Raw genomic sequence first — 126,521 nt, 5'->3', positions numbered from 1 at the left:
AATGTTTTACTCGCTATCTGGGCATCCCTCAGCCCAGACAAATTTACACATAAAATTAACCATCACACTGATGTGTACATTTTCTATAGCCATTACTGCTGGGCTTATCTTTGTTTTCTGTTGAAATTATTTAAATGTACATAAACAGAAACTTCTGACAGAAACAGAATATTAAGCAACGGACCTGCAGCTGAGGTCATCCGGGTGGCCAAAATGTACACATCTACTCAGGCATTTTGAGAAGCCTTGCCCTCCTCTCCATACCCTATGTGTGGTCTGGCTACTCCCATACTCTGAGGCTGGCATTTTGTGAATCAAATGTGGTTCAAAGAAAATGACAGGAAGACATGAAGGGCAATTGCGGGAGTGAATAGGTGTTTGTGAGATCATATATTTCTGTGGGTGGACACATTTGTGATTTTAAACATCGTATTCTCATGCACACTGCTCCACTGTCAGCATACTTGCTAACCACACAAAGAGAAACACAATCCTACCCACTTTTAGAGATGCTCTGACAGAGTTGGGCTGTTATAACCAGTAGCTTGGGAACTTTCAGACTCTGGGTGTTTTCTCAGCTTTCACCCATCATTTTGAACTGGGACAAGAGTGGGTTTAAGGGGAAAAACGCTGAACAGCAGCACAGCAACCCCACACATTGGATTTTGTGGTCTGAGAAGGGCAGCAGCAATTCACACGGTGACCAGCGGCTCCTTCCTACCTCAGAAGAGCAGAGAGCTGCTTCTGCCGTTTGTGAAATCTAAGCCTGGAGCTGACCCACCACTGGAATGAAAATTCAAACCCACACAGCCTTTTGGTCTTCAGGATGATTTTGTGGCTGTCCTTACTGCTTGCAGCAGCAGTAAGAAATCTGTTCCCAGTTAGTAAGCAGAACCTTGACTGATAAGAGGAACAGGAAGAGAATTTCAAAAACCTTACAGGAAAACTTCCTCCTAGAAAGTTAAAATTGGGGGGCTTGCTAAGTGAGAACACTGGGGGTTGGTCTGGGGGGGGAGTGACACCAGATCACCAGGCTGATGAGTGTGGGGATGTCACAGTCACCTACTGTCCCATCTTTCTCTGTGAAGAGTGGCATTTCAAAGTATTTGGCCACTGAGTCATGAGAAAAATGCTATTTCTCATTTTGGAAAAATACTGTATCTCAGTGGGATATTTCACTGCTATCTGTTCTCCCTAGAAATATGGTGGTGGTGGTGGTGGTGGTGGGGAAACCCAGCCCCTTAGAAATTAAAGCCATATGCATACCATATTTAAAAAAGAAAAAACCCAGACCATTACATTATTGCTGACCATAGGAATTCAGTATTTATAATTTACATTCTTTCCCATACTTTGCTGTTTTTCAGAAGTGAAGAGCAGAGGTTTATGGCCTTGCCAGATCGTAAATCAGATTCCAGAGGGCAGAGGGAGCTGCTCCGGGCAGGAGGAATTGCCTTCTAATAGTTTGCAGAATGCGTCAAAACATAAGGAAAAGAACCCAAATGGAGAGATTCTGCTTCAAGGGAGCCTGAGAGACACCAAAGGCCAACACCAGTTATTCCTTCCACCAAGCACACAACCAGCCGAAATCACACTGGGGCCACCATCTGGAGAGTGGCTTGGAGGTTTGGCCATCCCTAACAAAGTAAGCACCTGAGACCTGAGTCACATGAGTCTCCTTCAATGGGGAGGGGAGACATAGGGGTGGGGACCCCTAAGGATTCTTCACTATCCATTTGCGTGGCCGGCTGGGAGCGAGGTGTGGGGGGATACATGGAGGATCTGGTCTGGTAATGGGGCATAAGATGTGTGCACAAGAATCAAGTCAAGGAGCCTGGAGCAGAAGAGCACTGGGCTCTGGGTTGATCTGACGCCCCCTAATGGATGTGTGCTCCTGAGTCAAGGACTTACCTTCCTGAAGCTTCAAGACCTGGGAAAATAGATTTAACACCACCAAACTCTAAGCCTTCAAAAAGAACACTCATACATATGGTGCTGGACACACGGGTGGGGGGGGGGGGAGTGGGGTCTCAGGGACACCCTTTCCCCTAGAGCTGGAAATGTGGCTCCAGCACTTGACTTCCTAGCGAAGCCAGCGGAGCTCTACTGTGCCTGCTGGGAAGACTCAGGGAGGGAGGGAGTTCAAAGAGCCCCCGGCAGAGGTCTTTCCAAGGTTCCCAGTCCCCCGAATGCCTTTGTGTGGAAGATTTGTTAGCAGTGGCCCTAGCAAACTAACTCATGCCCCTGCTCCTGGTCTGGATTTCATCTACACTAAGAGAAGGTAGAGGATTCTAAACATTTTGAAAGCTGGAGATCTTCTTAAGCCTTTCCCAGGTTGCACCCATAAAATACCTAATCAGTTCGTGATGCATGCAGTTAGATTGACGAGAATGAGCCAGAACAGCACTTTGTCAGGCGACTGGGAATAGTAAGGTTTATAGTCCAGATTTTCCAGTATGGATTGCTACATAAACCCTGCCTGCAACTTGACACCATAATTAAGGCTATTGGGTGTATACTTCAGACATGAAAATACAATATTTTGGTTCTTTAGTCTCAAATTTTTCTATTTTTCTTTTAAAGGCAAACAAACCTTATTTCCTGAGTTTGTAAAGCCACGAGTCCCCTTTACTCAGCATGCAGACAGGGGACACACCCTACATAAGAATACCAGTATCTGAGGCCCCAGGGAGACTGCGTGGAGGGGCAGGAGGCCAGGCAGCTCTGAGAAAAACCTTCCTGCCACTGTGGGGCATTATCGGTGCACAGTTTGCAGACCCTTGGAGCATGACGTTTTCAGAGCATTCCAATAAGAAACAAAAAATAATTAACACCCAGGGCACTAGAGGTTCAAGCATGAGCCCAGAATGACTAAGGAGGTGGGATGGTTGGTCGCATCAGCTGTAACAGCAAACCTCTGTGGCAGACTCTATTTTCTGAATGATGTCGCTGTCCTCACTGGGTTGATGGGAAAGGGATGGATTTGCTTACACCCTTCTTGAAGAGGCCAATAATGCTGGGGGCTTAGGAGTCCCTTTTGCTAGGACTGTAGGCAGGCAGCTTGCCTGTGACCAACCCCTCCAGCCAGCCAGGTGTGCTGTACATAGAGATCAGTTTTCAACCAGAGTATCAGGGTGGATAAACCGAGCTTAGCTATACGAGGCCTTGGAGCTACTTGGACCTGTTGCAAAACCCTGACAGTGTTAGATCATGACAACAAATATCTTCTCATAGGACAGGCACTTCAAACCCACCCAAGAAACTGCAAGAAAGGGAACGTGAAAGCAGACAAAGTCACAGGTGAATTTCTGAAATGGATTAAGGGCAGTTTTTAGTAAGCGTCGGAGACAGGGAAGATTCTTACAATTCAGCATTCCCACAAAATAAAATCATGTCTAACTATTTTTTTCTCTTTCTTTGGTAGCCATCAATAAATAATTCCTTTAAATTCACAGAAGATAGAAAAATTAAAAAGCCACAAGTATTTATTGCATCAAAGATAATACCAAAGTTTAATTTAAGAATTTTGCAACCTTTAGCTGTGATAGTTGTTGCATCAGGTTTGGAATAAAATGTGATAAAAGGGAAAGGTTGTAAAAATCTAATTATTATGGGCTAGCAACAAGACCGTGCTGCCCCTTGGTCTTAGCCATTACTAATGCTGACCCTTGCAAAGAACCAAATCCCAAATACAACCCTTGCAACGCACACACACATATGAAGGAGGGAGATGCATCTGTAATGAAACACTGCTCAACAGAAGTCTTGGCTCTTACATCTTGATTTCAGTCATATAAATGGGAAATATAGTGAGGATAGCAGCAGGCTACCTGTGGGATTCCTAGTTATGACAATAAGAATGCCGTAAGTGAAGCCCACATGGTCAACTCTGTGGTGGGCCCACGAATGCCACAGCAGTCAGCGAGCATAATCCAAAGGGCACGCAAGTTAAGTCGCCGGTGTTTGAAGTGCTCATTTAGTCTGGTTTCCAATGGTCAATCTTTTTCTTTTCCACCCTGTGTTTAGCCTCCCCTTCTGTGTCCATCCTCTCCCCTGAAAGGGCCTGACTGAGGGCACTATTACGAACAAATAAAACAACCCAAGGGTCCAGCTCCAAAGTGTGATCCTTGACTAGAAGAGCTACCATGCGGAGACGCTGCACAGCAGCTTCGGAGGGAAGACCAATCGGGCCAAACCTGATGTGTTTGGTAAAGAATTTCATTTTATTTCTCCTGGGTGAGTACTTTGCTCACGCACCCACTATAGACGCAGTCCTAGAGAAAATAAGACTGGCATTTATAGGATGTCTTTCATCATTGAAACGCTGAATGGGTCAATGAAACGTCCTAGCATTGCTGTGGGAGCAGTTTGGGCAAGGCTTTTACAAATGGTGAAAACAGACACAAAGAACAGCAGGGAAAGGCCAAGAATGACAAAAAGGGAAAAATATCTAACACTCACTGCAACGCTACTTAGGAGAAAGATACATAAAACATTCTTTGCGCATTACATCCAAAATAATGGTGTCTTTTAAGAGGGCAGTTTGTAAATGGTGAATGTGACATAATTTGCATTTGAATCATTTCCGATATGAAATGATGACTCTAAAACATGTATTCTATTTCCATCAATGTGAGGTCCATTTCCATAGAAACGGGTGGAAAAAGTAGGCCAAACCCAGCAATATGGTTTCTAGGAGGAACAGCAGCTGTGGTTCTGGCCAGTCATGCAAAGCACTGGGTTTGAAACCACTGCAGTCAAGAGCTCTTACTGAAAGGGAACAAAAAATTTACACTCAAAGAAAGGCCAAGGAAAGCGTCTGAGGACTTTCCTGGCCGTTTCAGACAAAGCCACGAGGAAAAATTACCTCATGTGCACTTTGCTTTCGCATATCCCACAGGAAAGTCAAAGTCACCACATCCTAAAAACAGGTGCCTCCCTCTCCGCCGGCCTTGGAGAGAGGAAATACGCTCCATCAGTCCACTGCGCTATCAACCAGAGGAGTGTTAAAGTGGCAGGCCAACTCTCCTGGAAAATGAACTCGAAAATACTCAGTGACACGGCCCAGGCATGAGGACGGAGAGTAGGGGTATACGATATATATGACATACAGGAGCACTCAGTGCTCAGGAAAGCAAGATGCAGGGACAAACAAAATAAACTCACCTACTTTCAAACTAAAATAATGTTTACATTGTACCTATGTTTCAAAAGGCCTCTGATGGGTTATACAAGTGCAAGGGGGTTTATGAAACAAGCCTGCTTGCCTCTCTCCCCTGGGAAGGATGGGGCTGCTGTCGGGACTGGGACCCTCACAGCTGACTCCCTCAGCCATGGTGCCGGCCGAGTGCCTGCTGACGCCTCTCCGCTAGCAACGTGTCCGGCTGCTGGAGCAGGTCTGCATGAGGCTCTCAACCAAGTGGTCACTAGAGGCCCAGAGCACAGGACGTGACCCCGGCTTGCATGATTCATTCAACACCTTCACCCCGGAATTCTTTTGCAGAAAAAGAAAAACATGACACTTCTATGGTTAAAGATTTCCTTAAAGGGGGAAAAGACATGGACATTTCTGTGCTCTGTGAAATGAGGGAACAAAAGGATTGCTTTTAGCAAGTTTACATCTATAAGCCAATTAGCTGGGTACCTGCCACTTGTTAGAGAAAAAAATCCAACTTGGTAGATGTAACCATTAACATAGTAAAGAAAACAATGACTATCTTGTTCATTTCTTATTGATCACTTGGGAGGTCAGGAAACAGGACTATGTGTGGGTAAGCCCTCCAAAATACATTTTTTCTTCTCACTATAAAACATATACACATTCAGATTATCCTAAAGTCACCTGAAAAATACAGTGCTTGCCTAAGAGCAGTGGAAAATACCATAAAGATGCGGAGAAATGACCATTTGATGGAGACAGATCTTTGATGGGCTTTAATGTGAATTGTTTTATTTAAAACAGGGATTCATCAGAGGTGGTGAACTATCAGGTAAATGTTCTAGAGCATGGCACGATGAAAGGTAATACTCACCAGCACCTCACATGGGACTAAAAGACACGTCAGCAACACACCATGGAGGAACCCAAACCAACTATAAAAGGCACCTGGCTGGAGGGAGAGGCCACGGTGGGCACTGCCACTCGAACAGGCTGACTTGTGTGCACTGTGGATAAGTCTGGACAAATCACATTTGTAATGGAACAAAAATGGTTCTGATCTGAAGCCTAGGATCCTATGCAGGTAGCTAGCCTTTCCTTGGACAGGTTTACCCCCGCCGTATGGTGTAAGGTCCTAAAACGGGATGAGGTTGCTAAATGGTAACACAAAAACTCTCCCCTTTTTTTCTCTAGAAGAGCGGAGAGGCCTCCTCCAGTTCAATTTCAGCAGTGGCATCTGAAGGCTTTTATGCGTCCTAACTTAAAAACAAATAACAACGAAATAAAAGACAGAAAAGTGGCCTAAACTTAAACCAATCACATGGAAAGGCAGAGTCATAAAAATGAGAACTGGTGATCAGTCCACTACTGTATAGTCAATGCCCCTTCTGAATGAAGATGTTTAATCTGCGTCCATACTACACACAAGCACAAAGCTGCTCTTGGCAACTCTGAGTACATAGCTACCTTTTCCTTAGAACACACTGAACTGCTACCAGTGACCGCATGCCAAGTGCTGAAGTTAGAAGAGACCCCAAACTGGCAAAGGACCCCAGGCAATGATCGGCCCGATGAGGCTGGGTCTGTGGGAAACAAGACTTACACTCTCAAATAATGACCCCAGAGTCCCCACTCCTCTTCCTATTTGCATGTGTTTTGACCTCCTAACAGGGAGGTCCAAACGATTCCGTTTCCCTCTCAGTTCTAGGCACTCTCTGGAACATCTTTAACCAGGGTCTTTCATTTCTTTCCAACTCCATTGGTGACTTTTGACTTGGAATGTCGATTCCTTCTTCTGGAAGAATGGCTTTCGTTGTTGCCTGGATGCTTGGGTGGGCTGTCTTCAGAACCTGGCCAAAGGAATCAGAACACATGGTCACTTTGGGCTACGGGGTCCTGGGCTCACTCCTGTGATTTGTGGCTCTCCCTGGCCAGGCTGTCTTAGGCCTGCCTGCAAAGTGCAGGCTCTTCCACTGATCCTTGCACTCCATCTAGTGGCCTTATTCATAAATTAAGGCAAGGCGCAGAAACAGCACTGAGCGAGTACAGCTGGTGCCTGGGTATGCAAGGGGACAGCCCCACAGAGTCTAGGGGGTTCCTGCACAATTTTTACACTCATGCTGTGTAGGGTGGGTCACGGTCCTGGTAACAGGGACTGAAAGTGAGAGTACAAATGAAATCAAAGCATCAAGGAGAAATAATGAAAACTTATACTACACGGGTGCCCATCCTGCCCTTGCAGCCAAAGGATGCCTCACCTAGTTTTTCACAAACAGGACCTGTTACGTGTCAGAGTTTCTAATCACTAAATTGGAAAGAATTCTTCACTTTATAAAATTAAAGATATTATATGCCCTCTCTTGTTTGATCTGGGGGCCACCTTTAGAAATCAGGCCCCTGCTGCTCATGATAGACAGCCCCAGAGCCACACACTTCAGTGTGCCACACGCCCCAAATCTCACATTCTACAGGGACAGCATCATTTATCACACTCTATTATTTGTTTGGGAGCTCAGAGAAAGACTTCCACATTGGTTGCATGCTCAGCATTCAGCAGGCATCAGCCTGGTGGGGGGTGGAGCCAGGGGAGGTGGGGGCGGGGGCATTCCAGGCAGAGGTGTATAGGCCTGGGAGGTCAGCTAAGCTTCCTGGCACTGGGTTGGCTCTCTCCTCAGAGGTCAGCCCCTGGCCTAGCAGTCAAGCTAAAAGGTTCTCTGCCCTAGGGCTCAGATCCAGCCCCAAAGGAAATCTTTGAAGACAGCCATTAAAAAAAGTTCTCAGTTTTTGTCTCCATGAAGTGGCATTTGGCTTAGTCCAAGAGACTTTTACCACTCTGAAGATGTTTTTTCTTTTTTCTACTATTCTGTCTACTTTTCATTAAAATATACCTCTACTGCTGCTTGCTTCTTTTAGTCTTTTCAATGGAGAAGTGCGGGGAAGTGCCAAGGACGATCTATAAGGGGATGGATCTGCATAAGGGAGCTCTGGGGAACCGCTCTGCCCTCGTCTATCAGCATTCCAAAACGGGTTGCTGATCAACTTGATTCAGGAGAAGCCATCTCAAAAAGGGTGACTGGCACCAGTGGAGTGTATGCTATGTTTTCCCCAGGGAGGGCTCTAAAAAGCTTGACCCCAAAAGAACTTGGGAGCAACTGTGTCAGTATTGCGTTCCTCTCTAGCCCTCTTTCTCCGAGCAATTCTGTGAGCCTGCATTCACAGCCTCCGGCGTTCATAATTCCCTCCCTTCAGTTAAGCCTTCCAGTCAGCTCATAACAATTAACAAGGAATTACATCCAGTGGAGCCTCCTCAGGGTCATTATTCTAGAAGCCCAATTCTTTAAAATAACGAGGTGGCCCCAAATCTTTCCAAAATTCTCCTTGGAGAGAGATCACTGGGAGATTCCTTACTACTACGGAAATCCCACTTATACTGGTCTGCCTCTTAAAGAAACATGATTAAATCGATCCACCTCTTTTGAAAGGCTTCTCCTCCTGGCACACAATTCTTCCCAACCCTCTCCACTCAAGATGAAAGCGAAGAGGAAGAACATTCCCATCAAGGTGCTTGAGACGGTGCAGGCCTCGTTATGTATTCCTGCCTCAGAAATGGCAGCGCTACACAGAGCCTCTTCTTAGGAGGCAAGTTTCTTGGGCAGATCCTGCAAGTACTTTGCATGTTTCATTAATAATTAACAGACAACATGCAACAAGCAGGTTTGAGACCAACCCTTCAGAGCATACATTTATCAACATTCAGAGGATAAATACTGATTCTAAATCTCCTTACTGGGCCTCAGGAGGGAGAAGACCCAGTAAAGTTTTCAACATTGAGCAAGAAAGAGATACCTTTGGTGCCTTTCCCGTGAGGCCAGGAGATGTCTGGACTGTAGGTGCCGTCTTCACACTCTGAGTAGGTCTAGGGAGAGAGGCAGGCTTAGCGACGGGATTTCAAGTGCTGCCTGGGAGGAAGGGGGGCAGGCAAAAATGGGAGGATGCTCCATCCCTGCCTCTCTGGGGCTAGGGGTCACCATTAGCAAGTGACAGAACCTCCTCATGCTTATGTTTCTCAGCTGTAAAACCAAAGCTATCTCCCAGGTGATGCAAAATAAATCTTCTAGAAAGTGCCTTTAGTTCCTTAGACTACAGGTATGAATAAAGGACAAAAGGTGTTATTTTTACTTAAAAAAATACTACAGTTGACAAGACTTCTATCACATTTTAAGCCCCCTCACATCTGTTCTCAACACCAATCCTTGTATCTACTATGAGGTGGGCAGGGCAGGCGCTGTACCGTGAAGCGATAGAGGCCCAGGCTGGGTCACACAGAGGCCTGCCGGAGGTGGAAGGGCTGGGAATAAAACCCAGCCTTCCAAAAACCGGTCCAGGGCTCGCCTCACAATTTTGTTTTTTTTAAACAAAGAATTAAGTTTTAAACCCCTTACAAAAGGAAGGTAAAATATGAACCTGTTGAACAGGGCCGTCACAAGCATGGACAGCAACTGACGGAATGAATTCTGAACTGGTTCAGTGTCTAAGGTGGTGAGACCGAAGCCCGGCTCTCACAGGGCCAAATGCTCACGTGACTATGCTCTGGGCTAAAGCTCCAAGCAGGATGTGATTATTTTGAATAAAGACCATCCCTGCCTTTCCTTCAATACCTTTTCTCGGTGACCATAGTGCTCTGCGTACCAAACCATGCCATACAGACACAGGAAGGTGGTGAAAGCCTGGAAGAGAAAAACAAGCATGAAACCATTTTATAAATGAGGTTGCACAAAAAAATTCCATTTCCCAGAACTTCAAGGTTTCAATGGGAATTTATACAAGATGGCTTGATGTGTTTCTGTCATCTCTCCTAGGACGCCAGCTACAAAATGGGTGGACGTGGCAGTGATGGGCCCCAGGAGATGAGTTGGGGGAACAATCCCCAAAGCTTCTGACAAGAAGAGCTATGATGAGACCACAGTTCCTACTTGTGACTCCACCAGCAGAGTGCAAGGCCATTTTGGGATGTGGGATAAGGGGGTGCATTTTCTGGACAGCTCTGCAGGTGCTGCTTCAGAGGACACGTAGGACTCTAGCCTGTAGTTCTGATTTTCATGGCCTGTCCTCTCCACCCTGCCCCATCACTGGAGAGAGTTATAAGGTCTCAGTTGGTCAGCTTCTGTGGGGAAGAGGATTTCTGAATGGGAAAGAAGTTTCACTCAGCCTGGGGTCCCAGTAGTGCTGGAGGCATCTGGGACAGACCACCGCTGAGCAGAGGCAGAGCCCAGCAGGACACTGTGCCCCGGTTTGGCACTGCCGTACAGTCCTGGTGGTCCCAAGCTCACCCCATCTTGGTTCTTCTGTCTTCCTTGTTTAAGTACACAGGAAAATAAAGAGAAAATAAAAACACCTTGTAAGCCACTGAGTGAAATAAGAAGGGCATGGCCCAAGGGGACTCAGCATTCCCCCCAATCCCTAAATTATACTGGAATTTAAGGGAAGAATAGCATCTACAAGAATCCAAAGCCTAAAAATGTGTCAAAAAACTGAAAGTCAGGGTAAAGTTCCTGGCTGCCTAGATGAATACCAAAGGAGAGTGAGAGCGTGTGAGTCAGGAGAGCGAGGACAGATGACTCTTGGCCAGGCCCTTCAGCCAGGCCTCCCCTTCCTGACTGTAAGTGAATCAACCAAACCCAACAAACTGACCGCCTGTTCCACCATTAGTTCTGCAGAATGCCTTGCTCTAGGAACCGACTGACACTCAACCATCCTTGCTGTCTAGACTCCATCTCTTCCACTGAACTTCCTGTTGGGGACCCAGGTTGGGGATGGCCCAACCGTGGGTACAGTTGTGAAATCATGGTGGAATCTTCTCTTTTTGAGGATCAGAGAGGTGAAGGGCCTTCTCAAAGACAAAAAGCTAATGTGTGGCGAAACTGAAGCGAGAACACAGGTCTCCTAATATCCCTTGACGGGTATCAAGCAAATATTGATTTTATGTCTGTATGTCTTTCTATCTCTGTCCACTTATCCATCCCTGGAGAAAGAAAAGCATCATGGGAAGAGCCAATATCAGCAGCATCCGCTCTGCACGGCCCGCAGTCTGGAGGGTAGAGCAAACACTGCAGGGAAGGCAGGGGCCGTGGTCTCCTCCCCACAGCTTGTAGACTAGCTCTGGCCCAGTTCCTTTAAGTTAACAATATGTACTAAGTGTCTGCTGCATCATCTTAAGTGTCAAAAAAGACAGGAGTCCGAGCGTTCCAGCTGGCCTTCTCCTTCCACACCAGTGAAGTGAACACAGCAGCAGGGTGGAGAGGTAACATGACACACAAGAAGACCCACTAGCTCATTTTATACTAAACCCGTACACAAACTGGCACACAGATTAGAGATTTAAAGAAAAAGCAGCTCATACCCGCCCATCAAAAAATTAGTCAATAAATGAATATATTAAAATTACTAGAGTACTTGCTCAGATTTCCAACACATACCACCATTAAAAGTACCATTTTCACAGCATGAAAAGAGTGGAAACGACTAGAGGATTTGCAGTGTGTAAGCCTATGTATGCATTAGGTCCTTTACAGAGAGCAAATCAGGCCATCCTCGGTTTCACACGGAGGACAAGGAGGATGGTTCCACCTCCCCAGACCAATGAGCAGCTGTGCAGGGGGGTGGGGAGGCTGGCCTGAGAAGGGTCACTCCACTAGACCAAGGGAGCCGCGAGGGCGGGGCTGGCCGTCATCGCGAATTCTGAATTCTGTCCACCAGAGGGAAGGTGTGAGGGGCGCCTCTTCTTCCTTTCCCAGCACCCGACTGGGAGAGCAGGTGGGGCAGCTTGGGGCTGCTCACCCACAGACAGCTGGGCCCACAGCTCTGCAGCCCGTGCGCAAACATGGGCAGGTGGTGAGTGACAGGCGCTTATCATCACAATCGCCACACAAAGGGCCGGCATGGTTGCCAAATTTACCACTTCACCTGGGTACAAGAGGCCCATTTTAGACTTGTCCTAGGAGACAAAAGCTTGTAATTTATGGGTTTGCAATTACACCTGTGGAAATCTAGGCACCTACCCACTTAAAATGTCAAGGCCCAGATTTAAAATAGCAATTGTACAGATTTTGTTTAAAGAAAAGAAAGAAAAAAAAGAGAGAGAAGAAAAATGCGTGGGATGCGAGCCAAGGCTGGACACAAGCAGGGGTGTGGCAGCAATGTGCACGGCTGAGCTCCTTGTTATGGCAATGGGCATTCAAATTTCCCAGGACTGATCACACAACTGCTGCTGGAGGAGCTTAGCAACCGGCATACGAGATATACGCTTCACATTAATCTCAAGTTCTGTGTATGTGCTCTTAGCAGGCAAGGGGAATAATTAGGGGTTTTGTTTCTCTGAGTAGTGTGGGAGGCACGGCATAACTTAACAATCTCTTAGTGAAAAATGTTTGCCTCACTCCTGAGTTTGAGATCAATTTTGATCTTTAATAAAGGGCATGAATATGAACAAGCTCCAGGACCTTGTTTCCATTCTTCTTCTTTAACTGGTAAATGTGCAAGGCAGTGGGGACCCTAATCATCCCAACCAAGGGCCTCTTTTGTGGCCAGGTCCCCCTACAATGGTGTTCATCACTACTAACACTAATTGGGGGATCTGCTTGTCTTCAAAGTCCTGTTGTCCTGTGGCTGTTTCTCGGCCTGGCCTCTAAATGTGGTCACTCCACAGAATTCCACTCTCAGCCAGCTTCTCTTTCCACGCTATGTCCCCAGACAACTCTTACCTAATCCAATGGCTTCAACCGTGCCCTACACACAGATGGCTCCCAATTCTTTCCTCTCCACTGCCGACTGAGTCTTTGCAATGTTACTGCACAGACTAGAATTTTCCATGATACAGAACACCTTCACCTACAAGTTCTAGCAGTTGGTCAAACCCCAATGCCCCAAACCAAATGCATCTCCTTTCAATGGGGTTCTCTGATGTCCCTCAATATCTTATTAGCACCGACAGCCACCCCAGTGGCACAGATAAGCCCTGGAGTCTCCCTCAAGTCCCTTCCCAGCTATCACAATGGGATGGCATCCTGCTGAGTTGAGCTCTTGAACAGCTCTCGATCCAGCCCTTTCTTTGCCACTGCCTTGGGCCTCAGTCATTTCTCACGGAGAACCCTGTGACACCCTCAGTCTGCACCCCACCTCCAATCCCTCTTCCCCTCTAGACACTTCCACCCTCCACAGTTTCTCGGTGCGATGTTGTCTACCCACTGAAAAATCTTCTTTGGGTCTCCAACTACAAACACACGCAGTCCTTCCTAGGCAGACATGCTCTATCCTGTCCACCTCTGACTGGCTTTCCTCAAGCTTGCTCCCAAAACAGGTCGCCATCTTCCGAGACACTGGGCCACTGGCACAGCTTCACATCACTGTACGTGCTTGTCTCTCAACCTCCCTGTACTCTGCCTGGTCTCTGTCTCTCGAACTCATTCCTTTATTCTCCATGCATTTGCCCAGGGTTTCCTATGCCTCAGGCACTGTGCTAGAGTCAGTGGGGATAAAAACACAATGAAAACTTATTCTTGTCAGCAAGAAGTGCAATGTTGAGGAGACAGATTTAACACTACAAATTACATTACAGTGGGGTTAGAACTCATAGAAATGTGCACAAAGTGCGACTGGTCCCCTGAGGAGCGAGTTACCTAGTCTGCCCCGCAGGTCAGGCATATTTCATGGAGGGCATGAATTTAAGTTTGGTCTTGGCATAAGATTCACTAGGAGAGAGAGGGCAGGGAAGGGCATTCAGACCAGGCAAAGGAAGCCCCATGGGCGCAGGCAACAGAAGTCTGGAAGGGTGATTAGTCGAGGTAACTAAGAGTAGTTTGCACAACCCTAGTATAGAGCACACATGGGTGGGTTTGATGACTGGTCCAGATGATAACAGTCCTAAACACACGAGCAAGATTTCATATTTCAGCCAGTAGGTTTTGTAGAGGGATCCTTCTTCCTTCTTGATGTTTCTTTCTACACAGAGGGAGCTTTCCTGGTATAACTCTCCTGCTTCTCTTCACCCCTCACTCACTCTGCCTTGACTGACGAATCCGAGATAAGGAGGCTGGCACTTCCTGTCTTTTCCCTCGGTGCTAGGCCAACAGCACAATGTGGGGAGGCCTGCTTCTGGGGGCTGGAGAGCAAGCATGTCTAATTCTGGGGTTCACTATTCAGAAGCCCCTTTTTGCCACGCATCTAAAGCTGCTATTAAAAAATGTGGATTCTCAGTAATAAAGATGCTATTCTGATCTCCACATGCTTCCTCTCCCTGCCTCTCTCTTAATTATTCTGAACTTGGGTGGGGAAAAATGTTGTGCTACTGGGCACTCTCAAGCCCCCAACAATAGGGAATGATTCTCAGCAGGAGAAAGAGATTCAGATCTGACTTCTGGAAGATCACTTTGGCAGCAGTATAGAGAATGGATCTTAAGGGCAGACTGGAGAGAAAATGGGCGTCTAGACAGCTGCAGAGGCAGTGGGAATGGAAAGGGGGGATGGAGTTGGGCTATGTGGTTGAATGAATCGAATCCAATGACCTGCTGATTTGAAGAGTGACAGAGGGGAGGAAGCACCCTCCTAGGTTTTAGCTGGGGCACCTGAGGGATGGGAGAGCTGTTCACTGTGATCCTTTAAAATCCTGCTCACATGTCACCTCTAGGGAGCCTTCACCCCAGCTCGCCTGGTCTCTCTCAAGTGCTCCTTTAGCTCTATGCACACACATCTTTTGTACGATTGCTCACATATTAACATAAGTAGTCTGCATTTGAAATTCCCATGTGGACTTAGAGATCCTCAGAGGGGGACACCCTTGGAGGGGGAGCAGGAACTCTTTAGCCAGACTATTTGGGTTTGAACCCTGGCTCTGCAACTTACTGTGTGTATGAACTTGGGCAAGTTAGTGAACCTCTCTGTGCCTTTATTTTTTTATCCATAAAAAAGGTATAATAAAGTACCTCCCTTCAAAGTGTAAAGATGAAATATGTGATTCATGAGACGTGTTTAGAACAGTGTCTGGCACATGGTAAGCATTAATAAATTTTATCACTGTCTATCCGTGTGGGTCCAGCATCAGGCACAGCTCTGATGAGCACTCGGCAAATGTTTTGTGAATGAATGAACGACTTAAAGAGACCATGCTAAGTGAAGGAGAGCTTGATGGGAGCCCAAGAAATGGTTCATAACCTTAATAAAGTTAACCACACAGACACTGAGGCAAATGAAAAATCCCCAACGTTAGGCGGCATGTGCTAAGTACCAAATCAATAAAACAGAGAGAAAGTCTCTAAAACTTAAAGAGAGACTGGAGGGGAGAAAGTCTCTAAAACTTAAAGAGAGACTGGAGGGGTCCTTGCAAGTTTGGGTGACCAGAGAGGGCTTCTTGGACGCAGCCTTAGGAAGACCTTTCTGGCCGCGGATGCCCGGGGGAAGCTGTACACAGTGTGCTGGGAGGCCTGCGGGGGGCTGTCGTGAGAAGGGCATCTGCCCTGGTCCCCGGAGTCCCACCTGCCTCCAGCTCTCTGTGGTCCATGGCTCCTGGTACCAGGTGAGGGCAGCACCCACCTCTGCCCAGCACAGTAGTCACGCTACAATTCACAGACCTACGGCACACAAGCCAGAGAGAAATCTGAGAAGCACAGGTGAAAATCTCCAGGCGCATCTGATACACCCCCTTAACCAATCCTTACATCTTATCTCACTGGGACTGAAAAAATACATTCCAGCATTAAGTCTGGAGTTTAAGTACAAAGGAGATCATTAGTTCCTTCTATTGTTCAAGATGAAACAGGACAGAAGAGGCTCAAGGTGCCCTGGCATGGTTAGGAATTCTAACAAGTAACCCTAAAAATAGACACTGTGAAAGGCAATAAGAAACACTTAAAAAATACAAAGTTTAGTCTTGCCAAAAGAAAAAAAATATTAGACCTGAATCTGATTAAGCCTTTAGATCCAGCTACCAATTTACAGAAAATACAGAAGACAGAGAGAGCTGCTAAATCCCAACACAGGGTGAGATCAGCAAAACACAGACTGTGGGGACATCTATGTGACAGAAGAGCTGGTTTCTCCAACAGATAAATCACAAAGGAGAGAGCACGGGGGATGAGGGAAAACCAGAGAATAAAAGAGACTTAAAAGGCAAGCCAACAAGAGCAATAGTGCACGTTGAGTCAAAGAAACGGCTAAAAAGTCTAAAACTTAAGAAAGTATTAGTAAGTTCAACATTGATTAGATACTTGATGGTCTTAAGGAATTATTGTTCAATCTTTTTCAGATGTGATAATGGTACAGTGGTTGCATTAAATAAAAAAGCATTCTTATCTTCTTTTACAGATACATCCTGAAATATTAAAGGTGGCTGCTTCAAAATAATTCAAGGTGGAGACAGTGAGTAGGGAATATAGAGAAAGAAGACTGGTTGTGAGTTGACACTGGATAATGAGTACATGAGGGGTCATCTATTCCATTTACCTCCAAATATGTCCAAAATTTTCTGTAATTATAAAGAAAGCTCAAGTTAATTTTGTGGACTCAAGCTTAAATGTAAAAGAAAACTTTTCTCCAAAGGAATAATACAATTAAATCAAGAAGGGCCTTCACAGAATGTTCAAGCTGGGTAAGATCTTACTTCATTTCAAAGATGAGGGAAAAGTCCCAGGACCATGGAGCTGGAGGCTCCGGGCTCTTCCCTTCAGAGAGGACACTCGTCCTACACACGCTTGCTCTGTAGAGTCAGGGCAGAAACTGCATGTTCTGATTACTTTCAAAAACATCTTATTTGGCCTATAAACTATGGTCCGTCATTTTGTACATAATTCCATGTACAATAATTTGTATGTTACAGGGCACTGTAATTGTCCTTGTCCCTTCACGGCAGGCTTGAAATTTTTGGCACATGTGGACCAATTCCCATAAGTGAAATAAATGCACGCATGGTGCACCTGCTGAGGTCATTTGACCAGAATGTGCCAAGGTGACCCACTTTGTAAGCCGTGTGGTCCTATGTGTTTATTCTTGAACTTCGGACAGGTGGCCAAGCTCTGGCTATTACAAATAGAACATCCTGTCTATGAATTCTAACGAATCTTTGGGCACAAGAGAGTTTTTTTTTTTTTTCTTAAGAGACACCATGGGAGTTTAGCTAAAATTTTCGGGTAATAAAGTAATGACTTACCACACAAAGAAGCCAAAGCACGACATAGAGTATTTGGGTCTTAGAGAAGAGATCTTGTCCAAATTTTATGCAAACAATAGCTTCCAGGAAACCAATGACCCTAGTTAGACAGAACAAGAGGTTAAATACTAATTCATCTTTTCAGAGCATAAATTACCAGAAATACGCATTATTCCACCAAAAAGTTCAACTGGTCATAAGATTTCTGCCCCAAACACTGGCAGCAGGTCCCACACCAAATGACATTGTTCTAGCCTACTGCATTTCTTCAGAAATAATATATATACTTTTTAGATTTAACAGAAAGTTAATTTTATTATTACTCCTCTTTTCTTTTTTTTGAGACTCTATTCTTTTAGGTAGTTTTAGGTTCACAGTAAAATTGAGGGGAAGGTACAGGGTTCCCATATACCCCTCTGTCACCCATGCACAGCCTCCCCGGTTATCAACACCCCCACCAGAGTGATACATTTGTTACAACTGATGAACCTACATTGACACATCATTGTCCAAGTCCATAGTTTACATTAGGCTTCCCTCTTGGTGATGTACATTCTGTGGGTTTGGACAAATGCATAATGACACGTAGCCACCATTACAGAATCATACAGAGTAGTTTCACTGCCCTAAAAATCCTCTGTGCTCTGCCCATTCATCCTTCTACCCATCCCCAGAAATAATAAAATATTTCTTACTTCTTCCTTCCTCCCAGACCAAAAATCTCAACTCATACATTTTAATTGCTGGAGGCACCTGGTATCACCTAACTGAGAGCCTGTTACCACCGGGGTGGACAGTCACCACCTCTGTTGGAACCCTCTCAGGGACAGGGAACCTATGACCTTTGGAGGCAGCTTATTCTGGAGTTCAATCTCTTTAGCTATTGGGAAGTTTGTCCCTTTCTCAGGCTGGTGGCTGCCTCCTTCTACCCACGGGTCCTAACTGCGCCCTCTGCAGTCCTACAGGGTGACTTGAAGCCCTCCAAGTGAGTCCCGAAGGCAGCAATCAATTCCCTCCCGGCCATCTAAGAATTTCCAGATTTAATATTCCCCGTCTTTGCTGACTATATAAACCCTTTATTCTTTCTTGATCTGTAAGCAATTTTACTAAATACAAAATGTTAAAAAAAAACCTGTTTTTTACTCTTTAATTAAAACATCAAAGAAAAAAAAGCGACTCCTGTATTCTAAATCTTCATTTATGAATATAATAATCAGACCTTTACTAAGGTTCAGAGCTTGAAAGTAAGAGTGGATGAGGTGAAGGTGACATGGCTGGTCATGTGACCCCAAAGACTGCCTAAGAAAACCAATTTCAGACAACTCCACTTCAGGTGTTCCTTGCTTGAGATGGAATCTGGACAATCAGGGATTGGTGTAGTTGCACAGGTATTCTCTAAAAAGGGGAGAAGGGGTTCAGAAGGCCCTGGGTCCTCCTACCCACTGGCAGACACAAAGGTCACTGCCATCATCAAATGTATGGATGGCTCTAAACAACTGAAGGCATGGAATCAGAACCACTTCAGCAAAGTAGAAAATCTCCTTAATGGATCTTAGAGAGTTTGGAGCTGTCTTTCCCCCTAGCCCCAACCAAACAAGGTGTAGGGGTGGTTGGCTTGAATCTTTAAAGACCACCCCCACCCCAAGACACAGTATGGTAGGTGCGAGAAAGCATCATTTTAGTTGAGATACGCAGGACGCTTTTAAGTGTAGGGCTGAGTGTCACTGTCATCCTGAAGTCTAGACTGTGGGCCGATGCTAGACGGCAGCTAACTTTGGTCATTTCCAGGCTGCACAGTGAGGGGAAGGGTGCCTGGATGTGCACAGAAAAAAGATATTTAACCTTTGTCTGGGACTTCTTGAGGAACTACAACGGAAAGTGTTAAGCCCAGGAAACAAGTATGCCGACTTTCCCTTATGCCAGACAGAACACTTGGTGTTTATTACAAGACATTTCTGTATATTCAACTCAGTTGAGTCACCTTTCAAAAGCATGGTGACCAGCAGACGAGAACTGTCTTTTTCAAACTTTTGTGATCTGAGACCCTTGGCAAGAAACACACACACACATACACACACACACACACACAACTCAAACAAAAGTTTCACAAAACAATTTGTGCCTTTACTTTGACATTTTTCTATCCTGTTTCATTTTAAGAAAATGCTGGTCAGATCCACTCAATTGACTTCATAATTGCCTGAAGTTTGTTCTAAAGACAAGAGCTTTCCAGTCAGCAACTTTAGGGTATGATTCTTTCCCACGTGCTGATGAACTTAGCTAAGCCGTTGTCCATGCATGTGGCCTTCTCAAAAAAAGGGGATCTTTGAGTAAAGATTAGGGGAAGGGGGAAGTTCGGGAAAGGGGGAGAGTTGAGTCACAGAGTAACATGAGTCTGGAGGGCCACCCTAGGGCTTGGCTTTTAGTCTGAGGGAGATGGAAGCCCCTGGAGGGTTTGGAGCAAAGGGTTTCACATTTAACATGATCATCTGGTGGCTGAAGGCTGAACCAAGAATGATGTATGGAGGCAAGAGCAGAAGCAGGGAGGTTTCTAATGCAGGGAGAGGACCAGGGGAGTAGCTGTGGAGATGTGAGAAGTGGTGGGAACTGGGAGACAGTAAATCCAACAATCATGTGGACCCTTTACCACCAGCCATTGCCTCCACCATGATCCCCGGCCCCCTAAGCTGAGGGAGTCCTAATAATAACATCCTTCTGCAAGGTTAACATTACTTTTCAACAAGACTCAAATGGCTGCCAGTTTAGTACTGAGGACAAGGCTTGGGCACAGTGGGAGCCCATTTTATTAAGCCTGTCAGCTGAGACGGCACAACCTCCTCACCACCGGGCGGGCCTCCCTCTGCAACAGCTCCCTGAACTCAGAGCAAATTTAAATCTCTCTGATCTTCACCAGGCTGGGTTAGGTGGCCAAAGTGTGGTTTGACGAAATTCAGCTGGGGCTCCTACTCCCTTTGATGCCTGTGGCCATCCTCATCTTGAAGTAGCAAAGTTAGAAGGCAAATAAACATTTCAGCTCCCTGAAGTGATTCTGCCTGGGACGAGGCCTGCTCTTTCCAGACGGGGGTAGAAATAAAGATGATGTTAATGTAGAGGCCAGGGTAAGGAGTTCCTCAGTGAATGGAACAAGAATGTAAGCAGGGTTGTTATAGAAACGTGGGGATGTAAGCTTTGGGCTCAGTGTGTGTAAGCTGGGGGTACAAGCCCACCCTGAGAAGCAGAGGAAGTTTTCAGTTTGCCAACAACACCTGCTCGTGGATTCCAAGGATGCCACAGGCTGCCTGCATCCCACAGATACTGCCCCATAGCTGCAAAAGAATGTACTACTGCATAAGAATGCACTACTACAAAAGAACGCGCCACTGAACACTACTGCACTACTGCACATGAGCACACTACTGCACAAGAATGCACTACTACATAAGAATGCACTACTACACAAGAATGTGCCACTGAACACAAATACACTACTGCACAAGAATGCACCACTGAGCACCACTGAACACGAATGCACTACTGCACAAGAATGCACTACTGAACACAAACGTGCTACTGCACAAGAATGCTCAGGGGTGGTGAGCCACTCTTCAGCCAGTCAAGAGCTGATCCTCCAACAGTGGAAACCAGACCTGTATAATGTGACACAACTATTAGACAGTCACATGGGTATAGCCAGGAAGTGTTCTGGAGGTTCAGGAGTGAGGTTTCAGTTCTGATTAGCGTGAGCAAAGGCACCTTTTTGGAGGAAGTGATAGCTGAGCTGGGCCTTACCAGATAGAAAAAAACATCAACTATACTCCATGGAACTCTCTGACTTCCCAAGAACCCCAGGGACAGGGTGGGGAGGTGAGAAGAGGGACAAAGGGGTCCTGGGTGGCACACTCAGAACAGTTCTGCTCACTTGTTTTGCTGTATATTAGGGTTTGGGGTAAGATGTCACTTGAGGAAAGGGATTCAGCTGCTAAAAAAAGTTTCCTAACTCCTGCCAGAGGTTTTGAGCAAGGGAGCAAGGAGTGGCAGAGAGTAAAGGATGAACAATGCTGAGGAGGACAGGATGAAGGGTAGGATTCTGGAAAAGGGAAACAGGCTTGTGAAGCTACCCTAGTAATGTGAGCACTGAGGGCCTGAAACAGAAACGTGTGAGGACCAGGAGGGAAGGTGAGGATGGACGAGAGAGGCTGTGGTCAGAGGTCAATAGGAAGATGGTGGTGACCTGGTAGTGCTGGGAATGGTCAAAGAGTCAGATGAGACCTTCCAAAGCTGTCAGTTACCCTCAGCACACTCCCTCCTTCTGGAAGGACCTTTGCTTCACAGCTGTGTCCATCCTTAAAAAAAAAAGCCTGGAAGAACAATGCTACAATGATAAGAAGTTGTGGAGGGGAGAGGGGAATAGAACAGGAAGCCAGCACAAGAAATTGAGGAGAAACAGAAAAGTAGGAGGAAGACCAGGACAGCTGTTGTAGAAGGAAGAGAACAGTTTGAACACAGCAGATACCATGGAAAAGATAGGAGAGATACGGATGGAGTAAAGACCTACTGATTTGGAACTGACCGTGGAGAGAACAATTTAGCAGAGCAGTAGAGGTGGGAGCTTATTGTAATGGGAGCACTAGCAGGGTTGGGATAACCTGCATCAAGGAAACTAGTGGAACGAGGGGTGGTGCTGACAAGCCAGGCGGGATCCAGTCCTGGGCACAGTCGACTCTTACCCAACCCCTGAAGGATCAATCCAAGAACTTTCGGGAAGAGGGAAAGTAACTGCTCATTCCCTTTACAGTCAAAGCTTAAATGCCCTCCTTCCACAGCCAGGTGATCAAATATCTTTTCTTTATAAACCAGGCTAATTCTCTCTTGTTGAGGCACAGAGCTCAATTATCATGAGGGTGGAGTGGGGAGAAAGACGAAGATAAAGACGATACAAAACACACTCCTGGGGAATTCTTCCCCTTGATCTGTCCCTAATGCTCCCACAGAGCTGAAGTAACGTAATGTGACTTTCTAAATAGAGAAGCGAACTTTTTTTACACTACTGCTTTCTCCCCGGTGGGGTTCCCATTCCCTAGCTAGATGGAGTCCTCTCTCTCTCTGCTGGGCGCAGTACGTTTAAGTTTAAAAGGCCTAAAAGCTCAGATCTGTGGTACAACTGTGGCCGAGACCATTGTCAGTCCGTGTTCAGTTACATCAGCGAGTAATTAATACAAACGTTTTGAGGGTACAACATTTACAGAAGAGAACAGTGCCCTCTTCAGGAGAAAGAGATGTGGAATAGTGGGAAAGAAGGCTCAGGTGGTCCTGTTTGACCTTTCCCCTCCATCGTCCCACTTTGCCAAAGGCTAAAGTCAAATGTCACTATATGGGGCACCTACTCTGTTCCCTCACATCTCTACACTTGGCTAAAGCCAGAAATCATTCCGAAATTAGTGAAAAAAAAGCTATAAAGCAGCTACCAGTTGGTAGTGGAAAATTAGACATTTAAGCGTTTGCTGTTTTGATAGGAGATGGAAAACAAGCCAAAATGAGGGCAAGAAGGAGGCAGTGGGAGAGATGAGGCAGAAGAAGGGAGGTGGCGGCCTTGGAGGGGCCAACACTGAGAGGGAAGAGACGAGAGGCTCCGGCCTCCTGCTTCCCCTCCACCGCCGACAGGAGGTGGCTCTGGCCAGCACTCATGCACCCAGGCAGTCCGCATGTGTGACTTCTGAAGAGGGGTCTATTACTTTTCAGCATGGCCCACTAGTTCTTAAGAGTCATTAATCTTGACAGGACCATCCCAGGAGTTCTCAATTTTCAATAAAGTCTCTCCTCTGCATTTTTACTTTACCACTTTTCAATAAGGTGTCACTTTCTGTAGCAGTGTTTTCTACCACTCTCTGGCCTCGTTTATCTTGGCCATTTCTCCCACCATGGAGATTACAGTTTTTGGCTGCCTGATTAGAAAGAAACTTTGCTGTACCACTTCCTCTTTCCAGTCCGCATCTCCTTTTCCTCAGAGGTAAATAGATACAGTTCTGTGGAAAACACATCCACCCACAGTAGAATGGGACCTTGCCAAGGACTTTTGAATGTGAAGAGAAAAATGCACGTGGAGAGAAAATGTAAGCGGCAGAGGAGAGCTCAGGTGCAGCAAGATCGATTGCCTCCTGCCTGGACAGCCTTATCCCCTCCTTCCTATGACTCAGCAATTCAGCCTTCACCCAGCCGTTGCTCAGTGTATTAGAAATCTGCTAGATGTGCACATTCTCTTTGCTGCCAGATCATTAAATAATGGAAATCTAACCCATCTTATCACCCCTTAAACTGAAATCACTTTGGGTAGGAAAATCAACTTATGTCACAGAAGGTATGAGAAATACTGATAACAGCCCTTTGTATTCTAAGGGGGGAAGCTGCCTAAATCTAACCTGAGTAACTCCTCAGAATGTGGAATGAGAGCTGGACACACACACCACACAAAGAAAAATGTTTGGAAGCAATGACATTGTAATGTTAATAGCAATTATCTCTGAATGGTTGACTTCTTTGGATGATCTTTAGTTTCTTCTTTTCTGAATTGTTTATTGATATGCATGTATTCCTTTTTTTTTTTGAGGAAGATTAGCCCTGAGCTAACATTTGTGCCAATCTTCCTCCACTTTATATGTGGGTTGCTGCCACAGCATGGCTGACAAGTGGTGTAGGTCTGTGCCTGGGATCCAAACCCACAAACGCGGGCTACTGAAGCAGAGGGTGCCAAACTTAACCACTATGTCACAGGGCTGGTCCCTGTATTCCTTTTTAATTGGAAAAAAGTTATTCTGTTAAAAAATCCGTTGGAAGCAGTAATTTCTTCCCTACAATGGGTTTTTGTCAAATTTTCTTTATGCTGACCCACTCAGTTTAGAACCTAATTTTAGAACCTAACTTGAATCTAAGCTATCTCAGAGACTGAACTTTATGGACAGATTGGCTGGACATCTCTGGAACTTCAGTTGCTAAATAGGATGGTAAATTGTTGATGTTTAAGCAGAAGAACCACTTACCTGAGATACTGAAGATGATCTCACATTTAACACTGGGGATTAAACTAGATAACCTATGGTCTCTTTCAAATCATTTACATAACAGTAAATTCAGATACAGCATGTTATCTGTAACAAGGTAATAAATCGTGACCATGTGTTTATTATTCCAAAGAGAACAATAAAATTATACCTTGGTATACAACAAGCAGCTGTTTTGATGTGAAAGTCACATGAAGCATGGGCAAGCCTTTCACAAGATGTCCCAAATTTGTCATTGAATTCAGAGGGAATTCGAACAATCCATTTTCTATCTAATTTATTCCATAACAGAAGGTGTCTGAGTTCTATGCAGGAAATATCTTTTGATTTATAATTTTTTTAAAAAGTAGTTTGTATACCCTCTTTCCACAGTTTGCCACTTACTATTCTAAACTTAAATCAGAAAAGAAAATGTTAAAAATGAAAGACATATAAAAAAACAGCAGGCCTTCAAAGAAAAATTACTGAAAGGCATTTAGAAGAGAATCAAGAAATAATCAAAGAAATTTAGAGGCTTCCACAATGATTGATTACTCACCCAAACACCCAGCATTGTGTTCCCACACGTTTGCACTGTGTGTCAGTGAGGTAAGCATAGTATTGTCTGAAAGAACAAAAGTGGAATTCATTGAGAGCTTCTGGAAGACCAACAAGTCAATACAGAATTAAATCACTGTTACCGAGTGAATATAAAAAGTGTCCCGCCTTGTTCCACATATTCGAGCTGACCTGTCTAGCTCTCCTCAAGGGAACAGGAAGCCAGTGCCTGTTGAAACATTCGTAACAGAGGTTAAGAGTTCGGGCTGCACTGGAGGGAGGGGAGCACGGTTTAAAGAAGGAGATTATTGGCAAAAGTGGTTTTGATTCAGGGCCAGACTCCCAAAGCCTTGAGCCAAAGCAACCCCAGGTGGATGCTTCAGTTGCTCTGCATGGAAGTGATTTCTGAGGGTCACCTATACTGTCATTAACTGTCTCCTCTGGCACTCTCCAGGACAAAGGTTGCTGATTGTAACCAGGCAAGAAATAGACACATTTTTGGCTCTGAGAAATTGGAATGGGTCCCCGGCTGCCCCTCACTGTCACTGAATGCCAGTGGCTTTGAATGCTACTGACAAGATCAGAAAAAAGAGGCAATGACATGGAGTTGAAAGGCTGAGAGCAGTATCATCCAATAGAAATACGAGCCACAAATGCAATTTTAAACTTTCCAGTAGCACGTTAAAAAAGTAAAAAGGAACAGATGATATTCATTTTAATAATATGTTATTCAACCCAGTATATCGAAAACATTATAAAGAAGTATTTTATGTTGTCTTTGTACTAAGTCTTTTAAATCTGCTATGTATTTTACATGTATAGCACATGTCAATGTAGGCTAGCCACATTTTCAGGGCTCAATGGCCACATGTGGTGAGTGGCTGCCAGAAGGCAGTGTACGCTCAGACTCTCATAACTACCACTGAAACTCAACACATTCATTCAGAAGTAGCACGTGAACCAGGAGCTCATCATCTTTTTGGGGGGTTCACAGACTCTGAGGATATGATGAAAGCTATGATAAAGGCATGTAAAAAGGCACACCTGGGGCCGGCCTCATGGCCAAGTGGTTAAGTTTGTGCGCTCTGCTTTGGCAGCCCAGGGTCTCACTGGTTTGAATCCTGGGTGTGGACATGGCACTGCTTGTCAAGCCATGCTGAGGCGGCATCCCACATGCCACAGCTAGAAGGACCCACAACTAAAAATACACAACTGTGTACCGGGGGGCTTTGGGAGAAAAAGGAAAAAAATAAAATCTTAAAAAAAAAAAAGAATCATGTAGAAATCCATAGGGTTTGGCAAGAATTTTAAGGAGCTCTCAAAAAGTCAAAACACTGGATTGTGAGTCTCCAGTTTCTGTTTTGAAATGTTTAACAATATTGAAGTTTCATGATAAATCAGATGTGACTTACTATTGTTTTATAAGAAATTTCTTTCCTCACTTACTCACTTTGTTGATTACTCCTAATTTTATGGAGAAACTGCTGCTAATCTTTCTTGAAAATAATTGTGAGCCTCAAATTAAATCAAATTATATATAGGAGAGGGAGGCTCCAATCCACCAAGGAGAAACAGCATTTATGAGATAACCACTTCAATAGATACTGGTCTATAAAGTGGCAAAGGGCTATCCACTTACCAACTGATACTTTCGTTTGGTTTCTAATAAAAACAAGAGACGGAATTTTGGGCCTTAACTCCACAGGATTCAGCTATATCTTATTTGGTTTGTTCAGTTCAGGATCTGGGGAGATATATTTTTTCTTTTCTTTTTTTAATAATGAATGAGGACAAAGAAAAAAAAGGTGCTGGCTGGAATGGGAGGTCTGTTTGACCAAGGAGAACACCCATTCTTAGCAAGTGAGGCCCGCTGCTTGTGTGGTTCACAAGCACATTAAAAATGATGAATTAAGTTATCCTATAGCTTCTGAAAAACTAACCCTTTTACTTGCTTAGTTTACATTTGTATCAACTGTGCAGAGACTTTTGGTGTTGCACTGATCAAGGCCAGTTCTCAGCATTAGCTACTAACCCAAACGCCATTTCTAAACAGGAACAAGGAAACAAATGAAAATGCTTTGCTGTGAGGTTCACTAGACTGTGAGAGACAGTCTCTGAGTAATGCCCCACCTCTAGGGCCCTCCGTGAGTCCAGGGGAATAATGGCATGAATGTCCAAGCTTACCTCAGCTGTCTTGGAAGACTACAGGAAGGACTTTTTAAAAGGAAATTAACTTACTTGGCTTTAAAAGAGCTAATAAAATCTCATTCTAAGAATAACATCATTTATGACTTCAGATCTACCACAAAAACTTTTGTATTTTTTGATAATCTCATTTTAAAAAAACTCAGTATCACTGCTACTCATTTTTTTTTAATGGGATATTATAGGGAAAAAAAAAGAACAGCCCTGAAGACTGTAAAGGTGTTTGAAAATAATGGTATGGTGCTATTTACATGTCACTGAGGTCTGAGAGCAAAACATTTTCTTCATATTCTGGATATATAATTCTTTAGAATGATATTTTCATAGAAAACCTACTACTTTATGTCACTTCCCTTATGCTAAACAGGAAACTACAAAGCAGGTTAACATGCTCAAATAACAGTCAGACTTGTACAGAATTACCTCACTGTGGGAGCCGTGATGCCGCCAATAAAGAGAATTCGACACCAGCTTAATGGATGACTGGCTTGGAACACAAAGATATGCTTCAAGAAGAAGGTATTCAACTCAGTCAGCTGAAAAGGAAGGAGGCATTAATCAACCTGATGCTTCATGCTTAGTCACAATCAGACACTCCTTAAATGGACATGCTACAGCTAAAATAATTGGTGTGTTCAAAGCATTTGCAGAAAATATATGGGGTCTTCCAAGGGCTGTTATTTAAACTAGGCAACAGCTGGTACAATATGGGCACCAACCAATTGGGAGTTTAGGGGGAGGTGCTGGGGTGGTGGGAGGGGTACACGGGGGCATCAGCTATTTGTCATGTTTGCATGATTGACACTTGGGTCATGCATGTGATCTGCTCAGACAGTGGGGAGAAATAAGTTTTGAGAAGAGCAGAAATCATGAAAACAAATATGTGCCATGGAATAACTATGCACCCTTACAGAAATTAGGCCAAGTCTAAAAGAAGTATGACTGTAGGAAAGTAAGCTCTACAGTAACCAAAAGAAGCTTGAGATATGTCACTGAGAGATGACTGTGGACTCATCTAGCACATGCCCAGGACCAAGCAGATCCCTAACCAAAGGCAGCTCTTAAAAGTGTGAGCGAAGTGTTAGTTAAGTTCCACCTATGGGCAGAGGTACTTTTCCCCGAGGTTAGCATCATCATATGACAAGTCCTTCGAGGCACTGAAGAGACCATGGCTGGGATGTGCTTGATGCCCAGAGCCTGGCTCTGGCATTTCCTCTCCAGGCTGAGCAAGGGGCAGAGACTAGAAGAGGTCCCTGTGCTTTGAGAACACATCAATATGGACTGGCGGGTTCATTTCAATGACATAAAATGTGTTATTTCCCCAAACTGCTGACTTTAAGGATACAAAATAAAAAATGGCCCACTAATTAGCACCACATTTGGAAAGCTGATCACAGCACAATGCTCACACCCATGGGAAAGGTGCGCTCTGTGGAATGCTGCCATTCTAGGAGCACACTGCTCTCTCTCCTAGACACATCCAAATTCCTCCTCAGTTCCTATAATGGAAGAAAATCTGTACCTTCCCTGACATTGCCCTGATAAAGTAAAAATCCCAATCCATTTACACCCACATTTTTATACTTACTGACTTCCCCAAACCATGGTAACTAACTATTCACATACATTCCTATATCCATGAACTCTATTTACTGAGACGGGCATTATCATTCTCCATATGAGGACAAGGAGTATCTGTCTTAAAAGTGACACACGCTGATATTTTCCTTCAGTTGGGTGTATTTTGTGCCTATGTGTTTAAAATATAATTTCCGATGATTTTGAAAGACCTTTCAGGCAAAATCCAGTCTCCCAAAATTGTGAAACAATTAACCTGGGGACAGGAGGGTTAATAAAAAAGGCTGTCTCTAGAAAACAGACGTTTGGTAATCCTTTTCCAAAACCCCTGGCTGTCTGAATTTCCTCAATCATGTCATGGTCTGCTCAGAGTGAGGGCGTCTCTCCAGTGCCAACATCACTTGGAGACCCAGGTCCCCCAAGGGCACCGGGGCCCACAGGCAGCAGAGGGCCTCTTTACTTAGCTCTCTATAAATTACCCGAATTGGTCACAGCTAAGACGCAATTTTAAAACTCAAATATTGAATTTGCACTGTAAGAAGAAGCCTTGTACTTGTTCGTTTGGTCCTGAAAATGACCATTCCAAAGAGCAATCCAATGCTTAACTCACTGGGTGATGGATGCTACCACGAGCTTCTTTCAGGGAATTTTAATCTGATTCTAATTTGTAATTCAAAGATCCATATTTTAAAATGTCTTCATGATGAAGCAAGACCTTAGGCATAATAACATCCCTTTGTTTAATTATTCTATATGTCAGCTGCAGAATATATGTTCTAAAGCATCTAGCTGGTAAGCAATGTCAACTAGCATTAACTCTACATTCCTGGATGGTTTTTGTTTTTCCTAGTTCTGGGCGTCTGAAAAAATACCTGCCAGATGATCATGAAAAGGTATATTCCAGCCACTCTCTGAAATGAAGATTTGGGGTCAAACCATCGCACGTAGGTCCAGCTAGCAGGGGTGAACTGGAGCACGGCTCTTTTGATTTTCCCGGTGGTGGTGTGGATGTCCCTGGAAGAAGAGAACAGCTCCAGGGAAAATCCAAAGAGACAAGGAAGTGGAAGGAAAAAACCCAAAAAACAAGAAAAAACCTGTGCATTGACTATTTTACAACCAATGCTCAAAACAAAAAGATCCGTTTCTATTTGAACTGTCCCTCCAACAACGGTCTCTCTGTTCACAGGTAAAGTGTGGAGAGCAGCACACTGGACAGGGAATTTCAGCAATGACAGGCACAGTGCAGAGGTCAGGTCACTGCAGAACTGGTGACAAAAGAAGCTGGGAGGATTCAACATTCAAGACAACCACCTGGACGCAGGCCAGGATGCAGGAGAACGCAAGCAGGATATGATTCCCACCCCCCACTCATCTCCCACAGCGGGGCACGTTAGTAAAACAGAGAACATGCTCCATATTCTTGAGGTCACCCGCATCATTTCTTCACCCTATTTCTTCCTCAGATAAGTGAACAGCATGGGATGACCAACAGTGATTTTTAACCTTTCTTGGTTTGAATCCTAGAAATCACTCAATTAAAGATTTCATACTCCCATGGTAGAAACAAACAGTCCCGCGTACTACAAATGAGAATATTCAGGCTCAGCGAGAGCAAGCGGCTGACGCAGGCTCACCTCGTAAGCCTCTGAGCTGGGTGTATATTCTAGTCCTGTCATGCTGGTACAGAAGAGCCGAAATCCAAGGTGAATGTGATTTATTAACTGGTAAAGATTCCTTAATTCAGCAAAGATTTACATCAAGGACCTTTATACTAAGTGCTGAAGGCACAAGAAGGAACAAGTCAGGCCTTTTATTCTTGTTGGGGAGGGGCGGGGAGAGTGGAAGGAAATCAGGTTTTTTCCTTCGTTCACTCACCTATCCGTCAACAAGTGTGTACTGAGAAAATCTCACAGCAAGAAGATTCAAGGAACGAGGGCAAAAAAAATAGAGACTATCCAAAAATAAACAAGAATGATGAAAGACCTGTATTAAAAAAAGTCACAAACTTCCCAAAAGGAGGTAGAGGAAGATGGGAATAAAAAGAGTGATACAGCATGATCAAGAAATGGAATAGTTAATATGGTAAAGAAGTTAATTCAACTTAATCTATATTCATTTATACATTTAATGTAACTTAAGAAAACATCAATGGGATTTTTGTTTATTAGTAGGACTTGTGTTTTGGTAACTTGACAAACTGATTCTCAAGTTGAATTCAAAGCATAAATGTATAAAAATAGGGAAACATTATGACAGTGTTTAAGGAGTCAGCCTGATGTAAATTCAGACTCAACTGCTTGTTAGCTGTTGTCTTTAGGCAAGTTACGAAACCTAAGTCTTGGTGTCGTCATCCCTAAAATGAAGAGAATAACCCCTAGGACTGATGTCAGGCTCAAATGAGATGCTGCATATAAAGCCTGCTTAGAACAATCCTAGCACAGCTACAGTCTTTGTTACATGGTACACTACCTGAAATATATTTAAAAGTATCTTTTCAAGTCAGTGGCCAAAAGATCACAAAAACAGGAATGGGAAGATTGGTTAATCAATTGCAAAAACATTGTGAAATCTCCTCCTTGCACCATAGACTAAATAAATTTGAGATAGATTAAATAAGTTACTTATAATAAAAAGACTGAAACATTAAAGAACTAGAAGAAAATACAGGTTAACATTTACCTAAACAAAAAGATTAAAAGCTTTAGAAGTTTAAATGAAAAAACTACCACAAACAAAAGTCAAAGAGGGATGACAAAATGGAAAATAAAGTCACATTTACGACAAAGCTTTAATATTCTTAATCTATAAAAAGCACTAATAAGGAAATAAGGAAAATAAGGAAATAAGGAAAAATCCAATAGAAATAGTCTAGAAACTCAATATCACACAATTTCCTGTGTGATAAAATTGAAAAGGTTTAAAAGTAAAATTCAAAGAAACAGTGAAATGGACACATATATACATTAGAGTATATAGGTGAGTATATAAATTGGTGTACTCTATTTTTAAGAATTTATTTACAGAAAAAAATCAGAGATACACACAAAGATATATGCTCAAGAATGTTCATTCTAGCTTTCTCTATAAAATCAAAAACTTTGAAACAGCTTAACGACCATAAAAGGGAACTGGTTAAATATTTTATGATTTATCCATATGTTGGGATATGAAAAAGCTCTCTAAAATCATGTTTTAGAAGAATATTTAATGATGTGGGAAATGCTCATATTTTGTTAAATAAATAAATGAAGTTTTAAAAACAACTACCACTTTTATTATCGCTACTGCTGTTCCTTGCCCCCTTATCAACAGCATGCTTGCTGTGACAACCAAATTGAGGAGCAAGTTCAGTGAAGTAGGATAAAGAATGATGGAGGTGTGCACGGTCCTCCATGGAGGCACAGTGCAACTTAAACTAGAGAGTCAGAGACAACTACCTGAAGAGGTGACAAGTGAGCCGAGTCAGGAAAGAAAAGGAGCCATCAGCCTGGTCCATGGGGACACAGGTGAAATTCAGGGAGACGATTCTGTGAGCAGGCTCAGAACCTTGGGTACCCTGGAGGGCATGGAAAAAGGTACCTCACCTGAGAAGCCTGTGGATGTTTACTTTGTCCTAAGGACCATGAGAAGCCATCACAGGGGAATGACAAGATGAATCTGATGGTCTCAAAAGGATCAGTCATGCACTGGTGTGAGAAGGCTTAGAGGGGTTAACCTGGGGACAGAGGACTAACTAATCCAGAGAAAGGAGTCTGGATGCAGGCTGAGGCACAAGGATACCAAGGAGAAGGGGAAAGACTTGAGAAAACAGTAAATGATTTAGCACTTTTTGGATGAATGCCTGATATTATGAATTTCAATTACTAACATCTAATTTATTCCTTATCATCAAAGACTGTACTAAAGTCATATGCTACTAAAGCAGTTAAATATACATTGTGAAAAACTGTGCCTGACGACCAGAAAGACGACTCACTTGAAGCTTGCCCAGTGGTAAGTCCGCATCTCTAAAAATCGGCAAACGACCATGCCCAACCAGATGCCGCCACCATTGCACAAGAGGATGTCCAGAATGACTTGATCCCACCAGCACTCGGCAAAATTGGGCAGAAGATGCATGAAGAAAAGCTGAGAAACACAAGAGACGATGGTTGTAAAAAAAATTGGGGTACATGCAGAAAGATAAATTTCCTTTTAATAATACATTCTTTCAGGGAAAGTTGTTAACATTTCAGGTTGTCCTAACGTATTAAAAATACAAAACAAAACAAGGTCTGCAATCTGGTTCTCATTTTTTATATTGTGGATAGTTTCCAGATACTACTATTCCAAACAGCTCTTCATTTTTGGATGTAGGGCTTTAAAGAAATGATGGCCCCTTTTGAAAAATACTACCAATGAATTACCTTGGCTACTGATAACATGACCAGGATCCAGGAGGGGAAAAGGAGAAAAGTTTTCATACCTGCCAACACAGCACTGGCATAATCCTCAAAATTAGCTGCTTGAGAATTCAAGCTGTGCATTTTAGAAATATTTCATAGATATTTAGGTAAAATAGTAAGTAAAGTGCAAAATAGCTTAACAGGAAATCTCACACTAACTGAGTCACAATAATGATAATCTTATTAACTGCCTTCGATGTGCAAGGCAGTGAATGAAGTCAAGGTTCTGGATCTCAAGAGCAGGAGTCAGATGTTTATCCAGAACCACAAAATAAGGTAAGCTGTGGCAAGTGAAACAATGGACATAAATGGAGTACGGTGGTGACAAAAGAGATTCATTCTGACAGATGGCAATTAGAGCAGGCTTCTGGAAGGAAGACATATTGGAGTGGGGTCATAAAGGACAGGAATGACTGGTTTCAAGAGATGGAGAGGAAGATGAGGACATTCCAGAGAGGACAACAGGCCAAGGGTGGAACAGAATTCTCTTATGGAAATTGTTTTGTCCAAAACAAAGGGCGTATCAGCTGTGTCCAGAGCAGCATGCCCTGCTGTGTGAAGGCTACTTTGAAAAGGTCTGAAGTTAATAGGGACAATGTCTGGAAGTTCTCTGGAAAGAGGCAACCCCATAATTAAAAACCTCTGAAGTAATATAATAAATACTACAAAATAAAACCATTCATGAAAGCATTTTGTAGACCATAAAACAATACAAACATGAGGAATTTGTCTTCTTAATGTGCCTGCTGCCAAGAAGATACAGACCAGTGACTTCACGTGACTGGCCTGTGGTACGCTCACACCCCAGGTGGGCCAGGCACTACCCCTGAAGTGTACTCCCAGGTTCCTAGCCATGAGATGGAGCTTTAACTCTTGTCCCTAGACAGGGAAGAGAGAAACTCCAGCAGGCACTCATTTGCTGAAAAAAAACTTTGTGGGGGAGTGGGATGTGGAGGACATACTTCAGCCTGAGGAGCTTTCCTGGAAAGTACCAGATTCTGGGGCTGAGAAGGGCCCGAGAGACCTGAGTTGGGGGAGGTAGAGGGAACCACATTCATTCATTCACTAGGGATTTGGGGAGCATCTGCCATGTGTGAAGCAGAGTACTACAGTCTGGGACTATGTAGACATGGGCCCTGCCCTCTCGAGGGGTAATGTTGAGCAGAAAAGAAACACTTGTCAAGTGTCTAAAAAGCGACGAGCATTTCAATGGAGAAGGGTGAGGAGCTCTATTTCCAGGTGTGCAAACATGGAGTACAGCCAGTGGAGGGAGCGGGGAAGAGATGGAAGAGCTTGGAGGCGGAGTCTGTAGGAAAGGAAGTAGAATCTTTGAAATGAAGAAAGCAAAGATGTTGGGAGCACAGAGAGCAAGGTGGAAAGGTCCCGAGGGGGCTAGGGAGGTGGGCTGGGGCCAGTAAACATCGGGTCTCATAGGCTGGTTCAGAAGTTTGGATTTTGTTTTAAGAGCAATGGGCAAACACTAAAAAGTTTAAGGAGGAGAAGGATGTGATTGGGTTGAGGTCTGACAAGGATCACTTTGGCAAAAGATAGCGTGAAGGGTGGAGACAAGTAATTCAGACAAGAGATGACCATGGATTAGATACAAGTGGGAGCATGGTATGAAAAGACCTGGACTGTAGAAATGTTTAGAAAAGAGAGTCCACAGGACCTGGGGATGAGGGGAGGCTGAGGAGCAGGGAGAGGAAGGTGCAGAAGGCCCAGTCTGCAGTGTGAGGGAAGAGGAAGAAGGGAGGCAGAGAAAGCTAAGTGGCTTGCACAGAGTCATAGAGGGGCTGGTTATGAAGATGCCTGGAAGTCACAGAGGTAGAACATGGTACAAGAGCAGGAAGATGGAATGCACATTTGGAGCCCAGCACATCTGGAATCCACTCCTGGCTCACCTAATGGTGCAAGGCTCTGAACTCTGGTTCCCTCATCAATACACTGAGAAAAGACACTGTCTTTTCCAGTTCATGGTGATGATTTAAGATGGTAAAAGTACAGTGTTGGGTACTGTTAGGGGTTGAATTATGTCTGCTCAAAATCCATATGCTGAAGTCCTAACCTCCTATACCTCATAACGTGACCTCATTTGGAAATAGAATCATTGCAGATGTCTTTAGTTCAGATGAGGTTTTACTGGAGTAGGGTCAGCCCCTAATCCAGTAGGACTGGTGTCCTTACGAAAAGAATGCCACGTGAACAGACACAGGGAGAAGACCATGCGAAGATGAAAGCAGAAATTGGGATGATGCGTCTACAAGCCAAGGAATGCCAAAGATGAGCAGCAAACCATGAGAAGCTAAGGGAGGCCAGCAGCAGAAGGCTCTCAGCAGGAACCAACTCCGTCAACGCCCTGAACGTAGACGCCAGCCTCCAGGGCTGTGAGAGGAACATTAAGAGAAGCTCCATCTAAGGGTCAGGATAATAATTGGAATGAAGAAATACACTGTACACATGGCCAAATTTTGTTCCCTGAGAATGATTAGCTAAGAATAAAATAATAATTGAATAATAAATGAATTAGTTCTCCCAATTTCATTTTGCTAGTAGTTTTGCAAGAGTATTTCTCTTTCATTCGTTAAATGAAACACTAGAGCTGAGATGTCAGAGCTATATTAGAAACCCATTTTCCAGCTACAAAATATCCTCGATGCCCTTGTAATTCATAAACACCACAATCCTATTAGTCTCAAACTGGAAACTAGTTAGTAGGTAAACCGACCTATTTACTTCTAAGCAGATCTCTTCATTACCAGTTATTTGTCTCACTTGGGATTTTAACTTCATTCTTTAGCCTTATTTCATTTGTTTCTCTTTAAGATTTGTGACATAGAGGCACACTTTAAGTTAATAAGCAATTTTTTTTTCAATATTCACACCTTTGTAAATATTCCTAGGGGATGGTTTAAATAACAGTTCTGTACCGCAAGAGGCTGGAGAATGGAGTACTTGATTATTAATGGACAATCTTCTTCCCACATATAAACTATCCACACTGTAGATCTAGATCACTGCTTACACCCCCTTCTTACCTCAGTTAGCTCCCAAGTAATGCTGATTGTCCAGCAGAGGCCATAACTACGGATCAACAAAGCCTTCATGGCCCAGCCCCAGAAATGTCCAAATGCAAATATATCAAAATGACTGATAATCCTCTCCCAAGTGATAACATGGCAGTTCACAGCATACTCCTGTTTAAAATAAAAAGAGAAATAATTAGTGATACTCTAGAAATCAACTTGCTTCCAGGATTCTGACAATAAGTGAAAAGAACTCATACGACCTTGACAACTAATACATATCCTGCCCAATAAAAAAAAGTTTTAATAACTGAAAATTCCTGGGGAAAAATGAACAAGTATTAGAGTTTGTAAATCAGAATTGCTGTGCTCTGAATTGCAAAAGCCGGGTTAAAATGGGAAGCAAAATAATTTTACAAAGGCTTAAGACAACTGAAAGTGGTATCCCGTAGCCTATGTCATCTGACCATATGGCAAGTGTGTTAAAGCCAATAACAAAAGCATAAACAGAATCCTAATAAATAAAGAATAAATAGAATCCCAATAGGTTTGGAAATTTAAAAACACACCTCTCTAAATAGAATGAAGTAAAGAAGAAATTTTAATAGAACTTTAAAATATATTCAGTACTAAATGATAATGAAAATATTATATATCACAACTGATGGGATGCAGTTAAGCAGAACTTAGAGGGAAATGTAAAGCCTTAAATGCTTACATTAGAAAAGAAGAAAAGCTGAAGTATCCAATTTCAGAAATTAGAAGAAGAAAACTGAAATATCTCCCATCCAAAAATGTATCAAATACTACATAATTTAAATATTAAAAAATTCCAAAGCTTTTAAGGATTTGGGTTCCACCTAATCTTTTGTTTTTAATGTGACATATTTTTACATAATTTAAAATAGACATCCTTATATTTCTGTATTTATTCTGAAAGTAGTTATCATATGACAATATAACATTTCTCAGGAATATCTACATTTCATTCTTTCTTCCCAAAATTAATCTGATAGGAAGAAGGAAGATTTGGAAAATAGCCACCTATTATGAGCCAGCTGAAAGAATTAAATATAGTATTTTCAAATTCTAGACATGATACTTTCTGAGGGAGCATAAGAGCACCTGGTGCTCCTCCTTCTCCGTTGAAACCCACCACGTCAGACTGCCTCAGCCTTTCTCAGATCCAACCCATTTCAATTTGCAAAGCTGAAAGGACATTTTTAAAAACTGTATTTTTTCAGAAACATTGTGATGCGAGATTATGATATATAAATGGGAAATAGAGAAAAGAGGAAAAAATTCAATAGAGATAAGACAAGATAGGGCATAAAAAAAAAATTCAATAAGATGAAGGTTCTCTTTCCAGGCTCTGAAACAGCATGTGCCTGTCTCAGGGAATCACAGGGCGAGAGAGAGAAGTAGCCTTGGGCTGAGGCAGTTATGTATGACGTTAAGGGGAGCTGCAAGGTCCCGGCAACCCCATATTTCTCAATCATTCCATTCTCTTGTTTACTCTGGAACACACTGCTTAGGGTTAGCTAAGAAGGGGGTGAATTCTGTCTTTAGAAGGCTTCTCTTAACCTTCTTTCAACCTATGATTAAAATAATCATAGGTTGAAAACAACCCGGGAGGCCATTCCACTCTCTGTGAGAATATTTCTGTGCTTTAACATATGGAAAGGCACTTTGAAAGTCATAAAGAGCCAAATGTCCCCCTGGGGGGCACAGAGGACACTGCAGTTTAATGCAGCTGGGGAGCCGCACACACAAGCACAACCCTGGGAAGCAGAAGAGGCATTAAATGAGGACATTCTGGAGTCAGAAAATGGAAAGGGGCCAAGTGAGGAGAGTTTGTGTGCGTGAGTAAAGCGGTAGGTCAGGACAAATTCTGCCTACCTCCTAACCTGTCAGAGGGCTCATCTTGGTGGCTCCACCCTCTCCCTTGCTTGCCCAACACTTAACAAAATACCAAGTTCTATTCATTTTACCTCTCCAAGTGTTTCTTTTCTCCATCTCACTGCCATTATTATTTCTTGCTTAGACATCTGCAATATAGCTTTTTAAAATTATGAAATGTTTCAGGTAAACAAAAAAGTACAGATGATGCTCTAATAAGCACCTGACTACCCACCTCTAGCTTAAGACTGCAAAGATTTTTAACTGGTCTCTCTGTAGTCACTTTTGTTTCCTGTAATTGATCCTCTACAAACAAAATGATTTTGCAGATCATTTTAGGGCTGCATGTGTTGAGGGGGCAGGTGCTTGGGTAAGGCATCCTCCCCAGTGTGGAAGGATATTTACCGCCACAGGCTTTAGGCCTCCCACCCACCCTCTCCCTCACTCCTACCTGGGGGAGCTGGTGATCTTGCAAGAAGAAAGATCATACATACTCCAACCTCTATGGGGTCCTCTCTTTGGAAATTATTTACCTATGAACAGCATAGGTTCTTGTCTGTTCCCTCAACCTTGCAGAAATTTTTGTGGGGTCAGGCCTGCTTTGTGACCTTGTGAGAAGAAGCTTTTGATTATCCAATGGGACAGCGGATCACACGCCTGATTAATTGCGGGGGGAGCATGGTATGAGCAAGGCCACATGGCCCAGGTCTAAAGCCATCTGCTCCACTGAGTTTTTACCAGGAGGAAATCACTGATATTCTGCACTCTTTTTTTTCTGTTTCCAAACTCGACTAGAGATGGGGATATTATTCATTGACCCACTAAAACACCAAAAGAGATCATGCAACTCCTCTGCTTAGAAAACTTCCATGGCCTTTGATTACACTTAGAATAACATCCAAAGTCCTCACCCAAGTCTCCCCAGCCTCAGGAACTGTCCTCCTCTGCCTCTTCATTTCTGCTCTCCTGGAGCTCTTCCCTGATCCAGCTCCCCTGAGTCGGAGCCTCCACACAGGCTGGTCGGCCCTTCTTCCTGAGTAATGGCCTTGACCTCCTACTCCCACGTTGCTTGGCTAACTCCCATTCATCTTTTAGTTGTCAGCTTAAACATCAGCTCTTCACAGAAGCCCTGCCTGACTTCCTGGGCTAGATTGGGTCCCTTTTATAAGTTCTAATAGCACCCATTTCTTTTTCTTTATTACACTGCACACTGAAATCATTATGCTCTGTGATTCTATGATACATCTTTTTCACACTGCAGTATTTCGAGAATTGGGATGCATATTTCAATATATTACAATGTTTGGTGCATTTATAATATAAAGTTTCCTTTTTCCCCTCCCAAAAGCCAAACCTATAATTGATGGTGTGTCTCAAAATTGATGCTGACTTCCTGACCCTATGATCAAACTTAGTGGTATAAAAAGGGACAACCAGACACTACACTCCTCCTAGTGTGACACATAGCACTTCCCATGAAGCAGTCCTGCTATGGAAACTGAACTGGATCTGGAATCCAATCCAGCCTCTACATCTAACTCTCAGTTTACAGGAAATAGAGGGGCACAGAGAGATATGTTAAATGACACCCTGCAAATGCAAGCTGCAAAATCCAGACATGAGAAACTCTATAGAATAAACAATATGGTTTCTTTGACAAATAAACTTCTAGGTAAAAAAAGGTAGAGAGGGACTACAAATTAAGAGATATTTAAGAGCTACAGAAAACGCAATGTGTGGACCTTATCAGGATCCTATTTTGAACAAATCAACCATAAAATACCTTTATGAGGCAAGTGGGGAAATGTGAATACTGATTGCATACTGTTCACTGTTGAGCAACTGATAATGACATTGCAGTTATGTAAAAAAAAGTCCATATATTTTAGATATAATGTCTGAGAACTGTTTCAAAATAATCCAAGACATGGGGGATAAAAATGAAACAAGATTCGGCATGTGCCAATAACATTTAAAAAATTGCTTACGTTGCCATTAGTACAAGAAAAAGAGCCAACAATTATTTGTTTCATTTGTCTTCTTGTAGACTCTACACTCTAAGGGGACAGGGAGCATGCCTACCTTTTTCCCCTCTACCACCAGCATGGCGTCTAGCATTTGAGAAAAGCTTAGCAAGCATTTACCACACAGAAGACCACTGCATCAGACAACCCAATTTACAAATCGGATGTGCTCTGAAAGCTTGTCTGAAGCTTAGAACATACACTTCTGAATAGAATCAATACTTAGGATCAATACTTAGAAAAGTGGCAAACTTTCCAGACAGTTACACAAAAAACTGCCACTAATAAGACTTCAATGACCCCCCAATATCAATTTATAATATTAATTCTAAGGGAAAAGGCAGTCTGAATTTCAGTGCACAACACTGGGCATGGGCTAGAACCTACGAAGACCAGGAGCAGGTGGCAGCACAGGAGGAATGGGGAGTGCAGATGACCTTGGGAACCAGTGAACTACAGACTTCCATGAAGGTACTTCTCCTTACCACAAACTCTATCAAAAGGAAGGAATCTCTGTAGAGCCATCAATGAACAGGTCTAGAATTGTGAAAGATTACTTTAAGGAAGTCCAAAGTGATGGGGGATAGAGATGGAGAAGACTGAGGCTGTGCTAGTACCAGCTGGAACTCTAGAAGCTGAAAAAGCCCTAGGCTGTGCTTTGCATGGCAAGAAACAACTAGCCATTACTTGAAAACTACATTTTAAAAGCCAGTTGCAGCTCTTTGGGGGCCGTAACTGTGACATTTGGATGTCCTCATGATGTCAAATTCCTAATGAAGCTAGATGTCAAAAGCATTGTTAGATTCAACCCCCTCCCTCTGGCTGTGAGAAGAGGATCGAGACACACCAGCAAAGCCGCCTGCAAGTCAGTTTACTTCATAATATGACCAATCTTGCTTAAAAACTCCCCAAACTTGTGGGGGAAAATATCCTATCTGGGATATCTTTCTCCCAATCTCTTTCTCATAAGGCTCCTGTGAGTATCAAAGCACGTATTGTTATTATAACTCTATACCTGAGGCATAGTCCAAAGGAAAAGCAGAGGTTTTGCAGTCAGAGGGACCTTACCACCTTGTGTTTTGAGTGACACACCTATGCATTTTAGGCTTCTCTTTCTCCTTTGGTAAAAATGGGGATATTAACACCTAGCACGCACGTGTGAGGCGTACACAGACTATACACAAAGCGCCCAGCACAGTGCCTGGCAGACAGACAACCCACAGTCACTAACTGCCAGCATCCTCCCCACAACCATCATCATTATTGTCATCATTAGAAGGTGTAAGTCACCTCATACCATTCTCTTTCTTGGAGCAGGAAATCCCAAAACTCACTTTTCTCCCTGAGACTTTTAAATAATTTTTGGTATTCTTATTTTTGCCTTTAGTGTGTTCTGTATAAAAGTTACAGATAAAATCTGGAAACACCATTCCCAGCAGGTCGGACCAATCTCCACTAGGGTAGAATGACCACTTCTCGGGCCTTTGATTACGTTCCTTTATGTTGTTTCTTGTTGGCTAAGCAAGGGCCTATCCATCATCCAGACGCCTGTTCTCCTTTTCTGAGAATCACTAGGTCTTTCTTCAATCAAACGTTGTACCAAACGTTAGACATTTAAAAAAGAAAAGAAAAAGGAACAGCATTACAGTATAAAATAGTCTCTTCACTAAAAGAAAGCACAGGGTAGTTTTAGCCAAGAATAAAATTATTTTTTGTGGTTTAATAAAAATAATGAAAGAAATGGCCTAATCGCTACAATTGGCCCCTTCATGGCAAGCAGGCGGGAAGGATCACGGCGTCAGGACTGGAGTTGGGGAGCAGAGGTGCTGAAGGTGACACTGACAAGCAGGAACAGCTGCCATCACTGAGGACTTGGTGTGTGCCTCGTAAATAACGTCATTGTGTTTAGTTCACAATAAACTCCCCAAAATAAGTATTATTATTTTACTTTACAAAGCAGGGAACAGGCTAACAAGTATGTTGCCCACGGTCCCACAGCTAACAAGTGACAGAGGCAGAATTTATGCCCAAGGCTGTCTGATAACAATGCTCACATTCTTCCTATCATCCCCTTTGCTCCAAGAGAGAATTTTACTTCCCTGGACAGTATCATTCATGGAAGACATATACCTCACCACCCTGCCCAGAGACCTGGCTTTTAGATATCTACATGGGAAATACAGAGAAGGGACAATTTAGAATGTGAAGTCAACTGCCTGCTACACCTAAAAGTCCACAAATTTCTCCAAAACGCCACTGGCAAGTACGTACCATGACATCTGCTTCCCTTGTGGCATATCGCAGATTTGGATCTAGCCAGTACATTAAGGACTTAACCTGCTCGAAGTTCAGGAAGAGGAGGAATACCAGGAACAGGAAGTACAGCACACTGAGTCCTGAGGGAGAGAAAAGTATTCTCACGTTTAGGAGAGATCTGGGTGTCAGACGCACAGCACACATTCGACTCAATTGCTCATGGCCCAAAGCAGACACTGATATTGTAACACAGCCTGTCGAGGCCCCATTGCAATCTGGTGTTTCCCTTGATGGGGGCATCTGATGCACAGTCCTAACTCAGATTGAGAGAGGTCAGTAATACTCTCTGATAAAATAATGCTTAAGCTGAGCGCTGAAGGACTGGCAGACAAAGGGTGGGTGGGTAGGAGTGGAGGGGTGGATGCAACACTCAGGCACAGAAAAGGCGTACAGGCAGGTCCCTGGAAAGAGAAATGTATTGGACCTGGCATGTGGCTGGGGTGCCGGTAGAAAGGGGAAGGGAGAGAGGTGGCATTGAAGTGACAGTCAGGGCTTGGGAGCCATAGTAAAGATTTCAGATTTTATCTTAAGTGAAATGAAGAGCATTTGACGAGTTTTAAAAGGAGAAATGAGGTGATCTAGGTAACATTTCAGGAAGCTGACTCTGGCCACTGTATGGAGAGTGGAAGGAGGCGGGCAAGGCCAGGGGTGGACAGTCAGTCTGGGGCAATTTCAGCAGCGACAGGTATGAGGTGCGAGAGGTGACCCAGGGCCACTTACCCGTGTCTTTCTCCCAAGTTAGCCCTTGCAGGCATTACGTTTTGTCACATCATATCATAATTGGTATCCTAATAATTACCTCATGTCATTTAAAAAAGAAAGTTAATAATCTACTTTAAGAAGGCAAAAGCATGTAAATACATTTTAGAAAGATTTGATAGTGGTTTAGAACTAACCACCAGTGGCTTTGTGACTTCTCTTTCTATGGAACCTGCTAGAATTAAAATGTTTATGTAGGTCATCTAGACACTGTGATACAAACGACCTTGGACCACAGCACCCCATCCAAACTTGGCTCAGCACTAATCTCGCACAAGCCGCTCCAGTGAGAACATCCACGGCTGGAATGAAGTCCCCAGAGCGTCCACAGCACAGGCCTTCCAGCAGGCCGCTCCCGCTCCTCAGGGAGCCCCGGGGGAGCAGGATGGTAGTATGGCCAACCTGGCCAAGCAGCCCAGGGTCCGGGGAGCACTCGGTTTTAGGCACATAGGTATGAGAACCTCCTCAAGTTTGCACTTATGCAGCTATTTTCACAAATTTTCACTTCAAATTCCCCCACTACACCTTTTCGTTATCATTTTTTCAAAAGAATTAAGACAGAAAAAAAGTGTCTGTGGAGCAGGCGTTCTTAAACTGGAGTTCGTAGTTGGGCTTCATGGTCTGTGAAGCCACAGATATAATATGGAGAATTGTGCGTGTACAAGCATGCATACATGTGAGTGTGCATGTGTACTGGGAAAGGGTCTATAGTTCTCATCAGATTATCAAAGGGCTCCAGGATCCCAAAAAGATCTCAGGTAGGAAACAAGACTGCTCATTACCTGTAACGGACCATTTGAAATAGGAAAAACTCAGATGTAGCCAACTAGCTGAAAATAACACAACTTCAAGCAGCAGAATTGAGTCCATGTGATGTAAGTATGATGCAACCAGGATTATCTTTTTAAATGTGTAAAGGAATCATGCCACTTCTCTGCAAAAAAATCCTCCTGTGACTTCCCACTGCCCTTCACTCCACGTTTCTTACTGGCCCACAGCCCTGCAGGGTTCTGTCTGTGTCCAACTCTGACCTCTCTTGTTACTCCCCAGGGCCTGCCACACTGCAGCCACACTGGCCTGGAACACACCAAGCTTCTTCTGGCTCGGGACCATGTAGCCTTTCCTTTGCCTGGCCTCCCTCCCCCACCTTTGCTGCACTAGCTAAGAGCAATAGCAAGACGCATAAAGAAAAACAAGCCACATTCCCTTATGTCAAATCCTGTGTACATTAAGGGACAACAGCTTAAGAAGGAGGTAAGTGGAGTTGAAACAGTTCACAAGTATGAGAATTTAAGTTATCACCAGTACTTTTTTGGTGGCAAAGAATTTTAACAAAAAATTTATATTAGGAATACCAAAAAGTAAAAAGCTATAAAGTTTTACTGTAGAGTGACAAGTAAAACTGCTATAATGATATACAGAAAAGGATGTTTTAAAGTAGAACATATTTTTAAATCTACTAACGGTTAACTCACCAAAAACCATTCGCCATAAGGCTGGATGAGGTCGAGTAAACGGACCTGCAGATAGATAACATTATAAGGTTAGAACACTGGTTTCAAACAAGACTAAAACTAAAGAAAGTACTGCGGATCTCCATAAAGACAAACAATAAAAAAAACAAAACACCTCTCACCTGTTAAATTTTTTTCCTACATAAATACTTTGTGGTCAAAGTCTAGGTTGAAATGTTTTATCCACATTGTAGCAACGATCACCACAATTGTAACAGCACCAATCTCTACAACAGAGGTTTTGTTTTTTTTTTAAAGTTTTGTCTTTAGAATTCAGACCATAATTTCCCATGGAAACAATGTTACCACAGTGAATACATGACCAGGCCAGCCTTAAAGTGTATGTAATACATATTGACAAGTGAAGTCTCCCAGCTACCCGGGAGCTCCAGAGAGAGCAAGAGAGCAAGACAGAGTGAGAGCAAGAGAGAGACTGACTCTGACAGTGAAAGAGAAGAGCAAAATACCGTGCTTTGAAAACAAGTGAGGTAGGGAGTGAGACTGAAAACAAACCCTTGGAGCACTGGAACCGGCTAGTGCAGTGGCTTCTGATCATGAACTATGGTAACAAAATACCTTTTACACAGCAACCCAGTTCAGATACACAGATGCAGATTCCAGGCAGTGAAAACTAAAGTTTCACAGGATGAAACTTACTACAAATGATACACCAATAATTTCCATTTTGTTAAAAAAAAAAAAAAAGTAGGGGCTGGCCCAGTGGTGTAGTAGTTAAGTTTGTGCACTCAGCTTCAGTAGCCCGGGGTTTGTGGGTTCAGATCCTGGGTGTGGACATAAACACCTCTCATCAAGTCATGCTGTGGCAGCATCCTACATACAAAATCGAGGAAGACCAGCACAGATGGTAGCTCAGGGTCAATCTTCCTGGCCAGAAAAAAAAAAAAAAAAAAAAAAAAGAAGAAGAAGAAGAAAGCAAACAAGCTAGGCCTTGATCCACTAAATTGAATTACCACCAACTGAAGAGTGGCAACATGCAAATATTGAACACTGCTCTAGTGGGCACCAGACCTACATGGGCACTGCCCTCCTTTGGAACAGCCTTCCTAAACTTGGAGAATTTCCAGCATTATGAATCCCATATCTCCAGGGAAGATGCCAGAGCTTGCTGCTCAGTCTTCCTTACAGCTAGGGCTCGGTCCTTCAACAGCACCCATGCCAGACTTGACCTCAGGAGCTGGCAACAGCAGAGGTAAGTATGCAGAGCTCTCCACTCTCAATCTCTCCGGCTAGCAGGGACAGGAGTGAGGAAGTGCCATTCCTCAGACCAGTGAAGACGGCACTGGTGATCGTGGCAGCAGTAGTTACATGAGAGTTTGCTGCATGTGACAGTGGGACAGACTATAGCCAACGTTCACTGGGATTTTCTCATTGGACAGTTCTGGGTGACATGCCACATCCTAGAAGCTTAGCCTGGGCCTGGTTTCCTAGGCCTCCCACAATTCCTCAAGTCAGTCAATATCCTGTAACAGGTTTTTTAATCAGCAGAGTTAGCTTCTATTGCTTGTAACCGGTAATCCTGTCTGAAATGAATATTGCACTATAATTTTTATTCTGGAACTCATTCTAAAATCCATCACTTCTTAAAAAGATTATATTAAAACATATTTTAACTGCTTTCTTTTGATAGATCAAGTTCATATTAGGAAGATCAGTTACAAGTATCCTCCATTATCCAAAACTATCCAGTTTCTGAGTTTAGATGGTGAGAGTTCAGAATGTAAATTAGTTTCATGAAAGACTCTGTTTTATCCAAATTAATTTTGTGTCTGAGTTTTGGAGGGCAAGTAAAGAGAACTCAGAGCACGTGGGATTGATCTAAAGTTATACAAAGCTGTTCGATTTCTGAGTTCCAATAGTGATGGCTCAGACAGTGAGGAGTATCTGCGTTCTTTTTAATCAGCTGTTTCTTTCTCAGAAAAGCACAGTGAAACACAAACAAGAATCCCCTTCCAGATGACAATGCAGTTAACTTTCTTCCAAAGTCGTTGGCTAGCTTTTGAAGCTAAATGTCATCTTTTAAAATTGTCATCTTTTAAGTAACTTTGCTCTTCTAAATGCTCTTCTTCACTGATTTTTGGTTGATCTCTTAACTTGTCACCATGAGTGAATGTCCTCTGTATTACGATGGCTGTATGACTTGCAAATATTACTTCATCCATACTATCAAATTAATCTTCCAGACATAACTGGGAACCCAAGCTTTCTCTACGGTTTCCTCTTATAAGGTCCAACTCTAAAATTTTATGACCTATTATATGGCTGGCAACAGAATTCCATGCCCAATCAACACTTAAAATCATATAAATAACGTTATTCTCAAGAACAATCATAATTATAACTTATAATAGTCAGCAGTACTTTCCAGAGCACTTACTGTCTACCACGCTGCGGGAGGAGACACCCCACACGTTAGCTCTCCGCTCTGACGGCTGAGTGATGTGGGCGCTACCATCATTCCCAATTTACAGATAAGGACAGGGAGGCCTAAGGAACCTGCCTAGTGTCCCACAGCTCACAGACTCCACCTCCAGTCTGAGAAAACATATGTACTTGCCTGTCAACTCTGTCAGGCTTGGGCCAGCTCTGGAGGAGAGAGTGGTGGGGGAGTTGAGGGTTTGAGCCAGGACTGCCTCAGGGCAGGGGAGAGAAGTGAGCTGGCGAGTGGTGTTTCCAGTTGGTGCAATATGGACTTGATAAGCAAGGTCAGGCAAAGCAGAAGGGCAGGGTACTGATGCAACCCATACAATGGCCTCCGGAGTTGTCTTCAACCTCTGAATTCTTCAACAGAAGCCCTCTGAAAACAGAACTCCCCCTCTTCTTATCTAACCCTAAGCAGTGTATTCCACAGTAAACAATAGGATAGAGTGACTGAGAAATATGGGGTTGCTGGGCCTTCCAGCTCCCCTAACCTAATACATAACCTAATATATAACTGCCTCAGCCCAAGGCTATTTCTCTCTCTCGCCCTGTGATTCCCTGAGACAGGCACATGCTGTTCCAGAGCCTGGAAAGAGAACCTTCATCTTATTGCAATGCTGTTTGTTTTCTTAAAGCCTTAGCTTGGCCTATCCCTAATGAATATTTCTCTTTTCTCCAGATTTCCCACTTACACATTATAATATCACATCACAATGTTTCTGAAAAAATACAAATTTTTTTTTTTTTGCTGAGCAAGATTTCACCCTGAACTCACATCTGTGCCAATCTGCCTCTATTTTGTATGTGGGTTGCAGCCACAGCATGGCTGCTGATGAGTGGTATAGGTCCAGGCTTGGGATCTGAACCCAGGCCGCCAAAGTGGAAGGCACTGAACTTAACCACTAGGCCATGGGGCCAGCCCCCTAAAAATATAATTTTTAAAAATATCCTTTCAGCTTTGCAAATAGAAACGCATCAAATCTGAGAAAGGCTTATTAGAAAATCTGATGTGGTGGGTTTCAGAAGAGAAAGAGGAGTACCGAGGTACTCTGCCCTGAACCCAGTAGGTGGGAACCACTGGTGTCTTTGGCTTATAAACGGTGAGTTAATGCCCTGGAATGGAAGGTAACTCTTTCAGTAGCTAACTTCAAAACCCAATCCAGGCTTTCTTTCAGCCATGAAATCTGCCAACTTCTTTCTGAGTAGAAACTCTGAACGTTTTAATGTAGTATTTTAAGAAGTGCAATCTAGTAGCATTACTCACTAAGAGTACCATCTTTACCTTCAAAGACAGAAATATTGCTAAAAGTATTATTATACTCCTTAAAAAATTGAGGATGATGCTGGTGTTTTTCCTTAGTCGTGTCAACGGAGATACATTCTGAGAGACGTATCATTAGGTGATTTCGTGGCTGTGTGAACATCACAGAGTGTACTTACACAAACCTAGATGGCATAGCCTACTACACACCTAAGCTATATGGTACTAATCTCACGGGATCACCGTCATATATGTGGTCCATCATTGACGGAAACATCATTCTGTGGCGCATCACTATACTATAAACCTTGATATTCATGCTCACTAGATTACCCATACCTGGCTACTCCAATCAAGTTACCTTTTTGGAAGCCATGCTTTGCACAGCTGTCACGTGCCCAGACATGTTTGTCTGTCATCCACCTAGACATGTCAGTCCTCCCATGAACACTGACTTTATCTCAACACCTTCCTCACAGATCTTACTTCCCAACAAACCATTTTCCCAGGGTTCTTGTAAAGGGAGGATTCCTCCTTTTTCTGACTACTGCCATGGTCAGGAGATTACTAGGAGTGCCCCATCTCGTGGTGTGTTTCTTACGTATACTTTATTTCTTATCTGATGGCAGCTGCCTGGAAGGGTCTGGCTCTCCAGTTCAGCTCCTCTTCTCTGTGATCATGCAGGAGGAATGGGGATGGCTTTGTGGAGTGCTGATGGAGAAACAGTGCTGCTTGTGTTTTGCATTGTAGTTTTCTTACAAGGCACATTCAAAAACTACATGTTTTATCTTCCTTATCCATCCCTACATCTGGAATACATCATTTTCAATCAGCTATTAAGAGCAGGTTTAATTTCAAGAAATAGAAACCAAACATCTTCATCATGAGAAGAGCTAGCATTTAAAAAATTACCTCAGAAATTAGAAAGTAAGATTATTGCTTGACTTGCCAGCAACTGTTATACCTAAGAAAAACTAAGTCTAAGGGACCAAACCTTAGGGAGGCATAATTCTTTTAACAAAAACTAGAAGCTATATTTGTGTCCGCAGGCCCTTAGTCTGCTTCTTTGCTTGATTATTTTTTTTTCAGCTTCCCATTGAGGTATAAATTGACAAAACTCTAAGGAATGTGATTACTATTCTTTACTTTTTTGTTTGGTTTTCTTTTTTTTGAGGAAGATTAGCCCTGAGCTAACATCCATTACCAATCCTCCTCTTTTTGTGGAGGAAGACTAGCCCTGAGCTAATGTCTGTGCCCATCTTCCTCTACGGTCCACATCCAGGATCCAAATCAGCGAACCCCAGGCCGCCACAGTGGAACATGTAAACTTAACCACTGTGCCACCAGGCCAGCCTCTGATTACTACTATCTTAAAGCTTAAATGTCTCTAGGAAAAACCTAGAAAAATTGAATAAAATTATCTCTAAGCAAGTTTGAAACCTAAAAAAAGACTATTTTTTTTACAAGAAAAAGTAATGGAGCAGGGGACAAAGAACAGGGGGACACAAGAACTTTTTTTTAAATTTAGAAGACAATGAATTTTCTAGATCACCTTCAAACCTCAAGGATATGTGGTTAGCACTATCTTAGCTCTGAGAAGTCAAATGAAGGCAAAGGACAAATAGAAGGATAAAATCAGGAAAATCAAGAAATATAGTATGCTCCCCTCAAAATGCCTTAAAGAAGTGCTAAACAGTGTTTCTCTAACAAATAAGTAACGGAAAAGAGAGGGCTAATTCTGTGAGCTTTTTTCCTGGCAGATTCATTGCTTAATTCAACATATACTTATTGTGAGGCCACTGTGGGCCAGGCACTGGGGGCAGAGCTAAGGCTTAGGAAGTTTGGGCAGGGTGGGCTGGAAGGGGGAGGAATAGTTCAAGGAAGCCCTCAGAAGCCAGCAAAGCACACCAGAAGGTCACCTGTTGAAAGAAATCTCACAACCAACTGGAGACTCAAATAGGTTTCTAAATGTCACTCCAGTGATACAGTTGTAGAGATAAAATTACACTTATACTTGAGTGTGAGTTGCTATAATGAGATGGAGGTAGTATTTAAAAAATTTTCTTTTTCTCCTAGAATATACACAGCACACCCTTTGGTCTTAGCAGCATCTTTTCGAATACCATGTCTATACAGGCATGACAAACAAAAGAAAAAGTAAACAAATAGGGGGCCAGCCCCATGCATGGCATAGTGGTTAAGTTAGACATGCTCTGCTTTGGTGGCCTGGGTTCATGGGTTTGGACCCTGGGCATGCACCTACACAACTCGTCAGCCACGCTGTGGCAGTGACCCACATATAAAGTAGAGGAAGATTGGCACAGATGTTAGGGCAGGGCTAATCTTCCTCAGCAAAATAAATATATAAATAAACAAATGGGACTGAATCAGACTAAATAGCCTCTGCAAGGCAAAGGAAACCAGGAACAAAATAAAAAGATAACCCACCAACTGGGAGAAAATATTTGCAAATCATATATCTGACAAGGGGTTAATCTCCAAAATACATAAAGAACTTATATAACTAAACAATAAAAAAACAAACAACCTGATCAAAAAATGGGCAGAGGATACGAACAGACATTTTTCCAAAGAAGATATAAAGATGGCCAACAGGCACATGAAAAGATGTTCAACATCACTATTCACTAGGGAAATGCAAATCAAAACTACAATGAGATCACCTTATACCTGTTAGAATGGCTATAATTACCAAGACAAAAAACAACAAATGTTGGAGAGGATGTGGAGAAAAGGGAACCCTCATACACTGCTGGAGGGAATGCAAACTGGTGCAGCCACTATGGAAAACAGTGGAAATTTCTCAAAAAATTAAAAACAGAAATACCATATGACCCAGCCATCCCACTAGTGGGTATTTATCCAAAGAACTTGAAATCAACAATTCAAAGAGACCTATGCACCCCTATGTTCATTGCAGCATTATTCATAATAGCCATGATGTGGAAGCAATCCAACTACCCATCAACTGAGGAGTGGACAAAGAAGATGTGGTGTATACATATATATATACACACACACAGTGGAATACTACTCAGGCATAAAAAGACAAAATTGTCCCCTTTGCAACAACATGGATGGACCTTGAGGATATTATGTTAAGTGAAATAAGCCAGACAGAGAAAGACAAACACTATGATTTCACTCACATGTGGAAGATAAACAAACACGTGGATAAAGAGAACAGATCAGTGGTTATGAGAAGAGAAGGGGGTTGGGGGTGGGCAAAAGGGGTAGGGGGCATATATATATGGTGACAGATAAAAATTAGACTATTAGTCGTGAGCATGATGCAGTCTATATACAAACTGATAAATAATGACATACGCCAGAAATTTCATGGTGTTATAAACCATTAGGATCTCAATAAAATAACCAAAAAAAACTTTTTTAAGGGAATCAAAAGACAGTAGAAGAGGAGAAGATGGCAAGAGAGAAGAATAGTGAAGCGGTTATCAGACCCTTTCCTTTCCCAGCCTCACCTCACAGTCTCTCCCTCCATGTCTGTTTATAGGACTCAGGAAGAACTCTAGAACTTCATCCTGTTACTCAACCCATTTATTGTCAAATGAAATTTTGCTTGAGTGTCCCACAACCTCTCCCGTATAACTCAGGGGTAAATCCTAAGCCAATGGAGGTAATTCTTCTTTTATTCTTGCAGTCAATGAAGATCTATTAAGATCTACTGTGCCTACTCCTCTGAGCACTGTAAATCCTGTCCTCAGGTTTGGTTGGAGAAAAGACACGTGGCCTAATCTAGACAAAGAGAACCGAGGGCAAATGTGCTGGAGGGTTTCCAGAAAATGCTTCTTGACTCTTAAAAAGATACACAGGAAGAAATGATTTTTTCTTCTGCTAGACATTGTCTATGACCATACGTCTGGTGCTGTAGTAAGCTGCCTCAAGATCATTAGGGTGGTGAAGCATAGGCCAGGACCAACATGTGAAACTGGTGGAGCAGAAAAAGGTAAAGAAATTGGGTCTTCACATGTCTCTAAGCTGCTGAATTAGCCAAACCTGGAACCAATTTATCTCAGAACTTCTTGTAACACAAGAAAGTAAACATTTTCCTTATTCTTTAAGCTATTTTAAAATGGATTTCCTATTACTTGTGGCCAAAAGCATCCTGACTGGTATAAAACCCTATGGAGAAAGTCAAGGGCTTTCTTTGTTATTTAGACTCTGTAAAAAGAACCACAGGGCTCTCTTCTGTCATACTTGACCACTTCTACCACACAGACAGCACACGTCAATTCACACACACACGAGACAGACGGATGCAGTCAAGTTTAGGCTGCTACTCAAACACGCAGGGCAGTCTTTACTAGGGCAAGGATAAATGCATTTGAAGTTGCCAAAATAGAACCATTCTGGGAATGCCATCCACTGAAGGCAGTGCCCCAAAACTGCCTTTCAAGGAGAAGACAAATTTTGGGCTCTGTTTCTCCCATTCATTTTCATTACTTAATTTGACAATATGTGCCAAGGGTGGGGAGAATAGAAAATAAGGTGACAGGACTGGAGCAAGAAGAGGCATGCATATGCACTCAGAGAAGCGGCCACCCAGCATTGTGGCTCCTGGAAAGGCCTTAAGTCTAAATGCTGGCTCTGGGAGGGAACAGACACACAGCTCAGGAGCACCCTTTCCCAGTGGCTCTGCCAGCTCCCCCATCATCTCTATAGCATCTCCCAAGGACACTCTTAATTTTAAAATATTCGATAATAACATTCTTTAATGTGGCCAACTTGTAGTTTCACTAATCTTATGTAAAATGTAAATAAATGGACCTTTAGAAAACAAGGTAGACACAATGTATTTGCTCTCTATACGTGGCTTCAAGATAATCCCTCCAAGGACTCACTTCCCTAACATCTTAATCCTTCTGACATAGACTACCGAAGCCATTGTCCTTGTCTATATCTATCTGAAGCCTTGTTTTTGGTAAGTTCTGCCTACAGATGAGCGGTGTTTGTGTGTGAACACACACACACACATGGTGGGGGAAGGATAAAGCAGGCAAAGAGTAGAAAGAGGAGAAAGTAGGAAAATTCAGATCAATCTGCTACCTCCTGCTGGTCATGGATGACATTTGGGCAGCAGAGGAGCATGGGCACAACCACCACGCGCCTTCCACAGGATCTAAAGCACACTGGGTACAGGCCAACCAAGACCCTAAGGTTGTGCTCCTGGAAAAAAGAAAAGCCAGAGACTGACAGAGAGGAAGAGAAGAAGAAGGAGACAGAAACTCATGGGAAGACAGAGATAAAACACCTCACAGTGGACCTAATGTGAGAAATGACCAGAGCAGCACCCAGGAGCCGGGGCTCTACCACACGCTGACATCAGGGAGCCGGATGACCTCTGGTGGATGAATGATGACCAGGGGCTCAGCTTCCTCAGCTGTAAACCAAGCAGACTCTACTTGAGGAGCCCTCCAGATCCTTCCCCCTTTGTATGCATCACAAAGTCCACACAGCCCAGATCAGAAAAGCATGAAGCAAACTTAACTTTTATCTTTCCAAAAGGAAAACAACAGCACAGTCCCAGAATGAGAGGCTGAGCGGGTTAAGTGGACTCTGAAGATTAGAGGACATCATTAGAGAACGGAGGAAAAACCAGCAGAAATCACACAAAATGTTACATACAATAAATTTAATCCCCCAACCTTCAGGGCCTTGGGTACCCTAAGAGAAACATCTGTTAGTGAAGCCTCAAAACCTGGCTCCTGCTAAACCTTCATTGAAAGGATGGCTGTAAAATCACGGCTCTTGAGAGACTCATCTTTGAGAATCCTCAGGCTGCCAAAACGGCTCTGGACTCAAAAATAGCAAATTAAAAAACAAAAAAGCAAGGAAGAAACCTACAAAGCCGTGAAGAGTTAACCTTTGAGAACTAAGCAACAAATTAAGATACAGCCAAGGAAAACTGAGGACTTAAACAACAGACTTGATACCTTTGGATTAATGTTTCCTGAGCACATACTCTGCTGTGATAAAAAAAAAAAAAACCTCAAAACAAATAAACAGACCAAAAAAACAACGTAGAATGGGATAGATAAGATAAGAAAGAAATAGAAATAGAGGGCGCAGATCTCTAATGGCCACGGCACCAACTGATGACAGGGAGGTAAGCGGGAGCCCTTCACAGATACAGAAGGCAGAATGGCTGAGGGGAGGGTGCAGTCACCGCCATCTGAACTGTCACCTACTCACCTTCCCTTGCAGCTTTGGAGCTCACCATCTCCTTGCTTTGGGCTGTATTCTTACGCCACCTTTATATGAAAAGGCCAGATTTCAGAGCTCAGGAGGACCACCCACAGTCTCTGGTGGTTCCAGTGTGTGTTCAATGCTTGATGCTGCAAGTGGCCACTTAGCCCGTACTACAACATGGCACCCTTGAAAGAGAGGATGGGCTGCATAATGTCCAAGCTCTCCTCTAAACCTAAAATTCTGAGATTCTGTGTGTTGGAGGTGGAAGGGAAAAGAAAGTTGGAAATAGCCAAAAAGCTGTTTGACATGCGGACCTTTCCTAGAAAGTGAATTCCATAGCAGGGTCAATACCCCTTCATTCCATGACCTACCCATATAATGTACATCTTGTCTTCATACCCCAATAATTGCACATTAGCAGAACTCTCAGTTATCATGGAAAGGCCAAACTATGTTTGTCCTATCTGTATAAGGTATGCCAGTGTTATGGACTGAATGTTTGTATCCCCTTAAAATTCATATGTTGAAATACTAAACTCTAACGTGAAGACTGTTGGATTTCTTAGACCCTACAGGACTGGACCATAGAGCTACTTGGTTGTGAACATTTGCTCTTCTTTAAGACAGGGGAAAAAGATCCCTAAAAGCAATTCAGGGATCATCCAGGCTACCACTTCCACCATAGGCCCAGAGTGCAGGGGCCATGGCGGGAGGGTGAGGGAGGGCTGCCTCCATCTCGGTTTCAAAGGGCAACACCGATGCCCAGCGGAGCCACAAAGGGGTAGCCGTGCCAGGCAGGGCTGTGGCGGCAGACCACCGCCCCAGTGGGTCTGGAAGACAGAGCATTAAGCCAAAGAGGATTATTCTTGAGCCTTAAGATCCCATAGAGTTTACCCTCCTAGGTTTTGGACTTGAATCCCATCACTCCTTCCTTCTCTCCTATTTTTCCCTTTGGAATGGGAATCCTGTGCCCGTCCCACTATTGTATTTTCAAAGCACATAACTCCTTTGGTTGCACAGGTTCACAGCCGGAGAGGAATTTTACCTCAGTACAAATCTTCTGTTGTTTAAGCCACCCAGTCTCAGATAATCTGTTACCACAGCCTGCACTAAGACAGTGGATTTTCCTATCTTGAAAGGTTTTCACTAAAAAAAAAAATTTCATCTAAAAGCTTGAGTGATTGGAGAGTTAAACTCAGCTCCTCAATAACTTGGTTATCTAGAACAATTCATTTCCTGAAGGAGTCAGAGTTTTACTGGCTGGACTATTATGCTACCAGCAAAAACATACAGCACTACATAAGATAAACAAAAATACAGAACAAAATTCCACTGCCACCATCCTGGAAAGCCTGAAGGCCTTGCCATGTGTGATATTGTGATTTATAATAAGAAATATACATTTGGTCTTCATCCCTGTTTCTGGCACAGAGCTCCTAAAACTCCTGGACTTTCCTAAGTGATGAGTGATAAAGGTATCTTTTGTTATGTTAATGATGTGACCTTTGGAAGGCACCTAAGCTTGCACGGAGGCTAGCTGCCAGTGGAGAGAACCACTGATTGGATCTTGGAGCATTGAGTCCCATTCCCAGACGTCCTGGGAGGAGAGAGGGGCTGGAGATTGAATTCAATCCCCAGTGGCCAATAATTTAATCAATCATGCCTATGTAATGAAGCCTCCATCATAAATACCCAAAGGGACAGATTTCGGAGAGCTTCTGGGTTGGGGAACACATGCAGGTGCCAGAAGAGTGGGGTGCCTCGAGAGGACAAGGAAGCATCTCATCCCTTCCCACATACTTTGCCCTATGCATCTCTTCATCTGGCTGTTGATTAATATCCCTTGTAATAAACCAGTACGGTAATCTAGTGAGTAAGCTGGTTCCTGAGTCCTGTGAGCTGCTTTAGAAAATTAATTAAACCCAAGGTGGGGGTTATGGGAACCCCTGATTTACAGTCATTTGGTCAGAAGTAGAGGTAACAACCTGGACTTGCGATTGGCATCTGAAGTGGAGGGCAGTCTTGTGGGACTGAGCCCTTAACCTGTGGGATCTGATGCTATCTCCAGGTAGATAGTGTCAGAATTGAGTTGCTGTCTGAGAGTTGCTTGTTAGTGGGGGACCCCCCCATCTCCAATACACATACACTGGAATAGGTATTAGTATCCTATTACCATGGTACATTTTCAGGTAGCAATCAATAACATTCATAATGAGCTTTTTATCTTACAGATTACATTTAGTGAATAGATGAGAGGACAGAGAAAAATACATCTTAAAGCATGATATTTAAAACCTGAGCTGGGCGCATGGAGCATAATAAGACTGAAACAATTTCAAAATATCTTAAGTATAAAAGAAATAGGATACAAAAAGTGAGTATTTAGAAATGGTTACAGAGAACAAGTAGAAAATATTCTAGGGAGAAGGTACTTAAGGGGAATAAGAAAAAAGAAAGCAACTTGTAAGGGACAATTTAGAGGAAAGGGATGAATCTTAAGTATGGCAGAATACCAAACCAGTTTTCCAAACAAAGGTTTTACCTCACTCTATAATTACAATGGGAGGTAAACTCACGGCAATACTGGTCTTTTTTACCTGATAATGAAAACTCATATCCCAAATACATAATCAGCAAAGTTAATGGTGATAAAAGATCACCTCAGACAACAAATTATTGAGTAATACTCATGACAGCATTGACCCTGTCCTTAGCAAAAAGGAGTAACTGAGCAATAATTGTATTTTATGACTCAGCTGATAATAACAAAAATAGCAACAACAAGAACAGCAGCTGACATTTCTTGAGAGCTTAGATTTGTCAGCTACTATTCAGAGAATTTAACATGTATTTATTCAGTTAACCCTTACAACAGTACCTACCTGTTCTCTACATTTTATATGGAGAAACAGACGCACTCGTGCAGAGGTGAGTGGGCCTCCCCAGGCCACTGAGCCAGGACGTGACAGAATGGGCCATGTGCTTCCAGGGCCTGTACCCCTAACCCCCACACAAAATGCAAATTCCTTTCTTATTCTACCTTCTAGTTTTACCTTCTAGATGACACGCATCTCAAAAATACCAAAGGGCACAATGCACAGGAGAAATGTGATAAAGCATTATATCACTTACCATTGGGGAAAGCTAATACACTGATGATAAGAAAGAAGAAAATAACAGAGAGGATACCCCTCCAGATGTTGTCTTCTGGGACAGAGTCATCCCTGCAAACAGAAAAAGAACATTGAGTATTTGATGTATTTTCAGATCTAAGTAGTCAACCTAGAAGGAGTAAGAGTTCCATGTTCTAAAAACTGGGGGACTGCTAACTTTATTTTGCTGAGCAAAGTCATTACACACACTACTTACTATTCACTATCATTTCCTAAAATAATACTGTCTCATATAAAATCCAGTTCTTAGAAGAAAGACAATTGGCAACCTTATACACCAAGACACATTTTACTCAGACAAGCATTTGAGAACCAAGGTTCTTTTTAAAAAAATTACCCAGGATGTCAAAGGGTAAGGCTTATTTTGGAGAAATGCCTCCCAGTTTTAAGAATAACTAAAGATGACCTTCATGATATATACTGTGGCAAAAGAAATTTTTCAAGAATCAGAAAGAAAGCATGAGATTATAAAGAAGAAGGGTGTAATATAATGAGATTACATACAATGAGATTATATAATCAATTCTTAAAAGTCTGCAGTTGGCTATCTAAGGGACAAATGATGGGTAATAAGAAAGCATCAGTAAAAAATGTTAAAACAAAAATCAATGCTGTTTGCAGACGACACAATCTTATATACAGAAAACCCCAAAGAATCCATCGGAAAACTAATAGAAATAATTAACAACAACAGTAAAGTTGCAGTGTACAAAATCAACTTACAAAAATCAGTTGCTTTTCTATACTCCAATAACGAACCTACAGAAAGAGAACTCAAGAATACAATTCCATTTACAATCACAAGTAAAAGAATAAAGTACCGAGGAATAAATTTAACCCAGGAGGTGAAGGACTTATACAATGAAAACTATAAGACATTACTGAAAGAAATTGATAATGACATAAAGAGATGGAAAGAGATTCCATGCATATGGATTGGAAGAATAAACATAGTTAATATGTCCATACTACCCAAAGCAATCCATAGATTCAATGCAATCCCAATCAGAATCCCAATGACATTCTTCATGGAAATAGAAGAAAGAATCCTAAAATTCATACGGGGCAACCAAAGACCCCGAATTGCTAAGGCAATCCTGAGAAAAAAGAACAAAGTTGGAGGCATTACAATCCCTGACTTCAAAATGTACTACAAAACCATAGTAATCAAAACAGCATGGTACTGGTATAAAAACAGGCACACAGATCAATGGAACAGAACTGAAAGCCCAGCAATAAAACAGTACATCTAGGGACAGCTAATCTTTGACAAAGATGCTAAGAACATACAACGGAGAAAAGATAGTCTCTTTAAGAAATAGTGTTGGGAAAACTGGACAACCATGTGCAGTGAATGAAGGTAGACCATTATCTCACGTCATACACAAAAATAAAATGGATCAAAGACTTGAAGATAAGTCCTGAAAACATAACACTCCTGGAAGATAATATAGGTAGTATACTCATTGACATCGAACTGAAAAGGATCTTTTCGAATACCATGTTTTCTCAGAGAAGGGAAACAAAAGAAAAAATAAACAAGTGGGACTTCACAGACTAAAGAGCTTCTGCAAGGCAAAAGAAACTAGAATCAAAACAGACAGACAACCCACCAATTGGGAGACAGTATTTGCAAATCATACATCTGACAAGAGGTTAATCTCCATAATATATAAGGAACTCACACAACTGAACAATAAAAAAACAATCAGATCAAAAAATGGGCAGAGGACATGAACAGACATTTTTCCAAAGAAGATATACAGATGGCCAATAAACACACGAAAAGATGTTCAACATCACTAATCATCAGGGAAATGCAAATCAAAACTACACTAAGATACCACCTTATGCCTGTTAAAATGGCTATAATCACTAAGACTAAAAATAACAAATGTTGGAGAGGGTGTGGACAGAAGGAAACCCTCACACACTGCTGGTAGGAATGCAAACTGGTGCAGCCACTATGGAAAACAATATGGAGATTCCTCAAAAAACTAAAAATAGAAATACTATATGACTCAGCTATCCCACTATTGGGTATCTATCCAAACAATTTGAAATCAACAAGATTTAAAATCAGACCAAAAGCAAAAGAACTATGAACAAAGCAGATGAGCTTCCTCCCTCTCGTGTCTGCTCATTTCTAATGTATTACTCTATTTATCTCCTCAGTAACCAAAATAATTCCATTTATTGGTTTATATGTTGTCTGTCTTCCCCACAGAAAGTAAACTCCTGAAGGCAGGGAATTATTCACTCAGAGCCTGGCACATAGTAGGCACTCAATAGATATCTGTGGACTGATGATTGATTATTGATCTGTGGACTCCCTATTCATTAGGGAGAAAATTTATTGCGTAAAACCAAGTAAAATTTCCCAAATGGAAATTTTCTTAACATTGATGGTGGAGAAGAATTTGGTTTTCACAGTTAACAAAAACAAAAAAAGAAGAAGAAGAGTCTAGAAACATATTTGGGGCTCAAGAAAAGCAAATGAAAGAGGGAAAACAGAATATAAGACAGTAAGATTTTTCTGAATTATTGATAATTATTGAGAAGCTTGGGAGAGAGAAGTGTAGTGTTTCAGTTTAAAAAGATGTAGGATGAGCAGACAAAAAATAAGAGATGGAACAGAATGGAAGGAGATATTTTAGAGATCATGTGACTATTAGCAATACATTTAAAAGTGACTTTAAAAAGTTCAGTTTATCTGGGGAAGGACTGCATTGAAAGAGCTTTCAAAAGACAAATATTAAATTAAGATTAAACACTGCAGAAGGAAAAGAAAGAGGTCAAAAAAATCTTAGAAGGAAACCAAGTCTGCATAGAAAAAAAAATCTAGAGTATCAGAACACATGACGAGGTGGAGAAGGAAGCAATAACGAATTACCTAGTTAAGGACTAGGTCCTGGGGTGTTGGTTTAAAAAGAGAAGTTACTTCAGATATCAACTTCTGTTGAGGCTGCTAAGTTTCTGCACCTATTTAAATAATTTCCAGACTTATGACAGGATTGAACATAAGGTTCTGAAATAAGAGATCACATAGATCTTAAATGTTTCTTAGATCATCACATGGACAAATAGCATTAACACTAAGGCTGGACAAATAATGCTTGACTGTTAACTTCATAGATCTGATTACAAAACCAAACTACAGGATCAGACAGACTTCCTCATATAGCAAAGAGCAATCTTATTATTTTTTTTATTTGATTTTTTTTTCCTTTTTCTCTCCAAGGCCCCCCAGTACATAGTTGTATATTCTTCATTGTGGGTCATTCTAGTTGTGGCATGTGGGACGCTGCCTCAGCGTGGTTTGATGAACAGTGCCATGTCCTCGCCCAGGATTCGAACCAACAAAACACTGGGCCGCCTGCAGCGGAGTGCGCGAACTTAACCACTCGGCCACGGGGCCAGCCCCAGTGCAATCTTATTTTAATGGACAACCTAGTAATTTACCATCTGCCCAGAAGTTATGAACACAGCCCTAAAAACACCAGCCTGATCATTACCAGGAAACTTGCGATGCCCTTGGCTTAGGCAGGGAAGCCCCATATCCAATTTCAAGGAACACCAGCTTCTGCTGAAGAGTGGCTACACAAGAGAGGGGTGGCACATAATGTCCTCACTCAGGCCAACATCACACTATTGATATGGGTAATGATGATGACAATAATAATACCCCTGTTTATCAAGTAGCTACTGTGTGCCAGGCACTGAACAGGCAATTTATAAACATTATCTTTATTTGTCACAACGCATTTGCAAAATGGGGTATTATCAACCACATTTTACAAACGAGGTAACAAAGGCTCAGAAAGGTTATGTAACTTGCCCAAAGTTGCACTGGCGTGAAGTTGCAGAGTCAGCATTCAAAACCAGGTCTGCTACCCTCTGAAGATGATGATCTTTCCCCATGCCAAGCTGGGGGAAAGATTATCTGCCATCCTAAATCAATCGGACTCACATTAGGTGCACAGTGATGGTGTAACAGAATTTGACATGGCACATAATTTCTAAGTTACAAAATAAAAGCAAAGGCCGAAATGAATGACTGTTGCCTGGGAAAAGAAGGCTGATTCCATAACTCATACTCTATACCAAAATATATCCTGGATGATTCAAAGAATTAAAAGTTAAAAGAAAAAACTCTAAAAGAAATGATGGGAGAAAACCAAGAACAATCTCAGAGTGGGGAAGACCTTTCTAAAGTATGACACAAAACCCAGAAGTCATAAAGGAAAAGAATGATATATCTGCAAAGCAAAGAAGTCAGTAACAAAATCAAAGGAAAAGTGATAAACCCGGAAAAAATATTTGCAGCTCATATCAAGGCAAAGGGTTACTTTCCCTAATATACGAAGTACTGCCTCTCCCCCACCAGAGTCAATTAGAAAGAACAACAAATGGACAAAGAAAATCAAATAGAAAAACGGGCAAAGGATATGAAGAGACAGTTCACAGAATGAGAAATCCAATGTTTCTCAGGCAAGTGAAAAGATGCTCAACCTTGCTAGTGGTAAGAAGTGGACAAGTTAACACTGAGAGATCACTCTGCATCTGCCTTATGGACAAAGGTAAAAATACAATGACTAAGCTGGTGAGGATATGAAGAAACAGATAAAAAGGCACTCTCACATACTGCTGGTGGTAGTATATATTTAAACCACTTTTACAGAGGGCAATTTGACAACATATTAAATTTACAAATGCATATGCCCTGTCACTCAGCAATTCCATGTATGGGAACTTATCCCACAGATATATCCCCCTATGCAAAAAAGGCATGTCCAAGGTTGTTCACTGTGGCATTATATGTATTAGCAAAAGACTGGAAATAAGCTAAATGTCCAGGGAAAGGGGACTGATTAAATAAATTACGGTCCCGTCTCAGCCCATAAAAAGAATAAAGAAGGTTTTTATGAGCTAACTGATACAGAATAATTTAAGAGTTATCATGAAGTAAATAAAACAAGTTGTATGACAGTGGGTATAGTAAGCAACTATTTGTGCAAAAAAGGGGGCATGTGTGTGTGGTTACATAACTTGGAACTTATACTGATGGCTGTGTAGCATGGCTCTAAAACCCACCCAAGAAATGGGGACACTGGTTTTCTCCAAAGAGGAGAAAAGAGCGGTGGGACAGAGCCTTTTCTCCACAAACCGTTTGTATATCTTGGATCTGAAGCAATGTAGATATGTTATTCTTTTCAAAAAAAGTTAATTAATTAAAATTTTAATTAAGTGGCTATAGTAAACCAGCAAATCAGTCTCTATTTAAAATCACCTACTAGTCAAAATGCTTGAAAACATACATCAACATTAAATTTATAAGAACTTGAGATTAGTAATAAATAAGGATATGAAACCAATGAAACCGCAATTTTGTAACTTTTAAGCAACTTTCTTAGAAAGACAGAATCAAATGGATGGCCTAGTTTTAGGAGGAAAAAACGGCCAATTAAACCGGAATAAAATAGCAGTGGGTCTGAAAAGTTGGCAGTTTTATATTTGTTTAATTAGAAAAAAAATGTATCAAAAATGGACAGTGAGGTCATTAGATAAACCGAAAATACACAGTACAGGAAGATCAAACTTCTGTGATCAAAGACTAGAGGGCAGGCAGGTGACTTAAGAAGGAATTTGAGTCCTATCAGATGGGTCCCCCAGCCTCACACTCTGCACCCCTTGAGAGTGGAGAGGGTGAGCCCCTGCGCCTAGAAGACTGCCTCACCAGAGCTGGTCGCCCAGAAAGAACTGAAGACACAGGAGGTTGCCCAACCCCTCTCCTGACACCCTGCCCCCTCTCACGACAACCGGGGCACACAGGGCCATTCTTTAAGGCCTGGTGTGCGTCTGCCCTCTCTAAACTCACAAACAATCCACAGACTTAACCATACACTGAGGTATACAGAAATTTTCCACTGTTAATCATGAAAAGCAATGTGGCTGCAAAGGACACAAGACCATACTACTGACTCCAGCGACCCCAAATCAGGTGATAAAAACTAGTCTCTGGACGTCCACTATATCTGTGCCTCACTCAGAATGCTGGTGGCTCCGCACGTTAGCTTTCTTAATCCTCATAACACCATAAAAGGTAGAAACGACCATAATCTGCATTTTACTGATGGGGCCTTCCTTCAAAGTCTAAGTTCTCTTCCCTTTAGGAGGCCGTTTGGTACAGTGACTAGGAATACAGGCATGGGGTCAGACCACCTGGGCTGGAGTTCTGGCTTCAACACTTATCAACTTGTGTGACCTTGCGTAGATTACTTAATCTCTCTGTGCCCTGATTTCCTCCCCACTACAAGGATAATAATAGTTCCACCTGCCTGGATTGTTGTGAAGATAAAATAACTTAACTCATGTAAAGAAGTTAGAATAGTGCCTGGCGCAGAGGAAGTTATTAGTTCACAATGTTTAAGCGCTCTGCTCTTCATTTATGTCCCCTCATCCCTTCCTCTAGCTAACGCTTGTCATTGGGGTAGGTACTATGCTGGGAGCTGAAAAGACAAAGACAAATATACATGGTCCCTATTCTTGAGAGAACCATGTTGAAATGGACAATGAGACATAAAACTAAATTATCTTAGTAAAGCTTTGGCCTGCGAGAAAAGTTTTTTATTTGCTGGCACTGTCTCTAATTAACCTGACAAACCAAAAAAAAAGCGTCACTCAACGGTTCACACATGACTGGCCCCTGTTCACAAGGTCATTACTGTCTCCTGAAGGCCTTGTGAGGGGGCAGTCCGGTTCCTGCTTCCCAGGGAAGATCATAACTTGAGGTCAAGACTGCCTAATCCCTATCTTGACTTTTCCTGGTCTCAGGATTCTTGCTCAACTAAGACATTTTGCTTTGCAGCAACAAAAAATAAAAGGCCTTCAAGCTCTCAACTGCAATGCCGTAACAGTTCCCTACTTCTTTCCTGGGTCGACAGCAGTTTCTAACAACAAAGGTCTCAGTCTCTGGTGCTTTAAACTTTCCAAAGAACTTTCATAGCTGGCATTTTATTTAACTCCACAATTCTGTGTGTGTGTAGGGGGGTATTATCTTTACTTGAAGGATGAGGAAAATAAAGGTCTTGCTTTATCTTGCCCACAGTCACACACAAATAGAGGCAGAGTGGAAGGAGGTGCCAAGGCTTCTGGAATGCTGGCTCTAGGTCAAGACTGCTACATTTACCAATATGATACAAATAGACAAGCTTAGGGAGGCAAGTCCCCTCCCCTCTCTGCTAAATTTAGGAGGTGCTCCAAAAGTGTGCTGGGGTAGCCCTGACCACACACAGTGAAAACACCAAATGGACAGAATACAATAAAATTCTAATTTACGCTCCAGAGGGCACACGTGCCATCTCATTCCTCCCAGGTATCCCTGGCGCCAGCACAATGCTTGGCACACGACAGGCATTCTCAGGATAGCGGGGTGCCAGAAAGGGCGAGACACTATGGCTGAGTGGGCCCAGTGACCCAGGTAACTTGAGGGGGAATCATGGCCTGAGCCCACAGGGTCCACTGACAGTGCCTTTCCTGTCCTGAGACTAAGTGACCAATCAAATATTCAAACACTTCAAGTCCATCTGTCAAACATTGTTGCAACCAGTATAGGGAACTACCTAGAGACGAGAGAATGTCCTAAAAGCAGGAAAATGGTAAGGAAAACACTGAGTTAAAAAAAGTTTACACTCAGAAAAAGGTTTGGACTCAGATTCTGTGTCAGTTTAATGTCTGACTATTGGCAGTGGGCAGGACAATTTCAGACCGAAGCAAACTCCATTCACTTACATACCATCTTCAGACAAGCCTGTTTCCCTGGGGCCAGACAAGAATGTCCAGCCTTGATCATGACTCCTAAAGCTGCTCTGTTGATTTGCCCCCTCCCCCTCCCCCCATTCTCCTTCCCTTCCCTTTATTTTTTATTTTTTGAGGAAGATTAGACCTGAGCTAACTACTGCCAGTCCTCTTTTTGCTGAGGAAGCCTGGCCCTGAGCTCACATCCGTGCCCATCTTCCTCTACTTTATATGTGGGACGCCTACCACAGCATGGCGTGCCAAGCGGTGCCATGTCTGAACCCAGGATCTGAACGGGAGAACCCTGGGCTGCCGAAGTGGAACGTGCAAACTTAACTGCTGTGCCTCCAGGCCGGCCCCTTTCCCTTCCCTTTAATATGAGTCCCTGAAATTGAGACAAGAGGTATGGTCATGTTTATAGGGCTGGTTGCTGTTAAGGATCCTCTCTCCCAGTGGAAAACTTAGTCCTGGGTTACAAGGTAGATTGATGTTGACTAGCTTTGGTATTGTCTTTGCAGACTACATTCATTTCATTTTATAGAAAGTTATGATCCTTGGCGAGAATTATAACTGAGCTATCAACTAAGAAGGAGTGGTATTTTTGAAAAGTTCTTATTGGATAAATGCTTTCTTGTATTCGATTCATTTAGCATTTACTGGATGCATACCCTAAGATGACTGAGATATTTAGCCTCAAGAAATTGATACAGAAACAAATATTACAATATAACACATGCAATAATAAAAGGTGTTTGGAAGTATATAAACATTTCTTCCTCTGTGCTTCCTGGAACAACCAAGAAAGGTATCTGGGAAGGGTACCATCCAAGTGGATTGTAAAGGATGCCACGGGCTCCTGGGTAGGCAGGAGACCCCGGGAGGTCCTCTCCAGTCAGAGGCAGCTACCAGCCTGGCACTTGGTGTGGGGCAGGGAGCTTTCTGGGCCTGCTGTGTGTATTGTGTACAGGTGGGGAGAAGGGTGTGTCGGGAGATGCAGACCTACCCTATAATGAAAGACCTTGGGGTCCAGCTAGCACTTTCCTACAGGTGAAGGGAATCCAGTGATAGACTGTAAGCAGGGGACAGCTGGGATCATGATTTTGTCTTTAAAAGGCCACGAGGGCAGCAGTGTGGAAGATGAACTGGAGGGAGATGTAGTCAAGGCCTGGGAACATGCTATCCCAAAGGGCTGGGGGTTTACTGAGCTAAGGCCCAGGCATGGGAAGAGGAGAACAGCTCTGAAAGCTATAAAGGCCCAATCAGACCTGGGGAAGACATAAACCAGAGGAACTCTATGTTGGCAGGGGCTGGGGTAGAACATGGACTGTTGGACTGTCGAACTGAATTAAATGGGATGCCAGGGCTGAGGGCTCAGGAAGCGGTCCCGGCTGACTTCAGGAAGCAGTCCCAGCTGACTGGACGAGTCCCCGTTTCTGGATTCGTTAGACTGAAAAAACTGCTAACTTCCCTAGAGAAATCTGGGCCTACAGGGATTATATCACAAATAAGTATCTAAAATGCTAAACACCAGGCAGCAATTCCAAGGCATGTAATCTCTCTGAGGTAAAGCATCATCTAAAGAAAATAAATATTGAAGTCACCCATTGTCTTTTTACTACAGAAGACCCCAAAGAAATAAATGGCACATTTCCCCCGTCAGTAAGTTTATAATCTTATTAGGGACATAAAACACCAGAAATAAGTATAAGAAAGGATACAAAAAGAGACTTATTTAAATCCAATAAAAAATATGATTCAAATAGAAGTGGGGAAGAGAAATGTTAAGATCACTTTTAACCAGACCTCTTTAGAGAGAGGTGCCACTTAAGATGGTGTTCACCTCTGGGGCTGGTTTAACCCCAGTACACAGCCACTTCGGACAATCACTTAATATAGCTGGTGTCAGGGAACAAGGACATCCGGACCTTCTGTTATTGAGAGAGAAAGAACATGATGTAGATAAAGGAAACAGGACCAAGACAACTGAATCAGCAATATCAGGAAACGTTTTCTAATGGGACTTATATGGTCTAAAGGGAAAGAATAGGGAAGGCCTGCAGGTACCCATGAGGGGAGTGACACAGAAAGCTCAATGATATGATGACAAACTGGAACTCCAAAGCCACTAAGGGAATTGAAATAAAAATCATTATTAACAAGTAGATAACAATGAATAAATCAAAAATCTGTCCATTTCCCTGCCCTTGTCCATCTCCTTAGTGCCACATCAAGGAGAAACGTAGCATAGACAAGTTGATAAGCACTTAGGGACAGCAAGCTCAGGAAGTCAATCTCTTCCAGGCAAGTCATGATGTGGCTGGACCAGTGCAACAGGAGAGGCTGAGTCCACTGTCTTATTGCCAGGTCCCTCTTAAGGAGAGGGTTGGCTCCTATGGATATGATTAGTAGGTTTTGGTGTTTTTAAATCCATAGCTTCAGTTTTTAAAACTAAGGCCATTCAATGTTTCCAAGTTTACCAACCTCTGAAAGCAGAGTAAATATGAGGTCCCTCAGTAATTATTATACTCTGAGCTAAGCAAAGGTTCTCCTTGCCCTACTTTGGCTGAACAAACTTATAAGACATACGCCAAAGCAATTAATTTATAAAAACACTTATTCTAAAATGTGGCAAAATGAGCTTTTTCAAATCTTGGGGGAAAATGATTCGATAGCATCTGGCTTTATTGTTACTGACAGTGATAGGACAGGAGATTCAAGTGCTATGATGCAACGGTGAGTTGACCTAGTTGCTATTTAGCAAAAGAACTATTTGACAAATCCCCACTTGTGTTAGACTTCAGTGCAATGTACCTAATCCTTCACAATCCTAAATTCTTGCTGTGTCTCTACAGCATGTGATATGACCCAGCACTGCTTCTCACATACTGGTAATATGACATCCCCAAAGTATTCTATTCCCTGTCTCTTAGATGCCTCGTCTTTGAAAAACAAACTTTAAGACATATTTTAAAAGTTTTATTGAAAGAACTGCACTGAACAGTCATCTAAAATCCTGTTATAAAATAAGCCTGAGGTGCTGGAGATGATCATTACGAAACAGCACAGAATGAATAATTTGCATTTAAGAAGTCATTATTTTCGATCTCTATGGAGGAAAATAGAGCTAACACGGTAATATCCCACTTTACGGGTTCACAAATCATTACAAAAAATGGGGTAAGATACAGTAAGAACTAATTGCATTAGTGGTGCTTACGATTTTATATAAGGTGAAGCTTGTTATTAATTAGTTCTTCAATATGTGATTTCTTTTTATGAAATTAGTGGAAGAAAGAAAATTATTATCATTTTTGGAAAAGGCCATAGTCTGAGGTTTAGATTATGCCTATCACTTTTGACAAGCTATTAAAATTCAAATCATTTCTTATACTATCACTGCTGCAATTTATCAACTGCTTTGGCAGAATATGCTGTAAAAGGGAAATTCCAAAAGAATGTGACTTTCTGTATTAGAAAAGAGGAAGAGAGATCTACTCTGAAAGGGCATGAAATAATATTAAAGATAAAAGTTTAAAACACACTGCTCATTCTTGCTTCTCATTATTTAAAATAAAATACCATAATTACTTTTCTAATTTCCAAAGAAATTTCCGCACTAATTCCACTATCGCCAACCCACATATGAGATGAAGTTAAACTAAAGTTAAGATGAAACAGGCATGTACGTTATCCAAGCAAAGCAATGTCCATTTTTCCAAAGCCTTTGCTTTGTCTCAATTATAGAGCATACTACGTCCTCACTTAATGCCAAATATAATTTAGAAGACATTAGAATACAATGAAATGATGTAACAATGACAATAGCCAATGTTTATTGAGCACTTACTATTTGTCATGCTCCAAGCTAAACACAGATTATCTAAAAAAATGAACTGAACCCTCATGACAGACAATCCTATGAGGTATTACTAGATATTTTCATTTTACCTACAGATAAGGAAACGGAGGCTTAGCAAAATTAAACGGCCACACAAAAATTAAGTGGTAAAATCAGATGATATGATGAAGTATTTGAGGGTAATGAAAACTAGGGACAAGACTGATTTCTCTCCAAAGCTACACATACGTTCTTGGTTGGATACTGTGGAAAGATCGTATCTCACTGCACAGCATTAGCAGAAGACTTTACAAAAATACTAGCTGTATTCCTCAATTAACAGTAAGTAATTGCTACATATGCTTCATAGCTTTAGGTAGATTCATGCAGATAGATAAACACTTACCAAATAAGACCCAAGAGTCAAATGAACTATGGAGGTGAGAAACAAGTGTGATGTGAGAGGATATTACCGGTTTTATGAAAATATGAAAACTGCAGTGATTCCCAAGGGAGGCAGCACTGGCACTTCTGTGTGAGTGTATGTGAACATGCGTGTGTAGAGGGTACAATTCATTCTTTGTTGTACAATGCTGTCCCATGCATTGTAATACATTTAGCATCCTTAACCGCCACCTGCTAAATGCCAGAAATTCCCCCAATGCTTGTGATCACCCAATATACTCCTGTACGTTTTCTGCTGACATAGACTGAGAACCATTGATTATCAGATAAAAATACTGGGAGAGAAGTAACTCACATTAATTGTGCAACAGGTACTCTGCCAAGTGCATTCATACATGTTCATTTAATCTTCATAACTCCGTATGAGATAAGTACATACTTTATTCCTACTTTACAGCTGTGGACCCTGAGACTCTGAGAAAGGTTAAGTAACTTAACCAAGGACACACAACTAGTCTTGAAACCAACAGTCTGGCTCCAAAACTATAGTTCTCTGGATTGGTCTTTTAAGCCATAATGGAATGGAAGGCATGCTTTTTCTTTCTTTAGAGGTTCACTCAGAAAATATAAATCCTTGTAAGTAGGAACCATGGCATCATTATGGAACCATGTGTATCATTATGAATCAGGGATGAATCCATTCCCTGGGCTGGGGTTGAGGGGCCACACGTTCAGTGAGGTAGAGTTGCATGACGTGTGGGTCAAGAGTCAGGCTGGGTAGCTCCTATGCGTAAGTAGATACATATTAGAAGTGCCTTTAGCATATGTTTGTACGTGTGTGTGAATGTTTTCAGGGGGATAGGAGAGTTGTGTTATATTGTGAAGTTTATGTGTTTTATTTGTTGAACACTTCCATCGTGTTTACTATGCACCAGGCACCATTACAAGTGCCTGACAATCTCTCATTTCAGCATGTATGTTAGGTGATGAACAGGGCAGGGTGTGCACAGTGTGATGTGTGGTGGGTTGGTGTCTGTGCAGCAATGTACACAAGAGGTGATGGATACTGGCTGTGCTGGAAGGAGAAAGGTCCGCTGTGATACGTGTCTATAGCGGCAGTTTGTGCTGTGGTATAGATGGTCGTGTTTGAGGCTGGGGGAAGGGTAATGTCAGATGATTTGTGTGCAGTGTATACAGGAGGTGCTGCATGGGAAAGTCTGTGTGGTGCACCTCCCATGTGCATTTTGTGCGTGGCAAGTAGTGCTGAATACCGGAGGAGTTCCAGTGGAAGGGGTCTGGGTTGTGTCCTGGGCCTGTGTAGGGTGCATGTAGACGCTGTGGACTGGGGTGTTTTCTGTGTGGTGCTATGTGCGGAAAGTGGTGCATCCAAGATGATTCATGCGGTGTTCCGGGTAGGGACGGGGGCTGGAGAGGAGGGGGCCGTGTCGTGATGTGTGTGCGGGGAGATGCTGAATTCGGGGGCATGGGGAGACAAGCGTGCTGGGTGACCCGCGAGTGCTCCTGATGTGGCCCGAGACGATGTATGGGAGAGGTAGTACCGCAGGGCTAGGGCCTGTGGGGTAGGGGCGAACGCTAGTCCAGAGGAGCTGTAGGGGAGGAAGCTGGGTGTGCTGGGAGACACTGGGCCGCTGGAGGAGCTGCTTGGGCAGCGGGTCTGCGAGTGTGTGCCTGGAGCAGCTAGCCCGCTTCCTCACCCAGAGCCACACCGGGCCACGCTCCCCGCCACCACCTCCCGCCCGCCCCTTCCCTTCGCCCAAGATCGCGACCCCCGCGCAGCCTGGCCGTCACACCTGGTGAAGGCGAAGTACATGAGGCTGACGATGGTGAAGCTGAGCAGGGTGATGGTGTGCGGCCGGTAGAAGAAGTCGATGGTGATGTCCTCCACTTGCTGTTCGTTGATCATCCGGAAATGCATCTTGTAGTTCACATCATCTTTGCTCAGGGTCCTGCTCCCCACGCAGGACGCCATGGCCCGCCTCCCCGTCCTGCAGCGGCGGCAGTGGTCCCGGCCCGTGGAGGCTGGGACCCCAGAGATGACGAGCCGCAGACGGAGGACAGGAGGCCGGGCGGCGGGGACGGGTCTGGCGCGGAGCAAAGCCTGGGCGCCCAGGGAAGGACGGGCGCGGGAAGGCGGGGTTGCGGCGCCACCAACGCGGCCTCGGGCAGGCGACGCCGCCGGCCGTGCCCTAGTTGGCGTCCTGGGAGAGGACTCTCTATGGTCTCACGGTGTCTTTAGATGCCAAGAGGACGAGGTCTGAGGGAAGCGGCAAGCAGGAGAAGCGAAGCCGTGCCCCCTGGCCTGCTCTTTCCGCCGCAAGCCGCCCTGTCTCCTCCCGCGCGACCCCGCAGATGGTCTCGCCCACTCCGGCCGCAGCCCACGTGGGCTAGGAAGCGCCGCCGCGCCGGCCGGGCCGGCAGACGAGCGGCTGTGCAGCGCGGCCGGACACTCCGCGCGGGCGTGTCAGCCCCGCAGCTGCCGCGAGAGAGACCGCCAGGCACAGGCCTCGCCACAGGTAAAGCCGGAGCCGCCGGAGCGCGGGGGGCGGGCTCGCGACTGGGGTTCGGGTCCGCGTCCACCTGCGTCCAGGCCGCTCCCCCGAGCCTCATGGCCTTTCGGTCTTCGCGGCCCAATCGGGGTGACTCATTTTGTTTTATTTTTTCCCTGACTGACGAGACGAAAACGCGACCCCGCGGGTTTATTAGCGCGCTTTGCGGAGGACGCGGAAGGAGGTCCGCCGTGTCAGCTGTCTTCCTGCGGAAGTTCCGTGTGGGGAACTGAAATGGAGTAAACTGGCCTCGGGAGGGCGGCGAGCGGTAGATGAGAGGCCCCTTATTACGAAGCCATCCTCCCACCCCCTTTTCAGCTCCTGCTTTCATTTATCAGCCGTACAGAGGTAGAAATCTTGAACTCTCGAAAAACAGTATTTCAATGTTAATTCATATTCCTAGCCAAGTAGTAAAGCACACAGTTGAGAACTGGTATATGACATTTTAATGGACTTATGAATTAAGACTTTTTTCTTTTATCTTCCTGATGAAAGAGTCGTGTTAGAAGACATCACTACGTAGGGCTTCTATACACATCTGTGCATACCTAACCCGCTTTTGAATACCGTGTAGGCAAATAAGTTAACCATTGTTGCAATGGAATCGTTTCCGTCCTACAAACTTTGGGGCAGTGCAAGGCTCTGGGCTAAGGGGGAATAGTTACTGAGTGGGTGGATCCAGAGATGAGACCCAGCCGTGCTTTCGTGAACGAACCGTTAACCAGTTGTTAAGAGGTATACACAGCAATGAAATGGTGATGCAGAGAAGATAGTGCGCTTGTAAATAAAAATACAAGGATAAACAGTTGTATGCATAAAAGTCTTTTAATGAATATGGATTGAATTCCAAAGGCAATCTGTCTGATGTGGGAGGAGTATTGAGCCTGGAAAAGCTTCAGAGTGAATTTGGGATTTCAGGAGTTTGCTTTGAAGTACGACAAAATGCTAGATGAACTTAGAAGTCAAAACGTTTTAGAGCCGATAGGGACCTTAGGAATTATCTAATTGTACCCGTAACCTTTTTAAAAAATGGTTATTTAAGGAATGGTTATTGAAGCCCCATCGTGGGCCAGTCATTGTGCTAGCCCACGCAAGAAACTTAGTCTTGTCAAGGTAGCATAACTGAGGTTTTCTGGCTTCCAATTTAGTGACCTGTGACTTTGGTGTGCAGAGAATGAATGTTGTAGGTTTGAGGGAAAACTTGACAGATTTGGAGGCTCATTTTCTACCAAAATTTAACAAAAATCACCTATCCCACGAAACTATTGTGAATACCTATTGCCTTTCTAAAATCAGTTCAGAATAACAGTGAGACTTCCACTTTTATAAATCTCTTTCAGGAGGCTCCCTAAGCTACATATCTCCAAGAGGAGGTTAGACCCTAAAGAATTTGGCCTAATTCAGAACATAAAACAAGCTGAATTCCAGTATGGAGAAAAACCAAAGCAAAAAGTTGTATGCAACAATTAATTCAGCAGAATTCATTTATATTTGGTTGTGTAATCAATAATAATAATGGCTAACATTTGTTGAGCATTTCCATATGCTGGACTCCATGCTGTGTTTTATATGGATTATCTTATTTACAGTAAAATTATATACATCAAATTTACCTTTTTATTTAAGCTGGCTAAATGTAAAATTCCTTCATATTCCTGGAGTTTAAAGTAACGACAGCCTTTCTTGATTAAGAAGTCTTTTTAAAAACAATTGCTTTTTCAGTGATAGTATACATGAATTCATTGCTGGTTGCTTATGCGTTTCTGTGACTTCATTTTGACCTTTTTTTGTTTTTGAAGGCTTTTCTTTCTCTTTTTTTCTGCAGTCAAACAGAATTTGACAAAACTTGTTTTGTTCAATTCCCTTTTGAGGAACAGCTTTATCTGTGAAGTAAACAATTGTGTTCAGCCCTGAGGATAAGCAAGAAACAACCTTCTAGATAGCAATAATAATATTTCAGTGATTCATTTAAGACAAAATAGATGTCTTCCTGTTTTTTTGTGTCTAATGTATACACATAAAATGGATTTGAATAATTCAGTGTTATTTTGATCAGCAGTCTGCTTCTTAAACCTCCTTCAAACCAAATTTCAAGAACACTGAATTGCATCACCTTATTTTCTGTAAATTATTAAATTAACAGATTATTGGGTTCAGCTGTAATTTGAACATTTACAGATTTTTAAGTATTTTTCTTATACTAGTGATTTTGCTTTTTGCTTGTAAATTGTAAAGCATATCTTTATTTTTCCAGTTTAGAAGTTCCTGTCTTTCGGTTTGTAACTGAGACTACCTTGTTTTTGGCTTTTCCTGTGTTTAAGAAATATCTGATTACTTTGTCATCTAAATTTATTAAACTCCTTTTAATTAGGAAAAAATTCTAGTTTATCTTTTTGTTGTTTGAATACTGTTTTAAACATTTAAGTAAAGTAAGTTTCTCATTTTTGACAATTATATTTTTCCTTTGTAGGCTACTTTAAGAAAAATGGCCCTATCAGCCCAACAGATACCCAGATGGTTCAACTCAATTAAATTGATTAGCGTCATTACTGCTCCACAACTCAGACAGTGCTCTCAGAGGGCTGGGAAAACTCTGTTGTGTGGCTTTTCTGCTCAGCCTCAGATGTCCTCTGACAATTTCTTTCTCCAGTGGGGATTTAAGACTTACAGGACTTCCTCCATGTGGAGTGGTTGCCAGTCGGCCAACTCCGGTAGGCAAGAGAGTAATTCTGCCCGAAGCACTCTGCTTCCTTCCGTGAATGAACAGTCGCAGAAGACACAAAAGACACCCAACTTTGATTCTGAGCTGTCTCTAGAAGGTAATTCTGAGCTTTCAAAAAAGTCCCCTTTGCCCCACTCTGGTAGTTTGAACAACCTACCTGTTTACATTCTGTTAGCCCGTTTCAAGTCATACTTTGTACCAGGCAAGAAAAAGAACAATGTCAGTTCTAATCGTTTACTTCTGTTATATCTTTATTTTACTGACTAAGAAAAAAAGTGTGTAGGTTAGTGTATATAAGATTATTTTATACCTATATATATAATGTTTGCATCTAAATACTTTATTATTTAGATTCTGTAAAAATTTTTCTAGTGGTAATTAGGTTTCTTAGAGTATCATTTACGTCAAGTAAAAATCTTCCTTTTTTGGTATACAGTTCTGTGAATTTTGACATAGGCAGTTAGTTGTGTAACAACCACCACAGTCAACAAATAGAACAGTTATATGACCCCTAGAAGCTCTCTTGTGTTACCTTTTAGTCATTCCTCTCGCTTCTGTGCTTTCTATTGTAGGAATATTCCTATGCAAGGATTATTTCACTGCAAATTAGATAATATTGGGTTAAATAGAATATGAAAGAAAGCAAGCTGGAGAGAGGGAGGCAGGGAGGAGAGGCTGGCAATAAGAAATGAGAAAGGGTAGTGATTAGAGGCAAAAAATAGGACAGAAAAATCACAATCCTGAGTAAGGTAGGTTACAGTTCCCAGTGTCTTCCATACTGTGTTTGATTAAGAAAAAACAAACAAAACAACAAAATCTCAGAATCAAGGCTGTACTAGAGAGGGTCACTTACCAAATGACTACAGGAGGTAGAAATAGAATCGTGGAAGTCTTCTTAAAGACATATTTGATAACTTGGATGAGAGGGGATTGGATGAAGACAAAGACATTTCAGGATGTTACGACTTTAACCCATACAATTCAGGCTGGTAGAATATGTTGTACTTTTGGCTAAGTTAACAAGCTATGGTAGACTCAATCTCTTTCTCAAAATGTACTTGAAGGTCACTTGGTCTTTAGCATTCTTACCGATTAAAAGTGAAGAAAAGGAAAGGAATTTTGTACAGGACTCTTCCTTATAGAGTAGAAATTTATCAACAGATTTCTTATTTTGGAGGAACAGTAGTTGATCTCTAATAGTCTTAAGCTTACCTCTTAGGAGGTAGAAAATATTTGGACTTCTTAAATGTTTAATTCTGAAGTGATCCCAAGATTTAAAAAGAAGCAAAGTAGGGAAGAGCCTGTCTTGGTAGAAATAGCTTTCGGTGTACAGAATGGAGAGCTAACTTGCTTCTCTCTTTCCACGTGGCTGGCTTTAAAGGACTGGACGATTTGCCTCCGCTGTCTCCACTGCAGCCAATTTCCGAGGAGGAGGCTGTGCAGATCATTGCAGCCCCCCCATTGCCCCCAGTTTCATTCACTCTTCGAGACTATGTGGATCATTCTGAGACTCTGCAGAACTTAGTGCTTCTAGGTAAGTGAGTTAATCTACAGGTACTTTTTGAGTGTACCCTTCACTTATTTTTTTGCCTTTTTAAATTAGCATTTTTTCTTTTTTTTTTTTTTTTGAGGAAGATTAGCCCTAAGCTAACTGCTGCCAATCCTCCTCTTTTCGCTGAGAAAGACTGGCCCTGAGCTCACATCCGTGCCCATCTTCTTCTACTTTATATGTGGGACGCCTACCACAGCATGGCTTGCCAAACGGTGCCATGTCTGCACCTAGGATGTGAACTGGCGAACCCCGGGCCGCCGAAGCGGAACGTGCGAACTTAACCACTGTGTCACGGGGCTGCCCTCTAAATTAGCATTTTTAAACTTTCTCAAAGTAGTACATATACATAAGTAGAAGACAAATAGTGTAGAAAAGACTTCTAGTGAAAAACTGTACCCCCTGCTTCTTCCCAACTTTGCATCCCATTTCCTGGAGGTGTCTCCTTTGATGGCTCTGTTTGTATTTAACCTCTAGGTGTTTATTTAAACTCTGATTGTTTATAGTGCTTTTGCTTGGTTGTACACACATTCTTTTCCCCTATTGTCTTTAATTCTCCCAATGTAGTTATATTAACAATTTTTAGATAAATTATTAGTGATGCCATTATGACTAAATATTGCTCGCTGTTCTCCAGGAAGTATACTATAATTGTTTTCCTTCCTGTACAACTTTTCATTTTCCAGAGTTAATAATTGCCTTGTTTTTTATTTGATTATTTTGTTGTTGTTGTTCCTAGAGCTAAATTTTCCCACACCTTCCAGTGGCCTCTCAGGATGGTGTTTTCTACAGTTAACACGATCAGACGATATATTAGTTCCATTTCTTTACTACCTCCTCATCTTCCTCCTGGAGATCGCTGTCATCTTGATTTGGATGGTTTCTCTCTAGGTCTGCTCCGTGATTATCTTAGCTTGTTGACTGGTAGGATGTAGGATGCACTTGGATATGGACAGTTAAAGGCAGCCAGAGGATCACACTGCAAACTTCTATTTAGTCCTCTTATTTTCAGTCTAGCAACTTATTGCAAACTTCTGCTTTTCCCATTATCTCTGGGTCTGGCACTGCTCTTACTTGATTTTCCCAGAAAATGAACCTCTTTTCCCTCGGAGGATCAAGAGGAACAGGATAGGTAAGGGATTATCCCTCAAATCCATCAGCTTTTCTCATTCACCAGTCACTGCCTTAGTTTAGGTCCTCATTTTTTGCTGAAAAGTTAGGAGTTTCCTAACTTGATAGTATTTTTGTCAGCAGTATTGCCCGATAATCTTGGTAATGTTGTACTCTTTCTAAAATGCAAATCTGACTAGGTCAGTGACCTACTTGAGATCCTTCACAGTGTCTCCATGGCATCAGAGTCCTTCATGGTCTGGCCCCTGTTTACCTTTTTAGCTTCACTACTTGCCACTTCCCTCCTTTGGTTGGCCAGCTCTGATAACTGGAGAACTTAACTCAAGTTCAAGTAACTTCTAACATGTCTTTTCTGACCCTCCAAACAGAGTGACCCTCCTCTGGGTTCTCACATCAACCCCGGCTAACTTGCATCCTAGCACTAATAACACTATTATAATTGTTTACTCATCTGTCCCTGGGAAAGTCACCCAAATGTATAGGGAATGCCCTTTGTTCTCAAGAAGGCTTCAAGTCTTCAGAAGCATCCGCATAAACATACATAAGAATAACTGCTGGAATGCAGGATGAAAGGTAAAGTGATAGGTCCCACATAAGAGATACACATAGTGTTCTCTGGGCCCAAGGGAGTGAGACAGAGGACATCTGCAAACGGGAGGCAGCCACCTTCCTTTTGGAACAGCTTTCCTCGCCTTATGATAAGAAGTGCTATGGTGAGAAGATAAACGTAAGACATGGTCCTTATCTTTAAATAATTCACAGTACTCTTAGAGCTTTGGAATATGTTTCAGCCATTCCTTCATCTGCATGCTGGTCTGAGAAGTGACTGAAATGACAGTGCCTTAGAGGAGCCACGATTGCATTGTCAGACAGTATTTTTGAGGACTCAAATGTCCTGGTTCTTCTCTGTTTTCTGCCTTTCCCTGCCTGTTCTACATCCCGGGAGTCTGACCTCTCTGCACTAGGGCTCCTTTGCCAGCTGCCTTCTGGGCAGCATCAGCTAGTGGGAGGAGAGGGAGGGCAGGTGGGAGTATGTCTTCCCTGTTCCCTCCTTGCTTTGGGTCATGTAACTGCCTCACTCCATCACAGCTGCTCCTGCTGAGCAGTCCTTTCTCTCTAGCTTCCAGCTCCCTCTGAGTTCGGGTAATACTTTTTCCTCCCTTGTCCCTTTAGGACTGGGGCGGGTGCCCTTCTTTGTTCCCTTAACTCTGCTCACACCTGTGTATAGAGTCCTTTTATTGAAGTCCTTTTTATTTGAATTTTCTGGGACAGTTTCTGTTGCCTGCCAGATCCCTAATTGATACACTAAATACGTGTAACCATAACGGAATATGGTGGTAATGTTTGTAGTTGCTGGACTGCTGGGATAAAGCCTACTTAGACCGTGGTCACCTAGAAGGTAGAATCATGCGTTATTAATTTTTTATATCCCCGGAGCCTACCCGAAGTGCCTGGTCTACAGTAGGCATTCAGTGACTATTTTTTCAAGTTAATGAAATTGTGAGTAAGCTGAAGTGATTTGTGCTGACAGCAGTGTGCTCTCCTGATGAGATTCTGCCCTCCTACGGCTGTTAAAAAGCAGCTTTTCAGGATTTTTGTTTCAGCACAGTCAGGGTGTGACAGCTCATGCTGAGCAAGGCACTTCAGCACATGTAAGCTGTAATATTTAGTTAAATTTGAAGTCTGAACCCTTTATGTTATTTTTAAAACATCCCTTCCCCCACTTATCACAGATTTTTGAAACTAGTTTCTATCTTATTTATCCATCTATCCAATAATTTATTTATTTTTCTATGAATATTATTTTTAAATTACAAAAGAATTAAATCTAGTTGTTAAAAGTACAAATATCACAAGAGAAAGAACTCACCCTCTCTACAGCTCCAGCTCTACTTTCCAAAGGTAACCACCTTACCAATTTGTTGAGAAGCTTTCCAGACCTTTTTCTATACAAATATATATTATACAGAAAGCCATACATAGGTTTTATATTTTATGTGGTCAAAATAATAGTATTTAAATTCTATGTTTTCTTCTAGTAGTTTTAGAGTTAGTGCACGTTTAAATTTTTAATCAATTTGAAATTTTTGTATTAGATATAGAATGAATTTTTAGAAAATTTTTTAACTTTATTGAGGTCATATTGGTTTATAACATTGTATAATTTCAGGTGTACATTATTATATATCAGTTTCTGCATAGACTAGAAGGAATTCTCAATTTTTTTCCAAATAATGGGGCTAGTGGCCCCATTATATTTTAATGAATAGTCCATCTTTTGCCCATTTATTTGATATGCTAAATTTTTAGTTCATCCTGGATTTGTTTCTGGTCTTTATTGTGTATATGTGCACGTGTTCTAATAGTATATGGAATTATTATTTATTTTTCTGGTCATGGACACCATTAAAAATGTTTTTATTTCATTGCTTTTATATTTAAGACTGTAAAGTTGCACCTAGAAATCAGTTTGAGAGTTGTTTTTAACCAGAAGAATATTTTTAAGAATAGAAAATTTTAAGTCTAAACTTGGTTTTACATTATCTTTGAATGTTTATTCTCAAAATAAGGAATAGACCTTTCCTATCCTTGTTTAATTTATTTTAATCAGATAAAAGGAAAAAATGAGAGAATTAAATGCTCAGTTTTAATGAGAATTTTGAATTACAGGTTACTTTGATTCCCTGCCTAATTAATGTTGACATCTAATTATATCCATAACCAAAGAATACTTAAAAACAACTTGCTTTCTCCCCTTCTTTCTCTCTTCTGTCCCTCGTCTCATTTACTTAATCACCTAAGATTATAAGGATAGGTGAAGGTTACAGAGTGTATACTTTCTGCTTTGTTGTGTACCTGAGGGCTGCATATGTTCCCCCTTCTCATGCAGACATTTCTTGAACTCCTTCAAGGTACTTGTCTCTGTGGTAAACACCTGGATATTACAGTGAGTAATGAGTAAGACAGAGGGTCATTTTTATTCCCCCTATGGAGGGGATTATGAGCATATTTTAAAAATAATGCTTATAACTAAGAAAATGATTAACTTCAAAGAAAATAATTTATTCATAGAGTTTGTTACCCTGCAGAATTACCAGTCAAGCAATTACCATGGAGAACATTAGGGGCTCATAAGCATCCTTCAAACAGTGTTCAAGAAACCTTGGATAAAGATGATGATCCTAGGCCAGGGTGACAGTGCATTTGTTTTGGGTGGAAATTTAGCCCGAAATGCACTGTTTTCTTCTATACATGGCTTTGAAATAAATACTACATTTTCACTATATTTTTCTTCCTTCAACCAATTTAGTTTAAAAGTATTTAGAAGTTTCTATTGGCCAATCTCAGTTCTCCCATGGATAGGTTGTTGATCTCCATCAGTAATTTCTTGTTTCTCTGTATCAAGTTTAATGACTGAGCTAAGCAGTTATTTTCAAACAGTGTTTGTAATTTATTATAGGAGTGGATTTGTCCAAGATAGAAAAACAGCCAGATGCAGCCAACCTCCTTCTGAGACTGGATTTTGAAAAAGACATTAAGCAAATACTCCTGTTTCTTAAAGATTTGGGTATAGAGAATAACCAACTGGGAACATTCCTGACTAAAAACTATGCTATTTTCTCTGAAGACCTTGAAAATCTTAAGACCAGGTAGGGCTTTTAGAATGATTCTCATATGACCAAAGAAACAGTCATGGAGGAAATGTGTGTGAAGGTTATTCTTTAAGTCTCAGCTGCACATGATCTACTGAGATAATGAACATGAATGTTATTTTCTTGTTATGGACCTTTGATCAATATTTATCTAAAACTCTTATTTCACTACCCATTATTTTTTTTGTTTTCAACTTATTGCTGAGTCAGTAGTTAACTGTTTCTCTTCAGAAACTGGAATGAGCTTTTTAAAAACTCCATTAAAAAGGGGCAGAATTATCTGAGAGTGCACTTAAAGTTATGAAAGCCTGAACTTTGTTTTTTTCTGACCATTTTAGGTGGTAGTCATTTGACATTTTCTTGGCAAATTATTGTACAATTTGCTTAATCATTTCTGTAAGTTGGCTATTTTCGTTGTTCCTTTTTTTCTTCTTTAAATAGCACTTCCATAAACATCTTTGTACTTCATTCAACATTCAAAGAATTTATTGAATCTGTGAGAATCAATACAGTGAGATAGTATTGATCTGTGAGATAGAATCCTGCTAGGCATTGGGAGCACCTCAGAGAACAAGACGGAGTCCCTGTCCCTAAGTTCACATTTCGAATCCATCATCATCCCCACCTCTTGCCTAAATCACTTCTTCTCTGTATTTCCAGATTCACTGAATGGGGGCACTGTTCACTCTGTTGCCCAAATCAGAAATGTTGGCATTAACTTTGGCTTCTCTTCTTTTAGCGTCCACATCTAATTAATCATGAAGGCCTATCAGTTCTATTTTTCTCTCTCTCAAATCAGTCAAAGCATTTCCCTTAATCTTCACTGTGAATATTTTCCTTGGGCCGCCATCATTTCACATGAAGATTACTGCACTAACAGTAAGTAAAGTAACAGAAGATTAACAGTCTCCTAACTGTTCGGCCTCTAGTCTTCTCTCCCCAGACTAGTCTCACACTAACCTTGAGCCTCCCTACATTTCGGAGAGCTTTGCAGTTCCTTGAACCATCAGAGTCTAATGCCTTGAATCTGAATTAAGAAAAACAAAACAAAAAACTGCATTTCTTAATTGAACAATTTGAGCCCTTTTTATATCTGCAAGGCACTGAGCTAGACTTGAACCATGTAAGATGAACATGCTCTCTCCCTTCATGAGACTTACGGATTGGTCTAATGTAGATAAGCTATTACAATACAAGGAAGAGAAAGAATGATTTTAGTAAACTCAATCTGACACATCCAGCTCTGCTCCTCCTTAGTCAGGAACACTGTTCCCTCCGATTCAGACACCAACTCGCCCTAGTTGCTCAAGGTTTATTGCTAGGAAGCATGCATACTAGGAGGTGGGGATCACTGGGGGCCATTTCAGAGGCTGCCTACTGCACCATTATTATTAGTATCCCCATTTTACAGGGGAAGCACAAAGAGGTTAAATAATTGCCCAATACTACACCACTAGTGTAAGTGGCAGAGCTGGATTCAAACCAGTTAGTCTAACTCGGAGTCCTGGCTACTACACCGTATCGTCTCCCTACATTTAATTCTGGGAAGCCAACTTAAGCTTAAAAGGAGCTTAAGTTACTTGTTCAAGATCACACATGCTCCTGACGACTAAGGAATAATATCATAAGGATATTCTCGTAGTGTAATGGTTTTTAAGCCTGGCTGACTGGTAAATTAAACTGTGAAACATTTCTTAAATTACTTGGACTTGTTTAATAGGTAATTTATCCACATGTACTCAAAAGGATATACAGTGACAAATAAGCTTCTACTGGAAGAAGCAAGGATATGATAATCTTTATTTAGTTGAACTTAGCTTCTGGCTCTGCTATATACAACAGTTTTATTTTCTAGAATTTCTGTAACAACACTGATTTTATATACTTGTTTTCTTTTTAATGAGGAAAATTTTAAATGTATAAAAAAGTTATTTGATTCTTTCTAAGAATTTTCAAATGAATAATCTGCATTTAAATTATTTAAATATTTTTTTGGTTGGGCCTTATATCTTAATGTTTTCTTAGAAAAATGAGGGCTGGCCCAGTGGTGTAGCGGTTAAGTTCACGTGCTCTGCTTTGGCGTCCCAGGATTCACAGGTTCAGATCCCGGGTGCAGACCTACGCACTGGTCATCAAGTCATGCTGTGGCTGCAGCCCACATACAAAATAGAGGAAGATTGGCACAGATATTAGCTCAGGGCCAGTCTTCCTCAAGCAAAAAACGAGGAAGATTGACAACAGATGTTAGTTCAGGGCCAGTCTTCCTCACCAAAAAAAAAGAAGAAGAAGAAAAGTGATCACAATGTAGACAACAGTTTTGATAATGTTTTTTATTCTTCCTCTTGCTCTCCCTTCCCCTGGTGGTGCCCCTCAATGTTGTGTGGCCAGTTTAGGTTAAGTGGGTTAAGCCCATCACATAGGCTCCCTTTTCCAGTGTGTTCCAAAATGTCCCGCCCACTAAAGAAGGATAGCAAGTTCCTTTCTTTTCTTCTTCTTCTCCTCAAAGCCGCCTAGTACATAGCTGTATATTCTAGTTGTAGGTTCTTTTGGTTGTGCTATGTGGGACACTGCCGCAGCATAGCCTGATGAGCAGTGCTAGGTCTGCGCCCAGGATCTGAACCAGTGAATCCCTGGGCCACCGAAGCGGAGCACGTGAACGTAACCACTTGGCCACGGGGCCAGCCCCTTGATAATGTTTGAATCAGATACTGACCCTTGCTGCCACCAAAAAAAATGAAAAAAAAAAATAATCCTTTTTCTCGCCTACTTATTCCTGTCCCTCATCAACCTTCCAAGACTCATCTCTGGAGGCAGCTACTATTATCAAGTTTTTGTTCAACCTCCCAAGAATGTTCTATCATACACAAGCATATATGTATATCTTTGTACACACTTATACGTTAACACACATACATAGAATTGGTAGCATTGACACATACCATTCTATACCCCACTTTCTTTCTTTAACTATATCTTGGAGATTCTTTCTTGTCGGTGCTTCCTTTTCTTTTTAAGCTAGAATAGTTCATTTGTAGATCTGTCTAGTCCCCTATTAATAAACACGTGGCAGTTTCCAGTCTTTACTATCACAACGAGACTATAGTGACTCTCCTTGTATACACTACGTCATTTCACACATATGGGTGGATCTCTGTAGGACAGTTTTCTAGAAGCAGAATTGCTACGCCAAAGGATATGTGCATTGCAGTTTTAATAGATATTGGCAAATTGTCCTGCGTATAGGTTGTTTTCCAGTTAACACTCCCACCAGTAGTGTACAGAAGTGCCAATTTCCCTATTATCCTCACTAATACGGTGCTATCACATTTTATGGTTTCAGTTCATTTTATAGATAAAGCTAATGCCTCGTTGTTTTGGAAATGACGTTTGGAGCATCAGATGTTTGGAGGATCTTTCCATATTTCAAATTTCTATTTACATTTCCTTTTCTTTAAATTATATCTGTTCTTTGCCATTTTTTAGTTGGGCCCTTTTATTTTTGTAAGTATTCTTTTGTATATTAACAAAATTAATTCTTTCTCTGTGACATGTCATAAATATTTTTCCTAGATTGTCACTTGTCTTTGACTTTGGTGTTTTTTTGCCTTGCATTTTGAATTTTTATGTAGTTAAATTTATCAGTCTTTTCTCTCATGGCCTCTAAGGGACTGCTTTAAAGGAGTAATAGTCATTTGAGTAGAAAATATAAGTTCTGATATATGATAGAGAAACATCATTGGCATTAGGTGTAGGCATGCCTGAGTTCAGATCTCAGCTTTGGCATTAATCTGGTGGCCTAAGTCATTGGTGGTCTAAGACAAGTCATTTAACTTCTCTGAATCTATGTTTCTTCAAGTGTAACATGGAAAATTTACCTGGCTCACAGGTTTGTTCTTGTTTTTTCTGGTGAGAATTAGACAAGATAATGTTCTGGTATATTTTAGGCATTTAATAAAACTGCTTTTTACTATGTTTATAAATTTTTAAAAATAATGTTATTTTATTGTCAAACTTTCTATATTTTACTATCTTATTTTGGTTCCCACAAACTTAGGAAATTTCTTAGTTGTTAACAGAATAACATCTTGAAAGACTATAGTAAGAATTATTTATGAAAATACATACTCAGTATATGTACTAAAATAATTTCTCTCTTAGTTTCAGCCATGCTTGAGGATCTTTCTTTGTAAAACAAGTTCTGAATCTCTTATTTTTTAAATGTGTATGTTTTCTGTTCTTAGCAAAAAAATTGTTAAACAGAAGCTATTTCATTTTTTTCTACCAAGTAATAAGTCAGATTCACTGAAAAGGGAATCTATCTGTTAGTGGATTTCAGAATTATATTCTGTTTCCAAGTATAAATGGAAACCATTCTAGAGTTGGATGGATGCTTGTTTTGTTTTAACCATGTTTTGGCCATTATTACATTATTGTAGAATGTTTAACGTATCTTTTTTTTTGGTGTGGGAGCCTTTTTAAAAACAGTTGTTACTTTGGAAAATAGCATGACACTAGTAAATGTTTATCATATGTATGTATATTTTGTTTGTTTCTCTAGAGTGGCTTATCTACAATCAAAAAATTTCAGTAAGGCAGATATTGCACAGATGGTCAGAAAGGCACCATTTTTGCTGAGTTTTTCAGTGGAAAGATTGGACAACAGATTGGGATTTTTTCAGAAAGAACTTCAACTTACTGTGAAGAAGGTAAAGAAAAGGAGAGAATTGTCTATTTCCATATCAGCTACATTTAGTAACACTTAAATCTCATGTTTCTAATGGATGTGTGGCCCATATGAATTCTATAAATGCCTGGTATTTTCTGAACAAGATGAATTACCTGCTAGGTTAAGCATATAGCTGTATCATTATATAATTTTCCAGCAAATTGGTTCCTGAAGTTTTGTTTTCAGTATTTGTTTTTCCTCAAACAGTATTATGTTTGTATATTTCTGTTATTCCTAGCATTTCTCTGACAGGTCATATTTGAAATTTTGGTTTTGTATTCCTAGTAATGCCTTGATTTTCCAAAATAGTTGCATATTCATATGTAGTACTGATAATTTCTTTTATGACTCTAGACTCGAGATCTGGTGGTTCGTCTCCCAAGGCTGCTAACTGGAAGTCTGGAGCCCGTGAAAGAAAATATGAAGGTAGAATGACTTCAGGCTTTTGAGAAATCAGCTTCTTTCTTTAAATGTTTAAGTCTTCTGAAGGGGATACATTTTGCTTCTGTCATCTTAGAGAAAACTGGATTATAAAAGAAGTTATTTCTAAAATGATGGACATAGGAAATGATATAATAAATATCTAGCAAGCAGTTTATTTTAGTTAATAATATTTTCACATGTGGACCAGATGGTACATGAGTAAATTACCTTGCAGACATTGATACCCATAATCCTAGAGTAATAGATTAGGTATCTGGGTGGTACCTGGAAACTGCTTCTGTTGCCCAGTATGAGAGTCTGTGTCTATGTCAGATTCCTCCGTAGCGGGGAGGTGCCTTTTGGAGGCTGGATCCAAAAGACTTCTGTGAAGAGAGTAGTGGCCAGCACATTGCTCTCCTTAGAACCTGTGCCAGTTGCCAGCTCTAGTTCTATCACAGAACATACTAGACACTCGATACTGTCCTACCTCCAAGAGAGAATAGTGTAGAGCCAAGGCAGCTGACTAGTTAGTATACAGAGCTGTAGTAGTATTTGAAATTATTATATAAGACCTATTTTCTGAGGTGCTTAAAGTGTTTCATATTCAGTTGTTGAAGAAGTTTTTATTGAGCACCTGCCCACACACCATGCTGGGGAGATAGTCCCTGCTCTCATGGAGCTTACAGTCTTGTTGGGGGATAGCATGCAGAGTGATAAGAGCAATGGATTAATGGGGGAGCCATAGGTTTCTATGAATGCACACAGAGGACCTAACCCACATTTGGGTGTTTAGTTTTATCATCTCAGTCTGGAAATTTGACATGTAGTTTTTCCAGATAACATGTATATGAGTGTGCTTGGGAGCAGAGGCTCAAAAAGCACTTTGAAAATCTTACTGCTGGTCTGTGTGGTGTAGGGTCCATACAGATAACCTGACCAGGCCTCCCATGTCCACCTTTATTCTATCTCATAATTATGATAGCTCCTTTTGGTGATCTTCATGATGATCACCATGCTGTGAGTAGCTCATTCTCAGGAGAAGGGTCTGAAATTCAGTTTGCCCCCGAAGCAGGAAGCTATGCTCCCTTGAGGGCATTGGCATAGCTTTATCTCTAGATTTTAATGTTCTTATTTTAAATTTTAAAAGAATCAATGTGTCCTCTGGCATATACCAAAATAACTATTTCTATTCATGATTCATAACAATTCTACTTTCTTTTAGGTTTATCATCTTGAGCTAGGTTTTAAACTTAATGAAATTCAACATATGATCACCAAAATCCCAAAGATGTTAACTGTAAATAAAAGGAAACTCACTGAGACTTTTGACTACGTTCACAATGTGATGAGCATTCCTCACCACGTCATTGTCAGGTTCCCGCAGGTAAGGAGTGCACAACTCTCTGCAGGAGCCTCATTGCCCTTCATTTGGAGCTGCTCTCTAGGTGCATATTGCTGTTTACTTGTGAAAGTTCCTTGCTATTTATGAAGGAATTGGACTGAATGCAGTCTAGCTCTGAGAGTTGTATTAAGGTCATCTTTATTTTGCCCATCTTTTTATCAAGACATCTAGCAAATGGAGTAGAGGGATCACTTGTGAAAAGTTTACAACTTCTAAGGCACACATGCATATCTCTGGTGATGAATCTCCTTCCCTGTAGTTTTTACCTAGTTCTTGTTATGTCCTTTGGAATCTAACGTATTCTCCTTTGTGTTTTTCTCCATTTAAATTTGGAATAGATCACTGCCTTTAAAGGTCCTTTCAATTCTACATATACTTTTTACTTATGGTCTATCTAAATCCATTAGTTAAGCCATATTGTAATGATCTCCTACCAAAGCATAAAACAGCTCCAGTTTGCCATCATGCCAAAGCCATAATTATAGTTTCTAAGCTAATTAGACTTTCCTGTTCTTTAGCTAGTGAGTGACATTATTTGCTCTTTGAAAGCAGAGATCTTGTCGGGTTTATACCCTGCTGAAATCCCAGTGCCTGGAACTATACTGGGCAGTTCGTAGGCCCTAGATAAATACGTGTTGAACAAAGGAAGCCATCCTTCTTTGCTGTTGGCCATGTGAATAGACAGACCCTTGGTAAGTATTCACTGGATAAGTGAAAGATCGAATTTCATTAAAGTGATCCCTCTACTCCATGTGCTTACATTCTTGATGTAAAAATGGGCAAAAGAAATATGACTTTAATATAACTCTCAGAACTAGATGGCTTTTGGTACACTTCCTTTACAAATAGCATTATTTACCTGTCATACTTCACTGTGAATAGTCCCTTTATAGAGAATTTTTCTGTTTCATCAAATGCATATATATTCATTATAAAATGTTAGAAGCCTGCAGTGGTGCAAATTTGGCTTATAGAACAGTTGTAAAGTAAGTAATCTTTAACTAAAAGCATAAAAATTAGTTTTCCCCTGGGTTGGTAGATAATTCAGTGACAGTAGAGCATGATAGGAGAGTCTGATTTAGGGATACAAAAATCAGTCAGACATGGTCTTTCTTGTGGAACTTGTAATCTGGTGTGGAAGGAAGGTTTTAAAAATGTAATTGCTTTATATAATGTTAGAGTCTTAACCAGATGTCTTATAGAGCTATTTAATTTAGAAGAGGTAGGAAAATCTGTAAAAATAATAACAGCTATTGAGTGCTTACTATGTGCCAGCTCTGTCTTCACTTCCTTGTATTAATTCATTTAATCTTCACAACAACTATATGAGGTTGGTACTGTTATTATCCCTATTTTACAAATGAAGAGAGTAAGCATAAAGAGATTGAGTAACTTGTCCAAGGTTCCCCTGGTTACACGGGGCAGACCAGGGTCAGAACTCTGGCAGTTGAGCTTAAAAACCCATGTTCTCAACTAGGATATGCTGCCACTCTAAGTGAAATTTGACTTATCAGTAGGATGAGTGGGGTCTCAAAGATGGACAGAAACTTTCCAAATAGAGGAAACTATAAACTTGACCAGATGCATCAAAATCACTTGTTTAAAATCACAGATTTTAGGCACCCCAAACCCTAGCTTCTGGGAAGTCTGTGGTAGAACTGTAGCTTCCGTATGGAGATTCTCTGACTCCTAGGAGTCTGGGTAGTATTCCTGAAAAATACAACTCATTAATGGAAAAATACATTAACTGACAGTAGGACTGCCAGGAAACTGATACAGACTTTAAATTTTTGGCTGGTGCTTGAAAAATTCAGTGGTGTGAAACTAATTTTCTCAGGCAAATAGCAGTTCTGGTTGGCACATGTTTATGATTAATTAAAAAGAGGGAAACAATTATAACTTAAGAACTGGCTAGTTTAGTCATCAAAGCAGCAATCCTGGGAGGTAAAGGATAACAAAAACAGGGTAATGCACATGAGGAAATCACTAGTTAAGGAAAGAAGTTATATTCAGGATCCCCTAACACCTTGTTTCTCCTCTGACTGCGGGTGTCTGTGAATGCAGAGCTGGAGTCCACCCTAGGACAAAAGAGCATCAGTAATTCTCAGGCCAGGGTGTTTTTTTTATCCCTGAGAATTTAATGGATCATTAACAGGATGAAATTTTTCTGACAATGGCAAAATGGCCCCTTGTGGTCAACAAACAAACGAAAAAAGAAAAACTCAATCTGAGCTTTGGTATTTGGACTTAAAAGGGCACACAAATCTCTGGTAATAAAGTCACTTTGAACCATTGGAGAAGTAATATAATATCATAAGCTGTATAAATGCTTCTCAGTATTATTATATTTAGGAAATTAATAATAGTTTGGGAGCTTCTGAGTCATTTGTGGTCTTGTCTGTAGGTTGTATGATACTTTTCTAAGCCAAGAGTTATTGCATAGGCATACTTCTAAAGAAATACGTCTAAAAGCTTTTTACATCTTTATGAGAAGTAATAATGTAGTAATGGAAATTTAGTTGCCAAAATGAAGGCAGAACAGCATGTAATTTGTTTTTGCAGAGAGAGAAAAAGATGTTTTGTTCCCACAGAAAGCCAATCGTATGTTGAGTTAGCACATTATTCTTTTTTTGGTCACTGTTTTCAAAGAACTTTAGTTTTCAACAGTTGGTTTTCAAAATGTCCTCTCCAAATGATCTCTTATTATTTTGTTTCTACTCAAACATAGGAAAGGCTCCTAGAGGTCATGTGCCCTGTCAGGTGTTCCCAATGCCTCTGAAATACAGCCAAGGGAAGAAACTGAGAATTAGTACTGAATGCAGTTCACTTGGGCCTTGCCAGGGAGCCTCACAGATGTCTCTTCTGCTTCAGGGCTCTATTTCAAGTGTGGCCAGTTCTCCCACTTCTTCCTTCTGTCTTGTGGCTGGCTGTAGGGACTCAGCCTGCTTCCTTTTTAAAGTTGCTGGCACTCACTCTCCTCCTTGGGAGTTTTACCTCCGAGACAGGTAAAACGTACTTTCCCTAATTGCTCCCCTAGTGGCCAGGTTCACTTCATGTTGATACTAGTCAGAGAGAGGCAGCAGCAGGAATTTAAAAAAAAGTATGGAAGCTTCACAGCGTATGAAATCTTATAAATATTTTGATGCCATAGATGTTGATCTCCAACTTTGGTTCTCAAACTTGGCAGGCGTCAGAATCACCTGGGGGACTTGTGGGGTCCCCCCTCAAAGCTTCTGGTTAAGTAGGCTTGGAGGGGCACCTGAGGATTTGCTGTAACAGCCTCTCCCCTCTCTCTCTGGATTAGTCAGTGTTCTTTGCCTACAGTGTAGTCCTTAATTATTTTATAATTGTTATGTTGGTTAGTTTTGAGTCCCTTTTTAATAATAACTTCTTAGCAGAACCCATAGGATTTAAACCCTGTGGCATTTATCATAGTTACTGAGCATGTGGTGAATACTTTGTAATTGTTAGCCTATTAAAATTTTTAGCCAAATAAACATTCTAATCATCTTTCAGTGCACGATGTTTTTTTTAAAACTTTTTTTTTTCTTTTCTAGATATTTAATACAAGGTTGTTTAAAGTCAAAGAAAGACATTTGTTTCTTACCTATTTAGGAAGAGCACAGTATGATCCAGCAAAACCTAACTATATCTCTTTGGACAAACTGGTATCTATGCCTGATGAAATATTTTGTGAAGAGATTGCCAAAGCCTCAGTACGGGACTTTGAAAAATTCTTAAAAACTCTTTAATTTTTGATGAATGTTAAAATGTAATAATATCAAGTGGATGTATATATGAATATATTTTTAAATAAATGCCTCAAGCCTCAATTGGTATTGGAAACAGTTTCTTGATACTGTAAATTTGCGTACACTTGTGGTAGATCTTTCTCACAAGTTCCTAGTGACTTAATTCTTTGACTCAACCATTTCCTTCCTTCTGGGGAAGGAGAGAACTAAAAATACAGCAGGCTTAGAGAGAGAGAGTTGGTTTAGTACAGGCTGCCATGTTGTCATTCTGGTGAAGATGAGAACAGTAGAGGAGATTCCTCTTATATTCACAGGTCTTTTAAAGTAGTTTCATTATAAGGCAGCTTTATTTTCTTTGAAATGTTAGGATTTTCTGGAGCATACCATATTATTCATAAATATCTGGTACTCACTAGATAATGCTACAAAACACCTTCCATTTTGGATTATCTTCACAGTTATCTTCCTGAGCACAGATATTCAAAGTTGCCCACAGTTGGCTACTGAGAATCAGGAAAGGGAACAAAGATAGAATAGTAGTTTGAAGGTAAGTAGAGGGCAAGGAGACATAGTAACTAAGGCCGTAATGAACCTTTGACTTACTGCCACTTGCAAAGATTGATAGCATGGATTGATACATTTTTTTCCATTTACTGTTTAGACATGTAATCCTGGGCAAATGATTGAACCTCTGAGTCTGATTCTTTATTGGTAAAATGAGGCATCATGACTTTGATTATCTGCCGTAGGATCACAAGATTGAGTAGGCAGTTAACACTGGTGGCCCCCAAGGAGCCACATCTGGTATTTGCACTCTTTTTTAGTCCCCTTCCACACTGATTGGGCCAGTGTGATTTGGTCCATGGGGCGTCATCAAGCAGAGGCTTGATAAGCACATGCACATTGGGGCTTGTCCTCTTGGAACTCTGAGCCACAGTGTAAAGAGGTCTGGTGATTCTACTGGAGAAATGAGGTGGAGAGAGATTTCTAGCCAAACATCAAGCTGTGCCAGCCATGCCAGCAGCACCAGACATGTGAGGGAAGAGGCTATCTTGAATAGTCCAGCACCAGCAGATAACACATGGAGCAGAACTACCCAGCTGAATTCAGAATTGGGAGAAAGAATAAAGTATTTTATTTTTATTTTATTTTTTGCTGTGGAAGATTTTGTCCTGAGCTGACATTGCTGCCAATCCTCTTTTTTTTTTTTTTGGCCTTGAGGAAGATTAGCCCTGAGCTAACATCTGTGCCAATCTTCCTCTCTTTTTTGTATGTGGGACACTTCCACAGCATGGCTGGTGAGTGGAGTAGGTCTGCACCCAGGACTTGAACCTGTAAACCTGGGCTGCCATAGCAGAGTGCATGGAACTTAAATGACTTGGCCACAGGGCTGGGCCCTAATAAGGTATTTTAAACCACTAACTTTGGGGTAGTTTGTTGTGCGCCAGAGTTGTGGTGTGCTGGATGTCCTGAAACTTTGTGAAAACTAAATTTGTAATTGGTCAGGGCCAAGTATAGTGGCCTTCCTGTTATGTGTTTTATTCATTCGCTCAACAGGTATTTGAGTTCCTGGAATACCGTAGTGAGTGTGGCATAGATAACTGCCTTCATGGATTTCTTTAATGGATGAAATCAATAAATGGGAAACGAAGAAGGTACAGCCAGGAGACAAAGCATGGAACCATCCAGCCTGGTCTTTCTATGGCTCAGAACCTCATTTTGCCTTTATTAACAACCTGCTCATCTCAGAATAGGCTAGTTGTGCTGCTATAATGAACAGTCCTGAAACCTCAAATGATTTAAAACCATGCAAGTTTTTATCTCATACATGTCCAACTTGGGACCAAAAAGGCTCTGCTCCATATCATCTTTAGTGATAGAGGTTGATAGAGCCTCCACTGTGTCTAGTGTAGCCAGTCTTTGGAAGGGGAAAGAATGTGGAGAATTGCCTTTTAAAATGCATTTTTTTGGCCAAAGCATCACATGGCCATGCCTAGCTTTAAGGGGTCAGAGAAGTGCAATCCTACCATGTGTCAGGAGGGAAACCAAAAATAATTTTTGGTTCAACACTAATGACTACCAGCAAACATCCAGCCTTTCTAGGCTTAATGCCTGCAAGAGCTGGATTTTCTCACAGTCCTGGGTATCTGATCCCTTGACAAGGTCTTCCTTCTTTTTCCACCTTCACCCTGTAACCAGCAAGCTGAAACTTAAAGGGTGAGGAGGAAAGGAGAGTAGTTCACTATGTACCTTTTGTAAGGCAGTGTGGCAGTGTACAAACGTATCGCATCTCTTCACATCATTCAGACCTCACTGTGGCTTGTGTATCCTAGAGCAGCCATTCATCAGTTTTTAGTACTGCCTACAGGATTGAGTAATATGAGAAACTTTGGTGGCAGAGAAGAAAAAGGGAGAAGGCAACAGAATTTTAGAACTGGAATGTGACTAAGACCATTAAATCTAAACTTCTGAATTTACAATAAGATGGAGTACTATGTTGTCCCAGATCTCAGCTTAAGACCTAAGACAATAAAAGTAGATATTGGTGGGTAGTTGCTATGGACTGAATTGTTTCCCCCCACCAAATTCTTATGTTGAAGCCCTAATCTCAATGTGATGGCATTTGGAGATGAGGCCTTAGGGGGATAATTAGGTTTAGAGGAGGTCCTAAGTGTGGGGCCCTCAAGAGAAGCTTAGCGCCCTTATAAGAAGAGACACAAAAGAGCTTGGTCTCTCCCTGCCATGTGAGGACACAGTGAGAAGGCAGCCCTCTACAAGCCACAAGAAAAGAGCTCTCACCTGGAACTGACTGTGCTGGCACCTTGATTTTAGGCTTCTAGTCTCTAGAACTGAGAAAATAAATTTGTTTCTTAAGCTACCCAATCTATGCTATTTTGTTATGGTAGCCTGAGCTGACGAAGACAGTAGTGGTGGTAGAACTTCACCAGTAACTAAATGAGCATCAGTCATACTAACTCCCCCAATTGTTTTATGTCCCTAGATTTTTATGCTTTAGACTGAACACGTTGGGGCTGAGACCTTTAAAGTGTAGTAGGTTTTAGCTTAAAAATTGCACGCAGATTCTGCTATACATCTTAGATTTAATATTTACAATTTTTTTTCTGAACAAATCTTCCACTAAAATGGCTTGATGTGGATCTTCAGCTGGAGAAACCGAAGGCCAGAGAGGGTTAGTGTCTCCTGGGTTAGTAGTGTAACATATGGTCATAGAATTAAGGAGTCCCAAAGTTCTATCTGGATTCTCAGACTCTAGAAGAAGAATCTGGATTTTTCCTAGCCCTTGGACAATTTATCCAAACTTTCTGAGCTTCAGTTTCCTCCTCTCTACAATAGGGATAATCATAGTCCTTCCTTATATATTTAGAATTAAATGATAAGAGAATTAAATGCGAATAGGTCGGTAAAACACCTAGCGCGCTGCTTGGCACAAGAGCACAATTAATACCGCCCAAGCTCTCATAGCGCGTCAGTGACAGAGCCCAGGCTAGAGCCCCGGTGTCCTATTTCCTTGCCGAGTGTTCTTCCCATCACGTCACATGGAACGCTTCTTGGAACGCCACGCGCAAAATGCCCAAGAAACTACATTGCTTGACCCAGTCAAGATGCAGCGCAAGTAAAACGCCGGACGTCGGCCCCCAGAAGTGCGCCTGCGCGCGCGTGCTCCCTTGCCTCGCGTCGGGACGTGAGGCGCCTGCGCACGGGGCCCAGCGCGTCCTCTAGGACTTACCCAGTAGGCACCGCTTCGGTCTCGGGTCAAAATGGCGAGCAGGCCTACCGGTAAGTTGCTGGTGTGCAGCCTGGCGGGCGTCGCACGCTCGACCTTTTGTTCTCATAGCAACTTGCTCCTCTTCCTCTGCTCTGAATGGCCAGGTTTGCGGCGTGAGGGAAGGTGGCGGCTCCGGTCCAGCCTGAGGACGCCTTTTCCCCACCCCGGTGCTGTCCGCAGGCCGGGCTCGCCTGGAGGGTTGGGGTGTGCGCCGCGGTCGGTGAAGGTGCCTGCGGGCCTCCGACAGCCCCGCGTTCCGGCTGCCCGTGCTTGGCGCTCCTTCCCCTCGGCCCTAGAAGTGTTCAAGGAGATAATTAGTGGAGACTTTCAGCCAAAATGAACTTGATTGCTTACTGTGAGCCAAGCGCTGTGATTTAGCTCGATAGATTCTCCTGCCAGCGCGACGAGGGAGGTGTTAGTTCCCTTTTTCGCTGATAAGGTATCTGAGGCGAAGTGACCGGAGGAAATAGGATTTGAAACTTCATTCCATCTCTCGCGCTTCTCAAACTGGGAAGTAGAGGCCGCTGAGCGAGGGTTACAGCGAAGCTTCAGGTTAACCTTGGCCTATCTGGGACGTCAACTTGATCTGCAGATTTGGAGAAATTTGTATTTATTGTGGGCACTAGAACAAGCATATTTGTTATGGAATAGAATACAGAAATTACCGAAATATTTAAAACAAAACATGAATATAAAGTAGGATTGTCTCTGGTTTGTTTCTTTTTTGCCAATCTCTGCCCTCTGGCGGTATAAATTGGAGTAGCTTTTAAAAAATGTTTGTCCTCTTTTCCTTGCCCCCAGCAGTTGTGAAGCTGTTAAGAAACATCAGATCGCCAGAAAAATCCGTTAACCTAAACGACATTGAGCTTTTTGGGGGTGATGGAGACTATTCATTATTTCATTAATTTGACGGATATTGAAGGCACTCACTCTGCTTCTGTGCTGTGTTTGGGAACTAGATAGATGTGGCCTCAGCCCCTGTCACTAGCTGGCCCTGATTTGGGGTAGGATTACTTCTGGAAGCCTTATTCCTCTTCGGCAACGACAGGCTTGTTGTAAATAAACCAAGTTAATGGGGGTAAAGCAAATAGGATAGTGCCTAGCTCACAACAGGTGTTCAGTGAATGTTAATCATCACCATCACTGGTAAATATGTTTACAAATAATTTGTTTTCGACAAGTATGTTTGTAGATTGTTTACTCTTTGATAACTTCCTTTTCTAGAAGCAGTGTTATACATGGCGCTTAATTTCCAAGGAGATTTACCAAAGCAGTGTAATCTGTGACGTACTGAGGAGTAGAGGGTGAGAAGGGTTGGAGTAAAAGGAGAGTTTGCTTTCCTTCCTTGGTGAGGGGCTAGCCTGAGACAAATTTTTTTTTTTTTGGCAAGGAAGATTTGCCCTGACCTAACATCTGTGCCAGTCCTCCTCTACTGTGTATGTGGGTCACCAGCATGACTTGATGAGTGGTGCAGGTCCACGCCCGGATCTGAACCCACAAACCCCAGGCTGCTGAAGTGGAGTGCACGAACTTAACAACTATGCTGCCCAGCTGGCCCCCTAGAGAGAATTTTAAAAGCAAATTTAACCTTGCTCTACCTCCTCTTCTCTCTGTATCACATCTCTTCTATAAACGTCAGGAACTATGATGTTGCCCTTAGCTCCTACTGAGTTCCCTAGTTTTAACCTTACCTATTTCTCTTCAACGATTTTCAAACATCCCTTCCTTTGGTGGAAAGTTAGCTGCTTGGGAGGAGGAAAATGGGCTTCTTTTACTAGTCTATATTAATATTAAATGCCTAAAGTATCAAAATCCTCTCACAGCTACATATATTTTTAAAGAAGGTAGCCAAGGGAAATAAAGGTAATGCAGAATAAAAATTTTGGAGGATGCGTGTCATTTAGACCTGCAAGCATATACTGAAATCTCCCCTTTTCATACAACTCTAACTCCCTTGAAAAGAAAAGTTTACAATTTCCTGTAATCTAGTTCTCAAACTGCAAATGATGGAGAAGTTCTGAGTTCCTTTTCTTTCTCCTGCCCCTCAATTCTGATAGTAGCAGGGAGATGTAAAGAGATGGGACACTTGACTCTGAGAGGCTGGAGAGGCAGTAATTTTACCTATAGATCTTTTGTACGTTAGCTGTTTCAGTTTACTCTTTTTTCCATGACTTGCTGCCCAATTTGTTACCTGCAGTCACTTTTGCTCATAAATAAGATAAACAGTTTTTGTCTACAGATTATAGAGTATATGCTTTTAAAAGGAAATCCCTTCGTATGTTTGCATTCTTTAACAAGGTAACTATAGGAGTACTGGGTCCTACATACAGTGAATTATAGCAACTAACAGTGTGACAACATCAGTTGCAGCATCAAGCCGGTGGCTGGAGGGTATTCGAAAATGGTATTACAATGCTGCTGGGTTCAATAAACTGGGTGAGTATCTGTGCTTTCTTCTTCTGTTTTTTTTTTCCTTTTTTGCTTTTTATGAGCATAGTGCTTTTGCAAGAGTTGTTATTCCAAAAAAATACTTTAGCTAATTGTACCTGTGTATATTAGAAGATTTTAAAATTAGGTCGCATTTAAGTTATTTTAAATCCATTTCCTTTTTTTTATTTTCAGAAGAAAGGGATGGAATCATCTCAGATGTTTGAGGTGGAAATGATTTGTCTTCTAGAAATATGGTAGCAGGACATTTACCTTATTATTTACTCCCTCTCCCAACTCCTCCACTTGAGATTTTAACATTTAAGTTACATGAACTTTGAAAGTAGAGATTTTTCAGATGTTAAAGTTCTCTGACATCTTTACAATCATCTGATGCCTGATTTTTTTAGAACTTGATAATTTGCCATGACCTTCATCTTTTGTTATTGAAGCTTAATGGAAGCATCCTTAAATGTTACTGGTTCCTTAGTACGTTATTTTAAGATTCTTTAGTACCTTGATCTCAGATTTAAAGTATAAGAAAGTAGAGATGTGGTTTATTGGTATGTTTAAAAATAAGATAGACTTTTTAAAAATTGTTTTAGATAAAATGTGAATTTTTTGGCAGTAGATTTTAAAAGGCTTATATATTGTTTCTAAGTACTGTTTAAGAAATAATCCATTAAGTTCATCATTATGTATGAAATGTATTGTTTCCATCATACCTAACTCTTGATATTTCACCGAAGTCTTAAGCTATGTCATGAAGATATTTTATTCATTTAGAAAAATTCGTAATTTTTGAGATGCATATTCAATCTGACTCTCATTTTCCATGATAGGGTTAATGCGAGATGATACAATACATGAGAATGACGACGTAAAAGAAGCCATAAGAAGGCTTCCTGAGAACCTTTATAACGACAGGGTGTTTCGTATTAAGAGAGCACTGGACCTGACCATGAGGCAGCAGATCTTGCCTAAAGAGCAGTGGACAAAATATGAGGAGGTAGAACAGCTTTTATGTGTCTGACAATGTTTGTCATTAAGGATTGGTATTAGAAATGGAGAAACACATTCTTTTATGTTCTCCTTTAGAGTTCTTAAAGTTATGTTAAATAAATATCCTTATGACTATCTGGTGAGGTTAATAGAGCAAATGTTAGCTCTATTTTAGAGATGGACACATTGAGACTTAAAGGTGAAGTGACTGTTCCAAAATCACTAAGCAAGTCTCTAGAAGAGAGATCAGGGCTGGGATCCAGGTGTTCTGCCTCCCAGGCCATTGTTCTCCCTCTACACTCTGCTTCCTGCTCAGATGACAAAATGGTGGTGTTCATGTGATCTTTGCATTGAGTGGCCTTGTAGCTCCTGGGAAGGACTCTGAAGCAAACCCTCACCCCTTGAACTGCATTGAATCTGGGCAAACACTTGTAGACTCTCATTTCTTTTTCTTCTCTGACAGACTTTCCTCTCATAACCTATCAGCAACTTATTACAATATCTTTGTGGGTTTTTACATTTTAGAAAAGAGACAGTTCTTAGTCTACTTGAGATATATTTTCTTAAGTTGGAAATGAATTTTGATGGATTTCTTTTGTTTGAGAGCTGTTGAGTGCTTGGGATATGTCAGTATGTGATGGTGGCATCTAATCTTTTTCTTTTATTCTCTAGGATAAATTCTACCTTGAACCATACTTGAAAGAGGTTATTCGGGAAAGAAAAGAGAGAGAAGAATGGGCAAAAAAGTAATCATGTAGTTGAAATCGGGTGCAGCTGTCCTCAAAGTGTTTTTATGAAGTTGGTTAAACCTGAAATGTACAATTTAGAACTGTTTGGGCTGCAAATGTATTAATTTAAATAAATGTCTGTTATAATTATTGGTGGAGTTTTTGAATTCTAAACATTATTCTGAAAAACTACTGAATTTACTTATCTGTTACAATTCTTTCCAGACTTGTGAGATACTTTTTATTTAGTATTTGCCTCCTGGAGCTCAGATAAGCCACTCTAGTCAGTTTCCTCACTGATTGGCTACCTTCTCAGTTTATGAAGGATATAGCGTTCTTCCAAGTGTTATAGTCACCTTTATCTGGTCTTTGTGGACTAGCAAGACTCTCAGCCCCACCAGGGCCCGACTTGCAGGGATGGAATGGGGTGAGAAACAAGTGCCAGTGACTTTATCTTACCTGAAGCAAACAGCATGCAGGTTTGAGCAAACAGCAGACTAGATTGCAGACTTTAAAAGTTAGTGAATGAAAGAAAAGAGGATTCACCCCCAAGTTTGCCAGGATTGGGAAACAGCCCTCTTCAACCTCTGCTCTCCAAATATAATTGATTTTGCACCTTTTTTAAAAAAAATTATATATGCAGCCCCAATTTGTGTCTGTTTAGGTTATATGTGCTCCTCTGCTAAGATGTGTATTAGAAAACAAAAAGTAGGCATTGGAAAAATAGGCAAAAATATAAAGACAGATTATACGTTCTCCCTATATCCTAGTGACTTTTCCGCTTTGGAAATTAATGTTGTAAAGTATATTGTAAAGGTTGGATATTAATAATAGTTAAAAGTTTTAAGGTTATAGACTAATCTTTTTAATATAAATCAGAATTATTCCATAATGTCATCATTTCCACCCCTAAATTCTGAAGGGCTTGCTTTTGTGGAAGTGAGCATGGAACCATAGCAAGCAGGGAAAGAAGTGTGTCGAACCTGCTGCATACACTGTTCCACAAGCCACTGCTGTGTGTGCTGGGAATGTCTGATTCTGATCTTGCCTCAAAGAACACAACAGTGAAAAACAAGTTTTTTGTTGTATTTAAAACTCCTAAAACAGAATTAAAAGTGTGTATTTTTGTTTTTGGGTTTTTTTCCACAAAGTGAGTAATAATGTTTGAGAGACATTTGTGTTTGACTTTTACAATGTGAACATAAAGAATGTCTTTAAAATTTTTGTTAAAATATTGGAAGCCCTCATTAAATTCCCTAAGAACCTCTCTTCTCTCTGATACTCAGATTATTTTCTGAAATGCCTATCCTAAAATCATTCTTGTCGATTTTCTTTGTCTGGGCCAAGACACCTCGCTCCTTGCTTGATAATGATTTTGGTCGTGGTAAAAGCAGTTCTCCTTTAATGTACTTATTATTTTGTAAGAGTCATGATTTGACTTTGCAGTCAACTTGTTATATTGTTGGAACAGTATCCCGAATGACAGAGAAATGGATGAAGGTGTTGGTAGATACTAGGGGTAAGGGACATTTTAATGGGGGCTTTGCAGAAGGGTCAGTTGAGTAGTAAACACTTTTGTGTCAAGATACTTCCCTACAGTCATGCCTAACTGTATAACTAAGATAAATTCCCAGACAGCCAAGGACTGTGCTGTGTCTCAGTATTCCCAATTTCTTTCCTCTCTCAGACCTTTTCAGATAGTTTGAATCTCAAATGTTGCTGATGGGTGTTAATATTCATATAACCCATTTGGAAAACATTTTGGCAATATATATCAAACTACAAAATTATTCTAGATAACTCCAATAGCAGCCACCACTTATTAATTGTTTAATATTAGGCTCTGTGCACATTACAATCACTGATCTCACAACAATGCAGTGAGGTAAGTACTATTTCCCCTTCTTCACAAATGAAGTAGCTAAGCTTATGGAGGTTAAGCAATTTGTCCAAGATCATGCATGCACAGAATAGTGCATGACTCCAAACCTAAGCCAGGAAGCACGATACAACGCTGCTTTATGAGAAAGATGTTTGCAATGTAAGTTCTCAAATAGGACATGATTAAGTAAGCCATGGTAAATAGAAAAAGTATATTTATGAAGATAATTTTAAAACTTGGAAACTTCTTATGACATTAAAGTTAAGTGAAAAAAGAAAGCTGCAAGTAGGTAAAACAGAACTCCCAGCTCTTCATTAAAGAGACTGAGGAAACACTAGCATGGCAGTAGTGGTTGTCTTTTAGTGATTGAGGGTGCTCTTGTATTCTTTTTCCTTTTCTCTGATAGTCAATTTTTTTCTTTGCTGAGGAAGATTTACCCTGAGCTAACATTCACTGCCAATATTCCTCTTTTTTTTTTGTATGTGAGCTGCCACCATAGCATGGCCACTGACAGACAAGTGATGTAGGTCCACGCCCGGGAACTGAACACAGGCTGCCGAAGTGGAGTGTGCCAAACAATCGCTAGGCCACCAGGGCTGGCCTGGTAGTCAATTTTTTTATAATTGAGTCAGTCGCTGTTATAGTAGAAAAGGCAATAGGAGATCTTTATGATATCGGTCCAAAAGCCATGGGATCTCTTGCCTTGCATGAGCCCCGTGCCCCAGGGGCTCTTGTGCGTGAAAGGTAGCTAGCAGTAAGATCCAACAATTTTCCTAAAACGTTTTCAGGCTGACTAAGGAAGACTGAACTGAAGAGCAGCAGGCGAGCTGTGCCCTTGTGTTTCCCCACTGCCAGTGTGTCCCAAGCACAACAAGGGCTCAAAACCTGCCAGGGGTGATCAAGACTCCATGGAGGTCTTTAAGAAAAAAGTCAGGTCACAGTTCGAGGAGGTTTCAATGTAGTGCTACTTGGCAGGCAGAGGTTGAAAAGAACCCCTCTTTTTCAAAGCATTTGCATGTTCAGAAAATTTTCTTCATTAGGACTCTCTAGAGGTTCTTTTAACTGTAAGTTCAAGATCACTTTTGCAGGGGGCATGCCCTGTGGCCTAGTGGTTAGGTTTGTGCGCTCCACTTTGGCAGCCCAGGGTTTTGCTGGGTAGGATTCTAGGCGCGGACATAGCACCACTTATCAGGCCATGCCGAAGCAGCGTTCCACACAGCACAAGCAGAGGCACTCACAACTAGAATATACAACTATTTACTGGGGGACTTTAGGGAGGAGAAGGAAAAAAAGAAGATTGGCAATGGATGTTAGCTCAGGTGCCAATCTGAAGAAAAAAGATCACTTTTGCAGAAGTCTGTTCTCATTCAACCAGACATCTGACTTGCACCTTTACAAGGAGGCTGGAGCTGGGGCATCTCAAACCAGAGCACTACAAAGGTGTGTGGGGAGAAGGATGGGGTGGAAGAGGCCGGGGCAGTGCCCCTAGGAACCATGCTTATGGGCACTGTTCACATTTGAAGCAATCCTAAGGGCACACTGAAAGACGGGGGACACACAACTGACCAAGGTTGAGGTATGACAGGAAGAGGAACTTCTGGGCCAGCTCCTTGCTCAAGATAGGAAGTGTGGCCTGACGGTGGGCAACTTCTGACTTTGTGAGAGTTCCTCCTACAGCCACACTGTATGTCTATTCCACATCACTTCATTACCTTCTTCTGAATGGAAAAAAGTATGTGAAAGTTCTTTGAAAACTATGGAACACTAATCAATGTTTTTATTGTTAACTAATTATTGGTATTCTGCTTCTTGTGAAGAATAAGAAAGTAGAACTAGTGTTTAGCACATTGAGATGGTAGATGAAGGAGTGAGAATTTTGTTAATCCATCAGTGAAATCCTTTCATTTGAAGAGAGTTGCTTTTTGTTACTAAAACCTGTATTGTTTGAAAAATCACCATGGGAGAATCTGAAATGCAGAGGCTTGTCATCTGGTAGACAAACTAATAGGGTGATTTAGAGCCGGTTGTGCGTTGGACTGAATCCATTCACTTACCGTATAACTTCAGGAATATGGTTTAACCTCTGTATGCCTCAGTTTTCTCAACTCTAAAATTGGGCTAATGATAGAACCCACTTTACAGGGTTGTGCAAATTAACTGACTTCCTTATACAGCAAGCATCTACAGCAGTTCCTAGCACGTAGTGAGCACTGTAAGGGTCAGCTTCTTTATGTGAACAAACAGGAGAATAAGCATCTTGGGAAGATGCTGAGTACCATCAAGTCTAGTTGCTGAGTAGTTGAGGTCCAGGTCCTCTGCTCCTTTTTATCTCCTCGGTGGCACTTTCACTTCTGGTCCATCTAAACTCCCCTTGGATATCTGAGCTCCTTGGATGAGTACTTGTTACGTGAGGTGAGGACAGTGGACTCAGGTCTGTGTGACAGCTTACTTGGAATGGAGCCCAGCTAAGACTGCTGTCTCCTTGTTTTGCTTTTTGGATTAGCAGTGTTTCTTGAACTTCCAACATTTCACATCCTGCTAGTTTGCTTTGTACAATGTAAAATGATATCTTTTATTGTTCAAAGTTTGAGGTTGATTTAGGTTTCGAGTATATAGTTTCTTCAAAGTAAGATTCGTTTACTCTGAAGTGTTTTACTTTCTGTTTTTCTATTTTACTGTACTTTGCAGCCATCCAAAAAATGGACACCTGGCTTATGTTCATTATTGGAGTGCATCACCCAACCTTCACGTTGTCATGGCATAGGAAGCAGAGTAAGGGATCTGGGGCCTCAGACCCCAAATGCTGACTCTGGTCCTAATCCCAAAGTGCACAGAGATGTGTGATAATGTTCCCAAACTGAGTTCTCGTGGCTGAAATACTTGTGATGCTCTATGAATGGTACCAAAATTTTAGTGAAGAAATCTTCACTAGCGGCACCATTGTCTGTATTTTTTGTTGTTGGTTTTTTCTTTCCTGAGGAAGGTTGTCCCTGGGCTAACATCTGTGCCCCTCTCCCTCTGTTTCATATGTGGGATGTTGTCACAGCACGACTTGATAAGCCATGCGTAGGTCTGCAGCAGGGATCTGAACCAACAAACCCTGGGCTCTCAAAGTGGAGCGCACAAACTTAACCACTGTGCCACCAGGCCGGCCCCCTCATTGCCTATTTTTAAATTCTAGAATCTTAATAAAATCCAAACTGTGGATTTTGGTAATGATTTCATGTAGCCATTTACTTTAAAGATTCCCTTTATATAATAACGCAGTATTAGCTCTGCATTACTTCTGACTTGCTAACAGACTCATTGATAATAAAACTGGGCCAAAGTCCAAAATTCCTATAGCCATAATAACCCTTCTATATTCACGAACAGGATGGAGTTTTGTTAATACAGACACCCAGCTTTGAAAATAACCAAAGTACTTGGAATTAAAAATTTAGGCGCACCTCAAAACTATGCTAACCAAATCCTTCACAGCCTGGTGGGTGAAGTGCAGATGGATTTACGTTGTATGAGTGACATGAATTTTAGGAACTACAGTATCAGAGATGAATACAGTCAAAGAGTGAAGGAGACACATTACTGTTTAGAAAAATACTATAGGGAAACGTCCCTTTATTGGAATAAGGTACTAAATCTGGCCAGTAGGTGGCGATGCGCTACAACTTTACAACTTCAAGGTACGCCACACCAGCGCTATTGAAGATTTATCCCTTCTGTGCCCCCACCAACTCCTCCCCTTCGTTTTTCAGGATGACAACACCTTAAAGGTTTATGGCCATCAGGAGAATTTACTACTAAGCTATATACTGATGTAATGAAATCTAATATATGCTATGCAATGAATTATGAGATGTTATTTAGTTTCAGGATTTTATTACTTCAATCAGTTATGACCATATTTCCTTTTATATGATTGCTCACTCTTTAAACATACCAGATGACTGTATAAGGAACACCTAATAAAGTCTATAGATGTTAAAATATGAATGTTTTAATTTATTTGCTATAATTTGTTTAAATTCTTGTTATACAGTGTTCATATTAAAAGCCATAACATGTTAGAATCTGAGATCTCAGATCAGATGGTGCCTCTGAATTATATTTTGCTAAGAAATTTTATTGTGTATGTTATATTAGCAATTGAGCAGGGAAGAAGAACTGAATCCTTACAAGGCAATTAATTTTTAGCATAGATTCTAGAAAGCCTGTTAATATTTGAGGGGCTTATATATTATGACAAACTATTTAAATTGTCATTCTGAATTCTGACTGTCTCTCTTTTACAATCGAAAGAATGTATTATTTATTTAACTTTGTATTTTAGTACATTTGCCTATTTTTGTGTAAATGTCAAAAATGTAATTTCAAAATAAATCCCTGTGAAACTTCTGGTAACATTATTCAGTTGAATCACTGTTCTGTTAGTATTCTAACTATTTTAAAGAAAATTTTATACATATATATGAAAATTGCATTTGCAAGCCAACCCCCCCAAAAAATAATTATTTGTTTTACAAAAGAGTCAGCTTATAATTCCTTTCTTATGTGTGCAATTAAAATGTGGTTTGCCACTAAACTGGAAACTCAGATCTGATGCCAACAATTTAAGCAAGTCATTAGCCTTTATAGATTGGGGCTTCTCAGCTATAAATGAGGGGTTTGACTACAAAATCTTTAAGACTCATTTCAGCACCCAAACATTCTGGGTCTGGCATTTAATTTATGTACTTTATTGTTAGGATGAACTAATATTCATGGAATATCAACTTTGTACCAGACGCTGTTCATATATTGTCTCCTTTAATTCTCCCTGCAACCTTCTGATATAGATCTTATTACACCCATTGTATGGAAGAGGAAATTGGACTTAAAAAGGTTGTTTTACCTTTGTTCATTATATAGTTTTAAAAAGTTTTTTTGGAGTGCGTTTTTTACGTTCCGTGTTAGGCAGAAGCTAGGTGTAGGACAGAGTTTCTCAACATCAGCACTATGACATTTGAGGCTGGATAATTCTTTGTTATGGGGACTTTCCTATACATTGTAGGCTGTTTAGCAGCATCCCTGGTTTCCCCCCAGTTGTGACAACCAAAAATGTCTCCAGACATTGCCAAATGTCCCCTGGGGGACAGAATTGCCCTCAATTGAAAACCACCAGCATAGGGCACACAAAGATAGAAACCAAGATGGTGGAGACAGATATGTAAATAGATATATAAATATGTAAATTATCCATAAAAAAATATGCACCAGGTTTCAGGGAAACATGGAGAAGGGAAACTACCTGGACTCGGAGGGCAATCAAAGAAGACCCTCTGACAACTTAGCTGATTCCAGAAGAGTAAGCAAAGCTAGCCAAGCCAAGAAGATGGTCAAGGGCTTTCCAAGCAGAGGAAAACAAACAGAAAACTCTCAGAGGCACACAGAAGTGCAGGGTGTATGCCTAGGGAAAAACAGGCAGTTTCCCATCGATGGGGTGGGAAATGTCAGCTGGAAGATGTGGGAGATGAAGCTGGAAGATATATGCCATATTGAGATGCTTGGATTTTGTGAGCAGGAAAGTTTTTTGGATAGATTCTGGGAAGTGAAAATTCATGGAATTTTCAAGTTGGATTAAGGGGGATGAATTTTAAAGTTTCTCTATACTGAACTGCCAATTTGCTTTTCAAAACTTTGTAATAATTTATAGTCCTCTAAGCAATTCATGAGGGCCCTTTTCATTGCACCCTTGCCTGCACGGAGAGCTCTCATTAAGAACAATCTTTGTGTATTTGGTTGGAGAGTTTCTTGTTTAAATTTGCATTTCTTGGATTGAGTAGTTCAACGTTTTTCTATAAGCTGTTATCAAGTTGTTTTTCCTCCTTAATCAATCTTGTTCATGTCCTTTGCCTATGCATCTCTTTTTATTTTCAAAGCTTTTTCCTTATTTGTTTAGTTTTCTGCTTAGTTTCTCCCTCCCCTAAATTTGAGTCAATTCTTATCTATTTATATGAGGATTATATATGTTTAGACAGTACTTTTACTTAAATTTGCTGAAATGATATTTTCTTATTTTGTTGTTTGAATTTTGTTTTGGTTATTTTTTGATGCCTTTTCAACTTTGTTCATGGTGGTTTTTGTCAAATAGAACTTTCCAATTTTTATGTAGTACAATCTATCAGTCTTCTTCTCTGGTGTTTTGCCTTTAAGGTCATGCTTTGAGAAGTCCTCCCTTTGCTCCAACGTTGTATAAACGTGCAGCGAGGTTTTCATCCAGCACTTTTAGCTATAAGAAGTAAAATCATAAATCTTTAATCCCTGTGGAATTAGGTATATGATGTGAGCAGAGTATATTTTTGAGAGATATTAGGAGGTCCAATTGGCAGAGTTGGATAATCAGTTACATGTGCAGGGGGTGCAGGTGAGAAGTAGAGAAGGAGGTATGGAGGTGACCCACTAAGAGAGATTTCTTAAGGGGGATCTGGGCTGATCATCAGCCTCTTCTGTCGGCTTGTCATTCTGTAAGATTGTTCACTGTGCCGGATGTTCCAGATCCGCTGCTCTGCACCCCAGAAGGCTGATCTGTATGGATTACATCAGTAGACACCCTTGACCTCTGGCTTCTGGCTTGAGCTCCACCAATGGGAAGTCACCTGCAGGAGAGTGCAGACAAGAGAGACTAGGGTATTTGTTCCCCCAGCCCACCCCTTGCTGGGCTGTGGGTTGGCAGTCCCTCTCAGGATTCCTACAGCTCTCCTTCCTCACATCCATCCCTTGTTGGGTCCCCTTACTCCTGCTTGCCCTTTGTTAGTAGTCCCTTCATTGGATTGTTTCTTGGTTGCAGAAACCTGGATGGAAACTGAGGACCCTGACTCACAAGACAGAGATGGGCTCCCCCAAGAGTACTGAGTTTTCCTGTGGGAGCACCAACTGTTACCCCTTGGAACTCGTCTGTCCCCGGGAAAACTTATGAGCTTGCTTCTTTGAGGTTGGCCAACTCATGGCCCAGAGTCAGCCTCCCAGAGACCACACAAGTTCCTGTCGAAAGGAATGGCCTTCTAAAGTCTGTCTCCTACCACCTCCACCTCTCTGCCTCTACGTCTGATGAATCTGCTTCCAATCAGAGACTTACTCGTCTACACACTTTAATTCAGGGAGATGCCGGCGCTGAAAAGATGCTGGATGACAGAAAACAGAAGATTCGCCCGTCCTGACATAGCGCTGCACTGTCTTGCTGGGCAAGCTCTTTCCTCCTGTTTAACTCCCTCTTCCCCAAACACACTCTGCAAAATTCTACCTCTAACCTTTGTCCCTCCTGTTCCCTATCCCCTGGGATGCTGCTCACAACCATCACCATTCTCTCCACTTACCCAAGTTCTACCTTTCCTTTAAGACAAAAGTTAAATTCTACCTGCGCGGAGAAGCTCTCTCTGATCCCCAGACACTTGCCATTTCTATTTTCTTTGAATTTCTGAAGCACTTACTGCTTCAACCAGTCATTTGTTGCTTAATAATCGCTAATACTGTTTATCTAGTGTTCACTAGTGCTGTTTGTGGGCTTGTTAATCCTTAAAAATCTCTTTAAGGTGGGATTATCTGCTTTTGATATAGGCTCAGAGACGTTAGGTAACTAGTAGAAGATCACAGTTAGCAAGTGAGCAAACTGAAATTTAAATTCCATCCACCTTGAAATCGCTAGGCTGTCTTTTCAATGTATGCCATATCATACTTCTGTCTTTACATTTGCAAATTCAACTTCATTTTGTACTCATCTTTTGCTTATATATATACACACACACACACACACACACACACACACACACACACACTTAACTCTATCAGTTAAATTAAATCTTTAGTTTTAAATGCAGTGTAATCATACTTCCTCTGAGGAGGTGACATTTGAGTTACACCCTGAATGTTGGAGAGGAGCTACCATGTGAAGGCACCCTGGTTCTCAAGCTGGGCTATGCAGAGAATTACATGGGAAGCTTAAAGATAAACCAGCAACCTGGGAGAACAGCAAGTGCCAAGGAGCTGTGGTGGCAGTGAGCGGGGAGCACTGAGGAGAAGCTGATGGAGAGGGCCCTCATGCAGAATCTGAATGGAGGAGGGCAGAGTGCAAACCCTGGAGTCAGGAAGACAGGCACAGCCACGCTGTGGTGTGCATTTTAGACCAGGGAAGGAGTTTGAACTTTGTGTAAATGCAACTGGAACCCCTGGGAGCACTAGAGGGTTTTAAGCAGAGCAGAGAACTATGATTTTCCAGTGAGTAGTATGTAGAAAACTACCTCATTCTTTTGAAGGAAAATGTAGCCCTCTAGATTATGGATGCCCCATAATTTATTCACCCACTCTCCCACTGACTGACATTTGGGCTGCTTCCAGCAGAATGCTATTACAAATAAAGCCACAGGAATATCCTTGTGCACTTGTGCTTTTGCATTTTTGTAGGATGGAGTCCAAAAGCTTAAAAAATCAGCCTCAACCTCAACATGGTTGGTGAGGAGGAGAGAATATCATTTAAAACTCCCTGTCATGCAAGGGAAGGAGCTCTCTTAAGCCCAAGTGTGTCAGATGTGTGTTCCACACCAGCCCAGATAAAGCCAGGTTTAGCAGACCATCAAGATTTTGCAACCAGCCGCTGGAGTGTCCTACAATAACACTGAAGTGTGAGAAATACAGACACACCCAGTGTTACTGAAACGGACATTTCATTTCCCCTTAGGTTTTCATAATATCATAAATTGATTACATTTGCTCTACTTCCAGTTCTATCCAAGCAATTTAGCTAAAATATTGTATGTTTAATATTTTATGTTCGCATAAAAGTCAGCTTTTAAAAATCCTGCTATAAATCAGAACAGAAATCTCCTTTTAGATAAGTATACTACTTTTATAATTCCCATTGTCTAAAGAAAGGGAGCCTAATACGAATGTTTCTCCATCTATTCAAAAGTTTTTTATTCGTTAAGGCATTTCCACCTTTTTTGCCCATTTGTGTACAAGTAAGTTTAACACGCTCATTGAACTAATGTTTATGCATACATTGTGCGAGGTGCTGCCGTCCAAAGCTGACTCGCACTCAGCCCTTGCCCTCACTGAGTGCACGTCTGGAGGGGAGCTAGCCCAGTAAGCAGAGTCCCAACTCCAGGAGAGCAGGGCTTCTTCGTGGAAAGCAGGGGATGGTCTGGGAGCACGGAGGATGACACCCAACCAACACTGGGGTGAGGGCTGGATGTGGGTGCTGTTCAGTTAGTGATAAGCAACTGCAATGGATTGTGGCTAGGTTAAACAGACATTTGTATTGGAAGAATATCATGGAATCAATGGAAGGGGTATTAGCTTCCTATTGCTGCTGTAATAAATCACCACAGACTTGGCTCAAAACAACACAAATTTGTTGTTCCACAGTTCTAGGGGTCAGAAGTCCAGAATAAGTCTCATGGAGCTAAAATCAAGGTGTCACGAGGGCTGGCTTCTCCTGGAGGCTCTGGGGGAGAATCTGTTCCTTCACTCTTCCAGCTTCTAGAGGCTGCCAGCATTGCCTGGCCCAGAGCCACATTACTCCAATCTCTACTGCTGTCAGCACAGGGCTTTTCCTATCTTTGACCTTTCTGCCTCCCTCTGATAAGAACCCTTGTGATTACCTTGGGCCCACCTGGATAACCCCCCCATCTCAAGATTCTTAACTGAGTAGCATCTGCAAAATCCCATTTGCCATGTAAGGTAACATGTTCCCAGGTGCTAAGGATTGAGATGAAGACATCTTTGGGGAGGGAGGCTGTCATTCAGAAGGCAAGAGAGAAGCCTCCAGAAAGGGATGGATGGACCCAAGTACACACAGTGGAGGTCCTGCCCCAGGACCAGGCTGAACCACTGCACTGGTCACTGCAGCTGCTGGACCCTGCTGCCACTGAGTAATTTCTCAGCTACCCCTATGCCTCTGTTCTTCCCACAAGACAAAAGTCTTGAGTTGGAACATCCAGTTGGTAGAGCCTGGGTCAAGTGCCCCAGGCTGACTGCCAGGAGAAGGCGTATTGCTCCTGAAGCTCTGGTAACAGGAGGCAAGGGTTTGCCTTCCACCATAACTCACACTGTGGAGGATTCCCTCCCCCAACCTGCCAGGAGCGTGTTCAGATGCTGGGGGCTGTGATGTGGACACACTAACATATCTACACCACAGGAAGGATCTGATTGTCAGGGGGTTTGTCCTGGAGAAACAGACGGGCTGGAGGCCCGAAGAAGGCTATTAGGGGAACTCGGGAGAGGTCTTCTCTCCTTCTTCCTCAGGTAGCTCGTTTAAGGACACTTTGGACCTTTATCAGGCCGTCATTTTCCAAAAGAACTTTACTAATAAAAGGAAGCTGAAAAGAATTCAAAGACACACAATATGTTTTAAACGCATAAAAACAAAAAACTAGAGTCACTCAGACTTTAATACACTCCTGGTGGGTGTGCAGATTGATAAGATCTTTCTGAAAAGCAATAGATGCCAAGAATCACCATACCATTTGACCCAGTAATTCCACATCTCAGCATGGGAAAAGAGGAAACAGACAAAAGTGCAGAGATTTATGTAGTGGGTGTTTATTCCACATTATTTATAGCGGCAAACATGGATAATATTACTGTCCAACAATGGGGGCATGGCAGCTGGAATATTATTCAACCTTCAAAACTGATATTCTCAAAGGGTACTTAAGGATATGGGCATATTAAGGATATGTCTTGTTGCCATAAAAAAAAGCAGTTTCAAAACAAAACACATAATATGATATTAATATTATAAAAACCCATTCATATGCTTAGGGAAAAAAAGACAACAGTAATTTTCCATAAATTTGCAGAGGTTCAGGCCATGGATCCTCTGAAATCCGCCCAGGAGTCCGACACTTGGACTCCCTAGACTGGAAGGGATGTTTCTGGCTTGTGGGTTTAGAGGTGATTTTCCCCTTTTTATGTGTACTTTTTCATGTTTTCCAAATTTTCAATGAATTGTTTTTATAATCTGAACATTTTTTTAATTGATGGCAATGGAAAAGTTAAGCTGTGATATTAGGAGAAAATAAAGAAGGAAAAATATGTATGCAGCATAGATTTTCTTAACCAGGGATGTATGTTAGAACCAGCCAGCCCTGGGGGTCTAGTACTTAAGATTTGGTGCTTTAAGCTCTGTGGCCTGGGTTCGTTTCCTGGTCAGGGAACTATACCACCCATCTGTCAGTTGTCACACTGTGGCGGCTGCATGCTGCTGTGGCTGGAAGCTATGCCACCAGTATTTCCAACACCAGCACGGTCACCCATGGTGGACAGGTTTCAGGGGAGCTTCCAGACTAGACAGACTAGGAAGAAGGACCTGGCCATCCAATTCCAAAAGGAATTGCCCATGAAAACCCTGTGAATAGCAGCGGAGAATTGTCTGACATAGCGCTGCAAGGCAAAAGGATGGCGCAAAAGACCAGGCAGGGTTCCGCTCCGCCGTACTCAGAGTTGCTAGGAGTCAGAATAGACTTGACGGAATTAACAACAATATTAGAACCTTAGAACCACCTGGGGTGCTTTCCTGCCCAGATTCACTATGCAAAAAAAGAAAAAATTACCAGAATCATCTGGGCATCCCTGGTTAATGGTCACCAATTCCTTCCAAACGTGTATCTCCCACAAGAAAAGACAAATGAGATGTTTGATGATTCTTCAGTTGTCCTTCTCTTCATTTCTTCACTTCTCTTTTACTCCTTAATAGCATGTATTTAACCAGAAAGCACAATTCTAACTTATGTCTTGGAAATCTCTCACCCTTTAATAACGTCTTGTGTCATTGTTATCATCTATAAAGTATTTTGGATTGAACTTGCTGGCAGAGCACTCCACTATAACAAGCCATTGCAGCTTTGCCACCATTTAAATGATGTTAAATACCCAGTGATCAAAAAGTTGCTTTTGTAGTCCCTCCTTGGAAGTCTGGCAGCAGTTTGTCAACAGCAGAAAGAATAAGATAGAAATTGCCCTCCGGAGCAAGAGTCAAATGTTAATGCCCCTAACTGGAAAATTCCAAGACTCGGTTACTTAACTTGGTGAGCAAAACTCAGTATAAAAGCAACATAGTCACATACCTTTTCTCAGGGGAAAGAGCTTCCTACTGGAAATTGATTAAGAAGGCAAAGAACATGCTGAATCATTGGCTGGAACTTGTCACTGGGATTAGAGAGAGTGCCTTGTGTCTTTACCTACTCAGACATTTACAGCACAAATGGGTAGGCCAAAAGAAGGGCAGTCATTTTTGGGCAATGGTTCATTTGTCTTTTTTCTCTCCAAATTGCTTTTATTTCCAACCCATATTGAAATTGTTGCATAAGATTTTGTTAGTTAACTAACTTGAATATTAAAACCTAAAAACATAGTTTAACTCACTGACCCATATTTTAATCTTTTAACTGTTGAGACTGTTATTTGAAGATCAGGAAAAAATAAGAAGACTGATTTGCTGATGAACACCTGTTTCAAATTATTACTGGGTAGACCTAAAAAGCAAAATATCAACATTAGACCATAACACTTCAACCCTTTAACTTGGTCTTGAGGCTTGACTGAAGTTATAGCCTCTATTCCATAGCTCCCTCATTCCTCGGAGAAAAGAGTCTATGGACTTCAGTTCAGAGATTTGAGATAGGGGTGCAAGAGTAGATAGATTGATGAAGCCAGCCGTTTAAATATCTGAAGAGATTCTTTCATCGGACAAACAAATCTGTTTTTTAAGTGTGGCTATTGAGTGCTTGAATTAAACAAAAATAAAGATATAGTATTTTTAGCTGTCTCTCTGATAGTTTGGAAAATCTTTAAGTTAATCTTGACCCAATATTATCTTTACTCTGGAAACTTTACTTCTTCTCAACTATGAAAATATTGGCAATATCTACAAATTGTAGCCATCCTGCTGTGAGTCAACAGAGGTAGCTTAGTCTAGTCAGAATCTAGAGACACTGTGTGATGTTTAGACACCCTGCAAGTTTCAGGAAGAAGATAAGACAGACCTTAATTACAAGGAGGAAGGAGATTGTCTGAGAAACTGAATTCAACAATTCTAGCTGAGTACTTCTGTGTTCCAGGGAATGGAGCATTGGGCATATGGTGGTGAACAAAACAGACAAACTGTCTCCCCTAGTGACACAATGACGTTAAATAAGACATTTGGGAACAATGGGGAAATTAGTTAAACTTTCCAGTTGCAAAAGGGTTGAGTAGAGGTGCTCAGTGAGGCTGAGCACTCTGAGCTTGGTCCAGACCTGTGCAGTTTCTCTTTGTGTGTGTGTGTGTGTATGTGTGTGCACACCTAATTTTTTATGGGGCTGGTGAAGCGTTATAGAACGGCATCTGCTATGGACTGAATGTCTCCCCCAAAATTCATCTATTGAAGCCCTAATCCCTAGTGTGATGGTATTTGGAGATGGGGTCTTTGGAAAGTAATTACGTCACGAAGGTGGAGCCATCAGGATGGGATTAGCGCCCTTATAAGCAGAGGTGTGAAAGAGCTTACTTCCTCTCTCTTTCTCCACCATGTGAACATATGAGAAGACAGCTGTTTACAAACCAGGAGGTGGTCCCTCACCAGACACCAACCTGCTGGCGCCTCGATCTTGGACTTCCTAGTTTCCCAAACTGTGAGAAATAAATGTTTGTTGTTTAAGCCCCACAGTCCATGGTATTCTGTTATAGCAGCCCGAACTGACTAAGACAACATCTAACAGATCTTTTGGTTGCATTGTGATCATCAAGCTGTTTATTTTCTGCTCCACAAACTGAACCCAAGCTATCTATCTTTGGTAGGCCACTGGATGGATATATATATTTCTCACAGTTCTCGAAGCTGGGAAGTCCAAGATCAAGGCACCAGCAGGCTAGTGTCTGGTGAGGGCCTGCTCCCTGGTCTATAGATGGCCATCTTCCTGTATCTTCACGTGGAGGAGAGCAGAGAGAGGAAGCAAGCTCTCTCATGTCTCTTCCTATAAGGGCACTAATCCCATTATACATATACAATGTTCAGCATTGGCACCTCAATCTCATCCACATTTGAGAGCAGTTTGCTGGCTTTGCCTTCTCTTGCATCAGGGTGGGCATCCACCACGAACAGCACAATGTTAAGGCACTTCTCAGTCCTCTCTGATGGGTTGGTTGGCATACTGGCAAGTGGGGACCCTGTGGCTGGCTCAGCACAGTGAGACCTGTATTCTAGGCAGCACCTGGTTCAAGGAGTCACTGATGCTGCTGCCCTCTCCTTGTATGGTTCTCTTTGCTCTTCCGGGTAGCCCTTATTTGCTGCCCTTCACCCATGGGAATAAGTGCAGGGGAGAAGTGTTTCCCAGGTTGTTTGGCCACTGGTCACACACCTTCACTTAAGGGACAGGCTGAGTCTATGTGGGGGTGATTAAGAGCATAGACTCTGAAGTCAGACTGCCTGGGTTCAAATCCCAGCTCTGTCATTTACTAGCTGTGTGACCTCAGACTAGTAACTTAGCCTCTCTGTGCCTCTGTCCTCTGATCCATAAAAAGTGGGGATGATGGTAATGTTACTTATTTCATAAGACTGAGATTAAGGAGGCACAAAGAACAGTGCATGACACTTAGAGAGCACCTCATACATGTTGCCTGTGATGGCTTCACAGGCTGTGACACAGAACTAAAATTCCAGCTCGGCCCTCAGATTTCCAGCACAAAAACAGATTCTTCTTCACATTTAGACTCTTGTTTTTAAGTGAGGGGAGCTGACAATGGCAGGAGGGATAAAAGGGCTTATCTTACTGACCTGGAGAAAAGCAGCTACAGGAACGCCTGACCTGGAGGGCAAAGTCAGGAAAGTGGATCTGGGTCCCAAGAGGTCAATATCAACTCTTCCAGACTGACCAGCTGGTCTGCAGAATATCTCGGCCCCTGATCCCTCGCATTTCCCCTTACTGTCTTACCCTTTTAGGAGTGTGACTGCCTATGAGTAGCTGAGGTTAAGAAAACAGGGAGAAGAGGCAGGGGTCAAGTGTTGGCGCTTATTAACAACTAAGGACAGACCTTGGCCTGTCTACGGATTCCATGTGCTCATCCTTTTGGAATATCCACCTTGCCTTCTCCTCCCCCACCTAGCCACTGGTACTGAACTGTCCACAAAGGATTGCTTGTATGTTGCGTTTTTAAGGGAGAAAAGCCCTAGATTTGTACATTTGTAAAGAAAAAATTATCTGGCCCATATCTTTGTCTGTTGTTGTCAATGGCAGATCAGCAGCTTCCACGGTTTCCCGAGCACGGAAACTGCACTTCCCAGCTCTGGCTGTCCAAGTAAGGTGAGACTGACCTCAGAGGTTTGTATTTATCATTAGATTTTGCCAAACAAATCAGCTTAATGAAAAACATGGAATTGAAACCGTCTGCAGAGGGCCAAAACCTGAACAGTAATAAGAACAGAAACTTGGCATTTGGGTCTCCATTTGTTTCTGAAATATTTCTCTTGTCCTCCCCCTGCCTTCTCCCAGGAGTGTTTAAACAGCTGAATAAAGGTTTCATTCAAAGGGAACTGATTGGCTCTCCCACAACCAGGATGGAAGATGCGTCACTGGGCGTCAGAAGCCGCTCTGAGGGGAGGAAGGTGGTATTGCTGGCACCTTTTATGTCAGGAGATCAGCTTTCTCTTTTGGCTGAAAGCGTTTTGTTATTAGAGTTTGTTTAACACTGGAATCCTTAGAGTCCCTTCCTGAACAGCACCATCAGCATCTTTCTAAGCAGCAAAGATGTTTCTTTCCCTGCCTCAGATCTGGCCTTAAAAAACCAGACCATGTCTGTTGGTTTGTTTCGGTCTTCTAGATAAGGGAGTCTTCAGACTTTTTAAAGTCTTAGGAATTTACCTTAAAGATAATGAGAAACTTGATTAAGAGATATGTTTTAAAGATGTAAGCCAAACATTAATAATGCACAAAGAATAACTCTTTGTAGACAATAATCTATGTTAAAGAGGACCTGAAGAATGATAACTTAGGGGCTGGCTCCACGGCCGAGTGGTTAAGTTCATGTGCTCCACTGCAGTGGCCCAGGGTTTCGCTGGTTGAGATTCTGGGTGAGGACATGGCACCACTGGTCAGGCCATGCTGAGGCGGTGTCCCACATGCCACAACCAGAAGGACCTACAACTAGAATATACGACTATGTAATGGGGAGATTTGGGGAGAAGAAAAAAATGATAACTTAATAAACTATTAGGATGGTTAGTTTGGAGATGGAGGTTAAGGGACCATCATAAAATTTGTTTCAACCCAACAAAACTTTATCACAATTATATTATTATGCTCTTACCTAGCAAACGGCAACTGCATCAGGTCAAGAGCAGAAAAGTAACAAGGAGTTGAGTGGATGATGGAGAGAGAGAGGAAACAGGTGTGACTTTGGAGTTGTAAGTTTTAGCAGGTGGTGAGAGGGTGATGTCTTTAAGTGAAAAAGAAGGAATTCGTTTGAGAATAGAAGATGGTGTTAACATACCGGACGTGTTGAGTTTGTCTGCCTGCGTGATGTTCCCCTCCCATCCATAAACTCTGTGAAGACAGAAAGATTTCACATGTATTTTTGTGTCTAGAACACTTACTACCCAATAAAATGTCTGAAAAACAGTTGAACTAGTGAATTAATGGTGCATGTGGAAATGTCCGCCAGATAGGTGGGAAGGTAAATCTAGTACTCTAAAGGAGAGCAAGATCTAATGATCCTGGGAAAATCACAGAGAGATGATAATTGAAGCCCTGGGAGCAGATACATTGGAGAGTGAGTGTGAGTGAGAAGAGAAGGGTACTGACTGCAGATTGGGGGGACTGTTGTGTTTTCCTAGTGTCAGCCCCATGGGCATCCCCAAGCCTTCCAGACCACTAGGGCCCCTGTTGGCCTTTCACAGTTGCCAGACTGGTTTGAATAGAAGCATGAGGATTATAGTACATGAGAAGTATATGGTCTCTCCCACAAAATATCAGGAGGTGTATTACAATGGAACAAGCAAGGCTCAGAGGAATTATGCCACATGCATTTATTAGCAGGTGCAGCAAAAGACATTCATCCAAACTTTACTTTTAAGTTTAGTGAAGTCCTACATCTCCAACAATACTTTGTACATAATGTTCTCTCAAGGCAGATGTGACAATGGTGGTAGAATCAGCTTTTCTTCTAGGCTGATGGGATAAATCCCCTTGAAAGTAGGGGCACTCAGGACAAAATATAGCCCTAACCCTAGGGGGCCATGTGGTCTAAAATCAAGGCCCAATATTATGTGCTGCCTTGACATCTTGTAAAATCAAGAGGACCTTGAATGGTCTAACCACAAGTTCCCCTCCCCACTCTGCTCCTGTGGACAAGGTCCCCTGGTCAAACAAACCTCCTTATCATGGGGACCAGGAACCGTTCCTGCTTATCTCTAAGTGATGGTTGCAGTTCCCTTCCAGCCCACAGAATTATTCAAACAAGCCAATTACATCCTCCCAAGGGAGCCAGGGGTCACTCCTCCCTCTTGATACTACACAGCCTTCCTCTCAGAGTCCCTGGTTGTTCACTCTGTTCCCGAGTGCACATCCTGTGTGGCCCCAGGTGGCATTTGGTGTCCTCCTCCCCCAGGGCTGTGAGTATATGTGACTGCCCATCTTAGCTGTCCGGTGTTGAGCGTCGCATGTTTGGTCGTCTTCTTAACCCTGGGTAGGAATCCCTCCCTCACCAAGGGGTTCGATAGGAGGTGATTAAAACAGGCCCCTCCAAAGGTGTTAGGCTGCTGGATGTGCCAGATCTGATGTCCCATTCATGCAAAGTGTCTGTACAACATTTCTAGTCAATCCTCACATCTTCAGCGCCACTCATTTCCCCAGTAAAACATTTCTGTTACATTCTTAATGCTAGTTTACAAACCTGACTGTGTCATTGAAGCTTTTGTAGTAGCTGTTTCGAGAGTGTGGATGCCTAATAGGGTCTTCCAAATGCTAACTATATTTCTGATAGAGAACTCCTAGGGTGTAGATTACATATATATAACTCTATCTATTCTGGAGTATTCTAAATTACATCACAGACACTATGAATGATTGCTTCCTTTAATGTTGAATTTCTTTTTCATATAAGGTATGTACGTAGTATACCTTTTGCTAGATCTCTGGGGATTTGGTGGGTGGGCTGACCTCTCTCCTAATCAGCTGCTCTCTCTGAATTTACGGTCTCTTGTGTGTGTTCTCCCTTCCTCAAACACTTGCCCCTTTAGGCTACTCCCTTGGTTCCTTTACTCCTCAAATGACCACTGACTGTGAGTAGCAGACTTTGCTGAAGGCGCAGGGCCAGGAGAGGCCAGTCACCTAAACTGAATACTAGCAGGGTTGCCAGATTTAGCAAGTAAAAATATGAGACTCTCAATTAAATTTGAATTTCAGATAAACAATGAGTAACTTTTTAGTATAAGTATTTCTCAAACATTGCATGGTTATCTGTATTTTATCTGGGAACCCTAAATACTAACCCTTAATACTAAATCCTAAATAGACGTCTCTGTTCTTACTCCAACAACAAGGAATTACCCACTGACTTTCCTTGCCCCTTTGCCAACCAAAAAACATCATAGTTGTCAGAAGTAAACATATGGTGTGGAGTGAGAGCCAAAGGTGTGTTGAATGATGTGCATGGTAAGTGAAGGTGACGAAGACTGCAAAGACGCCAATGGTCTGAGCTTTGTGACTTTTGCAAAAACAAAGCCAACAGATGTTGGGAGGAGAATGTTGGTTGCAAGTGACCGAAACAAGACGAGGAAAGACTCTTTTGAAGTTTGGCAGCGAAGTGAAGTAGAGTGGATATGAACTTGAAGGGGATAGGAAACTTGAGAATTTCTTTTTAATTGGATAGATTTATACGTATTTGTGGGCTGAAGAGAAAAAGCCACTAGAGATAGAAAGATTAAAGATGTCAGAGAGAAATGAACTATGGATCAAGGATTTAAGAACAGGGGAGCCCTTTCTTTATTTTGTCAGCTGACTGATGGAGAGGTGGTGTTAGGGGCTGAATTGTGTGCCCCCAAATTCATATACTGAAGTCCTGATTCCTGCACCTCGGAATGTGACTGTGTTTGGAGAGAGGGTCTTTACAGAAGTGGTTAAGATAAAATGAGGTCATATGGGTGGGCCCTAATCCAGTATGACTGGTGTCTTTAAAGAAAGGGAGATTAGGACGCAGACATGCACAGCGGGAAGACCACATGAGGACACAGGGAGAAGACGGCCATCTCAAAGCCACGGAGAGAGGCCTCAGAAGAAACCAACCCTGCCAACGCCTTGACTTCAGACTTCTAGCCTCCAGAATGGTGAGAAAATAAATGTCTGTTATTTCAGCCCCCCAGCCTGTGGTGCTTTTTTATGGCAGCCCTAGCAGACCAACACAAGTAGTCTTTCTAGCCATTGTGCACACAGGCTTTGGGGTCAGACAGTGTGGGTGTGAATCCTGGTCGGGCTTCTTTCTGGTTGTGTGATCTTGGGTGGCTTATTAAACCTGAGTTTCTTCCTCTGCAAAATAGAAATAACAGTTTGGACCTTGTATTGTTGTGAGGATTAAAATAAGGTAATGCATACAAGACCTTTAGCAGAGTGTCTATCAAGTAGTTAAATTCTCAATACTTCTATTGCTTCAACAAATATTTACTGAAAGATTATGTGCCAGGCACCGTGCAAGGTGCTGGGGACGTATCAGCGAACTAAACACAAAAACACCCCTGCCCTCAGGGAACTTTCATTTTATTTATTTACTTATTTATTTATTTATTTTTATTTATTTTTTTTATTGAGTTATTGATAGGTTACAATCTTGTGAAATTTCAATTGTACATTAATGTTTGTCAGTCATGTTGTAGGTGCACCACTTCACCCTTTGTGCCCACCCCCCACCCCACCTTTCCCCTGGTATCCACTAAACTGTTCTTGGTCCATAATTTTAAATTCCTCATATGAGTGGAGTCATACACAGATTATCTTTCTCTCGCTGGCTTATTTCACTTAACATAATTCTCTCAAGGTCCATCCATGTTATTGCAAATGGAATGATTTTGTTCTGTTTTGCAGCTGAGTAGTATTCCATTGTATATATGTACCACATCTTCTCTATCCATTCGTCTGTTGATGGGCACTTAGGTTGCTTCCACGTCTTGGCTATTGTAAATAATGCTGCAATGAACATTGGGGTGCATAGGACTTTTGGGATTGCTGACTTCAAGCTCTTTGGATAAATACCCAGTAGTGGGATGGCTGGATTGTATGGTAGTTCTATTTTTAATTTTTTGAGGAATCTCCATACTGTTTTCCATAGTGGCTGCACCAGTTTGCATTCCCACCAGCAGTGTATGAGGGTTCCTTTTTCTCCGCAACCTCTCCAACATTTGTTGCTATTAGTTTTAGATATTTTTGTCATTCTAACGGGTGTAAGGTGATATCTTAGTGTAGTTTTGATTTGCATTTCCCTGATGATCAGCGATGATGAGCATCTTTTCATGTGCCTATTGGCCATCAGTATATCTTCTTTGGAGAAATGTCTGTTCATGTCTCCAGCCCATTTTTTGATTGGGTTGTTTGATGTTTTGTTGTTGAGTTGCGAGAGTTCTTTATATATTAAGGATATTAAGCCTTTGTCAGATATATGACTTGCAAATATTTTTTCCCAGTTAGTGGGTTGTTTTTTTCTTTCAATCCTGTTTTCATTTGCCTTGAAAAAGCTCTTTAATCTGATGAAGTCCCATTTGTTTATTCTTTCTATTGTTTCCCTTCTCTGAGAAGGCATGGTGTCCGAAAAGATCCTTTTAATACTGATGTCAAAGAGTGTACTGCCTACGTTTTCTTCCAGAAGCCTTCTGGTTTCAGGTCTCACCTTTAGGTCTTTAATCCATTTTGAGTTTATTTTGGTGAATGGTGGAAAAGAATGGTCAATTTTCATTCTTTTACATGTGGCTTTCCAGTTTTCCCAGCACCATTTGTTGAAAAGACTTTCTTTTCTCCATTGTATGCCCTCAGCTCCTTTGTCAAAGATAAGCTGTCCATAGATGTGTGGTTTTATTTCTGGGCTTTCAATTCTGTTCCATTGATCTGTGCACCTGTTTTTGTACCAGTACCATGCTGTTTTGATTAGTGTAGCTTTGTAGTATGTTTTGAAGTCAGGGATTGTGATGCCTCCCGTTTTGTTCTTTTTTCTCAGGATTGCTTTAGAAATTCGGCATCTTTTGTTGCCCCATATGAATTTTAGGATTCTTTGTTCTAATTCTGTAAAGAATGTCATTGGGATTCTGATTGGGATGGTGTTGAATCTGTAGATTGCTTTAGGTAGAACGGACATTTTAACTATGTTTATTCTTCCAATCCATGTACAGGGAATGTCTTTCCATCTCCTTATGTCGTCATCCAATTCTCTCAGAAAGGCCTTGTAATTTTCATTACATAGGTCCTTCACTTCCTTAGTTAAATTTACCCCAAGGTATTTTATTCTTTTTGTTGCGATTGTGAATGGTATTGTATTCTTGAGTTCTTTTTCTGTTGGTTCATTACTGGAGTATAGAAATGCTACTGATTTATGCAAATTGATTTTATACCCGGCAACTTTGCTGTAGTTGTTGATTACTTCTAACAGTTTTCCAATGGATTCTTTGGGGTTTTCTATATATAAGATCATGTCGTCTGCAAACAGTGAGAGTTTCACTTCTTCCCTCCCTATTTGGATTCCTTTTATTCCTTTTTCTTGCCTGATTGCTCTGGCCAGGACCTCCAGTACTATGTTAAATAAGAGTGGTGATAGAGGGCATCCTTGTCTCGTTCCTGTTTTCAGGGGGATGGGGTTCAGTTTTTGCCCATTGAGTATGATGTTGGCTATGGGTTTGTCATATATGGCCTTTGTTATGTTGAGGTAGTTTCCTTCTATGCCCATTTTGTTCAGAGTTTTTATCATAAATGGCTGTTGGATCTTGTCAAATGCCTTCTCTGCATCTATTGAGATGATCATGTGGTTTTTATTCCTCAGTTTGTTGATGTGGTGTATCATGTTGATTGATTTGCGGATGTTGAACCATCCCTGTGAGGGAACTTTCATTTTAATGGGAAAAGACAGGCAATGCACGATTATGTAAAATCCATAATAAGTTGGATAAAATGGTAAAATCTATAAGTGCTAAGGAGAAAAATTAAAGCAGGGAAGGGGTAAATGAAATGCTAGGGGGCATGAAATTTTAGATAAGGCAATCAAGGAAAACCTCACTGATAAGGTAACTTCTGAGTTGAGACTTGAAGGAAGTGAGGGAGCCAGAATTCTAGCAGAGGAAGCAGCAGATGCAAAGGCCCTGTGGCAGGAATGAGCTTGGTCTACATGAGGCACAGCAAGAAGGCCAGTGAGTACTGAGATGGGAGCACAAAGGTAAAAGGAGTAGGAGATGAGGCCGGAGAGGTGACAGGGGCAAATCTTGTAAGGCCCTACAGTGATTAAATGGTGCTCCCCCCTCAATATATATGCCTATACCCTAATGCCTGGAACCTGTGAATATTCTCTTATATGGCAAAAGAGTGAATATTACTTTATATGGCAAAGATATGATTAAGGATCTTGAGAAGTGGAGCTTATCTTGGATTATTCAGGTGAGCCCTAAAGGCAATCACATAAATCCTTATAAGACAGATATACAGAGAAGAAGGTGATGGGAAGACAGAGCAGAGAGATGTGCCACAAGCCAAAGAATGCTGGCATGCGGCAGAAACTGGAAGAGGCAAGAAATGCATTCTCCTCTAGAGCTTCCAAAGGGAGCACAGCCCTGCCAACAGCTTAATTTCAGACTTCTGGCCTCCAGAACTGCGAGAGAATACATTTCTGTTGTTTTAAGCCACTAATGTCATGGTAATTTGTTATAGAAACCCTTGGAAAGTAATACAGGCCCTAGAGGTCATATTAAGGAATTTGATTTATCTTCTGCACGATATGGGGGACCATTGGAGGATTTTGAGTAGTGGAACAGCATGATCTGACTTTTGTTTAAAAAATCACTTGGGGGACTATATTGGGGTGTGGGGTGCAAAAGGCAGAAGCGGGGGGCCCAGTTCGGAGGCAATTGCTGGAGTTCAACTGAGCGACGATGGTGGCTAGGACCAGGGTGGCAAGGTGAAGGTGGTGAGAAGAGGCCACATTCTGGATATATCTCAAAGTAAAGCCAAGAGGATCTTTGGTAGACCAGATGTATGGTGTGAGAGAAGGGAGAAGTCAAGGATGACTCCAAGAGTTTTGGCTTGAGCCACTGGAAGAGTAGAGTCGGGGCATTGAGATGGGGAGTATTGAGATGGGACAGATCACAGTGCAGTAGCAGCTGGTTTTGGTTGGTGAGGTGAAGGGCCAGTTAAGGGCTAAGTTTGGGATGTGTTCTCTCTGAGATGCCTATTAGACATCCAAATGAGATACTGAGTAGCCCCTGATATACGGATGCAGAGTCCACGTGAGAGGTTTGGTCTGGCAGTGTAAACTGAGGAGTCAGCAGCACGCAGGTTGTGTTTAAAGCTGAGACAAGGTGGCTCTTAAACAAGTGAGGGCAAGTATCTTTTTCATTTTGTGTTGTTTTGTTTTAATCGATAAGACCACCATACTGCAAAACATTTACTGAGTCAAAGCAGCACAAACAATTGCCTCTAGATGTCTACACTCAAGATGGTTGGCTCCTGATGTGTCCTTAATTGACTCTGAGCTCATGGGCCACAACCACCAAGATAATGACGTCATCTGGCAATGGTACTGACTTCAGACTTAGGAAAACGCAAAATATTTAAAAATCAGTAATTTTATAAAATCCGTCCAAGCTTCACTCCTCTTGCAAAATACCCCCTAGTCTCCAAACGGTCCTCCCTGAACACAGTTTGAGTGAGAGCTCCCTCCTGTCTGGGGCTGGATTCTCCCTCACACCCCAGGAGAGCGCGGTCCCAAACAGCACACCTACAAGAGAAGGCAGCCTGTCATTGAGCGCTGGGAATGGAGTGTATTTGCAAATCCCTTGGTTTCTTTAAACAATAAATTTATGAATGCTTTCGGTTAAATTGAAAGAGCTGCAAGAGCAAGCTAATTAATTTCTCTGAGAAAGATATGGTTAATTCGAAAGCAATAACAATGACTTTAGCCTCACAATCTCTGTGCCTTATACAGCATTTTCTATTCACAACTGGTTTCAATGACTGTCATGGTTATTATCATAATCACTTCTACTCTACTTCCTCTTGAAAGGCAAGCTGAAAATATCACTGACCTATGGGAAAAATAAATTTAAAAATCAGGAAAAGCAAAATAGCTTGATTAGAAAAAAATTTTCTACTTTGATTTACTTCATTAACTACAGGACTTTATATGAGTCAAATATTCACTTGTTTAAATGTAGTTGGGGTCTCAGGAGAGGCAACAGGTGGAAGGAAGAATATAGGCACTGGTGTGAGAACAGGGTTCAAATTCCAACTCTGCCCTTCACTAGCTGTGACTTTGGACACATCGCATCACCTCTCTGACACCTCTCCTCCTCTCTTCAGTGGGGGCCATAGCAGCTCCCTCCTCGAGTTGTGAGAGTGAAACAAAGCATCGTACCTAAGGCACACAGCAGAGACAGTCGCAGGGGAAACAGTCAGTAAAGGCCAGTTGCTTATCTGTACACACCTCTAATCTGCACCATGAACCAAGTGAAAAAGCTCACGCTTTGTCCCAGGCCCACTGTTACCAGAGGCTGGGGGTTGAAGAAGGAGTAACACACAATCCTGGCTCTTAAGGGTCTCACAGTCTTCAGGGAATTCATTCAACAGATATTCCTTAACTGCTTCTTGTGTGCCAGGCGTTGTTCTAAGAAAGAATAGACAGAATCCCTGTCCTCAAGGAGCTTACATTTCACTAGGTGACAGTCATCATAC

At 41.8% G+C, this 126,521-nt stretch overlaps 3 protein-coding genes across 5 annotated transcripts; 2 read left to right on the top strand and 1 right to left on the bottom strand.

Annotated features, from left to right (window-relative positions):
* Positions 1–5,923: 5,923 nt before the first annotated feature.
* PTDSS1 (phosphatidylserine synthase 1) lies at positions 5,924–72,099 on the bottom strand. 2 transcript variants are annotated; one of them, XR_001399108.3, is made up of 13 exons: positions 71,665–72,099; positions 57,773–57,864; positions 44,671–44,715; positions 42,392–42,516; positions 36,210–36,368; positions 32,706–32,857; positions 29,602–29,743; positions 27,575–27,687; positions 24,948–25,013; positions 17,355–17,454; positions 9,817–9,885; positions 9,005–9,117; positions 5,924–7,008 (listed from the first exon to the last, which is right to left on the bottom strand). XR_001399108.3 is itself a non-coding variant. In XM_014847756.3 (13 exons), exons 1-13 carry the CDS (start codon positions 71,841–71,843, stop codon positions 6,899–6,901), a joined length of 1,422 nt encoding a protein of 473 aa, XP_014703242.1. In that variant the 5' UTR covers positions 71,844–72,099; the 3' UTR covers positions 5,924–6,898. The 2 variants fall into 2 exon arrangements, 1 of the variants encoding a protein (XP_014703242.1); XM_014847756.3 differs by having other exon boundaries at positions 9,005–9,074.
* A 155-nt stretch (positions 72,100–72,254) lies between these two features.
* Positions 72,255–91,859, top strand: MTERF3 (mitochondrial transcription termination factor 3). 2 transcript variants are annotated; one of them, XM_044743946.2, is made up of 9 exons: positions 72,255–72,387; positions 74,891–75,239; positions 76,524–76,676; positions 81,283–81,472; positions 86,034–86,181; positions 86,556–86,627; positions 87,847–88,008; positions 90,898–91,031; positions 91,584–91,859. In XM_044743946.2, exons 2-9 carry the CDS (start codon positions 74,906–74,908, stop codon positions 91,639–91,641), a joined length of 1,251 nt encoding a protein of 416 aa, XP_044599881.2. In that variant the 5' UTR covers positions 72,255–72,387; positions 74,891–74,905; the 3' UTR covers positions 91,642–91,859. The 2 variants fall into 2 exon arrangements, with proteins under 2 accessions (XP_044599881.2, XP_014703246.3); XM_014847760.3 differs by lacking the exon at positions 90,898–91,031.
* A 3,457-nt stretch (positions 91,860–95,316) lies between these two features.
* UQCRB (ubiquinol-cytochrome c reductase binding protein) lies at positions 95,317–99,872 on the top strand. The gene is made up of 4 exons (XM_014847755.3): positions 95,317–95,576; positions 97,930–98,001; positions 98,835–99,001; positions 99,667–99,872. Exons 1-4 carry the CDS (start codon positions 95,558–95,560, stop codon positions 99,742–99,744), a joined length of 336 nt encoding a protein of 111 aa, XP_014703241.1. The 5' UTR covers positions 95,317–95,557; the 3' UTR covers positions 99,745–99,872.
* Positions 99,873–126,521: the final 26,649 nt, after the last annotated feature.

The sequence above is a fragment of the Equus asinus genome, chromosome 12, assembly GCF_041296235.1.
Source record: "Equus asinus isolate D_3611 breed Donkey chromosome 12, EquAss-T2T_v2, whole genome shotgun sequence".
Taxonomy (NCBI): Eukaryota; Metazoa; Chordata; class Mammalia; order Perissodactyla; family Equidae; genus Equus; species Equus asinus.
The sequence above is the reverse complement of the archived record's forward strand: the minus strand, read 5'-3'. Positions and strand labels throughout refer to the sequence as shown.

Coding starts and splice junctions, on each gene's coding strand:
- PTDSS1 (XM_014847756.3), bottom strand. CDS start 71,843: ATGGCGTCCTGCGTGGGGAGCAGGACCCTGAGCAAAGATGATGTGAAC. Junction 36,369..42,391: donor CAAGGGAAGCAGATGTCATG/GTACGTACTTGC, acceptor TATTTTAAACAG/GAGTATGCTGTGAACTGCCA. Junction 9,075..9,816: donor ACTATGGTCACCGAGAAAAG/GTATTGAAGGAA, acceptor CTCTCTCCCTAG/ACCTACTCAGAGTGTGAAGA.
- MTERF3 (XM_014847760.3), top strand. CDS start 74,906: ATGGCCCTATCAGCCCAACAGATACCCAGATGGTTCAACTCAATTAAA. Junction 81,473..86,033: donor CTTGAAAATCTTAAGACCAG/GTAGGGCTTTTA, acceptor TTGTTTCTCTAG/AGTGGCTTATCTACAATCAA. Junction 86,182..86,555: donor TTCAACTTACTGTGAAGAAG/GTAAAGAAAAGG, acceptor TTATGACTCTAG/ACTCGAGATCTGGTGGTTCG.
- UQCRB (XM_014847755.3), top strand. Junction 98,002..98,834: donor TGCTGGGTTCAATAAACTGG/GTGAGTATCTGT, acceptor TTTCCATGATAG/GGTTAATGCGAGATGATACA. Junction 99,002..99,666: donor AGTGGACAAAATATGAGGAG/GTAGAACAGCTT, acceptor TTTATTCTCTAG/GATAAATTCTACCTTGAACC.